This window comes from Eleutherodactylus coqui, chromosome 3 (genome assembly GCF_035609145.1).
Source record: "Eleutherodactylus coqui strain aEleCoq1 chromosome 3, aEleCoq1.hap1, whole genome shotgun sequence".
NCBI lineage: Eukaryota > Metazoa > Chordata > Amphibia > Anura > Eleutherodactylidae > Eleutherodactylus > Eleutherodactylus coqui.
Window position 1 is genome coordinate 314,313,025 of NC_089839.1, and position 137,460 is coordinate 314,450,484.

The following is a 137,460-nucleotide window of genomic DNA, read 5'->3' on the forward strand; positions in this document are numbered from 1 at the left end:
GGAGGGGGCATACCTTGTCCAGTATGGTAGATGGCACATCATGTCTATATATTTATGCAAGGTGGGACTTCGGCCAATCAGACTTCTTCTTGGCCCCTAGATTCTCCTGTGTTTGAGTGCTTGGAGGTCCTGTCTCCTCGAGATAGAACACGCTGCAATTTTTCTGGCGCGAGATTCGTGGAAGCGGCAACATGACGGCCTATGGGGGATCAGTACCGCGTATTCTGCGATATACCAATATGCTTGTGTGAGACCGCCCTGATGACACCGCGTGTACTGGGGGCACCTGCAGGAAATGTCACACCGCGGCAAACACTACAAGGCGTCACCACGGCTCCCGGAACAGGTGATGGTCTAGTAGCCAATCTCATCCACCCAAGCACCAAGTAGCAGACACCCCACCCAACAGATACACCCATACAACGTCCTCCATCGTAGACCCGTCCCGCACACGAGACACTGCACTGGCGCCGGTGGGGCACGGCTGGGGCACTTATCCCGTTTGTTCCCCCGCGGTCAGCCTCATACACTGCACGCCATGCTTTACATCTAAACTAATATCGGTGCTTCTGCCGGCAGCGGCTTTTGATTTACTATTAAAGGAGCTGTCAGCTCAGATTGGGTCACGTGACTCCAGACCTCGTGGTGCAGGCATAATATGGATTTCTGCAGCACTTCTGCCCTAACAACCAGTCAGGTTGAATCAGCCAACCCAAACAACCAATCACGTTGAATCAGCCAACCCAAACAACCAATCACGTTGCAGGAATTGTGAATCAGAACCAATCTGGTTGATGGAATTGCTGAATAGGGCAGAGGTATTGCAGCACACATCAAAGCTGGCGACCAGCCACAAGATGGCGCTGTGGCGGCGTCCCTGCTGCCATTCCCAACATGGTGATGACGTGACGTCAGTGAGCAGTGTCGCCCGCAGTACTGGCGGTGTCCAGCAGTTGCCGCTGTGAGCAGCAGCAGTAAGAGAGAGGCGTGTCCCCTGTCGCTCTAGCCGCGGCGGCCGCCTCTATGCTCAGGGTCCGGGGGACGCCATTTTGGTGCGCGCTTTGTTATGGTTTGTGAGGAGCAGGAAGCGGCCGCTGTTAGAGGATCGCGGCGGAGTCCGGTGTGACGGAGGCCCCGGGGTGAGCGCTGCAGCGGGTGAGTGTGGAGGACGGGCGCCTCGGGGAGCCGTGCCTGCCGGCGGTCACATGGTGTAGGTTGTGGCGCGGGGCCCCTGCACTGTGGCCCGGCAGGGGCGGCCTGCAATCCGCTGGGGACACCCGGCGGCCGTTGTATGAGGTTAGCTGTAGAAAACTAGTCCTGTATACACCATGCTGTGACGTCACAACCACCATGTGTACAGCACGGGCGTCAGTCACGTGAGGCCTCCGTGCACCCTGTCACGTGACCACTCTAGCCCGCAGAGCTCACAATCTGCTCTCACCCAGCCAGGGACCCAGGGAGAAGTTCAGTGACTTGTGTGACTGCTTCCTGTCAGTGAATAGAAAGCTGGATGCCAACCGCCCTGATACAGTGTAACAGACCCTCCGCTGTGAGCCGGGATTCCATTCAGTGACAGCAAGCAGCGGTGCGAAAACGGTGACTAGCTGATCTGTCCAGTGTTAGTCCACGACTGCGCGGTCCGGAGCGGCTGAGATCACGCGCCTCGTCATCGTTAGCGCTGCGGACCCCCCGATCCGTGGCCTGACCTGCTGACATCGCGGTCACATGACTGAAGGTCCCGCCTTCACGCTTCACTGCCGGTAACATGCCGAGTAGACGGCGCCTGTAAATGGCGAGGAGTCGTCACGCCGGCCGCCATATTTACCTCCTAAATGACAACCGCAGCCATCTGCTCCTCCGGCGGTGGGTTGGTGTAAATGGCGCGGCCCGTCGCTGTCGGTCCCTGCGGCCGGCTTCACACGGAGAGAGAATCCTGCGTGACGCCCAAATATGAACCCGCCCCTCCCCCTCCCGCTGCGGCCCATGTCCCCAACTGATGCGCGGCGGTTTTGACACATCAGGGAATTTGCGCGGTCCGGGGTTCACGGACGCAGATCGCACTCGGCAGTATGAAGTCAGTCTGACCGTCCCCGACCGGCGGGGGAGGGGTTATTTTGGCCGCTCCTCGCTGTCCCTTCGCTCCCTTATTTGCAGGTCTTTTCTCGCTGACTACCTATTACCCACAATGCATTGCTAGTTTTAGACTAATGTGCAGTAGGGTTCGCAGTAGCAGGGGGACACCTGGATAATTCTTTATTTCGTCACAGTGAGGGTTCTCAGGTAACTCTAAAACGTAACTTTTAATTACAGTCTTACATAAAAAGGATTCCGTGTAGGCCAAGTCCGAGCTTACAGACAAAAAGTGTTACAATGTCTGACCCCCAGCAACGTCTGGGGAAAGAACAGCCAATGAGCACCCTGGAAAAGAGTGTATAGTTACACAGGAAACCCGACACTTCTCAGGTGTAATATCGTATACAGCGAGACAGAGTATTCACGTTCGGCTCAGTGGGACGAGCGAACAGATAGTGCAGCTGCTCAATGAGGATGAATGCTGCCGATTCCATCAGCAGGCCGCGGTTGTGTCTCTTGGCTGGGATGAGATGCACTTTTTACGGCTGGTCGAAGAAGAGAAAATAATTTTTTTTTTTTTAAGAGCTGACAATCGTCAATCATTATGGCTCAACATGGCGTTCATATAAGCCAATGTACGGCCACAAAGTGCATCAACTGCTGAAAAATGCTGAACTGGGGTCGACGCGTTTCTGCTACGATAAATGTAGCCTCATCAGGAACCATCAATTATGGATCAGTAAGTCAGCTATAAAGAGAGCGGTAAGCCCCCAAAACGAGACTCACCCCTCTCTAAATAGAAGGAAAGCGGACTGACCACTGAGGCTGGTTGCTGCCATTTTTTTATTTTGTTCCTGAAAACCCTTTTCTAACCTGGTGATAGGATGGTCTATCTCCTCGGAGTGCATGCAGGGTGTCTCCCCACCTTGGGACTTACCTCTCAATCTGCAATCCTGCAGTTTTATTTACTGTCAGGAAGCGGACTCATTTGTTCTCATTAATTGGTAGAACAGCCCGCTTTCCTTCTATTTAGAGAGGGGTGAGTCTCGTTTTCGGGGCTTACCGCTCTCTTTATAGCTGACTTATTGATCCATAGTTGATGGTTCCTGATGAGGCTGCGTTTATCGTAGCGGAAACGCGTCGACCCCAGTTAAGCATTTTTCCAGCAGTTGCTGCACTTTGTGGCCACACATTGGCTTATATGAACGCCATGTTGAGCCATAATGATTGACGATTGTCAGCTCTTAAAAAAAAAAATAAAAAAATGTTTTTCTCTTCTTCGACTAACCGTAAAAAGTGCATCTCATCCCAGCCAAGAGACACAACCGCGGCCTGCTGATGGAATCGGCAGCATTCATCCCCATTGAGTAGCTGCACTATCTGTTCGCTCGTCCCACTGAGCCGAACGTGAATACTCTGTCTCGCTGTATACGATATTACACCTGAGAAGTGTCGGGGGTTCCTGTGTAACTATACACTCTTTTCAAGGGTGCTCATTGGCTGTTCCTTCCCCAGACGTTGCTGGGGGTCAGACATTGTAACACTTTTTGTCTGTGTCTGTAAGCTCGGATTTGGCCTACACAGAATCCTTTTTATGTAAGACTGTAATTAAAAGTTACGTTTTAGAGTTACCTGAGAACCCTCACTGTGACGAAACTAATGTGCAGTAGACGCTCTCTGGCCAGAGCTGCTCATGTGATCAGCACTGGCCAATCGGAGATCAGCGCACACTGTGTATTAGGTCGTCAGAAAACTGCTGCAGCCATATTGGACGGACGGAAACGGGTGCCAAACCGGCAGAGAAGAACCCCTACAGGCAGAGCGCTGCAGGCCTCTAGACCAGAGGGTCACAAACTTTTTTTGCCCCGTAGACCGCTTGCCATCCTAATATTGAATTTTCTGTCATTAGAAATAATAAAGCCGTCTTACCCGGCAGCCGTCTTACCCGGCAGCCGTCTTCCCCGGCAGCCGTCTTCCCCGGCAGCCGTCTTCCCCGGCAGCCGTCTTCCCCGGCAGCCGTCTTCCCCGGCAGCCGTCTTCCCCGGCAGCCGTCTTCCCCGGCAGCCGTCTTCCCCGGCAGCCGTCTTCCCCGGCAGCCGTCTTCCCCGGCAGCCGTCTTCCCCGGCAGCCGTCTTCCCGCATCTCCTGGCTCATCCTCCTGTTGTTGGAGCGTCCATTCTCGGCGTTCTCCTTCCAGCAGGTCGGTGTACCCGGTCACTGGTGACATAGTGTTCACAGCCCAGCAGGGATCGCCGATCTGTTGCAGAGCCTGGGCATGCTCGCTGTCTCGCCGTGAGAGTTCATATACTATAGCAGTGAGACACTGAGCATGCACAGTCTCTGCAACAGATCGGCGCTCCCTGCTGGGCAGTGAATGCTACGTCACCAGTGACCGAGTGCACCGACCTGCTGGAAGGAGACTGCAAGGAACGGACGCTTCATCACTGGGAGGAGAGGATCCGGCCGGCTAAAGGCGAGGTGACCCGGGGACTGCAGGAGCCAGGAGATCGGGGAGGAGATGATCTGGTAAGAAGGCTGATGGGGAGGAATAGGGAAGCAGTGGTTTGTTGTTTTTTTTCCCCCCTAGTGACAGAACCCCTATAACTTATTAAAGTCCAGTGTGTTTTCCCAGCTGACGCGGCGCGGCTCACTGGAGGCTGATTTACACAGCGATTAGCGCTCAAGATTCCTCCAAACGATGGCTTTTGAGCAATAGCCGTTGCGTGTAAATGTGCGCTCTTCATCCATCTCTGAGCTCAGGTCAGCATGAAGTCCATCGTCCCTGATAAGAGGGACTGCATGTGGAGTTCTCCACGGACAGCGCTCATAACATTGTAAGCAGCCAGCAGCAGAACAAAAGCAGTGTATTTAGAGAACAGACCGTCTGCTGTTCTCTAAATACATGCAAATGAAGCTAGCCAGCTACTGATTGGGCCATTAGCACCTGTGCAAAATGATTGCTCAAAACTGAGGTTTGAATTTTAAGTGATCATCTTTGCGTGTAAACGGGCCTTTAAATGGGGTGTTTGTAGAGTGGATAATTGTAAAAAAAAAAAAGTAAATTTTTTTTTTTATTCACATGTTTATTGAAAAGTCACAAAATGCAAGTAAATCGAACCAAATCAGAACCTGGTAAACTCAACCCACAAATATCGCTGGAGGGCCGCGCCGGCCGCTCGGATGTCTCACATCTCCAACAGTTATTTACGTAAGAAGATTGGCGCCGCGCTAAACCGCTCTCCAGGAGGTACGAAGATGGAAAGCTGTCAAACCGTTTCTTGCGACGGTCCGTAACGCAGGATAAGCAGCGGGTGCGCGATACGTTGTAAAGACCTGCCCATGCACACAGCGCAGCACAGCAGATGGCTTGTGCACCCCCAAATTTTTTTCTTGCTGACTTGGATCCCCAGCAAGTCAAAATTGACCCCTAGGGGTCCATATGCATCAGTTTGGGAACCTCTGCTCCAGACGTTGGAAACGCCCCCTTGTTATAGTCTGAGGTATAATAGATGATGGGAGAGATCTCTGTACTGACCCCTGATATATCTATACATAGTTATTAGAGCGCCCCCTTGTTACAGTCCTGGGTATAATAGATGATGGGAGAGATCTCTGTACTGACCCCTGATATATTATACATAGTTATTAGAGCACCCCCTTGTTACAGTCCTGGGTATAACAGATGATGTGAGATCTCTGTACTGTCTGCTGACATATTATACATAGTTATTAGAGCGCCCCCTTGTTACAGTCCTGGGTATAATAGATGATGGGAGAGATCTCTGTACTGATCCCTGATATATCTATACATAGTTATTAGAGCGCCCCTTGTTACAGTCCTGGGTATAATAGATGATGGGAGAGATCTCTGTACTGATCCCTGATATATCTATACATAGTTATTAGAGCGCCCCCTTGTTACAGTCCTTGGTATAACAGATGATGGGAGAGATCTCTGCACTGACCCCTGATATATTATACATAGTTATTAGAGCGCCCCGTTGTTACAGTCCTGGGTATAATAGATGATGGGAGAGATCTCTGTACTGACCCCTATACATAGTTATTAGAGCGCCCCGTTGTTACAGTCCTGGGTATAATAGATGATGGAGAGATCTCTGTACTGACCCCTGATAAATCTATACATAGTTATTAGATCGCCCCCTTGTTACAGTCCTGGGTATAACAGATGATGGGAGACATCTCTGTACTGACCCCTGATATATCTATACATAGTTATTAGAGCGCCCCCTTGTTACAGTCCTGGGTATAATAGATGATGGGAGAGATCTCTGTACTGACCCCTGATATATCTATACATAGTTATTAGAGCGCCCCCTTGTTACAGTCCTGGGTATAATAGATGATGGGGGAGATCTCTGTACAGACCCCTGATATATAATACATAGTTATTAGAGCGCCCCCTTGTTACAGTCCTGGGTATAATAGATGATGGGAGAGATCTCTGTACTGACCCCTGATATGTTATACATAGTTATTAGAGCGCCCCCTTGTTACAGTCCTGGGTATAAATAGATGATGGGAGAGATCTCTGTACTGACCCCTGATATATCCATACATAGTTATTAGAGCGCCCACTTGTTACTGTCCTGGGTATAATAGATGATGGGAGAGATCTCTGTACTGACCCCTGATATATCTATACATAGTTATTAGAGCGCCCCCTTGTTACAGTTCTGGGTATAATAGATGATGGAAGAGATCTCTGTACTGACCCCTGATATATCTATACATAGTTATTAGAGCGCCCCCTTGTTACAGTCCTGGGTATAATAGATGATGGGAGAGATCTCTGTACTGACCCCTGATATATCTATACATAGTTATTAGAGCACCCCCTTGTTACAGTCCTGGGTATAATAGATGATGGGAGAGATCTCTGTACTGACCACTGATATATTATACATAGTTATTAGAGCGCCCCCTTGTTACAGTCCTGGGTATAATAGATGATGTGAGAGATCTCTGTACTGACCCCTGATATATTTATACATAGTTATTAGAGCGCCCCCTTGTTACAGTCCTGGGTATAATAGATGATGGGAGAGATCCCTGTACTGACCCCTGATATATCATACATAGTTATTAGAGCGCCCCCTTGTTACAGTCCTGGGTATAATAGATGATGGTAGAGATCTCTGTACTGACCCCTGATATATTTATACATAGTTATTAGAGCGCCTCCTTGTTACAGTCCAGGGTATAATAGATGATGGGAGAGATCTCTGTACTGACCCCTGATATATTATACATAGTTATTAGAGCGCCCCCTTGTTACAGTCCTGGGTGTAATAGATGATGGGAGAGATCTCTGTATAGACCCCTGATATATTATACATAGTTATTATAGCGCCCCCTTGTTACGGTCCTCGGTATAATAGATGATGGGAGAGATCTCTGTAGAGATTATCTGCCAGGTGCGGCCTTGTCTGTGGTGGTCGGTCGGTCCGTTATCTGCCGGTTGCCGCCTTGTCCACGGCCTTATCTGCCTCCACCCTCGGGGTCAGTCGGTGCATTTTCTGCTGGGTGCGGCCTCATCCGCGGCGGGCGCTCAGTCCGTTATATGCTGGGTGCGGCCTCATCCGCGGCGGTCGGTCAGTCCGCTATCTGCTGGGTGCGGCCTCGTCTGCGGCAGTTGGTCGCTCGGTGCGTTATCTGCTCGTCCGCGGCGGTCGGTCAGTCCGCTATCTGCTGGGTGCGGCCTCGTCTGCGGCAGTTGGTCGCTCGGTGGGTTATCTGCTCGTCCGCGGCGGTCGCTCGCTCGGTGGGTTATCTGCCGGGTGCGGGCTCGTCCATGGCGTTATCTGCCTCCGTCCGCGGCGGTCGCTCGCTCGGTGGGTTATCTGCGGGGTGCGGCCTCGTCCGCAGCGGTCGCTCGCTCGGTGCGTTATCTGCTCGTCCGCAGCGGTCGCTCGCTCGGTGGGTTATCTGCCGGGTGCGGGCTCGTCCATGGCGTTATCTGCCTCCGTCCGCGGCGGTCGCTCGCTCGGTGGGTTATCTGCGGGGTGCGGCCTCGTCCGCAGCGGTCGCTCGCTCGGTGCGTTATCTGCTCGTCCGCAGCGGTCGCTCGCTCGGTGGGTTATCTGCCGGGTGCGGGCTCGTCCATGGCGTTATCTGCCTCCGTCCGCGGCGGTCGCTCGCTCGGTGGGTTATCTGCGGGGTGCGGCCTCGTCCGCAGCGGTCGCTCGCTCGGTGCGTTATCTGCTCGTCCGCGGCGGTCGCTCGGTGGGTTATCTGCCGGCTGCGGCCTTGTCCGTGGCGTTATCTGCCTCCGTCCGCGGCGGTCGCTCGCTCGGTGGGTTATCTGCTCGTCCGCGGCGGTCGCTCGCTCGGTGGGTTATCTGCCTCCGTCCGCGGGGCGTCTGCTTTGAGGCGACTTTCTCCTCTCCTGATAAAACCTCCTGCAATAAATAGTTTCACTTTTGCAAACCGGATGAGATTCCAGTTTTCTTTAAGTCTCCCTGTAAATCCATCAGACAGCCTGCTGGCGTCCTGGAGGAGCCGTCGCTGGCCGTAGACTGCAGGAGGCGCCGCTGCTCTTTGGGGAACCTGGATCAAAACTGCTGCAAAAGAAAAGTGCAGTAGTTACCACCGGCAGCCAATCGGGTTCCACCTCCATCAGGACTTGTGCTGCTCTGTTTACTCCTGAGGTTTACTTAGACTGATGCCTTGTAGCAAAACCTCAGCTGTGAGCAGTGTTTGTTCTGGAGCTCCTGATGGAAACAAGAATATTCACTGAAAGCAAGTAGAGCGTAAAGTGCGCGAAAATACACACTTAATTTATATACATACTTAGTCCCAATCCCCCCCCCCCCCCCCCAGAACTCCCATTTAAAGGGGTCTTCCGTGGGCATAGTGTTGATGACCTAGGTCATCAATAGTTGATCAGCTGGGGTCCTCAGACAGCCACGGGGAATGTGGGGAGGAGAACCACCTGTCTACAGGGAGCGTACGGGTGACTCCCTCACGGGGAATGTAGGGGAGGAGAACCACCTGTCTACAGGGAGCGTACGGGTGACTCCCCCACGGGGAATGTAGGGGAGGAGAACCACCTGTCTACAGGGAGCGTACGGGTGACCCCCCCGCGGGGAATGTGGGGGAGGAGAACCACCTGTCTACAGGGAGCGTACGGAAGACCCTCGGCCTTAGTGTTTCTTTCCATAAGATACACTGATACATTGTAACGATCTCCAGCTGTGGGGGTCCTGATGGTGATGGAGAACCTCTGATTGGAACGTCGTGAGGTAGAGAGGGGCTCGTCATCAGATGGAAAACAGCAAGAATGAGCGTCTCTCTCTGCGGACGCCCCTGCACTGCTGCGTGCCGCAGGCGCCATGTAATACTGCCCTTCTCCTGTGGGGGTGCTATAGGGGTGGTGAACACTTTGCCACATTTCCACACACAACTGATCTCCGGGGGTCTTGGTGCTTGTTGTCCTTGAGGTTTTTAGTGTACAGCAGTTTGGCAATGAGTAAAATTAACGCAATAGACGATGTACGGCAGGAACTACAGGCTCCATGTGTGTCTGGTGACAAAGGGGCGGTGCTGAGCCCTGCGGGGGGCGGTGCTTCTGATGGGCAAGGAAACTTTTTAAATCTCTGTTTCCGTCAGTATTACATTTCTGTATCTGAGGGTCTTTGGGCGGAGTTCTGGGGGGCCACGTGGAAGAACCCTGTAATATTTACACATAGAACACTGTCCCTTTAACCCCTTCACCGCCAGCAGTACCTTTAACATCGGGCAGTGGTGAAAGGTCCATGGAGCTCAGGAGCAGAGTCTGCTCTGTAGCTGGCAGCGGTTTGACAGCAGCGGCTGCCAGGAAGTGCTGTGATTGCCGCAGTTAACCGTTTAGATGCCAAGGTCAAAGTTGACCATATGTTTATGAACAGTGGGAGTGTTTCCCATCCCCCCACAATACAATCAGGCGCTGCTGGGGCAGCCTGGCAGCCCGAAGCTATAGACTGCAGTGCTGAAGTATTGCAGTACTCAGTAGAAGTGATCCAAGTTCCCTGTGGCAGCGGAATAAGTGCGACTGACTTAATAGTTCAGTTTTATGAAGTTTAACCCCCCCCCCTCTCCGGTTTCCCCATAAAAAATTCTAAACTCTAACAGTCTTCATATTTCATTAAGAATCCCGAAATCCCCGATTGTGTATTTTTTTTCTTGTGTTTGTTGGTCAAAAAATGTGTGTAAAATATATAATTTTATTTTTATTTTTTTAACGTGATCAAAAAGACGTAATAATTCCGGCGCTCCCCGCAGGCCGACTGACGAGGAATGAGTTACCGGAATCCGAATCCGGGGACCGGAAGCAGAAAAAAATATTATGTTACTTGGAAACCAGTCTATAAAGCGGCGGCGCTGCGGACCGACCTCTCCGGGCGTTTAGTACAATGCTGCAGCGTTTTCCCAGTGTCAGCCGACACCGTGTGCGCAGCGCCCGTGCTGCCCGCCGCCGCGTCGTCTCATTTATATATTGCCTGCTGTCTCGGCGGGGTTGTGTATGTGATGCGCGGTGTCCGGACAGCGGTGCTGCTCACTGCGGGGGAGGAAGTTGTCAGACTTTGTGTCCAGTAAACGGCTTCAACAATCAGACAGCGGCCATTACTGAGCGCTGAGGGCCGATCGCTGCGTCCCCTCACCGTGCAGCCAGCTGACTGCCAGAATTATCATGGCCTCGTTAATAGGCTGCTGGTCTGCAGGGTGCACTACATGTATCAGAATGGTCTGGCACTTTGTATCCACTTTGTGTGGGAGTATACGCCAAGCATCCACCCCCCTCTATATTAGGAGGCAGTGTGAGTGGCTGTCTCATCGGTGTCCCTCACAGGTGCAGTTAGCGCCCTCATCTGGTAGTCTGCTGCCGGCACTCGTCTCCCAGAACACAAACCCTCCTTAAGTTTAGTCTCTAACCATTGGTCTCCAGCTGGTGGGAAACTACAACTCCCAGGATAGCAATGTGGCCAATCTGCGCAGAATCCCCACTAAAATTAAGCGTGCTGCTTTTTTTTTTTTTCCGCACGTGAAAAACGCAAATGAATTAAAATGCCGTCCGCGGGTGCGAAATTCAGTTTAATTGACTGCAGACGGCGAATGATCTTCCCACGGGCAAAGTTTCACCCACAGGATCCGCAATTAAATTTTCCCCGTGGACATGAGGCCTTAATCTCGCGGATCTGCGCCATACGGCAGCGTGTCGCTCGCTCTCTGATCGCCGGCCGCGGTCTCGCACAACCTGTTGTCTGTCAGTCCCAGCAAACTCCCCGCACGTCTCATTGGCCTCTGGTGGAAACGAGAATGGTTCCACTAGTTGGAAGCAAGCAGGGATCCTGACAAATGCCCCAGAAGTGACACCGTCTGTCATATATCCGCCACATTGTCTGATTCCGCCTGACTATTAACCAGTTGTTTCCCGCCGGGGAGCATCCGATGCTTTGGGGTTAACCCCGTCGCTGCTGGTGTGCCGTGCAGCAATCGTCCTATTAAATGGGTTATTCTAAACCACCTCCCATCATGCCTCAGTATAGAGCACCCTCCATGTCTGCTTTACCCCCTGGGAGGTGGTTTGTCTGGCACTATCGCCCCCTGTAATGTAGGTGGTCAGGAGGAGCGGGGGAGGGGATGTGACCACAGATTTATTGTTTCCCCCCCTAAAATTAATGCGGCAAGAGAGATGGAAATGCTTCTTTCAGCTCATATCCGTGTTGGCTGGTTGCGTTGTGAGGGGTACTCATGGCGGACCCCTCATTCTACAACTTCACTCTAAATGTGACTCACAGCACACTTCAGGATTTTTAAGCCAGTGCAAAGAAGACTATTAAGTCCATGGGATGCACGCCACAATTTCGGGGTCAGAGCCTCCAGCGGTCAGATATTTCCTCCTGCGCCGGCCGGGTCCTGATTGGCGTGCATACTGATGCTTCGCTGTAATCCCGCGGCCCTCGGCCGGCCCTCGCTAGCTGTAACTCCAGCGGCTTACTGCACTTGAGGACCGTCGCTCCCGCTGCGTCCGAAGATCTGAGTGTGAACAAACCCGTATAAATGTAATTAGTGACTTAACGAACACAAAAAGTCCCAAACTGTTCGTTTTTGTTTGCATTTTTGCACATGGCTGTCATTATAGGTGGCAGCGCCTGTGACGGTGGCAGCGCCTGTGACGGTGGCAGCGCCTGTGACGGTGGCAGCGCCTGTGACGGTGGCAGCGCCTGTGACGGTGGCAGCGCCTGTGACAGCGGCCTGCTGCCGCCCGCCTGCCATCTAGCTGTTCATTAGCTGCTAAATTGTAGCTTCAGTTTGCCCAAACTCTCTTGTGGTCCCCAGAGTCGTCGTGTGGCTGCAGACTTGAGGGATGGGCCCTGCGGGATGCGGGCGGGCGGGATGCGGGCGGGCGGGATGCGGGCCGCCGCAAGACGCCGAAAGCAGGGAAGCTGCAGAGTTACTGGTTGTATGAAGATGGCCGTCCTCTCAGCCTTCTACCCGTCCGTCGTGTTCTTACCTGCCGGGTGATGTAACAGCCGCTCGCTGCTCACTCCCTGCCCCGCTGTAACAGCCGCTGGTCACGTGGCGGAGGCCCTGGAGGCGCAGGGCCGCTCACATGTCCCGCTATCCAAAAGGACAACTGTTGCAACTTTATTAACCCTTCGGTGACTTGTTGCGGTCCTGAGGATGCAATGATTTTGGGGGGGATTTTCATCTCCACTTTTCAACAGGTAGAACCTTTTGTATTTTTTATATACTCCTCCATTGTCGCGGCCGTCTCAGGCTTGCTGTTTGCGCGGCTGTAGTGGGGGGGTTGTTTGGTTTTTATTAGCGCTATTTTTGGGGGTCCTTGTATAGTTTTGTATGACTTCTATTTATTTTGGGGAGGGCGGGGAGAACGCACAAGGCTGCCCGTACGGGGGCCTGGCAGCAGCGGGGTCCGTGATTACCTGTTAGCTTCCCCTGTACCGCGATGGTCCGCACGGCTCTCCGTCAGACATGCGCAGTACGGAGTTTATTTTTTTAACCTCAGTGTCATTGGGGAAACCGTTTGTGCTGAATTTGCACAAAAATGGAGCTCGCTATGCTTTTTTTTTCTCCTCTGCGAGTTCCGCAATTGGTTTTCACTCGTCTGCAGGAAGAATCGCTTTTCCACGGCGTGCCATGGAAGGTATTTGCCACAAAATCTGGAGAAGGGCGCCAGCTGCGGATACCGCAATGCAAATCCGCCCGTGTGCCGGCGGCCGGCGCGCTGCCAGTGTGTGGTGTTAGGTTTTTTTGTTTGTTTTGTTTGTTTTTGTTCCTTTTTAATAATTCTACAGCGCTGATCCTGTAGCGTCAATGATGTGGTGTTTCTGGCAGATCGGTACGATTACCGCAATACAAACAAAAGTCTTCTACGTTTGCACACTAACCCCCCCCCCCCTTTGTTTTTATACCATTTGCTGTGCAGGATAGTGTGCTCAGTTTATTGGCCGGGTCGTTATGGATGCTGCTGCCAGTTGTGGGTTTACTTGTTTTCCCTTAGGCCTCATGTCCACGGGGAAAATCAGGCCCGCCGCGGACTCTCCATGTAGACTCCGTAGCGGGTCCCTCCTGCCCCGCAGACATGATGCCTAAAAATCAGAATAAACTCACCTGCTCCGGGCGATGCGGTTCTTCCCTTCTTCGCGGACGGATCTTCTTTCTTCGGCCCGGCGGATGTGCTCGGCACGCCAGCAGCGTGCCGCGCACATGCGCCGGACACATACGCCGGTCTGAAGAAAGAAGATCCTGCCGCGAAGAAGGGAAGAACTGCATCACCCGGAGCAGGTGAGTTTAATTCTGGTATGGGTCTCCTGCGGATCCGGAGGGCTTCCATAGGCTTTAATAGAAGCCTGCGGGAGGCCCGCACGAAAATGGAGCATTTCCCTTTTCTTTTTTTCTTTCTTTTAACCGCACGCGGATCCGTGCCTGACGAGAAAATTGACATCTGCAGGTATTTAACTGCCTGCTGGTGCCTAATGTATCCCTATGGGGCGTGGATCCGCGTGCGGGAGAAACACTGCAGATTTAAAGCCCGTGGGCATGAGGCCTTAAAGGCAGAAAATTTGCAAAAGCTGTTTTTATTTTTGTTTGTTTTAAATGTCCCTGCGGAGACTTGAACCCGATGATCTGATCACACTGATAATACACTGCATTACTTTTGTGCTGCAATACATTATCACAAACCCGATTACATGACGTCATGGAGGGGGCGCCCTCCTCCTGTGGACACTTTACATGCAACAATCAACATTGTGGCAGATAAGGGGTTAGCTGCAGGGATCAGGAGGCCGGACCTCGGCGGGTGGCACAGGCTCAGCTAGACATGTGGCATGACTCCATTCTCAGAAGCTGCTTCCAGCCAAGACGTTGATGCTCTTGGACGGGAAAGGGTTAACAAACATGGTGGAGGCTTTTTGCTGAGCCATCCTGTCACTGTACCCCAAGAGCTGCAGGATCGGCGCAGTAACTATTCGCCTCTCGAAACGAAGACCCTCTGACTCCGCATACGATGAGCTGTCAGATGATGCATTTCTCCTGTATGACTGCCACAACTGTCCCAGCCACTAGGGGGCTCTAGAGCACCTGTGTAAGACATGGAGGTTATACCTGCACCCCATTCTAGCTGTGCTGACACTACAAGTCCCAGCATGCCATAGTACTCTACATAACCTGTTCTCAACCCTTCTCCTTCTCTCTTTCTTGCAGACGTTGCAGCCACCACAAGGTTGATCCTCAGAGCCCCTCCCCCTCCGCGCCGCACGGGTGTCACCGGAGTCCTCGTCTCACCATCATCCATTACTTGACCCTCTTCTCTATTTGCCACTGTCGATCGGGGATATGACTGGATTTTGGGGTCTTCGTTGCGGACCCCCTCTGTGAAGCCTTCGGCCATGGTGGTCGCGCTCTCCTGACCGCAGCTGGAATAACAGATTACAATATTTTGGGTTTCACATATTTTTTTCTTAATTTACGACTTGAATTTTTCATGTTTTTTTTAATTTAATGACGGAATCCCAGGAGCGCGGAGGATCAGCGGCGCCGCGGCCCTCACCAGCAGCGCGCTCCCTGCGTCCCTGACGTAACGGCCGGCAGAGACCGCATGGATGTTTTTGTATGACGCAGAGTCTCCTCCGCAGCAGCGACTCCTTAATGACCCCCACGTCTGTTTCATGAGGTGAACGGGGAAATCTGGGAACTTTTTTTTTTTTTTTTCCCTCTTAGTTTTTTCTTATGCTGGTCGTTCCTGCGGTTTTTGCCCCATGTGACCCCTCGAATTTACCAGATTGAATTTTTTTTTTTTTTTTGTATTTTTTTTTTTATTTTTTTTTATTTTTGGGTTTTGATGAAAGGAATCAAAATGAGCACTTAAAAAGCATGCCAAGGTTAACCTAAAGGGCGCGCTGGCATGTAGAAGCAGGGGTGTTCCCTGCCAGTTGTCTCGAGGGGGCGCCCTTACCCTCCATCACCCAAAAAGCGCAAAATATATCGAGCAACCTCTCAACTGGCCGACAATACTGGAAGGCGCTGCCCTGCAAGCTCAGACTAAGGGGTAAGTCCTCTCCACGTAGGGTAAATGGCATCAGCAGTAATGTATGTACACAGTGACTCCACCAGCAGAATGGTGAGCACAGCTCTGGAGTATAATGCAGGATAAGTAATGTATGTACACAGTGACTCCAGCAGCAGAATAGTGAGTGCAGCTCTGGAGTATAATACAGTATATGACTCAGGGTCAGTACAGGATAAGTAATGTATGTACACAGTGACTCCACCAGCAGAATAGTGAGTGCAGCTCTGGGGTATAATACAGGATGTAACTCAGGAGCAGTACAGGATAAGTAATGTATGTACACAGTGACTCCACCAGCAGAATAGTGAGTACAGCTCTGGAGTATAATACAGGATGTAACTCAGGATCAGTACAGGATAAGTAATGTATGTACACAGTGACTCCACCAGCAGAATAGTGAGTGCAGCTCTGGAGTATAATACAGGATGTAACTCAGGAGCAGTACAGGATAAGTAATGTATGTACACAGGGACTCCACCAGTAGAATAGTGAGTACAGCTCTGGAGTATAATACAGGATGTAGCTCAGGAGCAGTACAGGATAAGTAATGTATGTACACAGTGACCCCACCAGCAGAATAGTGAGTGCAGCTCTGGAGTATAATACAGGATGTAACTCAGGAGCAGTACAGGATAAGTAATGTATGTACACAGTGACTCCACCAGCAGAATAGTGAGTACAGCTCTGGAGTATAATACAGGATGTAACTCAGGATCAGTACAGGATAAGTAATGTATGTACACAGTGACTCCACCAGCAGAATAGTGAGTGCAGCTCTGGAGTATAATACAGGATGTAACTCAGGATCAGTACAGGATAAGTAATGTATGTACACAGTGACTCCACCAGCAGAATAGTGAGTGCAGCTCTGGAGTATAATACAGGATGTAGCTCAGGAGCAGTACAGGATAAGTAATGTATGTACACAGTGACCCCACCAGCAGAATAGTGAGCGCAGCTCTGCAGTATAATACAGGATGTAACTCAGGATCAGTACAGGATAAGTAATGTATGTACACAGTGACTCCACCAGTAGAATAGTGAGTACAGCTCTGGAGTATAATACAGGATGTAACTCAGGATCAGTACGGGATAAGTAATGTATGTATACAGTGACTCCAGCAGCAGAATAGTGAGTGCAGCTCTGGAGGATAATACAGGATGTAACTCAGGGTCACTACAGGATAAGTAATGTATGTACACAGTGACTCCACCAGCAGAATAGTGAGTGCAGCTCTGGAGTATAATACAGGATGTAACTCAGGATCAGTGCAGGATAAGTAATGTATGTACACAGTGACTCCACCAGCAGAATAGTGAGTGCAGCTCTGGAGTATAATACAGGATGTAATTGCATTTTCAACAAATGTCCCTTTCACTATGTTGCCGTGTGCTCCGTACTGATGCCTCCCCAGTATTACTGCCTCCTTATTCTGTATGTAACGGCTGCTCTGAGAATACTCTTGCCTTTGTCTCTCAGCAGACCCTGCCTTGGCCATGAGGATTAATGCCTCGATTCAGTGCTAGAAGATCTACAACCTAAATGGCGCAGCATGACTTTGTTCCTGCTTGGCTTAGCTTCTCCACACCTCAGTCCACCAAGGTAACACGTCGTCCCCGCAGCCTCCTCGGCTTTTCTCTAGAATTGAGCTTACAGAATCCAGTAATGCAGAAGTAAATCTACCCTGCAGATGAGCAATTCGGTCTGACAGTCTGCCTGATGCCTTAGGCCCGATGCCGCAGGCGTATTTGGATTGCAGAGCGGGCGTCCGCCTCCAGACTCCATAGCAAATGCTGCCCATAACATGCTATGCAAAATCGCTTTTCCTTGTCCACTAGCAGAAATCTGTTGCGATTTTCCACTCGCTGAGGGACAATTGCAGCATGTCCTGTTTAGCGCGATTTTTGCGCGGACTGCTTCCATTGAAGTCAATGGAAGCTGCCCGATCCGTGTCATCGCCTAGCGACAGCGCAGCATCATTTGTACCGTGCATGTGCCAGCACATTCGCATTGCAGATGAAGAACACTGCGAACAGGTACGCAGGGGGTCCGCAGGCGTCACCGACCATTCATCGGGACAGATTCCGCTGCGGAATCCCACATGTGAAATCCGCCCGGCCGTGTGCATTTGGCTTTAGTCAGATTGCCTGAGCGTGGGGGTGCATTGGGGCATGTGGTGAGGGGATTGAACCTTCGTGATCGGCAGTGACAACACGGTCACTTCTATGCCGATCACATGGGTTGGGTCTGTAGAGCTTTGTGAATATGTTTTGGGGGGCATTTCTCTGTATCTGCCGGTCTCAGCTCGTTTGCTCTCTCTCAGTCCTCTGCAGGCGTTGTCGAGAAACATGGAGAGCACCTTCCTAGGGGTGAGGGCCGTTTGGGAGTGAGTCGCAGAAGACACAATTCTTCTGATGGATTCTTCAACAATGGTCCCCTACGCACCACAGGAGGTGAGCTGTAAGCCTGAGACTTGTAGTGCTTCACGTCAATTGTAAGCCAGCCTATGCGCATAATGAGCTTTAAAGGGTTATTCTCATCCTGTAAATTGATGGCACATTTCTAGAGTCCCCCGAGGTCGGACCCACACCGACCTTATGGATGTCACATCCTAATGATATGCCGTCACATTTAAATGGTTACTTCATCTTATAAAGCCATCGTCCAGCCTTCTGTAGAATCCTCATTAATGAAAAGTTCTGCAACTTCCCGTTTAGCTGCTTCCTGCCCCAATGTGCACATGATGGGAGGAAAGGGGTTCCTGCAAAATGCTGTAAATGTATAGCATGTAGTTGGCATAGGCATCTGAGCTGAGCCCGTGTGATCCGCAGTGGGAGCCCGCTGCAACAGCAGGGATCACGGGGAGCTCTGATAATTGTGGCATGTACCGTATTAACAGGGGACGAGCTCTTATTCTGATGCCATTGGCCCTTCGCCATCCAGTCACAGCAACCGGACACCAAATAATGGCCCCCAGGTTTTCCATGGCCTTTTCGTAGGCAATAAAACAGACAATACATTGCAGTACAGAAGTACTGCAGTGTATTATCTGAGCAATCATAAGGTCACCGCTTCAAATTCCACAGAGACCTGAAAAAAAACTAAATGGTAAAAGAATCCATCTAAAAATAAGAAATAAAACTTTGTGCACTTCTGCTTTAAAATATAATGATGGTACAATAAATTTACCCCCCCCCCCTTTTTCTGCACTGTAAGTGTTGCAAAAATTGGAGCCAAAGTTGTTTTCTTTTTTGTTAATTGCGTTTCCCGAAAATGTAATAAAGGGATTAAAAAAATTATACCTGCCCCAATATGTCACCAACAACGGTTGGTCACGCAAAAAATAAGCCCCCATAAAGCCCCATCCATGCAAAATAATAGTTCTGGTTCTTGCCAAAATGTAACAATGGAGGAAAAAAATCCAAAAAAGGTTTTCATTGTGCAAAACTGAACAAATCTAAGTATTTGTCATTTCGGTGCAGTCGCAGAAAAGGCGTCATTTACATCACTAAGTGACAGACTTGCTTTATTCTTACAACTTGTCACCCCAAAAGTAATAAGTTCTTTACTAGACGTTCACCCCAAGATGGGAACAATAAAAACTACAACGTGCCTCACAACGATCGCGCCTCTTATGAGGATGGACAGAAAACGGGTTTAAAGATCAACAAAAATCGTAGCGTCCTTAATTACCAGACGAGCCGCGTGCTGAATGTGTTGGTTTATTCGTCATCTTCAGGTCCGGGAGTAATACCACCTTGTTTGCATCCAGAAGGTTAAAGGGACATGAAGATGGCGGCGGCGCTGCCTTCATACCTGATGCACTCTGTATTAGAATGCATTGGTAGGCTGGCGCTGCTCTCACATGGACAGCACCGGCCAATCACAGCAGTGCTGTACACCGTGTATTGGTATACATCATTAGTCTATCAGACAGTGAGAGAAGCCATGCCGCCATCTTTGTTTCTCCAGTACCGGCGGGTCGCTTTGCAGACGAGGCCCCCTGACTGTTAATGCATGGGCTTTGGGGACTGAGCGGTTTAGCTAACAGTTTGCATTTATGCATCTTGTGTACCAAAAAGAGTTGGCATCCAGCTTGAGCAATCTTGTTCTCTCGCCCCTCAGACTCGTGGCACCAGCCATCCCTTCTACGCCATGATTCGGTGGACTCGGGGGTCTCGAAAGGAACTAACCCATCGTCACAGCCAGGGTGGCATGGGGCGTCACGTGGGCAGCAGGATGGCCCGGTGCAAAGAGGAGGCAATGGCAGTAATGGGACAGGGAATGCCGGCCATCGCCACCGGAACGGCAGTGCTCTCCGTAAGAACGCTGCCCTGCAGGACAAGCTGCCGTCCGAGACCAGAGAGGAAAAGAACGCGGACAAGAGGAAGCCACAGTTTGAAGAGGAAGACTTTGTACGTAGCAGCATGTTATCGGCTGTTGTAAATGGGTTTGTTTGGTGCTAAGAACATTTCACTGAATTTGGGGGCATAAAGGGGTGACGAGCCGGGGTCGTCTTTGTGCAGTTTCTGGGCAGGTTTATGCACTTCTTAGCAAATGTCAGAGATTGTACAACACAATAATCAATCTGGTCTTTTGTTTGTTGCAGCCATCTTTAAATCCTGAGCCTGGGAAGCAGGTTGTTCCGAGCAAGCAGACTGGGACCCCAACAGGAGTCTGGGGTACGTGAGGCAACTTGTGTGCCGTCAATGTGCTTCTATCTATCCCTGCATAGTCTACTTATAACCCTACCTAACTTGCTTCCTTTCATCTTCCCATGACACAAAACCCTCCACAGCACCGCACCACCCTATATTGTATCCCTCATCCACAGCACCACGCCGCCCTACATTGTATCCCTCATCCACAGCACCGCGCTGCCCTACATTGTATCCCTCATCCACAGCACCGCGCCGCCCTACATTGTATCCCTCATCCACAGCACTGCACCGCCCTACATTGTATCCCTCATCCACAGCACCGCGCCACCCTACATTGTATCCCTCATCCACAGCACTGCACCGCCCTACATTGTATCCCTCATCCACGGCACCGCACCACCCTATATTGTATCCCTCATCCACAGCACCACGCCGCCCTACATTGTATCCCTCATCCACAGCACCGCGCTGCCCTACATTGTATCCCTCATCCACAGCACCGCGCCGCCCTACATTGTATCCCTCATCCACAGCACTGCACCGCCCTACATTGTATCCCTCATCCACAGCACCGCGCCACCCTACATTGTATCCCTCATCCACAGCGCCGCACCGCCCTACATTGTATCCCTCATCCACAGCACCGCGCCGCCCTACATTGTATCCCTCACCCACAGCACCGCGCCGACCATAAATTGTAACCCTCATCCACAGCGCCGCACCGCCCTACATTGTATCCCTCATCCACAGCGCCGCACCGCCCTACATTGTATCCCTCATCCACAGCGCCGCACCGCCCTACATTGTATCCCTCATCCACAGCGCCGCACCGCCCTACATTGTATCCCTCATCCACAGCGCCGCGCCGCCCTACATTGTATCCCTCATCCACAGCGCCGCGCCGCCCTACATTGTATCCCTCATCCACAGCACCGCGCCGCCCTACATTGTATCCCTCACCCACAGCACCGCGCCGCCCTACATTGTATCCCTCACCCACAGCACCGCGCCGCCCTACATTGTATCCCTCACCCACAGCACCGCGCCACCCTACATTATATCCCTCACCCACAGCACCGCGCTGCCCTACATTGTATCCCCCATCCACAGCACCGTGCCACCCTACATTGTATCCCTCATCCACAGCACCGCGCTGCCCTACATTGTATCCCTCATCCACAGCGCCGCACCGCCCTACATTGTATCCCTCATCCACAGCACCGCGCCGCCCTACATTGTATCCCTCATCCACAGCGCCGCGCCGCCCTACATTGTATCCCTCATCCACAGCGCCGCACCGCCCTACATTGTATCCCTCATCCACAGCACCGCCCCGCCCTACATTGTATCCCTCACCCACAGCACCGCGCCGCCCTACATTGTATCCCTCACCCACAGCACCGCGCCACCCTACATTGTATCCTCATCCACAGCACCGCGCCGCTCTACATTGTATCCCTCATCCACAGCACCGCGCCGCCCTACATTGTATCCCTCATCCACAGCGCCGCGCCGCCCTACATTGTATCCTCACCCACAGCACCGCGCCGCCCTACATTGTATCCCTCACCCACAGCACCGCGCTGCCCTACATTGTATCCCTCATCCACAGCACCACTCTACATTGTATCCCTCATCCACAGCACCGCGCCACCCTATATTGTATCCCCCATCCACAGCACCGCGCCGCGCTACATTGTATCCCTCATCTCAATCCATCACCCAGCCCGGGCTCTCGGCTCCACTAACTAAATCAGACTGAGTGCCCATTTAACCCGAACCTCTCATTTCCGCCTCCAAGACTTCTCCAGAGCAGCACCAGTCCTCTGGAACGCGCTACCCAAAACTATCCGGGCATTCCAGGACTCACAAAACTTCAGATGTGCTCTAAAAACGCCCTTCTTCAGGGGGGCATACTGTATGCTCTAAACCAAACCTCTTTGTACTCCGCCTGATAACATGCTTCCTGACCTACCGACTGCAATCTTTGCCAGCCACCATCAACTGCCCCCTGCAGTCATACTGATGCAGTCACTATACGGTCTGACCTTTGTCTATGTGTGTAGCATCCCACGCTCTCACCCCCCCCCCCCCCCCCCCGCTATGCCGGGCACAATTTCCCCCACGCTCACCCTCCGTCATGCCAGGCACATCTCCCCCCATTGTCTGTAGTATGTAAGCTCGTTGGAGCCCTTCACCCCTACTGTCTCTATTAGCTGATTACTACATGGAACCGGGGTTTTGTTTCTGTCCTGCCAGTCTTGTTAGTGCTGCGGAATATGTTGGTGCTGTATAAATACAGATGATGATTATTATCCTAAACTCCCATTGCCTCCAGAGCTGTATGCAGAATTCTTCTAGTGTCTCCTCTTCCTGCCGCTGCTGCTTTGGTTACTCCCCAGTGGACTGGCACATCAGTGTTATAGGGAGGATGAAGCAATCTGAATTCCACCTTTTCACAGTGCTGCATCCCTAGAACAGCAGTAAACTGGCTCAGCACAGTACAAGAAGTGTTGTCATAGGGAGACGCTGTTCTATCCATTGCTGTCTTTGCACAGTTCTGTGGTTGCAGTCACATAGGAGCTACTGATCCATTTGTTCCCAATTAAGACGTCGTTACGTTCTCCAGCAGCCCTTCAGTGGTTTGTCTTCATTTTTAGAAAATCCTCCCAGTGCCAAGCAGCCACTCAAGATGCTGGTCATCAAAAAGATCTCGAAGGACGATCCATCCGCTTTTTCCGCTGCATTCGCATCTCCTGTACCTCATCTTTCCAACGGAAATAACAAGACCAGCCCCTCCGGGCCCATCGTGTACAAAAACCTGGTTCCCAAACCAGCGACCTCATCCACTAAGGTACGGCTGCCCAGAGTCCTCGCGGCTCCTCCAAGAGCTGCCGCCAGCGCAGCTCAGATGCCCAGACCTTGCAGGGTTGTGCCGCCGTGTCCGTTCCATCTTGATTGTTGGGTATAAGTCGTAGCTCTGGTGGTTGAGCCTGTTTTTTTTCTGTATTACTATTTAGCGTAACCTAATGTATTGGATACCTTTCTTGAAATCTTCTCGGTTAGGTAACCTGGGCTGAAAAGACCACAATTTTGCCTTTTTTCCCGGTGGTGGGGGTGTTTTTACAGCGTTTACAGTTAGATGTAAAATTATTCTGTGTTCGATTACAGCAAAACTACATTTATATAGCACTTCTTAAAAAAAAAAAGTCCCTTAAACTTTTTTCTTTCGCCTTCCATAAGTATTTTTCCCTTTTGATGCAGCTGTTTCTTGCAAGGTGACCTTAGTTTTTAAGTGTTTTTTGGGACATGACTGCTTGATGGTGTTGTATGTGTTTTAAAAAAAACCAAAAACTGGTACTTCTGTCATAAAATTTACTAGCATGTCACATTATAATCCACTGTGTCTCAAAGAAAAAAACTGAATTAAAAAAAAAAAGTCAGTGTTTTTTTTGTTTTTTTAAGGCTGGGAAAAGCGTGGGCGAGGTTAAACTTTAAAAACTATTTTTAGTTAGTGCAAAAAATGCACTTAAATATTTTTTTAGTTTCCATAGGGGACTTCAGCTTGTGGGCCATTTTTTTGCTTGTACAATGTACTGTAATACTACAGTATTGCATTATACTGTGTTCTGCCAGGCATCCCTGTAAGCCCTGCTGCAGGCTGCCATGATGCCAGGATGGCACCCCGTGATCTCCTTGCAGGGAGGCCGTTTGGGGATCACAATCTTTATCTCCAGCTACAGCTCACCGGTGGATGTTCACACATGACAACCAGAAGTCCTTGTAATTCACCAAGTGCACGGATGTAGCAGACGGGGTCCAGTCCGGGAGGGAGAGATGAGAAATGGGAAGATTCAATCCAGCATTCTTTAAAAAAGAAAATCGCCCTCTTATTGAAAATACATTAAAAATTCCCACGTGCCGCGGAATGAAAAAACAAGCTGCAGAATCCTGGTAGCAGCACGTTGTAAAGCGAGGTCTCAAATAATGCAAAGGGATGTGCCCTGGTACAGTTGTCAACCCCTCCCCCACATTAACCAATCATAGGCACTGACGCCAGTCTTCAGACTAAACCAATAAATGAGTATCAGCTGGTAGACGCATCCACAACGCGGGGGACGTCGCCCCCTGGTGTAAAGCGGACGCCTAGAAAGACATCTGCATTTGTCATAATGATTACGGTGATGCAACCAGAATAATGGCTGAATATTTCTCGTATTGCTGGATACATCACTACTATAACTTTTTATGACCAATGCACGATTATGTTTTTGTTCCCTGCTGGACTGAATCTTCATATGTCTCATCCAGGCTTAAATACCTTTGTCAGGACTGTCAGCAGGACTTCACCCCAGTTGTGACCGTTACCCATTTATCTCCACTCATGGCTGTTGTAGTCAGGTATGAGCTGTCAGACAGCCGGCGTGTATGGAGAGGGAGCCGAGCCCGCTCCACAGGAACGCCCAATGTGCTCCGTACAGCCGAAGACTTGGTTGCATTCTGCAATACTAAAATGAAATGGTGGCACAACCCTTTAAGGTGTGTTGGTACTCTTGGAGGCCCCTTTAACTTTCAGTTAGAGAACTGGAGAAAAGTGGAAGACGGCAACAAGGCTGATTGTTCACATATGTGTGATGTGAAGCTTTATGTATAGATGGGTCAGCATCCATGTAACCTTTCACCGTATCTCTTACAGCCCGGCCCCTGGAAGGCAAATGGCCGGGAGTCCAAATCCAGCTCGTTTTTCAACAGAGATTCCTCTTTCACCAGCCCAGTGTTGGCTCCGGCACCCGTATTGTCCTCGCCAAAAGAGGTAACGTACATACCAGTCACACAGAAATGTACATGGTGTGATGGGACAGTCGCATGTATCCTTGTGCTTATGTGCTCCATCCACTCATCACCGACCAGATTCCTCTTCTGGAGCCCAAGCCACACATACTAGTTATGAAAGGGGTTCCACCAAGATTACAAGTTATCCCCTGTCCTCAGGTTACCCATAGGATAGGGGATAACTTGCTGGTCGATGGGGGTCTCACTGCATCCCCTGCAGTGAGGAGGAGACTGGACGGATCACTGGTTGCACTAGCGCTCCATTCATTTTCAATGGGGCTGCAAAGTATTTCTGTTAGCCCCACTGTAGTGAATGGAGCACTGACGCTCCAGTCAATGAACCGTCATTGCGGGGGAAGAAGCGACTCCCATCCTCGCTCCCCACAGTGATAGGCAGAACAGGACACAGCAGTGGAACCCCCACCAATCACCCAGTAGTTTGGTACGACCCCTTTAAAAGGATTACCCACGCTACAATTTCTGCAAAAATCAGAAGATTTTTGTCCGTAGAAAGTTGTTCCTATAATTGTTAGCCTGTTAGCCGCTCCCGTCCCTCGGCGACCCTTTAGGCGAGCTCCCTCCATGTTTTTCAGTTTTGCACGGATTCTTTTAGTTGTGTGATATCCAGGCATAGGCCGCCTGCAGATGGGCGGAAATTCCGCGGTGGGATCTCCCGTGGAATTTCCACCAGTGGAAGCTGCCATAGGATTGCGTTAGCAAGCGCAATCCTAGGCAGACAGCCGCGATTTGTCTGAGCGAAATCTCGCGCAGCAAACAAATCGCGGCATGCTCTATTGAGCCCCGCACAGAAATCTCACACGCCGGCTCCGGTCTGCGCATCGCCGGCAGCCGGCACATCAAACGGCCAGAGCCACGGAAGCAGGTGAGCACGCGCTGCTCTCTGCAGGGGCTCGGGTCGGGTCCCGCTGCACGAATTCTTGCAGCTGGATCCGGCCCAGCCGTCTGCAGGCGGCCATATACAGTTAAACCTCTAGTTTCACTGGTTTCCAGTTTCGCTGATTTTTCAAGCCAGAATTTCGCCTCTAATTTCGCCGTCTGACTGTGATTGGCTGAGAGGGCTGTCACTCAGCCAATCAGAGCAATCTCTTGCTGGGAAGCAGGCAATTCAATCCCCGTCACTAGCAATAGATGCTTTGCCAGCTTGACAAGCGCCCGGCAGCCGCCCAGAAGCTCCAAAAGCAGCTGTGGGGACCCATACGGCACCTGAAAGGTGAGTATTGATGCCACCTGCAGTCCTATGTAACACCACAGATAACAGTGATAACTCTTAGGACAGATGATGATGCCACATGCAGTCCTATGTAAGACCACAGATAACACACAGCTCTACATTAGCTGCTTTTTTTGGAATTAAAAACCATATTTATTGGAATTAAAAACCATCTTTCTTCTCTATTAAATGGGGTTTGGTGTTTTTTGTTTTTTTTTGGAATGTCTAGAACAAATTAATTGCATTTACATTGATTCCTATGGAAATAATCGCCTCGAGTTTCATTGGTTTTACGTTTGGCCAGTTGGCTTTTAAACGGATTACCAACGGAAGTAGAGGTTTGACTGCATATATCACTACAGATATTTATATGCGTTGCCGCTTTGTCGTAATCTCCAGGATTTACCACATCCTTCAGTTTCCTGTGCTCAGTGAGTGCAAGATAGAAGCGCCAAAGAAATGTGGTAAACTGCGCCGTCCCTGAAATCACGCATGTGCGTCGCTGCAGAAGGGGAACCTGTTCACTCTGCTCCTATATGCAAGGGCATGTATAGCCGCCATATAAGTAAACATACGTATAGTGTGAGCAGCTTGCTTTGCCCACCGGTTTAGTCCTTGCTTTTCTCTGCAGAGGATGAGCTTCTGTTTCTTCCCTCTTGTCTTGCGCAGGGCACAGCCAGTGTTACCCCACCACTGGAGCTCAGCATCTCGCGGCTCACCCGCATGACGCGACGAGTCCCGGACAAGAAGAGCGAGTTTCTGAAAGCACTAAAAGACGAGCAGGACGCTGACCAGACGGAGGACAGAGATGGCGATAAACTGGAAGATGTAAGACCATAAACTGCGGTCACATTACTTATAGCAGGGACAGAATATGTGCGCCCTAATGTCCCCTCCGTATGTGACCATACAGAGCTATGGCTGCTAGTATGGACAAGTATTCAGCAACTGGCAACTCTCCAATAGACTTGGGATGAGTGCAGGGATTTATGGCCTGCGGCTCTACAGCTGTTGCAAAACTACAAGTCTCAGAATGCCCCAACAGCTGGAGAATCGTAGCTTTGAAATCCCGGCGGTGGAGTTGTGGAGGGTCCGGATGACCTGCGCTTGTGCAGTCTTTGGCGCGTTGTTTGCAGTGTTGCACCAGAGGACGTTCCCTCTGCATTTCAGCACTGGGTCTTGTGCCGCCATCACTGCTGGTGGACTCCTTGCTGGACTTCACTAGTTAGTACAACTGATGCTTCAGGGCTCTCTGCGGTCAGCGACACTAAATGCTATGTAAACTGGGGTAACCGCACAGTGTATATACATACAGCGGCAACCAATATTGGGAATGTACTTATCTGACCCGCAGGGCCCACTAACTGCTGACCATGATAGATATTCCCTGTACCAGCAATCAGTAAACTGTTGACTCTTTGGGCAGGTGCAGAGTCCGGGTCCCGTGGATCATAATGACAATTCTGCAGAGCACATTAATGTAGGCGGCCATCACAATGGGATCTCCGGGGAGGAGAGAAGGGACCGGCTGTCATACTCGCTGGAAGCAGAACACCGGTAAGATTGTACAAATGTCCAGTAAAGCCTGAAGATCAGCGCACGGATGCTGCCCGATCGCCGGCCGCTGGGTTTTTGGATATTCCCGCTTGGTAGTTGTTGTAGCAAACGCTATTACAGATTGGTGTCTGGATACCTTTACAATGACAGTGGAGAGCGTCTTGTTTTTATGGCGTACTCCATGCATCAAAAAGGACGTTCTGCGGGTCGGCACGATGATGGCGATGGCAAATTGATCTAAAAAAAAATAAAATATATTTGGAAAACCAGATTATTTCCTGCCGCCATCATCTGACCTTTATTGTTCCATTAATATGGCTGTGTGACGGCCTGTTTTTTGGGGGACGTCCCATGGTCTGTATTGGTACCATTTTGATCACTTTTTTTAACATATTATGTATGAGGTGACCACAAAGTGCAGCTTAAGTCGAGGGGGGGGGGGGGGATTTTTGTTTTTTTGTTCGGACAATGTTTACCATGTGGGATAAATAATGTGCTAACTTTTTAAAAAAATTTTCTAATAACTTTGTCCTTATAGGGGACTTGAACTTGCGATGATTGTTTGACCGCTCATAGAGTATAATGTAATATCGTAGCATTGAATTATACAGTGTTCTGATAGGCAGTTTAAAATCAACCATGGTAGCCCTGGGGGCCTTTAGAAAGCCCTAGGCTGCCATGGCAACCAAACAGCACCTTGCGATCTCATCATGGGGTGGGCTCTTTGAGACCCTGAATACTTGGGGGGAAATTTTACAGGTGTAACAGCTGTGATTGGCATTCAGACTGATGTCGCCGGCAAGTTTAGTTGACACCCACCGTGTATGGAGCGGGGTCATTGTCATCCCCCAACCCCCTTCACCCATCATATTGCACTCCATACAAACCCTGCATGCCCAGGATGTAAATGTATGTCCTGGGGAGTGACGGGGTTACAGAAGATCTGCCAGAAGCACGGCCTCCGTTCATATGGCCAATTGGGGCATATAGACGTCAGAGGGGTGTTCCCCATTCAGGACCCCCCACCTGTGACCTGTTCTGGCGGACCTTCTGCCATCCTGGTCTCAAAAGGTATTTATGTGAATGGCCGTTCTCTAATACTAACGTCACCCCAAAAGCGGCTACTGCCAGGAATAGGAGTAGCTTGCTGCAGCTTTTCCCAATGGAATCAGTGGATTGCCAGGAGTGCTGAGAGGGGGACTTGGGGTGATCAGCTGTTTGCCCCGTGCCAACGTTCTGGGTGCGGTTGTGAATGTTGGCATATACTACTATGTAATATATACAAGGTGGGGGGGGCTAGGTGTCCTTATAGGGTCAGAGGGTCTAGTTATACACTACTACTATATAATATATACAAGGTGGGGGGGTAGATGTCCTTATAGGGTCAGGGGGTCTAGTTATATACTACTACTATATAATATATACAAGGTGGGGGGTAGATGTCCTTATAGGGTCAGGGGGTCTAGTTATATACTACTACTACTATATAATATATACAAGGTGGGGGGTAGATGTCCTTATAGGGTCAGGGGGTCTAGTTATATACTACTACTATATAATATATACAAGGTGGGGGGGCTAGATGTCCTTATAGGGTCAGGGGGTCTAGTTATATACTACTACTATATAATATATACAAGGTGGGGGGTAGATGTCCTTATAGGGTCAGGGATCTAGTTATATACTACTACTATATAATATATACAAGGTGGGGGGGCTAGATGTCCTTATAGGGTCAGAGGGTCTAGTTATATACTACTACTATATAATATATACAAGGTGGGGGGTAGATGTCCTTATAGGGTCAGGGGGTCTAGTTATATACTACTACTATATAATATATACAAGGTGGGGGGTAGATGTCCTTATAGGGTCAGGGGTCTAGGTATATACTACTACTATATAATATATACAAGGTGGGGGGGCTAGATGTCCTTATAGGGTCCGGGGGTCTAGTTATATACTACTACTATATAATATATACAAGGTGGGGGGTAGATGTCCTTATAGGGTCAGGGGTCGAGTTATATTCTACTACTATATAATATATACAAGGTGGGGGATAGATGTCCTTATAGGGTCAGGGGGTCTAGTTATATACTACTACTATATAATATATACAAGGTGGGGGGCTAGATGTCCTTATAGGATCAGGGGGTCTAGTTATATACTACTACTATATAATATATACAAGGTGGGGGGTAGATGTCCTTATAGGGTCAGGGGGTCTAGTTATATACTACTACTATATAATATATACAAGGTGGGGGGTAGATGTCCTTATAGGGTCAGGGGTTCTAGTTATATACTACTACTATATAATATATACAAGGTGGGGGGTGGATGTCCTTATAGGGTCAGGGGGTCTAGTTATATACTACTACTATATAATATATACAAGGTGGGGGGGTAGATGTCCTTATAGGGTCAGGGGTCTAGTTATATACTACTACTATATAATATATACATGGTGGTGGGGGGGCTAGATGTCCTTATAGGGTCAGGGGGTCTAGTTATATACTACTACTATATAATATATACAAGGTGGGGGGGCTAGATGTCCTTATAGGGTCAGGGGGTCTAGTTATATACTACTACTATATAATATATACAAGGTGGGGGTGGGGGGGTAGATGTCCTTATAGGGTCAGGGGGTCTAGTTATATACTACTACTATATAATATATACAAGGTGGGGGGGGTAGATGTCCTTATAGGGTCAGGGGGTCTAGTTATATACTACTACTATATAATATATACAAGGTGGGGGGTAGATGTCCTTATAGGGTCAGGGGTCTAGTTATATACTACTACTATATAATATATACAAGGTGGGGGTGTAGATGTCCTTATAGGGTCAGGGGTCTAGTTATATACTACTACTATATAATATACACAAGGTGGGGGGCTAGATGTCCTTATAGGGTCAGGGGGGTCTAGTTATATACTACTACTATATAATATATACAAGGTGGGGGGTAGATGTCCTTATAGGGTCCGGGGGTCTAGTTATATACTACTACTATATAATATACACAAGGTGGGGGTAGATGTCCTTATAGGGTCAGGGGTCTAGTTATATACTACTACTATATAATATACACAAGGTGGGGGGCTAGATGTCCTTATAGGGTCAGGGGGTCTAGTTATATACTACTACTATATAATATATACAAGGTGGGGGGTAGATGTCCTTATAGGGTCAGGGGGTCTAGTTATATACTACTACTATATAATATATACAAGGTGGGGGGGCTAGATGTCCTTATAGGGTCAGGGGGTCTAGTTATATACTACTACTATATAATATATACAAGGTGGGGGTGGGGGGGTAGATGTCCTTATAGGGTCAGGGGGTCTAGTTATATACTACTACTATATAATATACACAAGGTGGGGGGGTAGATGTCCTTATAGGGTCAGGGGGTCTAGTTATATACTACTACTATATAATATATACAAGGTGGGGGGGTAGATGTCCTTATAGGGTCAGGGGTCTAGTTATATACTACTACTATATAATATATACAAGGTGGGGGGTAGATGTCCTTATAGGGTCGGGGGTCTAGTTATATACTACTACTATATAATATATACAGGTGGGGGGGTAGATGTCCTTATAGGGTCAGGGGGTCTAGTTATATACTACTACTATATAATATATACAAGGTGGGGGGTAGATGTCCTTATAGGGTCAGGGGTCTAGTTATATACTACTACTATATAATATATACAAGGTGGGGGTGTAGATGTCCTTATAGGGTCAGGGGTCTAGTTATATACTACTACTATATAATATACACAAGGTGGGGGGCTAGATGTCCTTATAGGGTCAGGGGGGTCTAGTTATATACTACTACTATATAATATATACAAGGTGGGGGGTAGATGTCCTTATAGGGTCAGGGGGTCTAGTTATATACTACTACTATATAATATATACAAGGTGGGGGGTAGATGTCCTTATAGGGTCAGGGGTCTAGTTATATACTACTACTATATAATATATACAAGGGGGCGGGGCTAGATATCCTTATAGGGTCAGGGGTCTAGTTATATACTACTACTATATAATATATACACGGTGGGGGGTAGATGTCCTTATAGGGTCAGGGGGTCTAGTTATATACTACTACTATATAATATATACAAGGTGGGGGGCTAGATGTCCTTATAGGGTCAGGGGGTCTAGTTATATACTACTACTATATAATATATACAAGGGGGCGGGGCTAGAGGTCCTTATAGGGTCAGGGGGTCTAGTTATATACTACTATATATTATATACAAGGGGGCGGGGCTAGATATCCTTATAGGGTCAGGGGTCTAGTTATATACTACTACTATATAATATATACAAGGTGGGGGGGGGTAGATGTCCTTATAGGGTCAGGGGGTCTAGTTATATACTACTACTATATAATATATACAAGGTGGGGGGCTAGATATCCTTATAGGGTCAGGGGTCTAGTTATATACTACTACTATATAATATATACAAGGTGGGGGGGTAGATGTCCTTATAGGGTCAGGGGGTCTAGTTATATACTACTACTGTATAATATATACAAGGTGGGGGTAGATGTCCTTATAGGGTCAGGGGGTCTAGTTATATACTACTACTGTATAATATATACAAGGTGGGGGTAGATGTCCTTATAGGGTCAGGGGTCTAGTTATATACTACTACTGTATAATATATACAAGGTGGGGGGTAGATGTCCTTATAGGGTCAGGGGGTCTAGTTATATACTACTACTATATAATATATACAAGGTGGGGGGGCTAGATGTCCTTATAGGGTCAGGGGTCTAGTTATATACTACTACTATATAATATATACAAGGTGGGGGGTAGATGTCCTTATAGGGTCAGGGGTCTAGTTATATACTACTACTGTATAATATATACAAGGTGGGGGTAGATGTCCTTATTGGGTCAGGGGGTCTACTTATATACTACTACTATATAATATATACAAGGTGGGGGGTAGATGTCCTTATAGGGTCAGGGGGTCTACTTATATACTACTACTATATAATATATACAAGGCCAACCCTTTTTAACTAGTAGATTCCAAAGCTGACATTAACCGTTCGGTCCCAAGTCAGGTGATCGCCGTATTCGGGAATGGCTCTCCATGCCTCCTGTATTGTGCCGCCGGCAGGGTCATTACTGGTCTGTAGAGGCTTTATTTCGGTTCTTTCTTTGGTTCCTTCAGGCTTCTGAAAGAAATGGGATGGCAGGAATCTCCCGAAAACGATGAAGATTGTCTGCCCCTAACTGAGGAGGAGCTGCGGGAGTTTCACATTAAATCCCAGCAGGTAAATAGGATTTGCATTTCCACAATATCTGCAGTCAGCGGCTCCTCTAGCGCCTCCCGGTGGTGCGATCAGAGTCAGGGACGTTTGTTAGACTTTTTGCATTACTTTTTTAACCAAATATTCCATACGCCCCTGAATTTCTGTTTTCGCCTCTTCTGAGGTATGTGGGTAAGCCAATTACCCTTCTCATTAAGCTCTTGCATGTTAGCAGCCTCTAGTGTCTCGGTGACCACCACCTTCATCGGATCTTGGGAAGATGGGTCTACCACATAACCGAGAAGATATATAGATATATTACATAGAGGGGAGTTGGAATATCCTGTGAAGTAAATAGAAAATGATCATAACTTGGAAGAGTACGACTGCCAGGCAGGTTTTGTGATCTCACTAGATCAGGGGTGCAGAACCCTTCTGGTCAGAGGGTCACATTGTCAACCAGTCCCACGGGCCGCAGATGTGTGTGATGTCTCCACCGCTCCTACAAGGCCTGGCTGCCCACGTTCGATCAGTTTACGGCGTCTCCCTGAACGTGACGGCAGCGCACACCGGATGCTTCCATCTCCCAATGACATGGCCAACAGTGGACCTGGTGACATCTGCTGGTCTTCTACTGGGATCTCCTGTGGGCTCCTCTCCTTTAGGCCACTTTCACACGGGTAACAAAATCGCGTGAATTAGCCGCGATGCAGTAGAGCGAGAAAACGCATTATGTGAAGCCCCTGCCTTCTGATGGGTTTCTTTACATTAGTGATGTCTTCTCTGATGCCATCTTGCTGCGGTTTTATTTTGTGTAGCCCATGTTCCCCTATGGAGCCTCCTTATTTATCGCATCACACAAACTTGCATTTTTTGGGTTTTTTTTTAATGCAATGCATTTTTAACATTAGAAAGTGTTTTTACTGCAAGCGATGCCAGATGATTCCACAGAAGATATCGCTGCAAAATCCGGGAACTAAGACGCAATTCTGCCATGACTTTCTTGCGGCAAAATCGCTGTCGCCCGTGTGAGAGGCCTTAATCACCGGACCGCCCTGGATTGGTCCAATACTTGTGTCCTATAGTATGTATAGTTGCCCCTCCTGTTCCAGGACTGAATTTTGTCTCCCTAATCTGCGTTCTTCATCCGAGTTGCTGCAGCCCTTTGACAACCGATAAGTGCGTCCGGATCGGCTGTCGGGTTCACATTAACGTCTCAGACTTTACAGGTATAAAGTTTTTGATATGTTGTATTTTTTGTCTTAAAGCTTAGAAGAAACGGCACGGGACAAAATGGCTTCCTCAGGCAACCCCGAAGATGCGCTCTGCTCTTTGCTTGGCGTGGCCCTCTGACCCCCGACCCCAGCGAGTGCTCCGACTCGGATACAAGCAGCACAGACACTTCTGATGATGAATCTTGAGACTTAGGATGTGCAAGAAGTTTTGCCTCGCCCCTCCTCACTGCATTGTACTTACCGTGTGTCCAGAGTACGGGGGAAATAAACCCGTCGTTGTGTTCAGTCCGGAGTCCTCGGCTACCAGAGCAGCGGCCTGAGTATATTGTGAAAAACGGGACATAATGTCGCAGCTTTTGGGGGGAGGGGGGTGCGCTCATTGCCTCTTTTTATGCTTCCTAGACACAAACTGCGTTTTGTATGCGCTCCAGAAGCGAGCGGACAGGAAGTTGTTTTTTTTTCTGTGTTTTTTTTCGTTTCCCCTACTTCCTCGTTTTTAATGAAGTTTGACACAAATCATTTGCAGGCAGCGAAGCTTCTAACTGTGCAAATTAAATCAAAGTTAACCCACTAAAATCAATCACTGTTTGGATGAATGCTCACTTTTTCTTTTTTCTGTGATCATCCCGAACGTGATGCCGCGGCGACTTCCTGCAGCGCTAGTTACAGCGGGTACTTTGTCTTGGAGCTCTTGCTTGCATTTTGTTTTAAGGGGGAATGACTTTGCATCTGTAAAATATTCAGGGTTTGTTTTTTTTCCTTCTCTCAGAGCCTTGACATTCAGGGTGGATTGTAAAATAACAAGATTTGGGTAAAAAAAAAAAAAAATAAGCGTAAAAAAAAAAATGCCATCGGGGAAAATTTCAGAAGATTATTTTGATAACCTTATTTACAGATTTCCGAGAACTGGTTACCTGTACGTGAGGGCCGCGTCACTGCAGCTAATACCTTGGAATAAATATTTTGCATCAGTTTGGCAAACTCAAGTCGTGTCGTCTTATGTTGTCGGGCGGGAAGCGGGCGGTCAGGGCCTCGGCTCACTGCAGCAAGAATGGGCAGTGTGACGCGGGCTCTCTGGGGGGCTGCTGGTGGTCTGCATCCATCCAGAGTGGGATAGCTGGGCACAAGGTGTGTGTGTGTGTGTGTGTGTGTGTGTGTGTGTGTGTGTGTGTGTGTGTGTGTGTGTGTGTGTGTGTGTGTGTGTGTGTGTGTGTGTGTGTGTGTGTGTGTGTAGGGAACAACAACTTGCAATGCTTTGATCACTCCTGCAGTAGCATTACATCATACTGCGATCGGGCAGGCGGTCTATCAAGCCACCCCATGGGCATGGCTTGATGGGCATTCTGCCATGACAGCCCTGGGGCCTTTCAGAAAGTCCCCGACTGTCACGACACCCGCACAGCTCCCTGCGATCTCATCGTGGTGGGGGTCCGTACAGGGCCCCTGAAAATTGGCCAGGGGATTTAAATGCTGCTGTCAGAATTGACAGTGGCAATTAAAGGGTTAACAGTTCTGATGAGCCATCGGTCGTCGGCTGTAAGAAACAGCCGGTGCCTGTGTTGTATGGAGAGAGATCTGTACGTCCTATAGCGTTAAGGGGTTAAAGTATAACTAAACGTTTCAGAAGTTCTGACGTGTTATGGCGACATGTTAAAGGTTTTAATCCGTGAAGGTTAAGAGTGCTGAGACAGCTAGAAGGAACAGGCAGAAGCGCTCCGCTGCGCCCCCGGCCCAATTGGCTGTCATGAGCGGTGATCGTATTCTATAGACTCTGCGGAGCCTGTACACCACCCTGAGCAGTGACCGAAACCGCCAAAGGGACACGGCGCTCAGAGGAGCTCTTCTGGCAGTTAGGGTTTCAGCACCTCGAACCCCACTGGCAGATCACTGGAACATGGCAGACGTTTAGTTACCCTTTAATTATTGTTACAATTCTTCAGCAGTGAAGGGTGGCAGTGCCAGACAGTACAGACAAAACTTCAAATCTACTGTACATCACAAGAAGTCACTTTGTAATGGGTTCACTGTATGGGCTAACTACTACCTGCAATCTATCCCATTACCCACTACCTGAAAAATATCTCCTCCTTCTGACATCTTTTCTACATTTGCTACTGCCTTCCCCGGCCACAGCTCCACCTCCTGTGAGCAGTGCATGATGGGAGGACAGGAGGGGCAGCGCTGTGCTGTATCTCTTATGGGAAGTTCAGTGCCGGCAGCTCCTGTCTGTCGGCTTCAGCTTTCTCTGGCTCTCAGTGAGAGGGAGGTTGGTGCAGGTAAGGTGTAGAACCTGTGAGCTGGGGGTGGAGCTACAAGGCTGGTAAGTTGTAGGACCTGCATGTTGGGGGCGGAGCTACAGTGCTGGGCTTTAAACAAGCTCTATGCTTGCTGGGGGTTGTAGGTAACAGTCTGCTTACTGTGGAAGTGATGCATATAAACACAGCGGCTGCACTGATGAAGAGGGCGGTCCAGAGTGGCGGATGAAAGGCACAGGTTGTTGCTACGTACGGCTCACTCAAACATATGTTTGGGGCCTGTGTATTTTTTTCATGCGCGTATTTTACGTGTTTAGTGCATATGTTGAATCCCCATAGCCTTTGGTGAGTACTGTGTGCCAAAATAGGACATGCTGTGTTTTCACACAGGTGTGAGTCGCCCAATAAAAATCAATGGGCTTTTACCACATCCACCCATGTGAGTGAGCCCTGAGCTGCATCTCCTACATCTCAGCATTTACAGAATTCCTGTTTTGTGCCCAGAAAACTTTTATAATCCATTAAGGACCAAGCGCCATAAATCTACAGCGCTTGGTCCTGGGCTTTATTCCCAACAGATCATAAATATACGGTTCGGTATTAAAGCTCCTGCCATCTGGCAGGTTGTGTCATTGCTGTCACACACAGCCGAGGACCGGGAGGAGGACTTCTCTGTTACAATCTACATAGCACTCAAGTGCTACCGGCAGAGCTGTTTCCTGCATGGGAACTGATGATCACTTGCGAGTCCCAACTTGGCAGAGCTGCAGGGTCCTAGCAGACCCCAACCTGCTCTAACTGTGACCATTATCACACTATGGGCTGTTTACTCCTGTAACTGGGGCTCCTGTGGCTGCTCCAGTTAGTGAAAAAATTTAAATGTCCCCCGGCAGTCTGATACCCTGTTTCCTCAAAATAAGACCTACCTTGAAAGTGAGCCCTAGCTGGATTTTTTGGGAGGCTTGAATTAGCCCTACCCTGAAAATAAACCCTACCTACACTACATAAAAAAAAATTACCTAGCAGGCTCAGTCCAGGTCCCTCCTTCTTCTGTTCATAGCTCCAGTGCCCGCATGCTTCCCTCAGTCCTGGTCATGGGATTTATAAATCCCGCCTCCAGAAAGTGATGGCTTTGATTGGTTCATCGACCACTGCTCAGCTAATCAATGCAGCACTTGATGAACTAATGCGATGGTGGTGATTGGTTCAGCCACCGCTCTATTGATTGACTGAGCAGCAGTCGAAGAACCACTCAGCGGCCATAGCGTTGTGGTGAGATTTAGGAATCCCATAAGCAGGAAGTGATGTTGCACGAGTTCCGAGGACTACAGGAAGCGCGCGCCGAAGCTATGAAAAGGAGCAGGAGCGACCTGGACCGAGCCTTCTAGGTAAGTAATAAGACATCCCCTGGGGCAAAAAAATTAATATAAGACAGGGTCCTATTTTTGGGGAAACACTGTATGATGTTATGAGGGCCATAGATGGGAAAAAATATATTTATACATTTTTTTAAAACTTATTTTTGTAACAAAAAAAATGACCGGTGCCGACAAACAAAACCTATTAAAATTCAGATTATTCAAATTTATATATTAAAATGTGTGAAACAAAACGCTTCCATCCTGGACTTAGTTCTTAATTATTAGAATTAATTTACATTAAAATCCATTTAATGTAAAAGTTGGTTTTTTTGTACACTGTACCAGTAATAACTTTTTTTTTACAAAATCTGTGAAAAGCTGTTTTTAAAATATAGTCCTGAATGTAACAAAAAAAACCTAGGCCCATAAACCCCCACATGGCCAAAATCGCTGCAGGGCCTGGTCCACAACACCCTGGTCTTTAAGGAGTCAATATCAGCCACGTAGGAAAAGCTAGAAAACCCATTCTGGTGATCCCACTAAAAAAGTTAAAAAAAATACAGCAGGCCATCGCTCCGATGGAAGTGCGTAAAACCGAGTGGTGGTAAGCTGAGCGAAGTTGGTGGTGGCTCGTCCGGCTGGGCCCAGAAGGCTATGGAATGAACTGTGCAACCGGAGAAGCCCCCCTCGACTTGGAGGGTGATGGTTACAAGCCCGCCCCCTCCTGCCCCATGACACGGGTAAACAGTAGCATCTTAGAGGTCATACATCTTGACTTTTCGAAGTTTGGAAGTGACATAAACTGACAACATGGAAGGAGAGCAGCCATCTGGGGAGCTGCAGCGTATGCTACATGTTTACAGACCGACCGGAGGAAAAGCCAAACTGCACCAGCTGCGAATGCAAGCTTGTGTCTACTGGAGAAAAGGGTGCGAAGTCTTCAGGAGAGAATAGCTACATTGTAACTCATTAACCCCTTAGTGACCACCCATCTGGTTTCACTTCCTGAGTGGCTGGGTTTTATCCTACAGGGCTGTGAAGTCACGTTGGCCCTGTAGGATAAAGCTGTAGGTCCGCTCACGGCTATCTCCCACCTCCGGTAGCTTTGACCTGTCACTGGGGCCCCCAATGTGTGGTTCCTGCTCACACGATCGTCATTTAACGGATAATGGCAGTCAAGTTAAAAATAAGTTAGTTTCATCTCCCCTCACCAATTGGATCATCAAGGAGAGATGAAACTTCTTACCAGAGGCCTTCGGATATGTCCCCTGACACAAACATCCTCCACTCTCTCTGGCTTCTGTGCATGCACCCATCAGTAAAATGGCGGACGCATGCGCAGAAGGCGGGAAGGGCCTGGGAAATTTAAAATCTACTTGCTCCAGGCTCCCAAAGGTAGCTGAGAGTTTAGAGCAGTGATTGGAGACTTCTGCAAGCGGTCCCTGGTCACATGATCAGTTATCCCTGTGCTATTGGGGGAATTAAAAAAAATGCAGGCTACCTATAAGCAGAGAGATGGTGAGGGAACACTTAGCTAACTTACATGAACCCAAGTCTCAAAGTCCAGATGAATTACATCCTAGGATACTAAAGGAAGCAGCGGAGGTAATTGCTGAACCACTCACCATAATCTGTGCAAGTACTTGGATGAGAATGGAGTAATTAACCAGAGCCAGCATGGGTTTGTAACAAACAAGTCATGCCAGACTAATCTAATTTAATTCTATGACAGGCCAGGGACAGAGACAGATTCAACCTGTCTGTGTGAGATTGGCCTTAGGTGGATTCACAACTGGCTGAGTGATCGTACTCAAAGAGGGGTCATAAATGGCTGCACATCCAAGTGGAAGAATGTATCAAGTGGGACCACAAGGCTCTGTCCTGGGCCCAGTGTTGGTCAACATTGTTATAAATGCTGTGGAGGAGGGAATTGTGGGAAACTGATCAAATGTGCCAACGACACAAAGCTAGGAGGGATAGCTAACACTAGGGAAGAGAGAGAGTATTCAAAAAGATCTAGAAAAGCTTGCACAGTGGGCAGCGACTAACAGAATGGTATTTAACAAGGAGAAATGCAAAGTCCTACATCTGGGCAAGAAAAATGATGAAAGCACATACAGAATGGGAGGAATTGGGCTAAGCAGCAGCACATGTGAAAAAGACTTGGGTATACTAATAGATCATAGTCTGAACATGAGTCAACAATGTGATGCAGCAGCCAAAAAGGCAAACACAATTCTGGGATGTATTAAGAGAAGCATAGAGTCTAGATCACATGAGGTCATTATCCCCCCTCTACTCTTCCTTAGTCAGACCTCATCTGGAATACTGGGTCCAGTTCTGGGCACCCCACTTTAAAAAAAAGACAGACAAACTGGAGCAAGTTCAGAGAAGAGTTACCAAGATGGTGAGCGGTCTGCAAATCATGTCCTATGAGGAACGGTTAAAGGATCTGGGAATGGTTAGCTTGCAGAAGAGAAGGCTGAGAGGAGACTTAATAGCTGTCTACAAATATCTGAAGGGCTGTCACAGTGCAGAGGGATCAGCCCTATTCTCATCTGCACAAGGAAAGACTAGAAGCAATGGGATGAAACTGAAAGGGAGGAGACACAGATTAGATATTAGACAGTGAGGGGGATCAATGAGTGGAGCAGGTTGCCACGGGAGGTGGGGAGTTCTCCTTCAATGGAAGTCTTCAAACAAAGGCTGGACAAATATCTGTCTGGGATGATTTAGTAAATCCTGCATTGAGCAGGGGGTTGGACCTGATGACCCTGAAGGACCCTTAAAACTCTACCATTCTAGGAGCAATTCATTGATACGACCATCCAGCTTCTCACATCCCAATAATGCGCCCCCCTCTGGTAATGGGGTGAAATCTCTTCTCTGCGTCGTAGAGGTTTCTAGTGGCCAACAAGCTCTACAATCGAAAGAAGAGGTCACTACACACAAGGGGCCTCCGAGAGCCTCTTATAGGCCAAGGGGGAACCACTTTTAGGGCCTCCGGTGACAAAACCGTTCATCTAATCACCACAACTCCCATCATTATCTGCCTGAGATGGAACTGCATGCCGGGTTCTGCAGCAAAATGACAACTACTTCTGGGGGCACAGGAGGGTTTTGGACAGAGTGCATTATCTGCAGTTTGGGGCAATTGCCCCCCAGGCAAACAAGAAAACTCTTCCCAGAGGGCCCTTGGACTTGAGCCTGGACTGAAGTATTCATCATCCAAGTGTGAATCTGCCGCCATCCGCTCCTCTGTCCGTCTCCTCACCTGTCCAACCGTCCACTGACTGCGGTGACCGCTGGGGTTCAAGTGTTGCTACAATCAGGCGACTGACCTGAAGTAAGATGTGCGGAGCGTTCAGCGCTGCAGAGCGAGGACAGCCGCATTACATGGCCGACGCTGGTTTCCTTCCCTCTTGTGAGTTCTTTGCGTATTTGCACACTGTAGCGATGTTCTTTCATTTAGCAGCCGCCCTCTTCCTTGCAGTCTTGCCTCTAAATGTGTATTGTGGGGTTTGGGTAGTTTTAAAGCCCTTCACAGTTGGGACTAAAACTTCCAATTTTATTAGAAAAAGCTTAAAAACACTAAGGCCGCCTGCACACGGGCGGAAATCCCACGGCGGGATTTCCGCCACTGAAAGTTTGCATAGGAGTGCATTACAATACGCACTCCCATGCAGACGGCCACGGTTTGGCCGCGCGAAATCTTGCGCGGCAAACAAACTGCGACATGTCCTATTTTTGTGCGAGGCACGCACTCACCCGGCCGCCGGCTCCGGTCTGCGCATGCGCCGGCTGCGCCACAGCCGGCACATGAAAGAGCTGGGGCCGCCAGGTGCGGGAGAGTACGCGCTCGTCACTGCAGGCTCTCGGGTCGGGTCCCGCGGCGAGAATTCTCGCTGCCGGATCCGACCCGCCGTGTGCAGGCGGCCATAACGTGGGGGCACATACAAAAAACAAAGTAGTCCCTAATAATTAGGGCACAGACAGTGATATCTGGAGGTATCAAGTAGACGCCTAATTCCAGGTAAGTATAAGGCTATGACTGCTCAGCCCTCGATAGTAGGATCACTATTATAGTGCATAGATGTCCTGCTGAGCTGTTTGTAGGCAGAGACAAACATGGAAGTAACTATTATACTCTTTCTGGGCGGTGAGGAAATGACGTGCTCGGATTGGTTATGAAAGCCCAGGAAGTATCAGTATTTGCTGTGAATAGTGTCCAAGCAGCGGGATTACTTCGCAGATCCTAATATAACGAATGCACAATAATAGAGGTTTTCTCTGAAGATATAATCAGATTATACGATGGCCTGGGAGATCTTATATACTTAGTTGTACAGGATATTTCTATTCATACTCCACTAATCATTTGTTTGTTACTCGACGCGTTTCTCCGCTGATGCATAGCGGTTCATCAGGGGTTTACAACGTATATGATGATAATTCATAGGGTTAGGCCAGATGGGTGACCATTATGTGTATGTCCAGGCCTGACGGAAAAGGTTTAGCTGATAATAGACAAACTCATCTCTTCTTACCATTGACCTGTAAAGGTCATCAGTTTTTTAACCATTTAGGAGACGTACAAATGTAACATTGAGTATCAACATTTTGAGGAACATTTTGTTTTCCTGCACCAAGCCAAGATTACAAAGGCTCCTAGGTGTCAGAATGATGGAGACCCCCACAAATGACACCATTTTATAAACTACACCCCTTAATGTACCCACTGAGGGGTCAGGAGGATTTTTACCGCATTGTTTTTTTTCAGGAGTTAATGCAATTTAGAGGAGAAAAAATAAAATTTTATATTTTTGTCATTTTAGAGGCAGTTTTTTCCTACAGTGCACAAGAAAATGAGGATTTACACCCCAAAATGGATCCCCGTTTGTCCCGTGTTCAGAGACATACCCGTTGTGGCCCTAATCTTATGTCTGGATGCACAACGGGGCCCAAACCGAAAGGAGCAGCTGGTGGCTTTCAGAGCAGACATTTTGCCTGAAGGTGATTTAGGCCTCATTGCCCACTTGTAGAGCCCTTGAACGGCCAAAACGATGGAAAACCCCCACAAATGAGCGCATTCTGAAAACTAGACCCCTTAACAAATTCCTCTAGGGTTGTACTGCGTATTTTGACCTCACAGTACTTGAATTAATCTAAGCAAAGCAGAAGGGAAAAAAATTATGATTTTCATTTTTTTGGCAATTGTGTCATTTTAAAAACAGTTGTTTTGTACAGCACACATAGGAATGAGGACTTTCACCCCCAAATAGATCCCCCTGTTTGTCCCGTGTTCAGAGACATAGCCGTTGTGGCCCTAATCTGCTTACAGGACACATGGCTCGGCCTGTAATGGAGGAACAGCCGTTGGATTTCAGTGCACAGCTGAATAAATCCCCGGCCCCATTGCTCACTGGTGCAGAAAAGAAACTGCCTCCCTAAAATCACCCCCCCCCCCCCCCCCTTCGCGCCCTTTTCGGCATTCGCAAATCTTAGATAAAAGTAATAATGTGAACTCTGTGGTATGTCCGAAGACAGGGGTAATTAGGGGGCTGCTTGGGATGGGCACATGGGGCTATAAACCCGGGTATCCCCCCTCCTCTCATGCTTTTTGGGGGTATTTCGTGACCTCAGCAGCGGGGATGGGGTGTAGAGCGTGGCGCTCTGAGAGTCGCTGTAATCTTCCTGCGGTGCGGCGGTCTCACACAGAAGGCGCCCAACAAGCTGCTCCTGGAACTGCAGGAAGGCGAGCGTTCCCCGGGCTTCTTGTAAATGACGTATTACAGGTAGCGGTCTGCCGCAATCACACGGCCGGATGGGGAATCTGCTTGCGGAGCCGGGCAGTGGCCCTATGTACGGCCGTGTAATGTACTGCGTATAACTGGGTACTCACACAGGCGGTCATGCGCAGTACACCTCTTTTTGTTTGTATTTCCCGCGCCGTCACTTAGTGATGACACGGTACCCGCAGCCCGTATACGATGTAGTCACATATGGGCTGCGGGTATATCTGTCACCATGGAGCACAATGGGCTCTATGTCACAGATATCCGCGGTAAAATAGAACCTGCTGCGTTCTCTTTTCTGCGAGCAGATTACGTAATTCCGACCCGCTAATGTGAGCGGAATGTGTAATCTGTGCATCCGATTGATCCGCGTATCACTGGGGTTCACACGCATGCGGAATCTGCAGTAACTATCTGGTCGCATGAGACCGGCCTAAGCTAGATCGCTACCTTTTTATCACATGACCGGGGACCGCTGGACGAGCCTGCCGGTCGCTCCAGGCTGTCACTGACTGTAGGTAGCCAAGAGCAAGGAGATTTTAAACTTCCCAGGCTCGCCGCCTCCTGCGCATGTGTCCGTTATTTTGCCAGCGGGCGCTAGCGCAGAAGCCGGGGAAGGTTCACGGAGGAGGATCGCATCGGGGTTCATATGCGGAGGCCTCCGGTAAGAAGTTTCATCTCCCCTCATCGATCGCATCAGTGAGCGGAGATGAAACTGACTTTTTTTTTACCTTTACGTGATCGCCATTATCCCGCGGCCGCCATGACCTCTACAGGTTGTCGGCGACCCTTCGGTAACCATCAGCATGGAGCGGTCCGTCCACAGCCCATGGGGAAGCAATGGGCGGTCACTAAGGGGTTAATGGGAAAAAATCTAAATCGCGCAGGAAAAAAAACATGTAAAATTTAAGAAAAAACAAGTGCAGGCGCGCCTCGTCACAGATGGTTTTGTTTGGCTCCCTGACGAGCCGCAGTCCCGGCGTCCGGCCTGTTTGCGCGGTTTCGGCCTTCGGCTGGACGCCATTCTCGGTGATGCAGACAGAATCCTGGTTGGAACGATCGGGTTTCATTACTGAAGTGGAGGCCATGAAGTTCCCGTCGCGGTTCGGAGTTTGTTCCGGCCAGAATAGCGCAGTTCATTATCCTTTTCTCTTGGCACAAATACGGTAAGCGAACCGGACACCATTAGCGCGATCTCACGGAGGACGCCCCAGAATTCCGCACCAAAATCTGCGCATTTTACTGTGGGTTATCCGCCATTTCCATTCATTGCATTTCGGGGCTGACTGTTCCACAAGTTCTGCACTGTTTTTGTGTAATACTTCCGCCGGTGTGAAAGCGCCATTGTTGGTCTCAGGAATGGCGACGGTTCCACTTAGGTTTCTGTTTGGATGCCATTTTCAGGACGCCAGAAGAGAAACGTGACCAAAGCAGGGCCACTGAGGCCACAAGGCAGACGTGAGCGGCGCCCTGTAACGCGCTCCTTCGCTTTGTATGCGGGCTCCATTTTTTATATTACTGGGTGGAACATGACGGTGGTTACCATAACAACCCACAAAAACCTGACAGAAAAGAACCCACGAACCTGACCAGAGCCTTATATACAAGTACTGTGCCTGAAAGGGGAGGAGTTCTCACCAGCAACCAATCAGATCGCGGCTTTAACTTCTCTAGTTGTCCTGGCGACAGCAGAGCTGGGATGTGATTGGTCGCTTTGGGAGAGGGAGCAGCGGGCGGGACCATTCTCTGTATCATTCACCCTCTCAATCTACCAGTAATAGTATAACCCAGATACTTACGCTCCAATCAGAGCTGAGGATATCAAACAGACTCCGCCCACGTCCTGTCCCGCCGTCTCCATGGATACCAGCGCCGCAAACTTCGCCTGAAGTGCAGAGCCTGAGTGACCCGAGAGCTACGGTGAGTGACCCGTGCGGGTGTATGGGAGCCCCGGGGAGTGACCCGTGCGGGTGTGTGGGAACCCCCGGAGAGTGACCCGTGCGGGTGTGTGGGACCCTCGGAGTGACCCCTGCGGGTGTGTGGGAACCCCCGGAGAGTGACCCGTGCGGGTTTGTCGGACCCCCGGGGAGTGACCCGTGCGGGTGTGTGGGACCCCCCCGGAGAGTGACCCGTGCGGGTTTGTCGGACCCCCGGAGAGTGACCCGTGCGGGTTTGTCGGACCCCCGGAGAGTGACCCGTGCGGGTTTGTCGGACCCCCTGGGAGTGACCCGTGCGGGTGTGTGGGACCCCCCTGGGAGTGGGCCATGCGGGTGTGTGGGACCCCCCGGAGAGTGACCCGTGCGGGTTTGTCGGACCCCCGGAGAGTGACCCGTGCGGGTGTGTGGGACCCTCGGAGTGACCCGTGCGGGTGTGTGGGACCCCCTGGGAGTGAGCCGTGCGGGTGTGTGGGACCCCCCTGGGAGTGAGACGTGCGGGTGTGTGGGACCCCCCTGGGAGTGAGACGTGCGGGTGTGTGGGACCCCTGGGGAGTGACCCGTGCGGGTGTGTGGGACCCCTGGGGAGTGAGCCGTGCGGGTGTGTGGGACCCCCCTGGGAGTGAGCCGTGCGGGTGTGTGGGACCCCCCTGGGAGTGAGCCGTGCGGGTGTGTGGGACCCCCCTGGGAGTGAGCCGTGCGGGTGTGTGGGACCCCCCTGGGAGTGAGCCGTGCGGGTGTGTGGGACCCCCCTGGGAGTGAGCCGTGCGGGTGTGTGGGACCCCCTGGGGAGTGAGCCGTGCGGGTGTGTGGGACCCCTCCGGGAGTGAGCCGTGCGGGTGTGTGGGACCCCTCCGGGAGTGACCCGTGCGGGTGTGTGGGACCCCTCCGGGAGTGACCCGTGCGGGTGTGTGGGACCCCCCGGAGAGTGACCCGTAAGACAGGCGAGTGTTCCCGCCGCACTGCGGTGTCCTGACGCTGGGGGTCAGGGGTCACGGTGCCCGCCGTCCCATCCGCCAGCAGTACTGCGCTTGGTGACGTCCCCGCGGCTCACAGCACGCTTGCTCCACGCGGCCTCCGCATCCGTCCGTCTGGCCATTTTTTTGTGTGTTCACGTCCGCAAAAAAAAAACTGACTGAAGCGCAATTGTTTTTTTTTACATCCTTGAAACAATTAATAAATAACTCCCCGTCTGGCGGGCGCTGCCTGGATGGGATCCGCGGGCCGTCCGATTTTTAGGGTTAATTCAGTAGAATTGGTTTAAACTTTGCCCAGGCGCACGCTGCATCTATAACGGCCCGGTCAGTGCGGTGCGACTGCGCCAAAATACACCGTGAACATAACCGTAAGGTAACATCCTGGCAGTTCAGCATTTTCCCGTATTTGCCGCATAGTTGGCGGTCCTCAGCGCCGCTCTCACCGCTCCTCTCTCGCCCTGCAGGCAGTATGGCGGATCTTGGCGCTCACCGATGCCGCAGCTGTAATATGGTTTTCCGTTCCGCCTCCCTCCTGGAGAAGCACAGAGAGAAATTCTGCATTGGAAGCCAAATAGGAGACCCCACCATCCTGGGCCCCCAGTACATCGCCACGGGGGTCCGCACATGGCCGTCGGACGGCAGAGAATTCCCACGCAGGACGGAAACGCCGGATTTTAAGGTGAGGAGGAGCCGTGTGTCCTGGGTTACATGAAGACCCTCCGATCGGAGACCCCAAACGGCAAATCTGTCTGACCTCTCAGCGACTCATCACCAGGCAGATCGGCTTCTCAGGGCTCTGGGAAAGTTGGGTGCTGTGATGGTAGCCATGTTGGCTGTCACTGTGCTCTCCCGGGGATGGGCCCCTTGGAGCCACAGTAGGGGGTCGCTCATGATCTTCATGTTTCTCCCTGTCACACTGTAACAAGTCTGTTTATTGCGCTGTAGACACGAGACAGCATCGCACGACTGAGAGCGAGAGAGAACCTGCTGAATGAGCGAGAGCAACGCCTGATCGGCGAGTATGGGGGGCAGCCGGGGAGCCTCACAGACAGCAAAGCGTTAAGGAACCTGACGGAGGAGGTGAGCCATTAACCCCGCTGATGCTGGGGAGGGCTGCATATAATGTACTGCATGTAGGGGTGGATACATTGTATCTCCAGGCCTCCTGACGTTACAGCAGCGCTCTCCTCTGTCGTAGTTCCACAAGTTGAGGAAGTCGCTGGAGGGTTCCGTTCCGACGCTGCGATCCTTTCAGGTAAGGATGGAGAAGCAGATCAGGCAGCAGTGGTCTCGCTCCCAAGAGTTGATCTCCCTCTTATCATTGGATGGCCTCTGGCAACTAACTGCTCATAGGGGGCTTCTGAGACCCCCCCCCATGATCAGGGAGAACCACTTAGCAAGTGCACATTATACACCACTTAACCCCTTGAGTGGCACGCCCGGAAATTTTCCGGGATGAGCTCCACTGCCCATAATGATATAGCCCGAGCTATGTTTCACTATGGGAGCTGCAGAGCACAATGCCATAAGCTGTGACAGTGTGCTCTGCCTGCACAGACCCACAGACAACAGTGCAGGACTGTGAACAAAGAAGCAGGAAGATATTACCGATCTGCCTGCAACTTCCTGCTTCTATTTTTAAACTCCTGCACTGCTTTGTTTACAGGTTGCCACGGAGACCACCAGCTTGTCAGAAGTCGGCCAATGGTCTCTATGGCAGGGACAGCTGGTGCTTGGCTGTCAGAGGATAGCCAGGCACCAGCTCTTACAGCAGAGAATGGAGAACCTCCGCTCTATGCTGTGTTAACCCTTGACATGCCGTGGTCTATGCGACTGCAGCATGTAAAGAGATCAGGGGGTCCTGATGGGCCTATGTGGAAGTCCTCTAAAGGGACAAGGGGGGGGAGTTAAAAAATTATAAAAAAAAAAAAAACAAAACCCTTTTCTCCCTTTACTTTGTAAAAAAAATTAAAAATAAAATTACACACGTGTTATCCGTGCGCCGTAATGACCCAGAGGAGGAAGGTAGCACGTTATTTAACCCCTGAATGATGCGGTCCCTTTTTTTGCGATTACTATGATACCAAACTTGTACAGTTTTATTTTTTTGCTGTACTACTTGTATTTTTTTTCAAAGACATTTAATTATTTAAAATTATTTTCTGCCGCCATCTTCTGCGCACGATAACTATTTTATTTTTCTGTCGATATAGTTCAGCGCCGGCTCATTTTTTTGCGTCCTGTTGTTTCCGTTAGTACTAATTAAAAATTCATACGACTTTTTGATCGCTTTTTATTGCATTTTTTCTGGGAGACGGGGTGACTGAAAGTGGCGTTCTTTACTCTTTTTTTGGACGACGTTCACCTGGCGGGGTAAATAATGCGCTACTTTGATAGATCGGACTTTTACGGACGTGGCGATACCAGATATGTATTTTTCTTTTATGATTTACATTTTTTATTATAGATATGGCAAAAGGAGGCGATTTAAACTTTTATTCCTTTTTTTTTTTTTTTTTCAAACTGTGAAAACGCCCCAAAAAACCTCTTACACTTTGGTTTAGGCGTAACCGCACCGGCCTGCAGAATGACTTCAATACATTATTTATACGGCTCAGAGAATGCTGGGAAAAATAAAAATATAAAACATGCAGAATTACAGATTTTGTTAATTTTGCCCCTAGAAAAAAATGGAATAAAAAGTGATCAAAATTTTACATGTTCCTAAAAATGAGATAAATGAAGCCTGGAGTTCGTCCCGCAATAAACACGGCCGTCTGGAGCGCCGGCGATGGGAAATAACATTAATACGGCTCTTGGAATGCGGCGACACAAAAGCAAACCTTTCAGAAAAAAAATGTTTTAAAAATATCAAAACCTAAAACCCTGTATGAACCCGTTATCGCCGGATCATGTGACTCGGAATAACGACATCACACCATTTATTCTGCACGCCGAACGCCGTCAACATGGAATCCAAAAGACGAATGGCAGGATTTCTTTTTTCCCCCCCCAATCTCCCTACAAATTTTTTTACAAAAGTTATATAATACATTATATTTACCCAAAAATGATGTTAAATGATGTCGTTAAAAAGTACAACTTGTCCCGCAAAATGCAAGCCCTCATACGGCCGTCAGAGGGGAATGAAGAAGGTATGGCTCTGGGAACACGACTGGAAAATTAGCTGAAATTAAATGATCGGCCCATCTAAAGAACCTGCCCTGGTGGGTCTGACGGGGGGGAAACCTGCCACTCAAGGGGTTAAAGAACCTGCCCTGGTGGGTCTGACGGGGGGGGAAACCTGCCACTCAAGGGGTTAAAGAACCTGCCCTGGTGGGTCTGACGGGGGGGAAAAACCTGCCACTCAAGGGGTTAAAGGGGTCTTCTCCTTAAAGGTATGGTCAGACATAGCAGAAATGCTGCAGATTTCCCCAATAGTGCAGATTTTGCCTTGGAGTTTCCCGCAGCATTTCCCAAGGACATGTAATCCCCAGTGTCACAGAGCGCAAAGGCAAACCAGAAGAGACTGTAACACCGGGCGTCGTGTCCCTGACCAGGCGCCGCACACGGGACCGCCCTACACGAGGCTCCAGAAATAACCTAGAACACACGGATCATTCATGTCATCCCAGCCGGGGGGCCTCGCTTGTGTCCAGTCACTGCATACAGAGCAAGTTATTATTATTTGGGGGCTCTCATGAGCTTCTACCACGCAACATACCGCTGTGTGCCGAAGAGTCCCAATCCGTCATCTTGGCGTGTATGCGCGAGTAATACACACCCAGATGGGGCATCTCACCCTCTTGTTTTGTGCACTGTGAGTGAGAGGCAGCGTAATATGTGTTGGTTATCGCATAATACACTGTAATAAACGCTCTTGTGTGCGAGTATAAAAGATGCATAATATCGCTGCACGTCACGGCCTGACACCGGGCGGATGTCCCATAAACCAGGTAAAGGGTAATAGAAACATATCGACCTCATCAAAGGGGCGCGTTCAGACCCGTAGGTACACTGGTGCCCTCCATTGGGTAGATCACCCTTATCGTGCATCATTGTCCTGGATGTTACCTATTGTGAATGGAGGGACAGTGCGCACGCTCTACCGCTGCTCCATTCACTTCTATGGGACGGAGGGAGATTGCTGCACTTGGCTGTCCTCCCTTAGAAGTGAATGAAATGGGGGTCACTCTTGTGGACCGCCGCCTTTCACATCGGGCATTCCTGTGGATAGTAGATACATGTGGGCAAACCTCTGTAATGGAAATGACTGGGCATCCATATAATGTATGGGCCCCGGAGCGAAGGCCCTCTGTGTGTGATGTGCCTGGTAGACGCTGTAGAGAATGTAGTCTTGTTGCAGCTGATTGCTGGCAGTGCTGGCACTTGATGGCCAATCCTAAGTACGGGCGAGGGTATATTCTAGTCTCAGGAATCCCATTTAACCCTTTCCCAGAAAAGGATGTACCGTTATATCCCAATTGAGTTGTTACCACAGTCAGACATAGCGGTACGTCCAGTGGATGGCACAGGAGCTGCGCCAACAGTAGTGGGTGCCGGCCATAATATACTGTATATGCCTGAAGTAGAGCGATACTGATGTCATTTACTCATCGCAGGGCGAGTCCGGTCTTTGCTCTTACTGGGATAAGGAATACCGAGAACGCATCCTGGAAATGACAGAGGCTCATGAACGGCACCTCGCCGACATCCAGACCCGAAACCAGGCGCTGGAGATGCAGAGAGAAGGTCGGTCCTGGCATTACATGTATGGCGGATGCATTCGTGCCGCTCTCGGAGCGCTGGGCCTGGGGGAGGGGTCACTAATATCTGGGGCTTCACCATCAAAAACTAAAGAACCATTTAAACTTCCCAGAATCCATCCAGGCAGGAACAGCCGCCAAAGACCAGGCTTTTTTTTCCATTGCAGAAATCCGCCAGCGGCTGTCGGACGTGGCCAGCAGCGGCAGCGCCAGCAGCCACATCGAGCAGATGCTCCTGGAATTAAAGGCTCAAGAGGAGAAGAACCAACTGGCCCTGGATGCTCTGAGGGACCAAGTGGTGCTGATCCAGTCAGAGAGCAGGTACCGACGGCTGATTGGATGGTTGGCCGCGTCCTCGCTGTTTGTTCTCAGCGCTTATTAGTATCAGTATTTGGTTTTTGTCTGATGTTCTGTTTTAGATACATTTGCCTCCTTTTACATACACTGTCTGTATACATAGTTTTTTATGTTTCTGTCCGCTGTTCTGTACCCCCTGCTTGTGCTGATGCTTCTCATACTGATTCCTTTCTATCATGTGTGATTTGCCTTTTATTTCCATTCTTTGTCATTTCCTCTTCCCCTGTGGTTTGTACATCACTTAGTGTTTATTAGAATCCAGACCAGCTGGCGAAGGGGCTTGACCCGAAACGCGGTTTCACCTGCTGGCCTTATATGTTGTCCAGTATGACAGAAGTGCTTTGACTACCGCCCCCATTTTGGAGAGCTGCGCCCCTACCTCCAGTATTCTATCTCCTCCTCCTCCTCACATTCACGGCCCCCCAGGCAGAGCGTCTTCTGGCGGGCAGCACCTTCACCATCCCAGAACCTTCATCGGTTCCCTACCTCCACCGGGTCTTGCTCCACCCTTCGTTCTTTTTCTCGCTTTGCCATCCCGGCTGTGACAGCTCTTATATTGGCTCCCAGCAGTCTAGAAGCTTCCACTACACCTCTTGGAACGTAGCTGTGCGCACGCTGTACGAGGATTCACACACGTCGGGTGGCATAGGTTGTAGATCAGTCTGTGCAGAGGTGGATACTTTATACATGCACACCTTTTCCAATCCATCTGCACGTTCCCCATCAATGACATATTTTCGGTGGGAGAGAAATGGGGATTCCTTGGAATGACTTAACTGAAACCCGTCAGGAGGATTTTATTAGCAATTTTTTGAAAATAGAATCTGAGTTCTGCGTGTTCCTGAGGGGGTGTCGTCTCTCCTTAAGGAGAGTGCCCAGAAGGCGTGTGGAGACCTACAAGGCCATGCATGCTCTTCTGGGTAATATATGCAAATGACATCCCTTCCAACCCACGTCAAAGGCCTCTCACCAGCTGAGCCAGAAACCTACTGCCCACTGATGAGGGGCGAACACCCCGAAACAGCTGTCTGTGTATGGATCCTGGCTTAATGTCCTATTCCCAATCATTGTTTTAAAGACTTGTTTAAAGATTTGTACATTGATTTAAAGGAATGCGGCCATCCAATAGGTGCCGGGAGCCGCTACGGTAAGCGCTGTAGTTCAGTACTAGGGGTGGACTGCGCATGCGCGAGATTGCTAGATCTCTCGCGATGTTACCCGGGCAGCTGTGGTACGCAATGTAACTCATTGCGGAGGATCCCATACCTGCTGCGCATGCGCGGGAATACTAAAAGTCTCGCGATAATTCGTAAGCCAAGCAGGCTTCAACGTCAGATAGACTTACCTATACTATAATTTAAATAGGTGGCGCTGCGGAGGGATTGTTCCGTCTCCCTCATTTGCATTTCTGAGTGTTTTACATCGGGAAGATCATCTGTAATAATCCTGTAAATATCCGTATCTGAGATCGCACACATTTATAGAATAAGACTTGATTCCTTTTCTAATTTCTCTAACGATAGATAGTTGGAGTTGTCCTACATAGAAACGTGTCAGACCGCCGACACTGGATTGGAAAGGGTTAAGGAGGGTATGCTTTTAACAGCAATGTACAAGAAGGGAAGCGTGCAAACACTATGATTATACACACATAAGATGGCGGGGTTGGTGGGCGTGCGCTCCGCAGGGATACGTGAGCGCATTTGTAGAACTACCCACTGCTGGATATGTGGCATTCATGGTTGGCACATTGGGGCGGTAGGTGGAGTTTTGCGCTCTCTCATCTCTGATGGTTCTCTTGATGTGTTGGCATCCATCATCATCATGATGATCACATCAGTGGGGATCGTGGATATTCCTGCGCTCCATGCCCTTCCTTACTAGGAATATCCCCATACGGCAGAAAAGTGCGGGATTGGATGTGGCATTGGTCATTGGGTTGTGAACGGTTGTAGTAGGGTTAGCGTCCATTGAGCGGGGCCGCTCATGTCAGAGTGATCGCCCCACAGTTAGGCAAGGTGACCGTAGGTCCTGTATAGCGTCAGCGTGCTATAAGCATATAAGCCGGCCGTCCCTGTTACCTGTGAGCGCCGCAGCAATACCGGCTGTATAACCCGCCCCCCCCCGAGACGGTCGGCAGGTTATTATCGTATGTGTATTGGGGGTAATAATGGATTTAAAGTATCTTTGAATAAAGGTTTATATTTTAAAGGGGTCCTTCAGCAGTGATTGTTGCAGATGGATACATTGTGGCAAACTATCAATGCAGAAGAGAGCTGCACGCTGGGTAATGGCCCATTTAGACGGGCCGACAGGCATCTAAATGACGTCATCGCGAAGGTCGTTAGCGATTGTGCGGAGCGTTTACACAGGCAGATCACCGCTGGATCGCGGGCGTCTTGCTCAGCCCTTCCCCTTCCGTGTGATGCGCTGAGCGGGGAGCGTTTTCACTCGGAGAATCTCGCGATCCAGCGATGTTTTTTAGGGGGACTGAAAGTCACCGATAACAAAAAGTGAACAAACAGTCAACAATTTTTTGCATTCACACCGGATGATTACAGCTTAGTTCGTTTAAACACATTTTGAGCGATAATCGTCCCATGTAAAAGGGCCCTAAGAACAAACCATGACAGGATGTGTTACCATGGGGGCGTAAGAGTAGATGATCTGTCTGCTTTATAACTTCAGCACTTTGTTTGTTTTTTTTTTGGACTTAAAGAGACAGTTCACATTTGCGCACTTGGGACCCCCTTATAGAGCGCGGCTCCTGCACGGAAGGAGTTCATGAGACCCAATAACTTCAGTGCGTGTAATACTTGGATGTTGCAGGGGATTCCATGTTAACGGCAGATTATGGGGTTCCCCCAGCAGTCGTCTCCCTACAAGATACTTGGAGAACCCCTTGAAGTGTCTTTTATGCACTGGTGTTGGTGGAGTATACAGCGCTGCCGCAGATGAGTATATGAGTGTGTATTATTATCCCTAGGGCTAAAACTGAGAAGGAAAACAAAGAGCGTCCGTCCAGCAGCTCCGCCAAGAAGAAGGGTCCGCTCGCCTTCATCCCCCTCCCCGTCTGCGGCAGCAGCCTCTCCTCCGAGATCAGGTGATTCCCACAATACACCTCACCGACGTCAGCAAACGGTGGCGTCAAGATGAACGAATAGCCTTCAGAGAACAGTAAAGGGCCTGTAATCTGGTAATCCAGAAACGCTGCTAGTCTGGCATTTAGCGCAGGACGGCAGCGGCAGATTTAAAAAAAAATCACTTTTGCATTTATTACTGGTGAATGACAGATTATCATCATCATCATCATCATCATCATCATCACTTAGGCGTTTGTTGCTCACCATGTACGGGGTTAACCTTCCCCCAACTCGGGACTTTTTGCTGCTCTAAATGAGACAACATTCAAGCAACTTCAGACGAGGCGCTCGCCATTTACAGGAAAAAAATGTAGTAAAAAAGTTGCTGATAGGTGGCGCTATAGCTACACAAATCACACTGCAAACGTTCAGTGTGTCCCCCTTGGTTTGAAATAACGCTTTCCGTTAGCAGAACAAGTGAGTTTTAATTGCTACCTTCACACCCGACACTGATGCAGCCCGGTCACAGTAGACCTTGCCGCCGCCGCAGCGCCACCTATCGGTCAATTTTTTGTTTTTGTTTACACTAACATTTTTCTTTTTATAAATGGCGAGCGCATCATCTGAAGTGGCCGTTGCCCAAATTTCATCTTGTTTGGAGCAGCAGAGCGCCCTCCAGAGACCTCCAGGTTGTGGTAGTTTAACTTCGCTAACCCTGAATATAGCGGCAGCCGATCCCTCGTACGGTAATAACCCCTGATGTGTCCGCAGCGCTCTGCAGCTCGCCTACGTCCAGAGCGGAGGGACTGACCCTGCTGTCCTGGCACAGATGAGGGACCTGCAGGCAGAGGCGTTGGCATTTGAAGAGATGTCCCACAAACAGGAGCGGAAAGAGAGGAAGAAGAAACGTGAGTGTCGGCGATGGACGGTAACGTGGGGCTGGCAGGTGGAGAATGCATGTGATCTTCGGGGTGAGAGCTCGGGTGTAAGGATGCTGTGATACATGTAGTCGAGGCGTTGGCCCCCCGTCAGGTCGTCTTCTCTCTCTTCTTCTATCTGTCTTAAGTCCCGCTCAGCTCCGATATGTTGTTTGACGCTCCACGTATGAAATATGTCACAATTGCAGGGCATGATGGCGCCCCCCGGATGCTGGATGTGGAACTCATGGCAGTCGAGCTTGAAAATCAGCGTCTTGAGGAAGAAATCTTCAATCTCAGGCTGCAGCGGAGCCGGAAGAAAGTAGAGAATGGTGAGCGGATGCGTCCGTCGGGGGGGATTATATGTTAGTCCGTTCAGTAACAACCCTTCACGTTGGCCTGATGCCCTTGTTGGGTCCTCCGTAATCGATGGCAAGTCTTTGGGGGTCCTCCGGCGGCTCCTGTGATGGGCTGACGCTAGACCCCTGAAACCACCATAAATACATATATACTCGGCATCAGGTTCTGCATCACTGTATGATGCTGAAGCCTGGAAAGGGGAAGAACAAGTGTACAAACATCTAGGAGTCCAGATCTATAGGTCACTGACAGAAAAGGGAAACCCCTGAGCACAGACCCGCACGGTGGGGGTCCAGACCCCAGAGCCATCTGTTATACTGCAGCCTATACTATTACTGTGGGGGGGGGGGGGGGGGCGGGGCAGCACATTGGGGGTCCAGATCCCGGTACTGCCTGTTATACTGCAGCCTATAGTATTACTGGGGGGCAGCACATTGGGGGTCCAGATCCCGGTACTGCCTGCTATACTGCAGCCTATAGTATTACTGGGGGGGGGGGGGGGGCAGCACATTGGGGGTCCAGACCCCAGAGCCATCTGTTATACTGCAGCCTATAGTATTACTGTGGGCGGCAGCACATTGGGGGTCCACATCACGGTGCTGCTTGTTATACTGCAGCCTATAGTATTACTGGGGGGCAGCACATTGGGGGTCCAGATCCCGGTACTGCCTGTTATACTGCAGCCTATAGTATTACTGGGGGGGGGGGGGGGGCAGCACATTGGGGGTCCAGACCCCAGAGCCATCTGTTATACTGCAGCCTATAGTATTACTGTGGGGGGCAGCACATTGGGGGTCCACATCACGGTGCTGCTTGTTATACTGCAGCCTATAGTATTACTGGGGGGCAGCACATTGGGGGTCCAGATCCCGGTACTGCCTGTTATACTGCAGCCTATAGTATTACTGGGGGCAGCACATTGGGGTCCGGATCCCGATGCTGCCTGTTATACTGCAGCCTATAGTATTACTGGGGGGCAGCACATTGGGGGTCCGGATCCCGATGCTGCCTGTTATACTGCAGCCTATAGTATTACTGGGGGGGCAGCACATTGGGGGTCCAGACCCCGGTGCTGCCTGTTATATTGCAGCCTATAGTATTACTGGGGGGCAGCACAGTGGGGGTCCCAGACCCCGGTGCTGCTTGTTATACTGCAGCCTATAGTATTACTGGGGGGCAGCACAGTGGGGGTCCAGATCCCGGTACTGCCTGTTATACTGCAGCCTATAGTATTACTGGGGGGCAGCACATTGGGGGTCCAGATCCTGGTACTGCCTGTTATACTGCAGCCTATAGTATTACAGTGGGGGCAGCACATTGGGGGTTCAGATCCCGGTACTGCCTGTTATACTGCAGCCTATAGTATTACTGGGGGGCAGCACATTGGGGGTCCAGACCCCGGTACTGCCTGTTATACTGCAGCCTATAGTATTACTGTGCGGGCAGCACAGTGGGGGTCCAGATCCCGGTGCTGCCTGTTATACTGCAGCCTATAGTATTACTGGGGGGGCAGCACAGTGGGGGTCCAGACCCCGGTACTGCCTGTTATACTGCAGCCTATAGTATTACTGTGCGGGCAGCACAGTGGGGGTCCAGACCCCGGTGCTGCCTGTTATACTGCAGCCTATAGTATTACTGGGGGGCAGCACAGTAGGGGTCCAGACCCCATAACTGCCTGTTATACTGCAGCCTATAGTATTACTGGGGGGCAGCACAGTGGGGGTCCACATCCCGGTGCTGCCTGTTATATTGCAGCCTATAGTATTACTGGGGGGCAGCACAGTGGGGGTCCAGATCCCGGTGCTGCCTGTTATACTGCAGCCTATAGTATTACTGGGGGGCAGCACAGTGGGGGTCCAGACCACGGTGCTGCCTGTTATACTGCAGCCTATAGTATGACTGTGGGGGCAGCACAGTGGGGGTCCAGATCCCGGTGCTGCCTGTTATACTGCAGCCTATAGTATTACTGGGGGGCAGCACAGTGGGGGTCCAGACCACGGTGCTGCCTGTTATACTGCAGCCTATAGTATTCCTGGGGGGCAGCACAGTGGGGGTCCAGATCCCGGTGCTGCCTGTTATACTGCAGCCTATAGTATTACTGGGGGGCAGCACATTGGGGGTCCAGATCCTGGTACTGCTTGTTATACTGCAGCCTATAGTATTACTGGGGGGCAGCACATTGGGGGTCCAGATCCTGGTACTGCTTGTTATACTGCAGCCTATAGTATTACTGGGGGGCAGCACAGTGGGGGTCCGGATCCCGGTGCTGCCTGTTATACTGCAGCCTATAGTATTACTGGGGGGCAGCACAGTGGGGGTCCAGATCCCGGTACTGCTTGTTATACTGCAGCCTATAGTATTACTGGGGGGCAGCACAGTGGGGGTCCAGATCCCAATACTGCCTGTTATACTGCAGCCTATAGTATTCCTGGGGGGCAGCACAGTGGGGGTCCAGATCCCGCTGCTGCTTGTTATACTGCAGCCTATAGTATTACTGGGGGGCAGCACAGTGGGGGTCCAGATCCCGCTGCTGCTTGTTATACTGCAGCCTATAGTATTACTGGGGGGCAGCACAGTGGGGGTCCACATCCCGCTGCTGCTTGTTATACTGCAGCCTATAGTATTACTGGGGGGCAGCACAGTGGGGGTCCAGACCCCGGTGCTGCCTGTTATACTGCAGCCTATAGTATTACTGGGGGGCAGCACATTGGGGGTCCAGATCCCGCTGCTGCTTGTTATACTGCAGCCTATAGTATTACTGGGGGGCAGCACAGTGGGGGTCCAGACCCCGGTGCTGCCTGTTATACTGCAGCCTATAGTATTACTGGGGGGCAGCACATTGGGGGTCCAGACCCCGGTGCTGCCTGTTATACTGCAGCCTATAGTATTACTGGGGGGCAGCACATTGGGGGTCCAGATCCCGGTACTGCCTGTTATACTGCAGCCTATAGTATTACTGGGGGGCAGCACATTGGGGGTCCAGATCCCGGTACTGCCTGTTATACTGCAGCCTATAGTATTACTGGGGGGCAGCACAGTGGGGGTCCAGACCCCGGTGCTGCCTGTTATACTGCAGCCTATAGTATTACTAGGGGGCAGCACATTGGGGGTCCAGATCCCGGTACTGCCTGTTATACTGCAGCCTATAGTATTACTGGGGGGCAGCACATTGGGGGTCCAGACCCCGGTGCTGCCTGTTATACTGCAGCCTATAGTATTACTGGGGGGCAGCACATTGGGGGTCCAGACCCCGGTGCTGCCTGTTATACTGCAGCCTATAGTATTACTGGGGGGCAGCACATTGGGGGTCCAGATCCCGGTACTGCCTGTTATACTGCAGCCTATAGTATAACTAGGGGGCAGCACATTGGGGGTCCAGATCCCGGTACTGCCTGTTATACTGCAGCCTATAGTATTACTGGGGGGCAGCACATTGGGGGTCCAGACCCCGGTGCTGCCTGTTATACTGCAGCCTATAGTATTACTGGGGGGCAGCACAGTGGGGGTCCACATCCTGCTGCTGCTTGTTATACTGCAGCCTATAGTATTACTGGGGGGCAGCACAGTGGGGGTCCAGATCCCGCTGCTGCTTGTTATACTGCAGCCTATAGTATTACTGGGGGGCAGCACAGTGGGGGTCCAGATCCCTCTGCTGCTTGTTATACTGCAGCCTATAGTATTACTGGGGGGCAGCACAGTGGGGGTCCAGATCCCGCTGCTGCTTGTTATACTGCAGCCTATAGTATTACTGGGGGGCAGCACAGTGGGGGTCCAGATCCCGCTGCTGCTTGTTATACTGCAGCCTATAGTATTACTGGGGGGCAGCACAGTGGGGGTCCACATCCCGCTGCTGCTTGTTATACTGCAGCCTGTGGCATTGGTGGCGCAGAGCATTTGGCCGCAGTCTGTGGCGAGGATGTGTAGTAAATCTGTCCCTCTCTTATTGCAGGGCTGCATCCTCCGCCTTCTTATTAACAGACTGCAGAAAGGCCCCCCTGGACAGACCCCCCAATAATACGAGGAGCGGCGTCACCGATTACATGCGCAGCACGCTGGCGCACGGACGGATTATCGCCCTCATCACTCTGCTTTATCTGTACTGGTTTCATGACAATAAAGTTTAACCCTTCAGTAGTGAAGTTGTCCGACTTTGTTGTCCGCTCCCCATCTGAAGACCCCCGCTCGCTGGCATCCACAGGCCGGACCGCCGTCAGATGGGGGTTCAGCCTCTGAAGGTCAACAGAGAGGTTGAAAATGGCGACAAATCGCAGAGGGGTTCAGATTTGATTTCTTGCTCTCTACCTTTCATGTATGACTTCCAATAAAGCTTTTTGGTTTTGACTCTGCAGCGGTTGTGATCGTCTCCTGGGGGCTCCGTAACCCCCGCTGTGTCACCAATCCTCTCACATGTGGCCCTTTACTCCAGAGGGCCACGTGGACATGGAAATCCTCACATGTGCTGTATGTGCAAATACCATGCATGACTCAAACCTGGCTGTGGGGCAGCATAGGAACATCTAACCTGCCGTGTTTCAGAGCTGAAGTTTCCCAGCATCCTCCACCTTCTGGTGAGGAGCGTCGGGCGCTCAGAGCGCTGTCAAGTGACGAGTCCATCACCATCAAGCCCGCCGATAAAGGTGGAGCCGTGGTGGTGATGGACTCGATCCAGTATGAGGCTGAAATGTATCGACAGCTAGCAGATCTCAACGTATATGAACCGTTATCTAACAACCCCACCAGTCAGTATCAGACTCTTTTACGGAACATTTTGTTTGACGCCGTCATGGAGGGCAACATAGATCAAGCCCTTTATGATTACTTGTACGTAATCACACCAGTGGTGCCAACTATTTATACATTACCTAAGATCCACAAATCTCTTGTAAACCCCCCCGGACGCCCGATCGTCTCGGGGAGGGGATCGTTATTTAATCACACATCTATTTTTTTGGATAAGGTACTGCGTAGGTTTGCTACCTCGGGTGCCTCTTATGTTAAAGACACCAGTGATTTTTTAACGATCCTGAGTAAAACGACTATTTCAGGCGATGTGATTCTGGCCTCATTTGACGTGACATCGTTGTACACGTCAATTACCCATGAGAAGGGATTAGAGGCAGTGAGATACAAACTAGCATCGTCTGACATATCTCTCGAATGCGAACATGTTGTTCTATCTTTACTTGAACTTATTCTGTCCAAAAATTATCTTCTTTTTGCAGGCAAATACTACAGGCAGTGCCGGGGGACCGCCATGGGATCGAACGTAGCGCCTACCGACGCAAATATTTACATGAACAGATTCGAGGAAGAATTTGTGTATGCGTCTGCGTTCTGGCCCATGGTGGTCTCCTGGCACCGCTATATTGATGACATATTCTTGGTGTGGCGTGGCAATGAGAGTGACTTGATGTCATTCCACTCGGAGTTAAATGGCATTTGGCCAGAACTCCAATTCACTTTGAAATATTCAAGAAACGAAATTGCTTGTTCAGCATCTGCACATAATGTGCTCCAGTGACTTACATGCTAGAAAGTCGTGTTACCTCACACACAAGGCGGATACAGGGGCTGATATAGCAACGCCTGACTGCCGGTGAGCAGAAGTGTTGGGGGTGTCTGATGGCGGCGGGCGAAATACAGAGGATCAACATTATCTACAGCAAATAGCCCCTTTATAAGAGCCCCGCCCCCTCACCATTGGCGCTTCCTTGTATGGAATTATCTCCATAGATCAGTTTTATTGTGAATCCACATTAGACGGGAAAATCCAGCGATCGGAGCAACTTCCAATGAGGCCGGTCATCAGTGCTGGACTAGCCGGGGTCTCACCGCCCATCGCGCGGGTTCTTGTGTAACGGTGTGAAGATTATACAGAGAATGCCGCGATCGAGGAAAACATCCAGCAGAAGGGGATCCTGCGGACGGAAACAACTCGTCACTGAAAGGGGTCGGAGGAGGATGTCAGGAATCGTTCTGACCAACAGGCTGCACCGTCAACCGAATACAACGCTGGAGCTCCAACTAACGTGTCCGAACGCACAACTCGCTGTTCCTCCGCACGGATGATATAACAGCGGACGACCAGTTCCAGCGCCATTGTGTCTAAGAGGAACAGACTCCAGCGGGCAAAAGAGCGCAAAACTTGTATTACTTAGCAGCGGAGAAACATCTCATGGTCAGAGGGAGCCAGATTTTATGCTGCTGATGGGAGGTCAAAATTTGGTGCAAGCAGCATGAATCACTGACCCCTTCCTGTCAGCCGGTCAGAGCATGTCAGCACCGCCGCTGTCTGCGGCAACTGCAAGAAGCTTTCTGTCCGCAGGGGCCGATATTCCTGCAGAACCGTTTCATTCAGTAAATAAATAATAAAGGGGGTCGCTAAGTGTACGTTCTTCTACTTAGGGGCAGTATGATAGTAGTTATATTCTTGTACATAGGGGGCAGTATTATAGTAGTTATATTCTTGTACATAGGGGGCAGTATTATAGTAGTCATATTCTTGTACATAGGGGGCAGTATTATAGTAGTTATATTCTTGTACATAGGGGGCAGTAATATAGTAGTCATATTCTTGTACATAGGGGGCAGTATTATAGTAGTTATATTCTTGTACATAGGGGGCAGTATTATAGTAGTTATATTCTTGTACATAGGAGGCAGTATTATAGTAGTTATATTCTTGTACATAGGGGACAGTATTATAGTAGTTATATTCTTGTACATAGGAGCAGTATTATAGTATTTATATTCTTGTACATAGCGGGCAGTATTATAGTCGTTATATTCTTGTACATAGGAGGCAGTATTATAGTAGTTATATTCTTGTACATAGGAGGCAGTATTATAGTAGTTATATTCTTGTACATAGGAGCAGTATTATAGTAGTTATATTCTTGTACATAGGGGCAGTATTATAGTATTTATATTCTTGTACATAGGAGCAGTATTATAGTAGTTATATTCTTGTACACAGGAGCAGTATTATAGTAGTTATATTCTTGTACATAGGGGGCAGTATTATAGTAGTTATATTCTTGTACATAGGGGCCAGTATTATAGTAGTTATATTCTTGTACATAGGGGGCAGTAATATAGTAGTCATATTCTTGTACATAGGGGGCAGTATTATAGTAGTTATATTCTTGTACATAGGGGACAGTATTATAGTAGTTATATTCTTGTACATAGGAGCAGTATTATAGTATTTATATTCTTGTACATAGCGGGCAGTATTATAGTCGTTATATTCTTGTACATAGGAGGCAGTATTATAGTAGTTATATTCTTGTACATAGGAGGCAGTATTATAGTAGTTATATTCTTGTACATAGGAGCAGTATTATAGTAGTTATATTCTTGTACATAGGGGCAGTATTATAGTATTTATATTCTTGTACATGGGAGCAGTATTATAGTAGTTATATTCTTGTACACAGGAGCAGTATTATAGTAGTTATATTCTTGTACATAGGGGGCAGTATTATAGTAGTTATATTCTTGTACATAGGGGCCAGTATTATAGTAGTTATATTCTTGTACATAGGGGGCAGTATTATAGTAGTTATATTCTTGTACATAGGGGCCAGTATTATAGTAGTTATATTCTTGTACATAGGAGCAGTATTATAGTAGTTATATTCTTGTACATAGGGGCAGTATTATAGCAGTTATATTCTTGTACATAGGAGGCAGTATTATAGTAGTTATATTCTTGCACATAGGAGGCAGTGTTATAGTAGTTATATTCTTGTACATAGGAGCAGTATTATAGTAGTTATATTCTTGCACATAGGGGGCAGTATTATAGTAGCTATAGTCTTGTACATAGGAGGCAGTATTATAATAGTTATATTCTTGTACATAGGGGGCAGTATTATAGTAGTTATATTCTTGTACATAGGGAGCAGTATTATAGTAGTTATATTCTTGTACATAGGAGCAGTATTATAGTAGTTATATTCTTGTACATAGGGGCAGTATTATAGCAGTTATATTCTTGTACATAGGAGGCAGTATTATAGTAGTTATATTCTTGTACATAGGAGGCAGTATTATAGTAGTTATATTCTTGTACATAGGGGCAGTATTATAGTAGTTATATTCTTGTACATAGGGAGCAGTATTATAGTAGTTATATTCTTGTACATAGGGAGCAGTATTATAGTAGTTATATTCTTGTACATAGGGAGCAGTATTATAGTAGTTATATTCTTGTACATAGGGGGCAGTATTATAGTAGTTATATTCTTGTACATAGGGGCAGTATTATAGTAGTTATATTCTTGTACATAGGGGCAGTGTTATAGTAGTTATATTCTTGTACATAGGAGGCAGTATTATAGTAGTTATATTCTTGTACATGGGGAGCAGTATTATAGTAGTTATATTGTTGTACATAGGGGCAGTATTATAGTAGTTATATTCTTGTACATAGAGGGCAGTATTATAGTAGTTATATTCTTGTACATAGAGGGCAGTATTATAGTAGTTATATTCTTGTACATAGGAGGCAGTATTATAGTAGTTATATTCTTGTACATGGGGAGCAGTATTATAGTAGTTATATTGTTGTACATAGGGGCAGTATTATAGTAGTTATATTCTTGTACATAGGGGGCAGTATTATAGTAGTTATATTCTTGTACATAGGGGGCTGTATTATAGTAGTTATATTCTTGTACATAGGGGGCAGTATTATAGTAGTTATATTCTTGTACATAGGGGCAGTATTATAGTAGTTATATTCTTGTACATAGGAGGCAGTATTATAGTAGTTATATTCTTGTACATAGGGGCAGTATTATAGTAGTTATATTCTTGTACATAGACGGCAGTATTATAGTAGTTATAATCTTGTACATAGGGGGCAGTATTATAGTAGTTATATTCTTGTACATAGGAGCAGTATTATAGCAGTTATACTCTTGTACATAGCGAGTAGTATTATTGTTCTTATATTTACTTTACGTGCATTTGGATTTTTTACTTGCAGAGGATTCGGAGTTGGCTTTGCTGCAACGTGAACACCTTCAGCAAATGTCTCAGCTCCAGGCTGACATTGAGATGCTCAAGAGGGATGTAACCAGAAAGCCTTGTCCGGGTGGCCAAGGACCCCCACCTTTCCAACCTCCGCTTCCACCTCACGTTCACCCATCTGGACAGACTCTAGGAAGACCCGAGCCAACTCTTGCCTTTGGGGGCCTGGTGAGTCACCCATGTAATTTGGGTATGGTATTAGGCATTTAAACGCTTGTTAACCTGTCAGTAAAATTAAGAATTGTTGCACAGTATTTTAAATAATCCTCCAAATTTCCTGAAGATATGACGTCTAATATCGGCCTCAGCTGCTGCAGAGACTCGTTTGGTAGAGGTTTCTCTATTTTATTTAATCAATGACTGACCTGAAGTTCTCATGCCAAGAGGAGATTCTGCAGCAGCTGAGTTATGTGCTTTTACTATAACCTAGCTCTTGTACGTAGTAATAATAATCTGCCCGCTGTCTCTAACACCATGTCCTCTCTCTACCTAAAACTAAACCTCTCTAAAACTGACCTGCTGGTATTTCCACCCTCCACTAACTGCCCTCCTCCTGGCATCTCCATCTCAGTGTGTGGCACCATAACTCCCAGCACGCCCGCTGCCTTGGGGTCATATTCGACTTTGATCTCTCTTTTACCCCCTACATCCAATCTCTGGACCGAACATGTCAGCTGCACCTCAAGAACATCGCAAGAATCCGCTCTTTTCTCACCGCAGACACGCTATAAACGCTTACTGTTGCCCTCATCCACTCTCGCCTCGATTATTACAACTCGTTGCTGATCGGCCTCCCCTGCACCAGACTCTACCCTCTCCAATCCATCCTGAATGCGGCAGCCAGGCTCATCTTCCTGTCCAGCCGCTCCTCGGACGCCTCTGCCCTGTGCCAGTCACTGCACTGGCTGCCCGTTAAATACAGAATTCAATTCAAACTCGCTACCTTCATCCACAAAGCCCTCCACAGTGCAGCGCCCCCTATATTGTATCCCTCATCCACAGCGCAGCGCCCCCTATATTGTATCCCTCATCCACAGCGCAGCGCCCCCCTATATTGTATCCCTCATCTCAATCCATCACCCAGCCCGGGCTCTCCGCTCTGCTAACGAAACTAGACTGCACCCCCTCTAATTCGAACTTCTCATTCCCGCCTCCAAGTCTTCTCCAGAGCAGCATCGGTCCTCTGGAACGCACTACCAAAGGCTACCCGAGCAATCCAGGACTCGCAGAACTTCAGGCGTGCTCTAAAATCGTACCTCTTCAGGGAGGCATACCGCATTCCCTAAACAAACCCCTCTGTACTCCGCCTGATAACATGCTCCCTGACCTACTGACTGCAATCCCTGCTAGCCACCATCAACTGCCCCCTGCAGTCATACTGATTCTGCCGTCACACGGCTAAACGTCTGACCATTGTCTATATGTATAGCATCCCTCAGACTCCACCCCGCCATACCGTGCACATCTCCACCCCACCATACCGTGCACATCTCCACCCCGCCATACCGTGCACATCTCCACCCCGCCATACCGTGCACATCTCCACCCCGCCATACCGTGCACATCTCCACCCCGCCATACCGTGCACATCTCCACCCCGCCATACCGTGCACATCTCCACCCCGCCATACCGTGCACATCTCCACCCCGCCATACCGTGCACATCTCCACCCCGCCATACCGTGCACATCTCCACCCCGCCATACCGTGCACATCTCCACCCCGCCATACCGTGCACATCTCCACCCCGCCATTCCGTGCACATCTCCACCCCGCCATTCCGTGCACATCTCCACCCCGCCATTCCGTGCACATCTCCACCCCGCCATACCGTGCACATCTCCACCCCGCCATACCGTGCACATCTCCAGCCCGCCATACCGTGCACATCTCCACCCCGCCATACCGTGCACATCTCCACCCCGCCATACCGTGCACATCTCCACCCCGCCATACCGTGCCCATCTCCAGCCCTTTTACCTTCTGTATCCCCCCATTACTTGTAGTATGTAAGCTCGCTGGAGCAGGACCCTCACCCCTATTGTTTGGTTGGAGCAGGACCCTCACCCCTACTGTCTCCATCAGCTGATTACTATGTATCCCTGGTTCTGTAATGTTTGTACTTCTGTCTTTCTGTATCCCCCGTCTATGTAAGCGCTGCGGGATATGTTGGCGCTATACAAATACAGATTATTATTATTATTATATTATTATTAATCTTTATTTGTATAGCGCCAGCTTATTCTGCAGCGCTTTAAAAGCGCAGGGGAACAATACGACAATTACATGTTGTATACCATTATTTGGAAAGAGACGGGGTGGGGGCGATGCAGGATGTACTGGGGGAGGAGATGCGGCACGGGGGAGCACGAACGGTATGAAAGATTACATATGGAAGTGTGGGGAGCCTTAGGGAGGGGCAGGGGAATATTGTAGGGGGTAGGGGGTTGTATCAGGAGAGTTGGTGTACTTCTGTGAAGAGGTGCGTCTACAAGGCGCGTCTGAAGTTCAGAGTGTTGGGGATTGTCCGAATGCCTTGGGTGGAGCGTTTCACAGGATGAGTGCTGCTCTGGTGAAGTCCTGGAGGCGAGCATGTGAGGGTCAAATTAGAGGGGCATTTAGTCTGAGTGTGTTAGAGGATCGGAGTGTGTGGGCTGGGTGATGTACGGACAGGAGGAGGTGATGTACGGTGGTGTGTAGTGTGCTGGCTGGGTGATGTACGGTGGTGTGTAGTGTGCGGGCTGGGTGATGTACGGACAGGAGGAGGTGATGTACGGTGGTGTGTAGTGTGCTGGCTGGGTGATGTACGGTGGTGTGTAGTGTGCGGGCTGGGTGATGTGCAGACAGGAGGAGGTGATGTACGGTGGTGTGTAGTGTGCGGGCTGGGTGATGTACGGACAGGAGGAGGTGATGTGCGGTTGTGTGCAGTGTGCGGGCTGGGTGATGTACGGACAGGAGGAGGTGATGTACAGTGGTGTGTAGTGTGCGGGCTGGGTGATGTACGGACAGGAGGAGGTGATGTACGGTGGTGTGTAGTGTGTGGGCTGGGTGATGTACGGTGGTGTGTAGTGTGCGGGCAGGGTGATGTACGGACAGGAGGAGGTGATGTACGGTGGTGTGTAGTGTGCGGGCTGGGTGATGTACAGACAGGAGGAGGTGATGTACCGTGGTGTGTAGTGTGCGGGCTGGGTGATGTACGGTGGTGTGTAGTGTGCGGGCAGGGTGATGTACGGACAGGAGGAGGTGATGTACGGTGGTGTGTAGTGTGCGGGCTGGGTGATGTACGGACAGGAGGAGGTGATGTACGGTGGTGTGTAGTGTGCGGGCTGGGTGATGTACGGACAGGAGGAGGCGATGTACGGTGGTGTGTAGTGTGCAGGCTGGGTGATGTACGGACAGGAGGAGGTGATGTGCGGTGGTGTGCAGTGTGCGGGCTGGGTGATGTACGGACAGGAGGAGGTGATGTGCGGTGGTGTGCAGTGTGCGGGCTGGGTGATGTACGGTGGTGTGTAGTGTGCGGGCTGGGTGATGTACGGACAGGAGGAGGTGATGTACGGCGGTGTGCAGTATGCGGGCTGGGTGATGTACGGACAGGAGGAGGTGATGTGCGGTGGTGTGTAGTGTGCGGGCTGGGTGATGTACGGTGGTGTGTAGTGTGCGGGCTGGGTGATGTACGGTGGTGTGTAGTGTGCTGGTTGGGTGATGTACGGTGGTGTGTAGTGTGCTGGTTGGGTGATGTACGGACAGGAGGAGGCGATGTACGGTGGTGTGGAGTGTGCGGGCTGGGTGATGTACGGTGGTGTGTAGTGTGCTGGTTGGGTGATGTACGGACAGGAGGAGGCGATGTACGGTGGTGTGGAGTGTGCGGGCTGGGTGATGTACGGTGGTGTGTAGTGTGCTGGTTGGGTGATGTACGGACAGGAGGAGGCGATGTACGGTTGTGTGTAGTGTGCGGGCTAGGTGATGTACGGTGGTGTGTAGTGTGTGGGCTGGGTGATGTACGGACAGGAGGAGGTGATGTACGGTGGTGTGTAGTGTGCGGGCTGGGTGATGTACGGTGGTGTGTAGTGTGCGGGCTGGGTGATGTACGGTGGTGTGTAGTGTGCGGGCTGGGTGATGTACGGTGGTGTGTAGTGTGCGGGCCGGGTGATGTACGGACAGGAGGAGGTGATGTACGGTGGTGTGTAGTGTGCGGGCTGGGTGATGTACGGTGGTGTGTAGTGTGTGGGCTGGGTGATGTACGGACAGGAGGAGGTGATGTATGGTGGCGCGGCGTCATGGAGAGCTCTAGGGGTGATGAGTCTGAATTGAGTTCTGTATTGGGTGGCCATACAATGTAGCGACTGGCACAGGGCAGAGGCGTCTGAGAAGCATCTGCATAGGAAGAGGAGTCTACCTGCCGCATTCAGGATGGATTGGATAGGGGTAGAGTCTGGTGCGGGGAGGCCAATGAGCAGCGAGTTGCAGTAGTCGAGCCGGGAGTGGATCAAGGCAACCACAGGTGTCTTTAGTGTGTCTGTGGTGAGGAACGGCCAGATTTTAGCAATACTTCCAAAGGTGCAAGTGGTGTATTTAGGCCAGAGGTTGGATATGGGGGGTAAAGGAGAGGTCAGAGTCCAGTGTGACCCCCCCCCCCCCAAGGCAGCGGGCGTGCTGTATGGGGGTTGTGGTGGTGCCAGGTACTGATATGGAGATGTTGGGGGGGGGGGGGGGGAGTCGGCTGGTTGAGGGCAGAAAGACAAGGAGGTCAGTTCTTGAGAGGTTAAGTTTGAGAAAGCTGGAGGACATCGTGTTAGAGACAGCGGACAGAGAGAGATTTTCTGAAGAAATGGTGCTGTAATGTCAAGGGAAGAGGTGTATAGTTGGGTATCGTCAGCGTAGAGATGGTATTGCAGATGGCTTGTCCGATAGGGGCTGTGTAGATAAAGGAGAGGAGGAGGCATAGGTCCGAGCCCTGGGGGACCCCAACAGTGAGGGGGAGTGGAGGGAAGGTAGAGCCAGCGAAGGAGACGCTAAAAGAGCAGTTAGAGAGGTAGGAGGAGAACCAGGAGAGAGCAGTGTCTATTAGGGCAATGGAGCAAAGCATAGCAAGAAGGAGGTTATGGTTGACAGTGTCAAATGCAGCGGACAGGTCAAGGAGGATTAGTAGGGAGTAGTCGCCTCTGGACTTTGCCATCCCCAGGCCGTTTGACACTTTTGTAAGGGCAGTTTGGGCCGAATGTAGGGAGCGGAAGCCGGATTGTAGGGGGTTGGGGAGAGAGTTTTCTGATAGATTGCTTATAAGGTCGGAGTAGACCAGGTGTTCTAGTAATTTGGAGATGAAGGGAGGTTGCAGACGGGTCGGTAGTTGGCAGCATCGGACGAGTCAAGAGTCATTTTCTTTAACAGAGGGGATATGATGGAGTGTTTGAATGAGGAGGGGAAGATGCCAGAGGTCAGAGACAGGTTAAATATAGTGGTGAGATGAGAGATAAACACCGGGGAGAGGGACTGGAGGAGGTGTGAGGGGAGAGGGACTGGAGGAGGTGTGAGGGACCAGAGGAGGTGTGAGGGAAGAGGGACCAGAGGAGGTGTGAGGGGAGAGGGACCAGAGGAGGGGTGAGGGGAGAGGGTCGCTAGTGCAGGTGGATTGTGCGAGCAGTCTAGAGATTTCTTCCTCTGTCATTGGTTCTAGTATAGATAGTGGGTGATGGATGCCGAAGTGATCGGGGCCTGGGCTAGCCGTGCAGTTTTCAGAAATTTCTTTACGGATGTTTTCCATTTTCTTTCTTTGAAGTGGGCGGCTAGCTCTCCAGCAGTCAGATCAGTCACGAGGACGATTCTTTGGGGCTGAGGAGGGAGTGTAAGGTGTCAAAAAGTCGTTTGGGGTTGTGGGATAATGAGGAGACAAGGGAGGTGCAGTAAGTTTGTTTGGCATGGTGGAGGGCGAGGTTGTAGATTTTGAGCATAAACTCGAAGGGGGTGAAGTCTGTGGGCTGTTTGGATTTGCACCACAACCATTCGGCGCACCCAGAGCACCACCGGGAGAAGCGCATTTCCGACATGAGCCAAGGTTGCCTTGATCTGCGGTAGACGGCTCGGGTCACAGGTGGTGCCGCTTCATCCAGGGCACAGCTGAGCGTGGTGTGGTAGTGTTCGGCTGCCAGGTCAGGTCAGGGAGAGAGATTGGGGACAGGGAGGACTGTAACCTGTGGGAGCTATGCATGGGCGAGGAGAGGAGGGAGGGGCTAATGTGGAAGGAATGCGTAGGAGGAGGGCGTTAAAGGCGGTGAGGATGGCGATGGAGGCTACTGTAGAGATGAGGTTGTAGATGTGCAGGGTGTTGGTGGAGTCTACTTGCCCCCTGCTCCGTCGAGTGCCCATGTCTGGATGTGTGGCTCGCTTGAGCAGTTGGGCAGGTAAGGCAGGGGGAGCGCGGAGCAGAGGATTGTGGGCGATAAACCGAAAGCAAAAGAGGAGGGGAGCCGTCAATGCAGAAAATGGAGCAAAAGCATGGAGCAAAGCAATGGAGCAGAGATGCAGTGTTTGTGGATGATGGTGATGGTGAGGCACGTACAAAATAGAGCAAGCATACGTATAGGCACAAGCAGGAGCTGGTAGAAGCCGTCTTTGCAGATGATGAAGCACGTGCAATGGAGAGAACGCAGTCTTTGCAGGTTAGTTAAAGGGGTTGTCCCGCGCCGCAACGGGTTTTTTAACACACCCCCCCCCCCGTTCGGCGCGAGACAACCCCGATGCAGGGGTTAAAAAAACAAACCGGAGAGTGCTTACCTGAATCCCGGCGGTCCGGCGTCTTCATACTCACCTGCTGAAGATGGCCGCCGGGATCCTCTCTCTCTGTGGACCGCAGGGCTTCTGTGCGGTCCATTGCCGATTCCAGCCTCCTGATTGGCTGGAATCGGCACGTGACGGGGCGGAGCTACACGGAGCCGGCATTCTGCACGAGCGGCCCCATTGAAGACAGCAGAAGACCCGGACTGCGCAAGCGCGGCTAATTTGGCCATTAGAGGCCGAAAATTAGTCGGTACCATGGAGACGAGGACGCCAGCAACGGAGCAGGTAAGTATAAAACTTTTGATAACTTCTGTATGGCTCATAATTAATGCACAATGTACATTACAAAGTGCATTAATATGGCCATACAGAAGTGTATAGACCCACTTGCTGCCGCGGGACAACCCCTTTAAGTGTGGATGATGGATGACAAATGGAGTGAAGCAGCTATTTCGGGTGATGGGGTGAAAGGAGTGGAATGGAGCAGGGTGGCAGCCTTTGACAGCTCTTACCCTGGCGATCAGCCTCAGAAATGTTTGTCGCGGTGGAGTCCGTGGTGAGAAGAATACACAGATCAGCGGTGCCGGTGTCGCCTCCTCGCCTGTTGGTCAGGTGGAGTCTCCCGATGAGCCGATGAATGTGGAGGTGACTTCAGGGCTCCGTTTGGGGGCGCAGGGGTTAAGTCGTCTGTAGCAGGCTACAGGTCGGGGTTTGGGAGCTGATGGGCCCCCGTCTGTGGTTGCTGGTAACGGTGTAAACCCGTTGATGTTTTCCCTAATGCGGGTTCCTGGAGGCTGCAGGGATATTGGGTCCTGTGATCCATAAGTTGGAGACCTCCTCTACTCCTTGCCTTCTTCCAGCCCCCACTCGGCTGCTTTGCGCTGCAGTCTGGGTTGGGTCAGGCCCAACATTCAGCCTGTGTACATTATTCCATCTGGCTCTTACATACGTGTAGTATGAGGCTGTCCTCTAGGAAGCGCTATAATATGACTGGGATCTCTTGTCTTGCAGGACTCTCTGAGGCCCTCCAGCCACGCAGCACACAGACACCTGGAGCCTCTGGATGCATTGGGACCGGCGCCGTACGACCCGGTGTAAGGAGCACATTGTATACGGCTGTCCGCCATATAGGTCACTGCTTGTAAGACCACCCTGATTAGCGCACATGAGGTTTGCATCGCCCTACCTGCAGAGCACCTTGTGCCTCGCTGTACTCGCCGTCTTGCCGTAGCCATCAGCACCAAGTAGATACAGGTTATTGTCGGTCCGCCTGGCGGGGCAGGTCTGATTTGTTGCGTTGTCCTCTTACACCCGCAGCTCCGGCTTTGTTATCTTCTACGACTTCATACTGGGGCTGGAGCCGACGTTCCAGAAGGTGCGGCTGGTGAGCGGGCTGTACAGCAACGGGCACAGGATGGGGCAGCCGTCTTCCCTCCCGGATGCCCTGTGTGAGGTTTGGAACTCTTCTCAACACCAAGGCAATGTCGCAATGTTACGGGCCAAGCAGCCGATCCCCAGGTATGGCCACTAAGACTCGGGTCCTTCCTGGGGTCTCCTGCTGCCAGTTGCCCACCTCGGGCACCTCCATATTGACAGCATGATGCCCACTGTACACAATGAATAGCATGGACTCTCCATCACCCAACAGACTGACGGGCTGGACGAGCTTTCCAATTGTAAATGAAAGTTTCTTTAAAGCGGTGTCCCCAGCCCTCCTGGGCAAGATGGGTAAACCTGGCAGAGCCGGGCACTTCAGCCCAGCGTTGTTTCTGTAGCTTTCATTAAAGTGAATGGGAGTTACAGAAACGGTGTAGCGCACTGTGCAACATGGTTTCCATTCACTTCAGTGAGAGCTACGGAAGCAGAGCTCGGCTCTCCCCGTACGCTCCGGCTGGTAACCCTGGCAGCGGTGTCTTGTCTTTGCTTTGAATAGCCTTTAACTTTGTAATGCACAATATTGCTTCAATTTCTTACCATTCAAGAGATCTGCTTGCTGTCAGTGAATGTAAACCTGCAGTGTTGCTATGTAACATCAGCGGAGGAGAGATGTTTGTGCCGCTCATGTATTTATCTCACAGCGGATTATCTGGGCTGGATGCAGTTGAACTATTGAGTCAAGTTGGGTTTTAAACTTCTGAACATAAACATATATGCTCCTGTTCACTGACAGGAAGCAGAGATCTTAAAAACTGTGTGACCCAAAGAATGGTAGAAAAGTTACAGCAGTTTAATTAATCAAGAATAGAACTTCACGTATGACCGCTGGATGAGTCTTTGCTCTGTCTCAGGGTCCGGCCTTCTTCCTCCATCTCTCTCGTCATGGAGCTTCAAGCTGCGGGAGGATTTAATCCCTACGGTCAGGAGATTCAGCACATGGCGTCTTCTGGGTGGACGAAGGTGGACGTGTTCGATCAGCATAACCAGGTCCTGAGCGGCCGGTGGAAGCTGCCAGTGAGGGCCCTACCTGTCCAGCCGGGCCTGAGCACAGGACAACTCAACACTGTCCCCCAGGTAATAGGAGGCGTGCAATGGATATAGGGGGTGCATGGGCTATAGGGGAGATGCTCTGGATATAAGGGATGCATGGGCTATAGGGGAGATGCTCTGGATATAAGGGGTGCATGGGCTATAGGGGAGATGCTCTGGATATAAGGGGTGCATGGGCTATAGGGGAGATGCTCTGGATATGAGGGGGGAGGTGAACTGGATATAAGGGGTGCATGGGCTATAGGGGAGTTGCTCTGGATATAAGGGGTGCATGGGCTATAGGGGAGATGCTCTGGATATGGGGGGGGGTGCATTAGATATAAGGGGTGCATGGGCTATAGGGGAGATGCTCTGGATATGAGGGGGGGGGTGTGCATTAGATATAAGGGATGCATGGGCTATAGGGGAGTTGCTCTGGATATAAGGGGGGGTGCATGGGCTATTGGGGAGATGCTCCGGATATAAGGGGTGCATGGGCTATAGGGGAGATGCTCTGGATATGAGGGGGGGGGTGTGCACTGGATATAAGGGGTGCATGGGCTATTGGGGAGTTGCTCTGGATATAAGGGGGGGTGCATGGGCTATTGGGGAGATGCTCCGGATATAAGGGGGGGGGTGCAATAGATATAAGGGATGCATAGGCTCTAGGGGAGTTGCTCTGGATATAAGAGGGGGTCCATGGGCTATTGGGGAGATGCTCTGGATATAAGGAGTGCATGGGCTATTGGGGACATGTTCTGGATATAAGGGGGGGGTGCATGGGCTATTGGGGGGTGCACTGGATGTAAGGGGTGCATGGGCTATTGGGGAGATGCTCTGGATATAAGGAGTGCATCGGCTATTGGGGAGATGCTCTGGATATAAGGGGTGCATGGGCTATTGGGGAGATGCTCTGGATATGAGGGGTGCATGGGCTATTGGGGAGTTGCTCTGGATATAAGGGGGGGTGCATGGGCTATTGGGGAGATGCTCCGGATATAAGGGGTGCATGGGCTATAGGGGAGATGCTCTGGATATGAGGGGGGGGGTGTGCACTGGATATAAGGGGTGCATGGGCTCTAGGGGAGTTGCTCTGGATATAAGGGGGGGTCCATGGGCTATTGGGGAGATGCTCTGGATATAAGGAGTGCAAGGGCTATTGGGGACATGTTCTGGATATAAGGGGGGGGGGGTGCATGGGCTATTGGGGGGTGCACTGGATGTAAGGGGTGCATGGGCTATTGGGGAGATGCTCTGGATATAAGGAGTGCATGGGCTATTGGGGACATGTTCTGGATATAAGGGGGGGTGCATGGGCTATTGGGGAGATGCTCTGGATATAAGGGGTGCATGGGCTATTGGGGAGATGCTCTGGATATAAGGGATGCATGGGCTATAGGGGAGATGCTCTGGATATAAGGGAAGCATGGGCTATAGGGGAGATGCTCTGGATATAAGGGATGCATGGGCTATAGGGGAGATGCTCTGTATATAAGGAGGGATGCATGGGCTATTGGGGAGATGCTCTGGATATAAGCGGTGCATGGGCTATTGGGGAGATGCTCTGGATATAAGGGTGCATGGGCTATTGGGGAGATGCTCTGGATATAAGCAGGGGTGCATGGGCTATTGGGTAGATGCTTTGGATATAAGGGGGGGTGCACTGGATATAAGGGATGCATAGGCTATAGGGGAGTTGCTCTGGATATAAGGGGGGGTGCATGGGCTATTTGGGAGATGCTCTGGATATTAAGGGGTGCACTGGATATAGGGGGGGGGTGTATGTGCTATTTGGGAGATGTTCTGGATATTAAGGGGTGCACTGGATATAGGGGGGGGGGGTGTATGTGCTATTTGGGAGATGTTCTGGATATTAAGGGGTGCATGGGCTATAGGGGAGTTGCTTTGGATATAAGGGGGGGTGTATGGGCTATTGGGGAGTTGCTCTGGATATAAGGGGGGTGCATGGGCTATTGGGGAGATGCTCTGAATATAAGGGGGGGTGCACTGGCTATAAGGTGAGTACACGGGGTATCAGGGGAGTTCATTGTCTATAAGGGGAGTTCTTGATATAAAATGGGTGCACTGGGTATTAGAGGGTTGCACCCGATATATAATGGGGGCACTGGACTTCTGTGTTTGATAGACATAGGGGGGAAGTGACATTTTTGACTGTGATCTTTGCAGGTTGGAAAAGCAGAAATTTATCTCCGTGTTGTCAATGCGAGAGACGCCGATCTGCAGTCCATGGCGGAGATAGACCCCAGGAAGTCCTCGCCCTACCTCTACCCTCCGCTGGTGAGTAACCGTCAGTACTGGACGACGCGCCGAGAAGTAGAAGAGCTCTCGCCTAAATGGGACTCCAAGCATCGCGGCCCATCAATCAGCTGATTGGTGGAAGTCAGACCCCGCCCATCTGATAATGACGTCTCTCCTAGGGAGCGGCCATCAGTTTGCTGGTCATCGAGAACCGCTTCATGTTCCTCTCGGGCTTTATAGGATTATAAAGTCCTGTTGAAGTTTTGTTTCCCGGGTCTTGATGGTAAATTGTCTGCTGTATTAGACGTCTCTGAGGGTCCGCAGACGCCCGGCGGCCATCTGTGGGTGCAGAAATACAGAGCTGCATCCTGAGACGATCCTGCCGGCTGCAGACAGTATAGACTAGGATTACTTGGAGACGCCTATTAACATTCACCTTCTTGCCACCCACAGATGCCAGGTCCCACCGCAGTCGCCACCGATCCGCCAGTGGCACTGCCAGCGCAGCCCCCCAGCTCATTTCACCTGGCTCTCTCACCGTACACGGACTACATCGATCCGCCCCCGATCCCAGAGCTGCCAAATCAGCCGAAACCCGGTCAGAGGTGAGACAGCGCCGCTCCAGTCTGCAGATAACGGTCACACAGTGACCCCCGATTCCCCGAACGTGTGAGTAATGGACGAAAATGAGCAAATCCCAAATGTTACATAGGATGCAGAGTTCTTGCCGGCAGATCGTTCTCACTTGATGAAGCAGCAGACTGATATATCGATGTGACCCGCCACTCAGCGATTAACGGAAATCGACCCCCACAGGGCAAAGCGTGGCAACGCACCAGCCTCGCCCCATTCCAAAAAGGTGCTGGAAAATATTGTAACTGTATATAGTGCCGTGTTGCATCCAGCAGCCCTCTGAGATACCGATGCAGAGATCGCACAATGGGCGGATGCAGTAAGACTGGTGTTTCATCCACCAGCTGTTATGAAATGCGCCAAATGTATAAAGTACTTATTAAACGCGGCACATCTTGGCCTGTTCTAAAGCCAGACAATGAGCTCTGCGCCCGCTGCGAACCAATAGCTGCATAGTTTCTGCTATATTTATAATCTGTCAGAAATGTGTTGGCCCCGCCCCTCCTGTGTAACCCCACCCACTTTTCATGCCATTTAAAAAAAAACTTGCATCAAAATTTGTGACTTGTCCCATAAACATATCGATAAAGTTGTACCAATGTATCTGCACGCGGTACGAGACTGGAGGCCTGGAGTGGGAGGGAACTGATGCAGAATGGAGGGGGTCTGCAGGGCTAGAACGGCCCCCTCTACAGGATAGACGCCTACTGTCAGGGTTTCCCCGCCTTTGTAGCATCAAGGAACCCCATTAAAATAATTATTTTCCCAGGGAACCCCGACCAATTTTTTTCTCCTTTTGTATCAAAAGGGAAACAAAGAGTTAAAACAAATAATGCGCCAAACCCCAGAAGTCCTTCCATTTACTGAGCGATCATCGCTCCTGTGTAAAAGCACCGCAGCGATCATCTCTGGGTCGTTCATCGAGATCTTCTGTGCCCAACACTCGTCCTGTGTAAGAAGGCCCTAAGATTCACTCCAAATTCTCACTGTTATTCCTTGGCCCCTGTATGTAGCGCCCGGTCTCCAGTCATCCGGCGGGGCCGAGGGCCTCATGGTGCGCGTGCAACCAGCACTGACGTCAGGAGCGGGGAGGAGGCGGGACTTCAGGGAGCTGCAGGCACCGCCCAGATGACTCCACACCGGACACTTACAGGGCGCAAAGAGTAAAAGGGAGAATTTGGGGTCACTTTTATTCTGTGTTTTCAGACAAATCTGTGTGTGATGCTGGATGGCGCTATGATGGCGGCGGCTTAATAGCAACATTTCTGGTGAGAGGTTCCCTTTAAAGTGGTTGTGCCAAAATGACAAGCCCATTCATATCCTGTACGCCATAGAGCAGGCCTCTGCGTGCGGACCCCATAGAGCAGGCCTCTGCGTACGGGCCCCGTGGAGAGCCATTCTTCTAGGACATTCCAGCCGCGGGCCCCTGGGGGGAGGTCGTATCTGACAAGACAACCACACTAAGCACCCCGACCTGCACAGATCCCAACACCAGCCAATGTCTGGACCTTACATGCTGGAATAAGGGGGGGCTGCAACCGTTGGGGACCCCCAGTTGGGAAGCGCTGCCTTCCGATTTACCCGGACGGTCGTAGGGTGTTTGGTCGCAGTTCTTCACCTCAGGGGGACCTGCATACAACAGTACAAGCAAACACTTGAGTTCTCCCACAGCGACCTGCGAGGGTCCTCCCGCACGGCCCTCCATTCTCCCTCACGCCGGTTCTGATATCTTTCTGGTTGGCACTCGGCGATGACTTTGTGTCTTTGGGCCGATACATTCTATTATGTACAGAAGGCAGCGTGCGGCTCTCACCGCAATATAGTGTATTATATACCGCTCCAACAGACGCGGGGGCGCTAGCGGGTATGATGGCGGAGGCGGAGCTTCATTCGTTTATGGCAGAGGATTAGTAACCCTGTAAGCGCCGCACTGGAATATTCACACCTTTGTATCATCGCTGTAAATGTGCAGAAATGTAATAAAAAGGATTGAAACCTTCCATTACCGGACTGCGCTTCTTGTGTCTCCCGGGAAGGGTGCTCTATCACCACATATTACATGACGGCTCCCATAGTCTTCAGTAGCTACTGATAAAGTAGCTTCGTCCACCATACTTTACACTGTATGTCTGTTGCATTAAAACACAGCTGTGCTCAGTGGATTTTACAGAAATGTATCACAGTTTGAGGTCAAATTCACTCCTTGTCTCATGACAACTTCAGGCTGCTGCTCTCTCCATCCTGCATGCTTTACACTGCAGCTCTGCTTGGCCGCAATGTAGAAGCACAAGCTCAGTGGAGAGAAGATTTGCATCACAGCAAGGAAGGAACTAAACCCAAGTTAGGAACATTATCGCAGACTGAGGGGAAGAGCCCAAATAAGGGAAAGAGGGTCTCAATGCAGGAGAGGAGCCTGAACAATGGGAAGGGTCTCAATAGAGGAGAGGAGCCTGAACAATGGGAAGGGTCTCAATACAGGGAAGGAGCCTGAACAAGGGGAAGGGTCTCGATGCAGGGGAGGAGCCTGAACAAGGGGAAGGGTCTCAATACAGGGCAGGAGCCTGAACAAGGGGAAGGGTCTCAATACAGGGGAGGAGCCTGAACAAGGGGAAGGGTCTCAATACAGGGGAGGAACCTGAACAAGGGGAAGGGTCTCAATACAGGGGAGGAGCCTGAACAAGGGGAGGGGTCTCAATACAGGGCAGGAGCCTGAACAAGGGGAAGGGTCTCAATACAGGGGAGGAGCCTGAACAAGGGGAAGGGTCTCAATACAGGGCAGGAGCCTGAACAAGGGGAAGGGTCTCAATACAGGGGAGGAGCCTGAACAAGGGGAGGGGTCTCAATACAGGGCAGGAGCCTGAACAAGGGGAAGGGTCTCAATACAGGGGAGGAGCCTGAACAAGGGGAAGGGTCTCAATACAGGGCAGGAGCCTGAACAAGGGGAAGGGTCTCAATACAGGGGAGGAGCCTGAACAAGGGGAAGGGTCTCAATACAGGGGAGGAGCCTGAACAAGGGGAGGGGTCTCAATACAGGGCAGGAGCCTGAACAAGGGGAAGGGTCTCAATACAGGGGAGGAGCCCGAACAAGGGGAAGGGTCTCAATACAGGGGAGGAGCCTGAACAAGGGGAAGGGTCTCAATACAGGGGAGGAGCCTGAAGAGCAGTGTTAACTGAGAACATCTCATTCTCTATTAGTTGGTTTCAGACAAGCATATTGTAATACGGATCTGTATCATGGCCGTTTCAGATGGCCTCACATCCGCAGGCCATCACTATTTCAGCACTATTTGCTTAATCAAAAAGTATACAAATGCGGAGACAAATGCGCAAAAGCTGTGAACAGTCCTTGTGATTTACATTCGCTCCATAATACAGATCCCAAAATATGGAGGTGAAATATGCGTGTCCGAAACCGTCCGTACGCCGTATTTACACATGCAAGTGCGACAATGGTCTGAGAAACTCGGACAAATAGCGCTCTCTTGAGGCCGTTTTCATACGGTTTAGAAAATAGCATGAGATTTGTGTACCGCGAGACGCTCAAATCTCACGCAAACTGTAGGAGAAACCAAATCCATGAGTTTACAGCGAGCTTTCAGGCCTCTCAGGGTCCTTCCTCAGGAATAATGCCTGGAAGAATCCCAAGTAGGTTGGAAAGCTCGCTGTAACATCATGGATTACCGAGGACAATCGCACTCTGCTCTGCTGGCCCCACTGGACAATCGCTGTTGTTTACTGAATTTTTTTTTTTTTTTTCCCACATCACGGGAAAAACTTGTGGCCTGTCCAATCCTGGAGCGGACTGCAGGTATCGTTACACGGGGGACGTATTGGCTGGACACAGCGGATTCGGGCAGTACTCGCACCGTGCTCACGCAGCCACCGACAGGCGTAGAGTGATTTCTCATTCACTTCTTGGAGTCTCTTGGTTTTCAGCTGAGCTATGGGTCCGTGTGAACAGGAGTCAATCATCTATGGACGGTGGCCCGTTTTCAGTGAATGGAGGCGGCTGGTCGGAATGATCTCCGGCGCTCTCCGTCTCCATTCTCTGAACAACTATCACTCCTGTGTAAAGCATGGGGGGTGATAGTCGGTGGGACGGCTGTCGGGCGTTGATGCACCCAGCAATCATTACTGATAGAGAGGTAAGCTGGCGCTTGTGTGTGACTGGCGCTCTATACAAGACTTATCTACGGCCAAGTATAACACAAGGCAGCCGCCCCTTTCACTGTACTCCCCTTGCATCAGTAAGTAAGGCCGCCTGCTGTGATATTTCTATGGACTTCACCCCTTTTCATTCACTTGTTTGTAACCTCAGAGCAGGGACTGGCAGGACATCAGCCACCTTACTTCATCTGTGAAATGTGCAATTAGTTCAGCTAAATACCAACAATGTCGCAGCCCGCACCGTACAGAAATGCGTGATGCTGATAATTACAGCTCACACCCCCAGCAATACAAATCAGCAATGACATTGGCACAAAACCGTTCTCAGGAGTACAAGAGAACCGGCTGTAATATCAGATAATCCATCTATTCCAGAGATAATGACAGAGAAGAGAAAACAAGCAAAGAGCAACCCAGAGTGGAGAATAAAGTAGGATTCATCATAGATAGAGTGACGGAGGCACCCCCAGGAGACGGAACGCTTAGGCTGACCGGATACCACATGAACACGGGGCAGGCAAGTGCAGAAACATACATGTACCTGAGCAGGTGATAGAAGAATGTACAAGAATATGACTACTATAATACTGCCCTCTATGTACAAGAATATAACTACTATAATACTGCCCCCTATGTACAAGAATATAACTACTATAATACTGATCCTATGTACAAGAATATAACTACTATAATACTACCCCTATGTACAAGAATATAACTACTATAATACTGCCCCCTATGTACAAGAATATAACAACTATAATACTGCCCCCTATGTACAAGAATATAACTACTATAATACTGATCCTATGTACAAGAATATAACTACTATAATACTGCCCCCTATGTACAAGAATATAACTACTATAATACTGATCCTATGTACAAGAATATAACTACTATAATACTACCCCTATGTACAAGAATATAACTACTATAATACTGCCCCCTATGTACAAGAATATAACAACTATAATACTGCCCCCTATGTACAAGAATATAACTACTATAATACTGATCCTATGTACAAGAATATAACTACTATAATACTTCTCCTATATACAAGAATATAACTACTATAATACTGCCTCCTATGTACAAGAATATAACTACTATAATACTGCCCCCTATGTACAAGAATATAACTACTATAATACTGCTCCCTATGTACAAGAATATAACTACTATAATACTGCTCCTATGTACAAGAATATAACTACTATAATACTGCCCCCTATGTACAAGAATATAACTACTATAATACTGCTCCCTATGTACAAGAATATGACTACTATAATACTGCTCCCTATGTACAAGAATATAACTACTATAATACTGCCTCCTATGGACAAGAATATAACTACTATAATACTGCTCCCTATGTACAAGAATATAACTACTATAATACTGCTCCTATGTACAAGAATATAACTACTATAATACTGCTCCCTATGTACAAGAATATAACTACTATAATACTGCTCCTATGTACAAGAATATAACTACTATAATACTGCCCTCTATGTACAAGAATATAACTACTATAATACTGCCCCCTATGTACAAGAATATAACTACTATAATACTGCCCCCTATGTACAAGAATATAACTACTATAATACTGATCCTATGTACAAGAATATAACTACTATAATACTACCCCTATGTACAAGAATATAACTACTATAATACTGCCCCCTATGTACAAGAATATAACAACTATAATACTGCCCCCTATGTACAAGAATATAACTACTATAATACTGATCCTATGTACAAGAATATAACTACTATAATACTGCCTCCTATGTACAAGAATATAACTACTATAATACTGCCCCCTATGTACAAGAATATAACTACTATAATACTGATCCTATGTACAAGAATATAACTACTATAATACTGATCCTATATACAAGAATATAACTACTATAATACTGCCTCCTATGTACAAGAATATAACTACTATAATACTGCCCCCTGTGTACAAGAATATAACTACTATAATACTGCTCCTATGTACAAGAATATAACTACTATAATACTGCCCCCTATGTACAAGAATATAACTACTATAATACTGCCCCCTATGTACGAGAATATAACTACTATAATACTGCTCCCTATGTACAAGAATATAACTACTATAATACTGCCTCCTATGTACAAGAATATAACTACTATAATACAGCCCCCTATGTACGAGAATATAACTACTATAATACTGCCTCCTATGTACAAGAATATAACTACTATAATACTGCCCCCTATGTACAAGAATATAACTACTATAATACTGCTCCTATGTACAAGAATATAACTACTATAATACTGCCCCCTATGTACAAGAATATAACTACTATAATACTGCCCCCCTATGTACAAGAATATAACTACTATAATACTGCTCCCTATGTACAAGAATATAACTACTATAATACTGCTCCTTATGTAGAAGAGAATCGCAGGGGCAGAATTTGTCTCAATAATCAAATCGAAACCCTTCACAGTATAAGACAACTAAAATATAACTTTTATTTAAGAATATTTATAAAACAATTAGGGCTAAGACAAACCAGACATACATAGAGACAGAGAACAGAGATGGTCAGCGTGGGTAGATAAAAAGGTAGTAGTACCCAAACTAAACTTGTAGATACTTGAGACTAGGTGGTCGCTAGTATGATGCGAGATGATCTTAGATTGTGACAGTAACAATCATTGATACGTAAGCTACACATACATGTGGAGTATGGATTACTTAAGATAGTGTCACAGGATAAATTCATTCAGTAGTCAACAGAGCTCAAGCTCCAAAATTAGAGGTATGTGGTTTATGTGGCTAGGTGCGATACCAAGCAACAATTCATAAGCCACTCACCACATAGGTAAAATTACCCTCAAAGAGCGTGGTGTTGACAATAATTCGAATGACAGCAGAGGCTGACTAAATTCAAAAGTCAGCAGCGCTGGACTTCAGTATTGAAGATGTAAAATGAAAAATCCAAGGATCTCATATATTTAAGAAGCGACCCACACCAATATCTAGATGATAAGAGTAACGCCAAGAGTAGATGAAGATCTCAAATTTTAGGTATTTTTTAGAAACTCAAGGACCCGTCTAACTGGGGAGGTAATGGTGTCTCCTCAGTTTTCTGGGGGTATCATAACCTCATAACCACTTGAGAAGGAGAGTAGTCCTCTCAGATGGATTAATTGACGCTCAACGCGTTTCCCTACCAGGGTAGATAGTAGTTCATCAGGAGCGGTTAAATGAGTTTTTAGTCAATTAGAGTTGACAGTATCATCAAAGATATTTTGCCATACTGATATCTTTTGGCAAAAAGAGAGAATATAGTCTCAAAAAGTGCCACAGTGGTAATCTGAGACACAACAGAGTTAGGTAGCCTCTGTCAGCTATCGTTGGTGTGATAGTATAAAAGAGCTCACAGGTAGAATGTAGAACACAGGTTCAGAAAGGAGAATATAACCTTAGTATATATTGTCCATGGACTAGTGAGAGATAGTAGATGACAGAATGAATGAAAATTGGCATCAGGGATACCAATTGAGATGATAATTGATTCCCAAGCTCTATGTAGAGGTAGAGTAGTTTTCAGATCAAGACCTATCACTGCCTAGATAAATTAAGTGACAGTCATCCTCTAAAGGGAATAAATCCCAGCCATTATTAGAGCAACTAGATCCCATTCATTCAAAGTTAGTCAAACATGAACAGCATAATAGCGGGCGCAGAACGATATCTTTGCTACCCAGCTAGGAGAGCTAACTATCACACACATCCATTCAAAATAAAAAAATGGTAGAGCCTAGAACTCTGATGGTGAGTTCTAGGCTCTACCATTTTTTTATTTTGAATGGATGTGTGTGATAGTTAGCTCTCCTAGCTGGGTAGCAAAGATATCGTTCTGCGCCCGCTATTATGCTGTTCATGTTTGACTAACTTTGAATGAATGGGATCCAGTTGCTCTAATAATGGCTGGGATTTATTCCCTTTAGAGGATGACTGTCACTTAATTTATCTAGGCAGTGATAGGTCTTGATCTGAAAACTACTCTACCTCTACATAGAGCTTGGGAATCAATTATCATCTCAATTGGTATCCCTGATGCCAATTTTCATTCATTCTGTCATCTACTATCTCTCACTAGTCCATGGACAATATATACTAAGGTTATATTATCCTTTCTGAACCTGTGTTCTACATTCTACCTGTGAGCTCTTTTATACTATCACACCAACGATAGCTGACAGAGGCTACCTAACTCTGTTGTGTCTCAGATTACCACTGTGGCACTTTTTGAGACTATATTCTCTCTTTTTGCCAAAAGATATCAGTATGGCAAAATATCTTTGATGATACTGTCAACTCTAATTGACTAAAAACTCATTTAACCGCTCCTGATGAACTACTATCTACCCTGGTAGGGAAACGCGTTGAGCGTCAATTAATCCATCTGAGAGGACTACTCTCCTTCTCAAGTGGTTATGAGGTTATGATACCCCCAGAAAACTGAGGAGACACCATTACCTCCCCAGTTAGACGGGTCCTTGAGTTTCTAAAAAATACCTAAAATTTGAGATCTTCATCTACTCTTGGCGTTACTCTTATCATCTAGATATTGGTGTGGGTCGCTTCTTAAATATATGAGATCGTTGGATTTTTCATTTTACATCTTCAATACTGAAGTCCAGCGCTGCTGACTTTTGAATTTAGTCAGCCTCTGCTGTCATTCGAATTATTGTCAACACCACGCTCTTTGAGGGTAATTTTACCTATGTGGTGAGTGGCTTATGAATTGTTGCTTGGTATCGCACCTAGCCACATAAACCACATACCTCTAATTTTGGAGCTTGAGCTCTGTTGACTACTGAATGAATTTATCCTGTGACACTATCTTAAGTAATCCATACTCCACATGTATGTGTAGCTTACGTATCAATGATTGTTACTGTCACAATCTAAGATCATCTCGCATCATACTAGCGACCACCTAGTCTCAAGTATCTACAAGTTTAGTTTGGGTACTACTACCTTTTTATCTACCCACGCTGACCATCTCTGTTCTCTGTCTCTATGTATGTCTGGTTTGTCTTAGCCCTAATTGTTTTATAAATATTCTTAAATAAAAGTTATATTTTAGTTGTCTTATACTGTGAAGGGTCCTTATGTAGAAGAATATAACTACTATAATACTGCTCCTTATGTACAAGAATATAACTACTATAATACTGCCCCCTATGTACAAGAATATAACTACTATAATACTGCTCCTTATGTACAAGAATATAACTACTATAATACTGCCCCCTATGTACAAGAATATAACTACTATAATACTGCTCCCTATGTACAAGAATATAACTACTATAATACTGCTCCCTATGTACAAGAATATAACTACTATAATACTGCTCCCTATGTACAAGAATATAACTACTATAATACTGCTCCCTATGTACAAGAATATAACTACTATAATACTGCCCCCTATGTACAAGAATATAACTACTATAATACTGCCTCCTATTTACAAGACTATAACTACTATAATACTAACCCCTATGTACAAGAATATAACTACTATAATACTGCCTCCTATGTACAAGAATATAACTACTATAATACTGCCCCCTATGTACAAGAATATAATTACTATAATACTGCCCCCTATGTACAAGAATATAACTACTATAATACTGCCCCCCTATGTACAAGAATACAACTACTATAATACTGCCCCCTATGTACAATAATATACATACTATAATACTGCCCCCTATGTACAAGAATATACCTACTATAATACTGCCTCCTATGTACAAGAATATAACTATTATAATACTGCCCCCTATGTACAAGAATATAACTACTATAATACTGCCCCCTATGTACAAGAATATACCTACTATAATACTGCTCCTATGTACAAGAATATACCTACTATAATACTGCCCCCTATGTACAAGAATATACCTACTATAATACTGCCTCCTATGTACAAGAATATAACTATTATAATACTGCCCCCTATGTACAAGAATATAACTACTATAATACTGCCCCCTATGTACAAGAATATAACTACTATAATACTGCCCCTATGTACAAGAATATAACTACTATAATACTGCCCTCAATGTACAAGAATATAACTACTATAATACTGCCCCTATGTACAAGAATATACCTACTATAATACTGCTCCTATGTACAAGAATATACCTACTATAATACTGCCCCCTATGTACAAGAATATACCTACTATAATACTGCCTCCTATGTACAAGAATATAACTATTATAATACTGCCCCCTATGTACAAGAATATAACTACTATAATACTGCCCCCTATGTACAAGAATATACCTACTATAATACTGCTCCTATGTACAAGAATATACCTACTATAATACTGCCCCCTATGTACAAGAATATACCTACTATAATACTGCCTCCTATGTACAAGAATATAACTATTATAATACTGCCCCCTATGTACAAGAATATAACTACTATAATACTGCCCCCTATGTACAAGAATATACCTACTATAATACTGCTCCTATGTACAAGAATATACCTACTATAATACTGCCCCCTATGTACAAGAATATACCTACTATAATACTGCCTCCTATGTACAAGAATATAACTATTATAATACTGCCCCCTATGTACAAGAATATAACTACTATAATACTGCCCCCTATGTACAAGAATATAACTACTATAATACTGCCCCCTATGTACAAGAATATAACTACCATAATACTGCCCCCTATGTACAAGAATATAACTACTATAATATTGCCCCCTATGTACAAGAATATAACTATTATAATACTGCTCCTATGTACAAGACTATAGCTACTATAATACTCCCTCCTATTTACAAGACTATAACTACTATAATACTGCCCCTATGTACAAGAATATAATTACTATAATACTGCTCCTATGTACAAGAATATACCTACTATAATACTGCCTCCTATGGACAAGAATATAACTACTATAATACTGCCCCCTATGTACAAGAATATAACTACTATAATACTGCCCCCTATGTACAAGAATATAACTACCATAATACTGCCCCCTATGTACAAGAATATAACTACTATAATACTGCCCCCTATGTACAAGAATATAACTATTATAATACTGCCCCTATGTACAAGAATATAATTACTATAATACTGCTCCTATGTACAAGAATATACCTACTATAATACTGCCTCCTATGGACAAGAATATACCTACTATAATACTGCCCCCTATGTACAAGAATATAACTACTATAATACTGCCCCCTATGTACAAGAATATAACTACCATAATACTGCCCCCTATGTACAAGAATATAACTACTATAATACTGCCCCCTATGTACAAGAATATAACTATTATAATACTGCTCCTATGTACAAGACTATAGCTACTATAATACTCCCTCCTATTTACAAGAATATAACTACTATAATACTGCCCCTATGTACAAGAATATAATTACTATAATACTGCTCCTATGTACAAGAATATAACTACTATAATACTGCCTTCTATGTACAAGAATATAACTACTATAATACTGCCCCCTATGTACAGGAATATAACTACTATAATACTGCGCTCTATGTACAAGAATATAACTACTATAATACTGCCCCCTATGTACAAGAATATAACTACTATAATACTGCTCCTATGTACAAGAATATAACTACTATAATACTGCTCCCTATGTACAGGAATATAACTACTATAATACTGCCCCCTATGTACAGGAATATAACTACTATAATACTGCGCTCTATGTACAAGAATATAACTACTATAATACTGCCCCCTATGTACAAGAATATAACTACTATAATACTGCTCCTATGTACAAGAATATAACTACTATAATACTGCTCCTATGTACAAGAATATAACTACTATAATACTGCCCCCCTATGTACAAGAATATAACTACTGTAATACTGCCCCCTATGTACAAGAATATAACTACTATAATACCGCCCCCTCTGTAGGAATAGGGGGTTCCTCATGAGTAACAGGCGGTCTGTTTTTGCAGGTGATCCGCACTCGCGGAGAGGGGATGTCATGTATTGTTTCGGCTGTCAGCTCTACGGTCCAGAGTGGCTGCTTCATCTTCGGAGAGCAGGAGGTGTGGTCTGGGGGTCTTTGTGGTGGTCACTCCTAGTAAATACATAGATTATATAGGTACGATGAAGGCTCTGATTGATGCTATTTGTTATTAGACTCCTCCCCCGGATCCATCATTTGTTTTGTTACATTGATAAGTGGCACAGCGGGTATGGGCTCAATGCCCGGACCCCTAGCAGTGCTGCCCCTATTACTGGGCACTCTTTCTTTGCCATCTAACCATCTGTATATGGTATACTGTGCAGGGGAACAGCGCCCCTAGTGGCCAGTGCGGCACAGCTGCCACTCAGGACTGACTATTTTGCATTTTCAGGCAATATTCCACAAGGTTGCTCCAGAGGACGACTTGCTGCTGTTGCTGCGGTTCTACCACTGGCCTGGCGGCAGCACTGCCTGGGCACCATGGCATTACCAGAAGAGTCTGCAGCCCCTGCTAGCTAGTGAGGAGTGGGCCGTAGCATGGACTGCGGTCAGACTCACCAGACCCCTCCTTGGCACAGGAGCAGGTGAGCATGAGAAAGTATCTAATGTGACTGACTTGGATACATTTGCATCAGCGCAGTATCACACATGACAGGCTTAGATAGATCTTTAGCTTAGATGCATCAGTATAACCCATAATTGGCAGGGATACACAGCTCAGCAGACAGTATCACACAGGATCGGATTAGATACACGGCTCAGCAGACAGTATCACACAGGATAGGATTAGATACACGGCTCAGCAGACCGTATCACACATGACAGGATTAGATACACGGCTCAGCAGACAGTATCACACAGGATAGGATTAGATACACAGCTCAGCAGACAGTATCACACAGGATAGGATTAGATACACAGCTCATCAGACAGTATCACACAGGATAGGATTAGATACACAGCTCAGCAGACAGTATCACACAGGATAGGATTAGATACACAGCTCAGCAGACAGTATCACACAGGATAGGATTAGATACACAGCTCAGCAGACAGTATCACACAGGATAGGATTAGATACACAGCTCAGCAGACAGTATCACACAGGATAGGATTAGATACACGGCTCAACAGACAGTATCACACAGGAGAGGATTAGATACACAGCTCAGCAGACGGTATCACATAGGATAGGATTAGATACACAGCTCAGCAGACAGTATCACACAGGATAGGATTAGATACATGGCTCAACAGACAGTATCACACAGGAGAGGATTAGATACACCCTCAGCAGACGGTATCACACAGGAAAGGATTAGATACATGACTCAGCAGGCAGTATCACACAGGATAGGATTAGATACTCCAGCAGTGCACTTGTTTGGGTTATGCTGATCATGAATATTTAACCCTTTCCAGAGATGATTTGACTCTCATTGTCTGCAGCTTCTTGCCATCCTGGAAGCCGCCATGTTGAGTGGAACACAGGAATTCATGATCTCCCGCTGTACCACAGGCCCGCGCCCGCGCCGCTCCAGCTTGCTGCCGTTGTGAGTTTCCACAAGTTAAATGGACACATAGAAGCTACTACATCTCCCAGAATGCAATGCAGAATCCAGCGTATTATTGGCTGTTATGTGAGCTCAGGCGTAGTGCCAAAGGCGAACCCCCCTGTCACTTTATTGTAGATTTATACTCACTTGCTGGAGAGTAATAAGCCCTCCTTAGGTAAGTCACCGTATGAGTACAGATTGGCCCTATTACCCAGGGACCCGAGTGGAAGACTCCAACTCCCTCCTCAGTATAGGAAGCCGTTTGATCACGATCAGGGCAAAGGATCATATATAAGAAGAAGGGGAAGAATGAATCATGTCAGCCTCTATATTCCCTGAGGACGCCCGGGGCCGGCGGCACATGCTGGGAGGCTGACCGCAGGGTTTCGGCACAGTTTGCTCTCCGCCATGAGTGATTGATGGCTGATTCTCCTTGATACTGAGGAGGGAGTTGGAGTCTTCGGTTCATAGGGAGCTCAGGGCGGTTTTCTCCTGCATTTGGGTGTATCACCTGATGAGTTTTCCCTTTTGCTTATGTGATCCTTTGCCCTGATCGTGATCACGGATATCAAGTGGCTTCCTATACTGAGGAGGGAGTTGGAGTCTTCCACTCGGGTCCCTGGGAAATAGGGCCAATCTGTACTCATACGGGTGATTTACTTAATGAGTGTTTATTTGTATTCGGCAGCCGGGAATCTGGATATTTAACCTTCAGCAAGTGAGTATAAATGTATATCTAATAAGTGATATTTGAGGGCTCGGTGCAGGGTATATAGTAGGGGGTTTCACCCTTTGGCATTTATTTTCACTTTAAGTCATTTTTGACCTTTGCCGAGCTTCTGGGCCACTTTTTTCTGATGAGGAGTTCTGTGAGGTGCCTTGGCCCTAATGCACTCCAGCGCTCCAACTATCTTGTCTAGCTATAGTACCAGTGTGCTAATGGAGCAGTGCTGCACTGTAGAGCATGGGGAAGAACATAGCAGCAGCGGAGTCTCTGATGAATAAAGGGTGGGTTTCAGACTTTCATAGACAATACAGCTGAGGGCTCATGAGTGTATTATGCATTACGCAGCAAATATGTATGTAACATGCGTGCTCACTGCGTATTTCATGCCTTCATAGACTATAATGGGTGTGATATGTGACATATTAGGATATGCTGCTGTTAGTTTTCTACACACATAATATGCGCGTCTTACAACTCTAATGTAAATTAATGGGGTTTTAGCACCGTGTAAAATACATCAGTGTGAGGGGGCCGACCAGAGAAATCAGCGGGACTCCGTCATTTACAGTCCCTTCCCAGTCTCCTCATATATCATTCTGCAGCTGCAATGTAATATGCGAGGTTGCTGTATACGTAGGAGGCACTCTGTGAGGTCTCTGTATACGTAGGAGGCACTCTGTGAGGTCTCTGTATGGGTAGGAGGCACTCTACGAGGTCTCTGTATAGATAGGAGGCACTCTGTGAGGTCTCTGTATAGGTAGGAGGCACTCTGTGAGGTCTCTGTATAGGTAGGAGGCACTCTACGAGGTCTCTGTATAACATAGTAACATAGTATATAAGGCTGAATGAAGACAATGTCCATCTAGTCCAGCCTGTCTATCCTCCTGTGTTGATCCAGAGGAAGGCAAAAAACCCCAAGAGCAGAAGCCAATTAGCCCTTTTGGGGAAAAAATTCCTTCCCGACTCCCTAATGGCAATCAGACTGTTCCCTGGATCAACCCCTAATAGTTCCTACCTGCCTGTATACCCGGATTGACAATTAACCTAAGATTTATAACCTATAATATCCTTCTTCTCCAGAAAGACATCTAGTCCCCTTTTAAACTCCTCTATGGATTTTGCCATCACCACGTCCTCAGGCAGAGGGTTCCACAGTCTCACTGCTCTTACAGTAAAGAACCCCTTTCTATGTTGGTGATGAAACCTACTTTCCTCTAATCGTAGCGGATGTCCTCTTGTTACCGTCGTGGTCCTGGGTGTAAACCGATCTTGGGAGAGATCCATGTGTTGTCCCCTCATGTACTTATACATGGTTATTTGGTCGCCCCTTAGCCGTCTTTTTTCTAGAGTAAATAATCCCAGTTTTGGTGCCTCTCTGGGTATTCCAGTCCCGTCATTCCATGTATTAGTTTAGTTGCCCTTCTTTGAACCCCCTCCAGCACTGTAACATCTTTCCTGAGCTCCGGTGACCAGAACTGTGCGCAGTATTCCATGTGGGGCCTGACAAGTGCCTTATATAGTGGGAGGGTAATGTTCTCGGCCCTCACCCCTATACCTCTTTTAATACACCCCAAGACTTTATTTGCCTTTGCAGCAGCTGACTGGCATTGGTTACTCCAGTTTAGTCTATTATCCACTAATACCCCCAGATCCTTTTCCATATCACTTTTCCCTAGCAGTACCCCATTTAGTGTATATTGGTGACATCCGTTTCTCCTGCCCATGTGCAGAACCTTACATTTATCAACATTGAACTTCATTTGCCATTTTCCTGCCCAAGCCCCCGGCTTATCCAGGTCCGTTTGTAGCCGCACATTGTCCTCCGTTGCATTAATTAGTATAGATAGGAGGCACTCTACAAGGTCACAGTATAGGTGGGAGGTACTCTACGAGGTCACTATATAGGTGGGAGACATTACGAGGATGCTGTATAGGTGGGAGACGCTCCACGAGGTCACTGTATAGGTGGGAGACATTCGACGAGGATGCCTTATGAAGAGGAGACACTGTATGAGGTCGCCGTATGGGTGGGAGACACTCTATCACCTATATCTCGATGTCATTGTTTTCCCTCTGCTCAGCGACCAGGCAGCTATGAGGAGATGTTTGAACCGTACGGTGGCGCCAAGCTGCGGATCTGTATATTCAGCACAACACGACCAGATCTCCCTTTTCCTGAGGTGTCTCCAGTCACAGACAGCGATGGCAACAGCAGCGTCCTCCCAGAGGTGATTCCCATCCTCAACCTCTTGTATGTGCCCCTTACAGATTATCAGCTCCTATGGTCAGGACTCCGCCCCACCTCCCGTAGCTCCACCTAAACCTTATAGATTGTCAGCTCCTGTGGTCAGGCACACTGTAACTTGGTTTCTTGTATACACAGTATCTGATGTTCTATGCTGTCTCATATAGGGTGTGTATGTTCCCCGTTCCCGGAGGGCTCCAGCTGCAGATTCTTACCAGTCTGATGACATCATCAGGCTTTTCATAGATGGCGCGCGGTTCCTGCCTGATGCTGTGACGGTCACCCGCGTCACTGGGAGGATATTTGACAGGAACTATGACCAGTAAGTGGGATTGAGTCTTCATACGGAGTGAGTTCACTTGAGCAAATCTCCGGCACTGGCCCCAGTGGCACTGTCGCTCTAGACACCCCCCAGCTTGTGATGTCACTCTAGACTTCCCTCCCCCAGCTCATGATGTCATTTGAGCCTCAGGGTCACCAAACACAAACCAAACCCTACATGTAGACAAAGAAATGTCATCTGAACCCAAATTATCCTCCAAAGGCCCGTTGGTCATGTGACATTGAGGAGACATTGTATCAGATTTGTTTCCATTTTCTGGTTGTCACTTTGTATCATTTTCTCAGGATCGGGCCGGATATTTGCACCACAATAGATTTGAACAGCGACATTTTCCAACCATCCTACAATTACTCTGTAGAGATCAAGTCTCCGAACGTCCCGCCAACCGCCACGCTGCTCCTGAAGGTATCAGACGGGGAGGGTGAAGAACTGGGGCTCCTATGTTATGGGGTGATACGGTGTCTATGAGAACGTGACGCCACCTGATCACCTCCGCTGCATGTTGTTATGTAGTAACATTCCAGCCTCCTGTCTGCCAGGTTTCTACCATTGATCGATTCGCAAGGGATCTCACGCTGATCGGTTGGGCGGCCATTAATCTCTTTGTAGAATCTGGGACCGCCAGAGTGCCGAAATCTGATTCTGGAGACGTTCAGGTGAGATGTTTGAGATGGGGCGGGATGAAAACCCATCCTGACCTCGTCCGGCTCACAGAGCTGAGGGGTTTGTTACAATGTATCAAGCGAGCAATTATTTTTATTGGCATGTGTGAAAACCGCGTATGAAGATCGCCCGAGTCATGATGTGTTTTTTCTCTCAAACCGCATCGCACTCGCAGGCAAAATCATGGCTTTAGGATTGTGATGTTGGTCTGAATGTGTAAATATGGCGTAAGAGCCTTTCAGGCCGTATTCACATGGCCAATAATTTTGCTGCAGTTTTACGTGTTGTGAGATGCACAAAATTCGCAAGAAAATACAACCCGTTATTTACATCCCCCCCCACCCTATAGAATGCGCTGTGTTTGGGCGATCTCACCCATCATGGCACCACAAAAAAACGCGTTGCAGACGCAATTTTTATGCAATTAGGATGAGATTTTTTTATTTTTCCTATCACAATTACAAGCGATTTCTTGAAAAAGGCGAGTAAAAATCGTATTACTGTGATACATTTTATAAGGTGCATCACACTAGATGATCACGTTTACCCGTGTGATGTTGGTCACGCTTGTCCGTGCGAATACAGCCGACAGCAAGTTGCACCCAAGATTCTCAGGCAACTCGCATTGTACGGCACACGGACCCCGAATGTTGTGCGCCATTACCACCGATCCAAGTGCGAAAACGCTGCTGTGAGTGAAGCTGTTCAAATGAATGGCTTCCGTTTCTGTGTCAGCCGTGTCCGTGCGAGGTTAGTGGCTGCGTCAATACCGCCTTACACTGGTGAGTTTTCTCATGCGCGTTTTGTGCGTCGCGGTAAGTTCAAAACTCGCTTGAAAACAGAACCCGTTATTTCTAATATTCCTTAGAATGGCTCCGTCTCCACGGTGATTGTCCTCTCACAATATGCAGCGTCTTATATTTTCTGTGAGATCGCAGAAAACTCGCTCATTATTTCCTATGGGTGGGTTTAACAAAAGCGCTTCGCACTCACATGTGCGTTGGGATACAATCATGCAAGTGCTGTGAGTTACGAGGCGCACAAAACACGCGCTAAACTAGAAACCATTATTTGCAGCGGTCGTATTTAGAGGTGCGATTTTTTTTCTTTTGCTGCAATGCTGACAGAAAAAGCGCGGTAATTTTCACACCCGTGAATGCCGCGTGCAGCGCGATGGGGTGCGTTTTCCTCACAAATCCCATCGCACTTGCAGGCAAAACCGCAGCTTTAAGAATGCGATATTGGTCTGGATGAATATTGCGCTTGCCGTGTAATTAAGGCCTAAGTGACAACTACTAGTGTACAGAAGTCAATGTACAGAACTTTCTAGATGTTCCTGAATGGTCCATGTTTGTCTTGTGCTGTCAGTGTCTTCCATGTGAATGAACATGATGTGCATTGCATAGCTGCAGCACTCAATGGGTTACTGTCTGGGTTATGTCTGGAAATGTATCTGTTGTATGTCATGTGACCTTGTTTTATATATGTGTTTGCAAGGTGGATGAGTGGCTGGGCCCGCTCCTCAGATGCTATCTTGGCGTTACGAACAGGATAGTCCCTTCGTGCCTGTTCCCACAAGACAGAGAGGAAAGAGCCTCCTGCCATCATTTCCCGGACTGGAGAAGAAAAAATTTGTGTCCGTGTCTGGAGTTCCTAAAAATTCCTGGTTTGCCAGTCGCTGAGCCTTCTGAGGAGTTACCAGGGGGACAAGACTAAGTTCCTGCAGAACAATTATGCAGAGCCAAGACAATTCTACATGTAAACCATATTCATATGTTGCTAGGATGTGTTATGCCCCGAGACGGGGACGTGGGGTTACTGGACCCTGTTGTGTTGCCTTACTTACATGTTCTAACTGTGGAAGAGGAGATTGACTTGGACCCACAAGATGGCGCCCAGCCTTCTTCCTCTACAAGCACTCTAAGTTCCCACCACCAAGTTCCCGCCGTGGCTGAGGAAAAAGTAAGGGGGGGGGGGGTCACCCCCGCCGCAGAGCAACAGATAGACAGAGAGGAGGATACTTCTTCAGCAGTGAGTGAACCACTAAATCTTTCCCTCCAGATCAGCCAAGTCCTCATCCAGGTGAGATGCCTACTAAAGTAGTGTGTGGAGTTCCAGCCTGGTATCCTCCCGCTCAACCCCGCTTCTACTGGAGCGATGAACCGGAGCTCCAGGGATTGGCACTTGTACTGCCAACCCCTATTTCCCCACTGCCAGAGAAGCGCCACAAGGAGCCTTCCTGATGGGATTTCATCTGGCCTCGTGACCTATTGCCAGCCAGGAAAAGATCCTCTCCGATCTCCATTTCCTTAGAGGAGGAACAGTCGCCTGCTGCCTTAGAGGACACTCGGCAGAACAAGAGAGAGCCCTTTTCTGTCCCATGGATTGTTATCCGCCAGGACAATCTGGAAGAGCAGCCGTTCCTCCAGGGCTGCGTCCCTTTGTGCGGGACTTCGAGGATCCGGGGGTACAGTTCTATTTCAGTGCTCAGAAGCAGCAAGCACCACTCATGGAGCTGCAGCGGCCCTTTAGTTAACCACCACTAGTGATCCCACGTCCAGAGCTGGACCGGACTGTTATACAGCAGCAACTGGACATTAGCTGTTCTGAGCAGCAGCAGCATCCCGAACTGGACTCTGACCACCCAGATTGGGAGGTAAGACTAAAAAGAGACCCTGATAGTCCGTCTTCCATGGCTTCCATAGGGATAAGCTTGTGGAGTTGTATGCCCACACCCACAGGATATACCATAGAGTCTGAATCAGAAGAACCAGTGGGGCTACCTGTTTCCAAAAGGATTACATGGTGCTAAAAAGAGACTCCTTCATGTTTCAGGTAGTCCGAGTACACCTAGATGGGTTAAGCTCCGAGTAGCAACCAAAAGGGGGAGCTTGTGTTTACAGGTTTGGCCTTGCATACTCCATGATTGTGTAGATGTCTCAAAAATGTTAATAGAAGGAATTTCCACTGCGGAACAAACACTCTGTGTTAAGAGTCGCCGGGGTTGGCTTTTTCTTAAGTAGGGGGGAGCTGTAGTGTACCAAAGTCAATGTACAGAACTTTCTAGATGTTTCTGAATGGTCCATGTTTGTCTTGTGCCCATGTGCTGTCAGTGTCTTCTATGTGAGTGAACATGATGTGCATTGCATAGCTGCAGCACTGAATGGGTTACTGTCTGGGTTATATCTGGAAATGTATCTTTTGTATGTTATGTGACCTTGTTTTATATATGTGTTTGCAAGGTGGATGAGTGAGTCTTCTGCTTGAGCTTGTTCCATCAAGTCAGGAGCCTGTCTGCACCGACACCTTCAGTCTGTGTGTAAAGAAGATGGAGGATGGCGAGAGGATAGGATGTGTGCCTTGGGTGCCTTATTCCCAAGCCTCGAAACCAAGGAGTGAGAAAGGAGATGCAAGAAGACCCCGCCGTGCAGCGCGGCGTGTAAGACCTGCTCCGTGAGTGTGTACCGGTAGAGAGTTGGCGAGTGCAAGTAGAACAGAGATCCACAGATAACTAGGCCTGTGTAGTCCCTCGGTCCCCCCGTGATTCCTCCCTGTCGCACCACGTGTCCTCCTGCACCACCACCCTGACGGTGGATGGAAAACTGTTTTGGATTGTTTCTGAGTTTCTTCAAGTTGTGCTACAAGTAAACGGCTTTATTGCCCGTTCCCGGTTCAGCCTTTAAAAAGTCGACTCTGCGTGTGCGGACTCTTTATTATGTTGTCTAGAATTCACCACGGAAGACGGAACGGCGGCGTCACACGTGACAAAGGCCTACAGGTGAACCACTGTTGGGTTACCCTATTTATTAGCCTGCCCTCGGGCCCTGGTTACCCTCCGGGTGAGAGACGGTAGAGCCCCGTGCCAAGGCCCAGACTCTACCCCGTTGTCTCCTAGGCTGGGGCCCGCTCCTCGGACGCTGCAGCTGCAGTCCAGGAGAAGAGATCTGTCTGTGCTGCGGCTCTTACTGATACACTGTAACAAAGTCCTCAGCTCTGTGAGCAGCACCTGCCTCTAATCACTGCCCATCATGTTTCTTCCAGATTGCAGTAAATGAGGGGGCGCACCAGATCCGTCTCTATCACCGGCGCCCTCCCACTGACCAGCCATGTTCTGTGGAGTCTCTGACATCTTCCGGATGGTGAGAATGATGGGAGTTGTAGTCCGTGTCTACAGTACAAAGTTCCATACTAATGTATGATACAAGTTACTGATTGTGGGGGGCAGGAGCGGTCACTCACTTTGTAGTCCACCTCTCTCCAGCCTGAGATGGCTGATAACAGAGAGTAATAGACCGTATTGAGCTGTACAGCAGCGGTAGTATGTGATGATCTCCTCACCATATTCTTTGCTTGCTGTCAGTGAATAGGTCCGTTTATAGGTAAGATCTGTCAGTTGGGAGGGAGATCTGCGCCGCTGCTGCGTTTAGTTGACAGGGGGTTGTCTCCACTGATACGTTGTAACGAACGCTCTGTCTTGTGACGGCTCCAGGTTAGAACGAGTTGTTTACCTTGGAATATAAACAAGGATGTTCACTGACAGCAAGCAGAGATAGTAAAAATGTTGAGAAATTAGAACACAAAGTCTTCTAGAAAATTGCTGTGTTGGATCTTCCTGTCTTCTCTCCCTCCTGTGTTTGTGCAGCATTGTGCCCTGCGCTACATTATTACTCTGCATCACAAAGGCTGGAGCCCCAGAGACCAGCAGGGGGCGTCCTGAATACTCACAAGGGGTGTATTTCTCCAGCACAGCCCAGCCCACACCAGGGGAGACTCAGCTGTACAGGGCAATGGTGAACAGGTAAGATCACTATCACAAACTTCAGAGCTGAAATCTTCCAGCATTCTCTGCTTGCTCAGTGTCTGCATATTGTCTGCTGTTGTGATTTACATTCTAGGAAGCTTCTTGTTGTAGCAGCTAAGTTATCTGACCAGAAGCTTGCCGCAACAACCAGCAGAATAGTGAGTGCAGCTCTGGGGTATAATACAAGATGTAACTCAGCATCAGTACAGGATAAGTAATGTATGTACACAGTGACTCCACCAGCAGAATAGTGAGTGCAGCTCTGGAGTATAATACAGGATGTAACTCAGGGTCAGTACAGGATAAGTAATGTATGTACACAGTGACTCCACCAGCAGAATAGTGAGTGCAGCTCTGGGGTATAATACAAGATGTAACTCAGCATCAGTACAGGATAAGTAATGTATGTACACAGTGATTCCACCAGCAGAATAGTGAGTGCAGCTCTGGGGTATAATACAGGATGTAACGCAGGATCAGTACAGGATAAGTAATGTATGTACACAGTGATTCCACCAGCAGAATAGTGAGTGCAGCTCTGGGGTATAATACAGGATGTAACTCAGGATCAGTACAGGATAAGTAATGTATGTACACAGTGACTCCACCAGCAGAATAGTGAGTGCAGCTCTGGAGTATAATACAGGATGTAACTCAGCATCAGTACAGGATAAGTAATGTATGTACACAGTGACTCCAGCAGAAGAATAGTGAGTGCAGCTCTGGGGTATAATACAGGATGTAACTCAGCATCAGTACAGGATAAGTAATGTATGTACACAGTGACTCCACCAGCAGAATAGTGAGTGCAGCTCTGAGGTATAATACAGGATGTAACTCAGGATCAGTACAGGATAAGTAATGTATGTACACAGTGATTCCACCAGCAGAATAGTGAGTGCAGCTCTGGGGTATAATACAGGATGTAACGCAGGATCAGTACAGGATAAGTAATGTATGTACACAGTGATTCCACCAGCAGAATAGTGAGTGCAGCTCTGGGGTATAATACAGGATGTAACTCAGGATCAGTACAGGATAAGTAATGTATGTACACAGTGACTCCACCAGCAGAATAGTGAGTGCAGCTCTGGAGTATAATACAGGATGTAACTCAGCATCAGTACAGGATAAGTAATGTATGTACACAGTGACTCCAGCAGAAGAATAGTGAGTGCAGCTCTGGGGTATAATACAGGATGTAACTCAGCATCAGTACAGGATAAGTAATGTATGTACACAGTGACTGCACCAGCAGAATAGTGAGTGCAGCTCTGGAGTATAATACAGGATGTAACTCAGGGTCAGTACAGGATAAGTAATGTAGGTACACAGTGACTCCACCAGCAGAATAGTGAGTGCAGCTCTGGAGTATAATACAGGATGTAACTCAGGATCAGTACAGGATAAGTAATGTATGTACACAGTGACTCCACCAGCAGAATAGTGAGTGCAGCTCTGGAGTATAATACAGGATGTAACTCAGGATCAGTACAGGATAAGTAATGTATGTACACAGTGACTACACCAGCAGACTAGTGAGTGCAGCTCTGGAGTATAATACGGGATGTAACTCAGGGTCAGTACAGGATAAGTAATGTGTGTACACAGTGACTCCACCAGCAGAATAGCGAGTGCAGCTCTGGAGTATAATACAGGATGTAACTCAGGGTCAGTACAGGATAAGTAATGTATGTACACAGTGACTCCACCAGCAGAATAGTGAGTGCAGCTCTGGAGTATAATACTGCATATAACTCACAATCAGTACAGGATAAGTAATGTATGTACACAGTGACTCTACCAGCAGAATAGTGAGTGCAGCTCTGGAGTATAATACAGGATGTAACTCAGGATCAGTACAGGATAAGTAATGTATGTACACAGTGACTGCATGTTTTGCGGAAACGCTGCAGCTTTTGCTGCGGCTCTTTCCGCTGGGTCAGCTACCTACAGAGTGGCCGTCAGTCTTACTACCGCATGTCCGGCTATCAGTAATAGACAGCTGAGGCACGCTCTGCTCTCATTGGTTGTCAGGTCGATGGTCCGGGTCCGGGAGGTGATCCCTCTGCTCGCTGGCGGCTCTCTGCGGGGTCTCGTGGCGGACGAGCTCCTTTCTGATTGGGTAACTAAGACATTTAATGAGAAGATGAAGGAAGCCCCCCGACCCTTCCGGCTGTGCTGCGTCTCCCCGTATCTCGCCATGTCAGGTCTGAAGGTAAGATGCAGCTCTTGCAGCTTGGGTTGTGACCTGTGTATACTTACAACAGCCTAGGTGTATTAACCCCTTCATGTCTCTCTCCTGTAGGTGTCTGTGGACTCGGCCAACAATCTGCCTTGGTCGGGTTTCACTGTAGCTCATATTTGCTTCAACCCCCCAGCTGCCTTCTATTACGGTGACCCGTGGATGAGGTACGACCGCGCCGCGCCGATCCACGATATAGATATGGACAGCCATCAGCATTGTCCGGTGTGGCGGGACGGATTTAAGGTGAGTCGGTCAGGTTATCCCCCTTATGGCGGCTCGGGCCTCGTTCACACAGACGATGCCGGTTCAGTTCACGGAAATGTAATTTCCTGCGTATTTTGGCCGTACCTGCGGGTTTTTATACTCAAGACAGACGGCCCCCGTATTCCTGCATATCTGCGCCCGTCACTGCAGTGACCCATGTTGGTGCAGAATACGCCATGTGAAAGCACTGGAATCAGCGGGTCCTATTCACTACATATATGACACACGGAAAAAATACGCTACGTGAAGGCGGCCTTAAAGGGGAAAGTCGCCAAAAATAAAGCAAGTTGTCACATTCTGTTGAGGTCAGTTCATCTGTTTCTTACTTATACCTCGCTTTCCCAGCACCCTGCAGAAGTGTCATCATCCCGCTTTCCCAGCACCCTGCAGATCTGTCGTCATCCCGCTTTCCCAGCACCCTGCAGATCTGTCGTCATCCCGCTTTCCCAGCACCCTGCAGATCTGTCATCATCCTGCTTTCCCAGCACCCTGCAGATCTGTCATCATCCCACTTTCCCAGCACCCTGCAGATCTGTTGTCATCCCGCTTTCTCAGCACCCTGCAGTTCTGTCATCATCCCATTTTCTTATTACCTGCAGATCTGTCGTCATTCTGCTTTCCCAGCATCCTACAGATCTATCGTCATCCCGCTTTCCCAGCACCCTGCAGATCTGTTGTCATCCCGCTTTCCCAGCACCCCGCAGAAGTGTCATCACCCCGCTTTCCCAATACCCTGCGGATCTGTCATCACCCCGCTTTCCCAATACCCTGCAGATCTATCGTCATCCCGTTTTCCCAGCACCCTGCAGATCTGTCATCATCCCACTTTCCCAGCACCCTGCAGATCTGTTGTCATCCCGCTTTCTCAGCACCCTGCAGTTCTGTCATCATCCCATTTTCTTATTACCTGCAGATCTGTCGTCATTCTGCTTTCCCAGCATCCTGCAGATCTATCGTCATCCCGCTTTCCCAGCACCCTGCAGATCTGTTGTCATCCCGCTTTCCCAGCACCCCGCAGAAGTGTCATCACCCCGCTTTCCCAGCACCCTGCAGATCTGTCGTCATCCTGCTTTCCCAATACCCTGAGGATCTGTCATCATCCTGCTTTCCCAGTACCCTGCGGATCTGTCATCATCCCGCTTTCCCAGCACCCTGCAGATCTGACCCCACTATGTTCACACCGCAGTGCAACCTCCATGTTTTTCTCTCCTAGACCTTCACCCGCAGAGTATTCCATAAACATCTTACTCTCATCATCCACCTGCATGAGATTGTGACGCAAGAACCAGAGGGGAACGTTCTAGACTCTGAGCAGGCGCCGTCCGGATCATCATCACCGGGAACCGCGCAATTATTCAAACCGGGCTCACAGGCATGGACGGCGCTGGGGGTCTTCTACAAGAGTTACTGTAACCTGGGGGTGTACCAGCTGCCCCTCTACGAAGGAGCCCCCAGCCAGGTACCAGTTAGCGGGACGACCGTTTCAGTGCATCCGCCATTGTAGCGTAGTGTGACTTGTGCAGCCGCCAGACGAAGCTCTGCTGACTGCGCGCCCCTCATGGGGACCCCGTGTGCGCCCCCCACTGGCAGTACATGTACAGCGACCCGCCAGGCCTGGAACAACAAAGATGGCTGCAGCGGCCTCTCTGACTGCCCGACGCACATTGTGCGCTAGGCGGTTCAGGCGGGCGTATTTCAGCTCCGCATTGGTTCATGTTTTGCGGATCGTAAGAGAGACGGAAATCTGTTCGCATCGTTTATTATTTGTGGGAATCTCGTGCGACATTTATGCGTTGCATGAAATTTCGTATGACTATAAACCCATCCTTTTGAGCGGAGTCGTAGGACGTGCCGCCATGCTTTACCTCACCGCAGCGCTCGTATATCTATGTGCGTTCCTCGCAACGCATCGCCCATTGCTTTCAATGGGACAGTAAAAGACATTGCAGGGCGGACGAGGCGCACAATTGGAAACACCTGCCGGTCCTGTAACGCGCCGGAAAACCGCGCCGAAGGATCGCTACTTTACACGAAGTGATGGGAGGCTGTTGTGCTAGAAAATACCGTGCAGCGGCGTAAAAATCAGCTGCGATTTTCCGCTCGTGGGGGAAATGTCCTATTCTAGTGCGAAGCTCGCATGGAGGCTTCCATTGCAGTCAATAGAAGCCGTCCGTCCCGCTGCGAGTGGCGGTGGATCCGCGTCATCGCCGGCGCCACTCTCTGCACTGCGAACGTGCGGCGACATCCGCAGAGCAGTGAGAGAAGACAGGACAGGTACGGGGGACAAGGCCGGGCGCCGGGTCTGATTCTGCTGTGGGATTCTGCAGACTGCGGCAGGAAGTCGGAGCAGCGGTGCCGCCATCTTTGTTTGTTCATGACCGAAGGGTCGCTTTAATAGCATCAGTTCAGCCTTCGAGCAGAGCGGCCGCCCAGCTGAGGACCCCGGGGGTCCTTATCAATATCTAACCGCTGACTCTCCCTCCAGGCTGCGCTGCGCGTTCTGCGGTCAGGAGACTGCCAGGAAAAGTTACAGCAGTTGGAAGAAAAGACAACGGTAGGAAACGTCTGTTGGGGGCGGGCCCATCTGAGAGAGGCGGACACGTCTGTTGGGGTGGGCCCATATGGGGGCGGGCCCATCTGAGAGAGGCGGACCCGTCTGCTGGGGTGGGCCCATATGGGGGCGGGCCCATCTGAGAGAGGCGGACCCGTCTGCTGGGGTGGGCCCATATGGGGGCGGGCACGTCTGAGGGAGGCGGACCCGTCTGTTCGGGTGGGCTCATGGGGGGTGGGCCCGTCTGTTGGGGGGTGGGCCCGTCTGTTGGGGGGCGGGCTGATAGGGGGGCGGTCCCGTCTGAGGGGGGTCGGTCCCGTCTGTTGGGGTGGGCCCATATAGGGGCAGGCCTGTCTGTTGGGGTGGGCCCATAGGGGAGCAGGCCCATCTGTCAGGGGGACGGGTCCGCACTTAGGGTATATACATAGAAATAGTCGCTGCTATGATGGATCGCAGCCCCTGAAAAGTATTTGCCCCCCACCCTGACAGCAGTGCTCTCCATGTCCCTTCCTAGCAGATCGTGCGATTAGCGGCATGCTCTGTTATTGTGCGGATAGCGGATGGACGGCGCCAGGAGGAGGTGACAACTTACAGTCTGCAGGTGAGTCCAGAGGACGGCACAAGCCACGGAGCAGCGGCCGATATCTCACACCGTGCACTCCATAGGATATAAACCTGACGTACTTACCAGAAGACGCCAAAGATGCCGCGCGGCCAAGTGGGAGGCGGCTGGCAGAGCTCGTACCGCGCACGCTGCGACCAGACGCCTTCAAGACGCTCCTCGTCAACTGGTATACAAAGGTAAGACGAATGCGACAAGAAATCGGCAACTTCTATCATGTGCTGCTGTTACAGTCACTCCCGTATCCGATCCTACCATGGGATACGGTCTCCTGTATCTGATCCTACTGGGGATACGCTCTGCCGTATCCGATCCTACCACGGGATACGGTCTCGTGTATCCGATCCTACCATGGGATAGTGGTCTCCCGTATCTAAACCTACCATGGGACAGGGGTCCTACGGATCCAATCCTACCCAGGGATAGTAGTCTTCCGTTTCCCAACTTACCATGGGATACGGTCTCGTGTATCTAATTCTACCATGAGATACGGTCTCGTGTATCCAATCCTACCATGGGATACGGTCTCGTGTATCTAATTCTACCATGAGATACGGTCTCGTGTATCCAATCCTACCATGGGATACGGTCTCGTGTATCTAATTCTACCATGGGATACGGTCTCGTGTATCCAATCCTACCATGGGATACGGTCTTGTGATGCTGATGATTGCAGCAGCAGCATGTATGACCCCTGCGGCTCTCCATGTAACGTGTTGATGCTCACCATAGATGACACCAGATAACGTTTTCTGTGTCTTGCAGTATCTGACCTCGCAGCCCCCAGGAGCCGACGTCCATCCCGCGGTAGCTGGTAGTGAACCGCTGATCCACGAGCGGCGCCCGTCATAAACTCTGGTCTCATCTGTCCTCTCGTATGACCAAGAGCTGCAGGACTGGAGTGTCACCACAGAGCTGATGTGACGAGGACCCCTGAAGCCCCTCCTCCTGCGGGTGCGCGGCTGCGGGGTACGGTGGTCCCGCAGGTCACTACGGCGGTCGCTGTACAGTTTCACCACTTTATTGCAACATTAAACTAAAGTAGGTATTTTACCTACGATGCCACAAAACATCATCGCCACGTGAGGATGCCCCCATATTCCAAGGGCTGCCACTCTTGCCCCTCCATTGGCTTCAGTGGGAATATGTTTAACCCCTTCAGTACCAGAGGTTTGATCTATTTTTTCTCGTTCTTTCATCCCCGCCTTCCATGAGCCATATCATTTTGGTTTCCCCTGACTGCAGCCGGGACGGCTTGTTGTGTTGCAGGACGAGGATCTTTTTGATGGTTCCCTTTAATATACTGTATAATGTACGGGAAAACGGTTAAGAAAAAAAAAGCAATTGCGCCATTTTAGGTTTGTTTAGTTTTTACAGCGTTCACAGTGCAGTAAAAATGACGTGCACTTTGTTCTGGGGGTCGGTGCCATTACGGTGATGCCAAATCTATATCGTTTTAGAATACTTTAGGTAAAGAAGAAAAACACAGTTTTTTCTTAAGCAAAAATTGCTTTCCTTCGGCGCATTCTGAGTTCTGTATGGTTTTCGTTTTATCAGATGGGCCGCGGAGGGGCTCGGTTTGTGCGGAGTCAGCGGTAGTTTTTAACACCATTTTGTGACACATTTCTTTTTGACCACTTTTTATTCAAATTTGTGGGGAGGCGGGATACAAAGTTTGTTTGGCCTTTTTTTTGATGGCCTCCATCATGCAGAACTTGTGCTGTCCTGGTATTTTGTATGACCGTGTTTGTTGGGTTTTGTCTGTTTAGATCTTTTTATGGGGAAAATATATATATATTTTTAATGTTTACATATTTTTTTTTACTGTAAAAGTATTAAAAAGAATTCTACTTTGTTTCCTCGGGGGACTTGAACTTGTGATCGCTTGTACTATATACTGTAATACTTCGGTGTTGCAATTGATATCAGTTTGTGATGTTGCCCATCGAGCTCTGCTTGTTTCTACGTTGCATACATGCAGCAAAAATGACAGTAACTTTATTGTCTGCTTACAGATAGCCTGCGTTCTTGTATCCCCCGATATCACAGGGAGGATCAGCTGATGCTAAACCTACTTTCTGAGAGGAAACAGATACAAATTAGGAATTTAATAGTTCTGCCTTCTCAACATCATTTTAAAAAATTGTTTATGTTGTTATGCAGATTCCGGTTGTTTCTTACAGCTGACACCTGCTAGCAATAGCTGCAATCAGCACTCACACAGAACATGGCTGTTAGCAGCAATTCAATATGACCCCCTGCGATGAACTCATGGAGTGTAGCTGCCATGGTAGCCGAGGGCCATCTGAAAGCCCCGAGGGTTGCCACAGCAGATTGCCTATCAAGCCCTGCCTGTGGTGTGGCCCTATAGTTGGCCTGTCAGATCGTAGTACAGTGTACTACTATGGCATAATATCGTACTGCAGGAGTGATTAAACCATCGCAAGTTCGTGTCCCCGATACGGACGAAAAAAATCAGCTGAAAAAAGTATTAAAAATAAAAAGGTACGAAAAGTTTAAAAACCCTTCCTGCCATATTTATAATAAAAGAATCTAAATAATAAACCAAAACCTATTTGGTATGGCTGCGTCCATAAAGGTCCGCTCTACCGCCTAGACATCCTGCAGGTGAAGAAAAAACCCACATGCCCGAACTGCACAAGAAGAATGATGAAAAGTGATCAAAAAGGCGGCCCACGGCTTCTTAAGGCCTGGCGTGGCCTCCTCACCTGCGGGCTGGATAGTGGCCGCCTGACTACAGCTGCTGCCCGTTCCCTCCTCCTCCATGGCAGACTTACCAGCTGATGGCGCACATCGGAGGGACCTGCTGCAGCCCTGTGGCCTCGGGAACAGCTGAACCCAGTGGTGACTTGTGGCACAGCAGCGGGGCCGATGTGGAGCTTCCATCCCAGGAAACCTGAGACTGCGGTGCCTTTGGGACCACGCTGCTGTCTGATTGCACGGCCCCTCCTGCTGGTGGACTTTACAGGCCAATCCTGGTGGCGGTGATTGAAGTGGATCCAGTAAGAGGACCTACACATTAACCCCTCACAGTACTGTATCGCTTTAGGCCTCCTGTCCACGGGCATTATTGCATTACGTTCCCGGCCGCGGGGATCGCAGTGCACGCTTTACATAGCGCTTCCGCCCTGTCTGCGAGCAGAGAGTCATAGCGATTCTCCGCGGTCAGCTGATTAATCAGATAGGCTCACCGTGGAGATCCGTCTGCCGGCTTCCAGGCGGGATACCGTAACACCCGTGGACAGGCCGCCTTAAGAAGCAATACAGGTTCGGGTATGGCTTTAAAGAGAGTAAGAAATAGGGAAGGTTTAAACAATTCCTTCAGTTTAGTGATGATGGAGCCCGGGGGGTGAATACTGGGCCTTAGTGTAAATTATTATATACACACGATAAAGGCTGCAACTTACATCGTTATATATGAAGATTACAGCAGCATCATGTGACTGCGAGAACCTTCATGAATCCATGCTGGTGTGGGGTTATTCCGTTGTTCTCCTTGAGGTACTCTTCGATGGCATCTCTCAGAAGCCCCTCGAGTATTTTTTTCCAGTTACTGAAGTGAGACTTACCGGCCTGTAGTTACCAGGCTCACTTTTGGACCCCTTTTTGTATATTGGAACTATAATGGATTGGCAATGTGCCAATCCAGTGGTACAAGCTCGGTCTCCATAGTATCCATAAATATTAGAAATAGCAACCTAGCTATCACGTTACTTAGTTCCCTCAGAACCCTTGGGTGTATTCCATCTGGACGCAGTGATTTATGGATTTTAATCCTCTTTAACCGGTTCCGCACTTCCTCCTGCGTTAGGTGTGAGATATTTTGTGAGGGGTTCATTTTATTCCCCTGCCTCTCGTGTGGCATTTCCTTTTTGTTTGTGAATACGCTTGAAAAGAAACTGTTTATTAGATTTGCCTTCCCTCCATCATCTTCAATGATTTCTCCTGCATTATTTGTTAAAGGGCCAGTGCTCTCAGTGCAAATCTGTTTGCTGTTAATATAGTTGAAGAATAGTTTCGGGTTCTTTTTGCTCTCTTTGGCGATCAGTCTTTCCGCCTTCTCCAGTTTTGATCCTATCTTTGCATATTTTGTTTTTTTCCCTGTATGATTTTAGTGCTTCTTCGCTGCCTTCTTGTTTTAGTAGTTTGAACGCTTTCTTTTTTTCGTTTATTGCCTCTCTTACCATTTTGTCGAGCCACATTGGTTTCCTTCTACTTGTAGTTCTTTTGTTTTTAAAGGGTATGAACTGCTCACATGAGGTGATTAGGATCCTTTTGAACTTTTCCCATTTGTCCTCTGTACTGTTATTTTTGAGGATGTTGTCCCAATTAATGTTACCGATATTAGTTCTAAGCTGATAATATTTTGCTTTACTAAAGTTTAGTTTGTTTGTCGCTCCCTGATGAGGCTTCCTATTGAATGACAGCTGGAAGTTGATTATATTGTGGTCACTGTTCCCCAATTGTCCCTCCACCTGCACCCCTGTGATTCTGTCTGGTTTGTTAGTTAGTACTAGGTCCAGAATGGCCCTCCCTCTAGTTGGTTCCCGCACCAGTTGGGTAAGGTAGTTATCTTTAATTGTTCTCAAGAACTTACCACCCCTATGAGATTTGCAGGTCTCATTTTCCCATGTTATATCTAGATAATTAAAGTCCCCCATGATAATTACTTCGTTGCGGTTTGACACCTCTTCTATCTGCCTTAGTAGTAAGGTTTCAGTTTCTTCTGTTGCTTATGGTGGTCTATAGAAGACCCCTATCAGGATTTTATTATTTTTTTCTCCCTGTATTTCTACCCATAGAGATTCCCCGTGTTCATTTCCTGCCCCTATATCCACCTGTATCCTCGGCATTAAGTAGGATTTAACGTACAGATATACCCCTCCCCCTTTCTGGTTCCTTCGGTCTCTTCTGAAGCGGTTGTAACCCTGTAAATTCGCCACCCAATTGCACTTATCATCCAGCCAGGTTTCCGTTATTCCGACTATATCATAGTCTTTATCGGCCATTCTTGCTTCAAGCTCCCCCACTTTACCCATCAGACTTCTTGCATTCGTTGCCATACAATTTATATGGTTGTTTTTGTACTTTAAATTCATTGTGTTACTAATGGTACTATTGGCTGATCTAACAGTTCTAATCCCACCCCCTGCTGAACCCCCATTCCCATTGCTTAGACCCAGGTCGCTATCTACACTGACTACCCCCTTATTTTTCTTGCACTATCTGTCCCCCTTATAATTGAGTCCCCCACCACTAGGACCTGTCTAGCCTGCCCTGCGCTTCCCGTCTCACTGGAGCCGTCATCTCCCGGGGGCTCAGAGGGAATGTCATGCTGCAGTGGTGCTGGCTCTGTAATGGCATCGCCCTCATCTGCCAATGTTGCAAATTTGTTGGGTTGTGCCAGTTGAGGACTAGCCTCCCTGGTTCTTTTCCCTTTACCCCCTTCTGTCACCCAGCTGACTGCCAGCTCCCCCTGCTCTTCCGTATTACCGTCCGCCTCCACCTCTACCCCAGCGAGCGGTAAACTCTTTTCCATGATGCCAATGGATCTCAGTGTTGCCAGTCGCTCATTTACATCTAGGATTTGGGCTTCTAAATGTGTGATGTGCACGCATCTTGTGCAACAGTATGCACCCTCGATCGGCTGATCAAGGACCGCATACATTGCACAAGTAGCTCACTGGACGACATTGCCAGGCATGGAGCTCATCCTAATGGGGATCTACAATTTACTTGTGGAAGTAATGAAGATTGACTAGATCACACTCCAAACACGCCTCCGCCCGTGCGCAACCACTCACCCTTTTTTTTTTTTTAAGTAACGCTCACACCCACTATTGACTCTCGCTCAGTCACCCAGGCCTGCTTCACTTACACCTTACACACAGACACACTGTTTTTCTTCACTTACACACTCACTCTCTAATACCCCCTCACTTAGTCACAGACACACACTTAGACCCACAGAGTATACTTATCTGCTCCTCCGCAGCTTAGGTGATGTCACCTGCAGTCTCACCCTCAGGACCTCTCTCCCGGCGGCCGCGCTCTTTGTCCTCCTGACGCTATGGGACCGGGACCCGCTCCTCTGCTTCTGCCCGCTGATCCTTCAGTGGGCAATCCTCCAGCGGCTCCTGTGCCGCTCCAGTGTCTCCTTCCGCCCGGCTCCCTTCTGGCATCTGACGTCACTTCCGGTCGTTTTAGGTAAGTAGCATCATCTGTCTTGTAAAGCAGCAGCCGGAGTAGCTCACTTTCAATCTGTGCCAAGACAGATATTCTCCAGGTAATTGGACCAACAAGCAGAGCGTCTTCTTACTCGTCTGAGTGGCGTCTGCCTTTGCTTGAGAAAATGGGACCTTTTCTATTACTCTAGTACAGATGACGCCACGTCCGCGTTCCCAAGTCTTCTAAACAGAAATGTGCCAGCATCTGTTTGCGTTCCGCTTCAAACATATTGTATGCTCTCCATGTGTACACACAGCCGCGCATTGATCTACAAGTCATAAATGTTGACTCTTCCTTGGATGCAGACTCAAACTACCTCTACCTGGAAATAAACATAACTTTCTACCCAAGATAAGAGATATTCCAAGTCTATAGACCTGCAGCATGTGGACTTCGCTTTTGGAAGGCAGATTTGATCAGATACAAATGTAGTTTCTTGGTTTTCTCTGTCCAAAACCATAATGGTTCAAAAGTCATGATTGACAGAATCACATTCAGTATATTCATCCCCCCCCCCCCCCCCTTCGTGCATTATAGCAATAGTATTACTGTAGGATTCTATATACTCAGCCATTAACTATATAAGTACACCACCTTCCCTCCGTTCCTTGGGACATAAATATGTTGTCTTCTCTCGTCTGTATAATAAGTAATCAGTCAGAGACCTAAATCTTAAGGATTGAACTTTTATGAAAGTTCTTTCATTCAAGCTAACATTATTCGACCACTGCTGCCACCTACTGGTTCAACTCGACATAACAATCACCTATCTCTCTCACTAATGCTGGACAGCTAAATGGGTCCATTTAAAGTACAAGACCCAGACAGGGCCTGCTAACTTACAAGCCAAGTGGTTCTATCCTGATGATATAATTGATGTGACTCTGTGACCCACCGCCAATTACACAACTCCTGTGAAGTCACGCTCACAACTAGCACTACACGGCGAAATCATGAAGTGTCCCTTCTCTCTATCTTAATTCTTCTACTTTTCCCCCAGCAGCATAAGAATTAAACACGAGTCCCACCCAACCAAAATCTGGCAACCAAACAGCAATCTCCTAAAATCCCACTAACGTCAGTCACTTTTGACAACTCTTCCCGCTCTTCATCTGAGGACACTCCTCCACTGGACTCCACCGCTGCACGCCCTAAAGCATTGGTCGATACACCTAATACACCCCCCCCCCCCCCCCCCCCCCCCCCCAGAAATGCTTTTTCTCCCCAAATACAGATGTTATTGCAAAAAAAGCTTTTGGAGACATCAGCAGACATAACTGACAAACTTACAAAGGAAATGAGAGAATTGGGCCACCAAATATCAGCCTTAGAGGAATGTATGGACTATGGAACGCTCTGCCTGAGGACGTGGTGATGGCGAATTTGATAGGACTGGCCTGGGTGCCTTTCTTGAGCAATACAATATTATGTTATAGCACCTAAGTACTACAGAAGGGTCGGTGATCCAGGGATTATTCCAAGTGCCAGGCTTGAGTCAGGAAGTGGTTTTTTGCCTTCCTCTGGCTCAAAATTGGGAGGTATGGGTTGATAGGCTGGACATGTCTTTTTTCCAGCCTAACATACTATGTTATAACCAGCAATAGCTGTAATAAGCTTACACTAACAATCAGTATTAGTCAGAAGCGTACCTAAAGGATCAGGGGCCTGGGTGCAAAAGTTCAGCTCAGGCCCACCTGGGCCTCCACACCTCCACTCCCGTATCCATACCTAGATCTTGCTGCATAAAGCTGCTAACTGAATTTCCATACATGATCTGCCGCTTGGTGTAATCTTTGCAAACATGACTCATTTCCTGCACTGCATGAAAATCTGTAGCCCCTTAGGCCACTCTGTCACACACAGCGCTTTTTACCAGTCTTAGCGCAGCGTCCCGAGTGCCGTACTAACCGCGGTACAACGCTCCCATTGATTACTCAGACCTGAACTCGAATGCCGTGTTCCTCACGCTGCGATTTTTGGGAGCTGTCTGTTCTATTTTTGCCTATATGAGAGATAAATAGATGACAGATAGATAGGAGATAGATAGATAGGAGATAGATAGATATGAAGATTGATATAATATACCGGTATAGATATGAGAAAGATAGATACTAGATAGATACACAGATATGAGATAGGTTAGATATGAAGATTGATATAATATACCATATAGATATGAGAAAGATAGATAGATGATAGATAAATATAAGGTAGATAAGAGATAGGCATGAGATGGATTGAGAAATCACAGATATGCGATAGATGCTAAATAGATGAGATAGATAAATAAGTAGATAGATATGAGATAAGACAGATAGACATATGAGATAAATAGACATGATGGATAGAGAAATCGCAGATAGATGATAAGTAGATATGATGTAAGTGATAGATATTAAATAGACAGACATATATGAGATAGATGATAAATAAATAGATGAGATAGATAATAGATATGAGATGGATAGATAGATATCAGATAGATATGAGATACAGATAGATGAGAGACAGATAGATACATACCCCGGACCACTTCTCTGTGTGAGGAGACCAGCAGGCACGAGACGCTGTACACTGTGCAGGGGGATGACATCATCAGCTTGCTCTAGTCCGTGCCATGTGTGTGTCTGCCTGCTTGTTCCTCTCCTCCCCCTCTGTCAGCTGCGCTACAGCAATCACGCGGCTAGCAGAGAGACCAGCTGGTAATGTACTCTATGTGCATTTGTATATGGCAGGGGGCGGGCTCTGGGCCCCCTTAAAGCAGGGTCCGGGTCGCCATTGCGACCCCTGACGGTACACCATTGGTATTAGTAAATGGACTGCAGTGTGCGACTTAATGTAACAATGTGGAGAGCTTTAAACTAGAACAATATGGGAAGGGAAGAGAAAGGTAAAAACATTCTAGCTAATTAATACATCTGAGACCCTCGTTATTAGACGTGGAAAAAAGAACAAAGACAAACATTTAGAAGACAAGTAGAGGAGCAAGAGACCCCGATCACAAACTAACATGTTTCTACACAAATGTACAGAGCATGGGAAAAAAACAAGGAGAATTGGAGCTCCGAACACAGGAAGAGAAATATGTCATCGGCATCACGGACACTTGGTGGGATGATACACATGATTGGAATACAAGGCTTGAAGGATACAATGTATTTATAAGAAACAGACCTAATAAAAAGGGGAGGAGGTGTTGTGTTGTATGTTAGGAAAGCATCATCTCCACTGAGATTCAAGCTTCAGAGCTGGGAGTTCTGTAGAAACTGTTTGGGTAAGAACACAAGGAGAGAACAGAAAGGACACCATTGTGGGCATTTACTATAGGCCACCTGGACAAGCAGAAGCTCTTTCTACATCAGATGGCCAAGCTCTCAAAGAAGCCCAACATAGTGATCATGGGAGATTTTACCCATCCAGACATTTGTTGGGAATCTCTCAGGTAAAAGTAATGGATCCAACAGATTCTTATCAGCTCTTGCTGACAACTTTATCTTCCAGAAGGCAGAAGAGAAAACAAGGGGATCTGCTATCTTGGACCTAATTCTTACCAATAGGGAGGGAATGGTTGAGGGAGTAAGGGTGCCTGGGACCTTAGGAGGCAGTGATCATGATATCCTTGGATGTTGGATAAGGGGAGGAAGACCTGATAAGACTCAGACCTCGAGGTTGGATTTCAGAAATACAGATTTTAATGAACTCAGAAAGAGGGTAGGAAGAATCCAATGGCTGGATGTTCTTAAGGACAGAAATGTCCAAGATGGTTGGGAAATATTGTGAAATGAGATTCTCAAAAGCACAATCGTTACAAATCCCTAAAAGAAGGAAGAATGGGAAGCATTTAAAGAGATCAGGATAGATGAACAAGGTGGTGGATCCAGGAAAGTACAGACCTGTGAGCCTGACTTCTATACCAGGAAAGAACTTAGAACAAATTATTAAACAGCATGTATGCAAGTACTTGGATAAAACTGGATTAACCAGAGCCAGCATGGGTTTGTAACAAATAAGTCATGCCGGATTAATCTAATTTCTTTCTATGACAGAATTACTGAGTTGATCAGGGAAATGCGGTGGATATCTTGACTTTAGTAAAGCATTTGACAAAGTATCTCATACCATACTTATTGAAAAAAAAAATGACCAAATCTGGGATTGACAAGGCAACTGTTAGGTGGATTCACAACTGGCTGAGTGATCGTACTCAAAGAGTGGTCATAAATGGCTGCACATCCAAGTGGGAGAATGTATCAAGTGGGGACCACAAGGCTCTGTCCTGGGCCCAGTGTTGGTCAACATTGTTATAAATGATCTAGAGGACGGAATTTGTGGTAAACTGATCAAATCTGCTGAGGGAAGGGAGAGAGAATTCAAAAAGATCTAGAAAAGCTTGAACAGTGGGCAGCGACTAACAGAATGCATTTCTCCTTGTTAAATACCAAAGTCCTACATCTGGGCAAGAAAAATGCAGAAAGCACATACAGAATGGGAGGAATGGGGCTAAGCAGCAGCACATGTGAAAGACTTGGGTATACTAATAGATCATAGACTGAACATGAGTCAACAATGTGATGCAGCCGCCAAAAAGGCAAAACAATTCTGGGATGTATTGAGAGAAGCATAGAGTCTGGATCACGTGAGGTCATTATCCCCCTCTACTCTTCCTTAGTCAGACCTCATCTGGAATACTGGGTCCAGTTCTGGGCAACCCACTTTAAAAAAAAAAAAACGACATGGACAAACTGGAGCAAGTTCAGAGAAGAGTTACCAAGATGGTGAGCGGTCTGCAAATCATGTCCTATGAGGAACAGTTAAAGGATCTGGGAAGGTTTAGCTTGCAGAAGAGAAGGCTGAGAGGAGACTTAATAGCGGTCTACAAATATCTGAAGGTCTGTCACAGTGCAGAGGGATCAGCCCTATTCTCATCTGCACAAGGAAAGACTAGAAGCAATGGGATGAGACTGAAAGGGAGGAGACACAGATTAGATTAGTGAGGGGGATCAACGAGTGGAACAGGTCGCCACAGAAGGTGGGGAGTTCTCCTTCAATGGAAGTGTTTAAAACACAGGCTGGACAAATTGTCTGGGGTGATTTAGTAAATCCTACATTGAGCAGGGGGTTGGACCCGATGACCCTGGAGGTCTCTTCCACCTTTCTATGATTCTCTAGTGTCCGGCTTAGTGCAGTGTGAAGTTATTGGACTGAAAATAGCCATTACAATTCACCAATTCCAAGAATATCAAAGCCAAGTCTTGTCATTTCATGTTTTACAGTGTTTAATAGCCCTAGACTCATGCCACGCACATTCCATGTTGCTAGTGTCAGCTTTGGTACAGCACAGTACTTTTCCTTCATCATGAGGTGCATCAGCAAAAGCCATTAACACTGCCTTCTCCTCCGGGTTCTCTGCTGTTACTAACAGCCAAGGACCCAACCTGCTCCATTACAGGAGCTTTAATCGCATGCTGCATATTTACCATTTGCTGGGATTAAAGCCAAGATCCAAGTACTGTAGATTTACAGCGCTGTCCTCACTGGGTTAAAACAAAGGCATCAGTCTGCAGTGAGGTGGAAAAGCTGCAGAAGACAAAGCAGCAAAATGTTAAGACTTGCATAAAGTGATAAGTCAGCCCGAACCACATGTAAAAAAAAAAAAAAAAAAAAGCAAGATTTTGCACCTCCAAAAAGGTGTCCTTTTAAGATGGTTTTCAGGGGGCCAGTGCCAGAATACACCAGGGTCAGAGGGGAAGCTGCTGCTCCGGCCCCTGTAGTGGCTGCTGTTCATAGATTTCAGTGAGTGCTGCCCCCCGCAGTTACAAGCACGTCAGCACAGCAGCTTCTGCTCCAACCCTAGTGTATTCCTGAATCTAGCACCAACAGCGGGCACTGCCTGGAAAACCCCTTTATTAATGTTGCCATGCCTGATGACCCAGTTTTCAAATAGCTCTGGGGTTATGCAATTTGAGGAAAGCAGTGTTTGGCCTTACACAGGCGAGTGCAATATTGGTGTGAGCCAAGCACTCTAATCTACAGTCTGAACACTGTAGACCGTTGCGGTGGTGCCTGCCATGTTCATGCGGATGGAATTTGTTTTGAATAGGAATACGCTAGTATTGAACTCAATGCAATTTTTAACTCCTAGCAAGTGAGTTTTATGCAATCCCGCCATAAGGGTGTATATTCACCCCTCGTCGGGTCCATTTCCTTTAAGCCTCCAGACTCCCCCTGCTGCGGTTGGGAAGCTCCCTACATCATGTATCTGTTAAATGGTCTCATATCTACAAGATTACTTGGGACAATCACATTTTGCTCTAAGGGCGACACCGAACCAAGCCTTGGTCGTCATTACTACAGTATAGGACATGCTGCAGACTGAGCAAGTGTGGGGTAAGTGGACCACCAGGGGTGTTAAGGGGGGGCATGGAGTGACTTCTCAGCAGCCAGCTATGGTCCAGCTAACATCACAGGCAGTAGAAGGATGTCACCCCGTAAAGCAGATGCTCTTGTATAAGCTGAATGGGGCCCAGATGAAGCCGGTCTTATTAAAGGCCACTACCGCTCTGAGCTCCAGCACAGCCTTTACTTAGGCTGCATACAACACTGGTGAAGTAGTGCAAGCCTCACCCAATTGTCTGGATACCTGTACCTGCCTCACCGCACTGGAGCCAAAGGATTTCATATCTGTACAACTTGCTGACTTTCTAGCATGCGATTAGCGGGATCCTGAGACTTAGGGAAATAACCTTTTAGAAGTTCTCGTTTCCCACTGCAGAATGGAGTTTACAGTTTTGTATGCCGAGGGTCCTTTTACATTGGCCGACAGTTGGCTCCTAACGAGCACTAAAGCCAATCAGTTCGTTACTGCGGTTCACACTTGTGAATTACCAACATGGGGAACCAACAGTGGTTGGTCTGCACCAATTCCTGAAGGCATCCTCTACACAGGGGAAGGTAACAGTGCTGTATTAAGGAGTTTTCTAGAATAGCCTTAGGACCCTTGGCTGTGAAGCCTTGACTTACTGAGCCTACATCCATGCCCGGCGCCCCTACCAGCTTTAGACAAGTTCATTCCCGCAGTTAAGAGTCGCCACAAACAATTTAATCCATTCTTTATTTTGTTTTACAAAAAGATGCTCAAAACCAAAAGTGAAAAATGTATATACAGTCTGTAATGAGGTATAATCATGCCGTGCTCTCCACCACTGCCGTCTCCATGGGAGTCTGATTCTCTGCCTGTGGGGAAGACAAAGGCTTGTTAGGCTATACCACCAATATGGGACCTGGATGGCACAGGGCAGCTGCACCCACCTCCTTTGGCTCTTCCACTGGTTTGTTTGTGGGCACTGCAGCTTCGCCATTAGATCCGTTCTCCACAGGTTCAGCCCTTGCCTTCTTAGCCTCTTTCAGCGGACTGCCATCTTCAGGTTTCCTCTGGAGGATAAGAGGTAGTTAGTCCAGACACGACTAATCGCCAGTCACCATCCACCTCCATACCCACCCGGGCTTCACCCACACTATAGACGTACATTACATGCGTTTACCTTCTTCCGTACTAAGTGAGAGATATCGGATACGCTGTTCGTTACTGGTAGGGTGCAGTCAATGGTCGTCTCTGCTGCAGGCTGTAAGAAGGGGAGACTCGGTCACCGGGGGGCAAGGACTGGTAGAAACACTTGTATAGAGTATATAGTGTAACTTACAGTGGATGTGGAGGTGCTGCTGGTCTCTTTTGAAAAGCCTGATGTTCCACCCTATAAATAAATGCATTTAGGAGTTTTAGGCAGGTGCACCATGATGGATGAGCAGTCACTGAGTGCAGGATGCTCTGCAGGTCCGTTTATGGAGGGTTGTGCTTTTACCCCTTTATACTTTTGATTTCCCTCTTCAGACAAAAAAAAAACAAACAAACAAAACACTTGTCATAAGCCAGAGGAGGGTTTGATTCTTACAGGGCGAGTATTTCAGTAGTACCATTTAATGTACTGAAAGCTTTAAAGACCTCCAGGTGAAGTGAGAACGGGGTTCACATGTGCGTCTTGCACACAGATCGTGATTTTCTCACCAGTGTGAAGGCGCCCTTCTGGATGTGGAAAGATTAGTTGTGTTCAGTTTGTTTTTATTATTTAAGATTACAGGAAGACAAAAAAAATGGGAGGTTGAAATTTTAGCATTTTACAGTAAAACTTGTTTACTTTGTCCCTATAGAGGACTCGAACCTGCAAGCGATTGATTATAACACTGCAGTCCTATATATTGTAGTCCATGGCCCATCCTAATAGGCAGAAATACAAGGCAGCATGAGGCCGTTTGGGACCCCTGAATGGGGCTTTTAAATTGGAGCCAGACCTGCTCCATGTAAACCCCACACCTGGAGGATGGACATCCGGTTGGGTACAGGGTTTAGTGACTGCAGTACAGCATTTTGAAGTGACCAATCACATGATTGCTTTAGAGCTGCTGCATATCATTGTCATTAGGTCCCTGTTATGATAGGCCTAGTAACACCTTCCCCCCCCAGTACCTTCATAAAGTTTTGTGGAAGGAGATAAGTTTAGCCACGAACTCGCATGCAAAAACAAAGACCTGTCATTAAAACCAGTAATAAGAGGTTGGAAGGACAACTTCACCATTAGGGCCCTTTTACACAGAGGGTCAGCCCATCTCTTCCAAGTGCTGACAGCAGCTGCAGTCATGTTACTAACCAGCGTTTCCTTAAGCGCCTTGTCTGTGTCTTCTGCAGTTTTCTGTGCCTCTCTGGAGTCCTCCAACTTCTCCTTGATATCAGGCAACAAGTCCTTCAGTTCTTTTATTTCCTTCTCGATTTCTTCCTTGGACTCCTCGGCAGCCTTCTCTAGCTGCTCTGTGAGGACCGCTATGCAACAAGATAACATGGGACGGCTTAATATCTAGAAGGTTACAGGTCAGTGGCCTCCGACGGCCCCGGAGATGCACTCACCCATTCTTTTCTCTATCACATCGATGGACTGTGTGAAGTGAGACATTGAATCACCATGCTTGTTGCCGAAGTGATAGGCCAGACCTAGTTGGTAGTGGGTCTCGGCCAGCAGTCTGTCGTGTTCTTCTAGATGCTCCTTCTGGATGGTCAGACACGAGAGGAAGTCTTCCACGGCCTGGGTGTAGTTCTCTGAAGGAGAGATCAGAGATCAGCAGCGCCCAGCGTATTAATGAAGAGTCACCGGCAGCCGAGCAGATCACTCACCAGACTCGATGCTGACCTCTCCCAGCTTCAGATGAGCCTGAGCCGCCATCAGCTGCGCCGCCTTGTCCTGCTGCCTGTGGGGGATATTTGACAAGTCATTTAGTCTTCGGGTTATGATCACATGCATCATAGTGCAAGATACACAAGTCTCATCCAGAGCACACATTAACGTGCCGCAGGCTTAGTCGGCACTACAGGTTTGGGAGGTTTTTTCCCCAGAGTATAATTGGAAGCTGAAATCTGCAAGAAGTCCCAGTGTTTGGTGCGGTGTGCAGGTAGGTGCAATGGTACACTGCGTCAGAACAAAGTCCTGGTTCTCTGTAGAAGACACACGTGGCACTGTATATGCAGACACTACAGTGGGTAGCACCAGTTACCCCTAGCTAAAGGATAGAGGAATAGCTTGCTGATTGGAATGGGACTCCTATGTCCCATTCTTACACTACTACTACAAGGGTCGCTTCTTCCCTGCAGTAACATCAGCATGAAGGGAGCTCTGATCAAGCATGCGTAGTCACTGTGCCATTTTCAGTGGGGCTGACAGATACCATAGCCTCATTAAGTGAATGGAGTACTAGTGTAACCAGCACTCCAGTCTCCTCACTGCAGGGGTGCAGTAACCCCCCCAGGGGGCATGGGACTGCTGTTTGAGATTTGCAGGGGGCTCAGCAATGAGACCTTGATTAGGAGATAAAGGGGTGGTACCAAAAATACAAGTTATTACAGGTTTACCTATTAAATATGATCTTTGACAGATCCAGCATCTCCCAGGCCAACTGCAGATTACCAACTTCTTCCTCTTCGTTTTCCTGAAAGACAGTCAGCATTAGAGCTTCTTGCACAGTACAAGTTCCAACAGGTTTACTCCAAGCTCTAAAGCAGCTTCTGCAGATGGTGTATACAGCCCTTATGAGTCCCCACGGTCACAGACAAGCTCATCCTGTAGGCAGTGACATGTATACAGCTCCTATGCTGACAGGATCAGAGGTTTATTGGTAGTTTGTAGCCATGGAGACAAGGGCCATCTATAGAAAGTGGGATATCAAACCAGTGGAGCAGTAGACCCCTAGCAGCCGCAGGACCCTTACCTTATCTTCTGTCTCCTCGTTGTCATCAGAGTCAGCACCTTCCTCTGTAGAAAAACAAAGACAAACGTAAACCTCAAACCGCGGTGCAGGTGAGGAGCAAAGACGCCTCATGCATGCCGTGTGGACAGAACCATTGTGCCACCACCACCATACTGGTAATGACCGCCAACTCAGACTCAGGTGCAGGAACGCTCCAGACCATCGCTGCCGGGTCACGGGATGGGTGCAACGTGTTCAGCAAGATCAGGACTCAACCCAAGTCTACAAGTTCCCTCCATTACCTTCTTCCCCTTCCATTGGCTCCGCTTCCTCATCACCATCAGTTTTCTCTTCAGCAGCATTTTCCTCGGGTTTGGCTGCAGCTTCAGAGTCCTTGGCTCCTTCAGCCTTCTCATCAGGTTTGTCCTCCAGCTTCTCTTCAGGTCCTTGAGTAGAATCTGCCTCTACCGACTCCATGTTCTCTTCTCCTGCAGCCTCTGTCACCTTGTTCTCTTCTCCCGCAGCTTCTTTCACATCATCTTCTCCTGCAGCCTGTTTCACATTATCTTCTCCCACATTCTCATCTTCTCTTGCAGCCTCTGTCACCTTGTTCTCTTCTCCCGCAGCTTCTTTCACATCATCTTCTCCCACAGCCTCTTTCACATTGCCCTCTTCTCCTGCAGCCTCTTTCACATTGCCCTCTTCTCCCGCAGCCTGTTTCACATTGCCCTCTTCTCCCGCAGCCTGTTTCACATTGCCCTCTTCTCCCGCAGCCTGTTTCACCTTGTTCTCTTCTACCGCAGCCTGTTTCACATTGCCCTCTTCTCCAGCAGCCTGTTTCACATTATCTTCTCCCACAGCTTCTTTCACAGTCTCTTCTCCCGCAGCCTCTGTCACCTTGTTCTCTTCTCCCGCAGCCTCTTTCACCTTGTTCTCTTCTCCCGCAGCCTCTTTCACCTTGTTCTCTTCTCCCGCAGCCTCTTTCACCTTGTTCTCTTCTCCCGCAGCCTCTTTCACCTTGTTCTCTTCTCCCGCAGCCTCTTTCACCTTGTTCTCTTCTCCCGCAGCCTCTTTCACCTTGTTCTCTTCTCCTGTAGCTTCTGAGGTCTCTTTTTCAGCTTCACCTTTTGCCTTCTCTTTGGTCTCCTGCCCTTCAGAGGGTTGCTCACACTCCATCTCAACAGCTTTAGACTCTTCAGCCTTTGGCTCTTTGGAGTCTCCATTCTCCTCTTTAGAGTTTCCACCATTCTGCTCGTCGGGTTTCTCCTTCTCCGCCATGGCGTCATATACCTGCTCTCTTAACTCCTCCCTTTCTTTCTCTAGAGGTTTGAGAAAAATCCCTCTATTTTAGTGACAGCCATGAGAGCATTAGACAGAGCTGCAGTCACATTACATCTAACAGGTGATCGTCTCATTGCATGCACTCATACTATACTACATAGCCTAGGATGACCAATGCAAACAGCCGGCTGAGTGCCACTATACCGCACTCCATGCAGCTACACCATACTGTACCGTTGGGACATCCCTTTAGTGCTGAACCCCATCCAAGACATCTTTACAGTAGATAAAGCAATGTGGGCCTGGAGCCATACACCGCTCACTACCTTTGCTTTTGACTGGCCATTAAGGCAAGTTGCCCAGTGACTGATTGCACAGACTGCTCTTTAAGTGCACCTGCAGTTATACGACAGGACTGAGCAGACATTTCTGACCAACTTATATGCAGGTTGCTCATATTTAGGCATCAGACAGCCCCCAGCTATCCGGTAGCATCATGTATCCTGCAGACTGGCCAATGCGGTACAGTACTGATTAGATCTTGCAGCGGGTCGATGGCTTCAGCTTTGGTGTTTGTGGTCACCATTGTGATGCCTAAATATTTGCATTCAGATACTATTGGTAACTTGTGTCTGCTTGTACAGGGATCTATGATCGGGTTTTGTGCGGTAACTACTGCAGATTCCTGCCAGTTGATAGGCCAGAGTATTCATGGCAGACAGAAGTGATTGGTCCGGGTCACGGAGGAAGCATCATACACTAAATGGGGCATCTAAGAAAGCCAGTTGAGCGTTGACTATAAGGTCGGCCAGGTACTCGAGTGTTTCAGGTACGGTTCTACTGTGGGTTCAGGTATATGACGTAGTACTCTTTAAATCTAGCCATGATGGTTGCACCTTGGAGACTTGTGCATTCTGATTTTTAGGACTGAACTAGTTTGGTTTTCTTGCTTTGTGAAGTTAGCCAGGAGGCTCGATTGGTGCCCATTCTGAAGTACCGCGGCTTTTGGTGTCTCGTTAGGCCTGGCCAGTTTATTAACTTCAGTTGGCCTATGTACTTTCAGCTTCTGCCACCTGTGATTCTAATAAGTCTGTTTGGGAGGGGCTTTTTTGGTATATGGTGGATCTAGGGCAGCCCCTAAAGATATGCTTTGAGGGAACCCCATTAGAGAGAGTGGGGTACAGCGTCGTCATGGACTTGCCATCTGATCTGGGATATGTTCATTAGGGCCTATTAGATTCAACCACAAGGGGTGTATCTTCCATCTAGGCAGTCTAGTTGGTAATGAAGATTGTGTAGTTCTATGGGAGTGCGATCTGATGTGCTCAGTGCTGTACAGCTTACATGTCAGCCACTTGTGCTCCACGATCATATATAATAAAGGGGGTCTCACTTTGCATATCATTGCTCATAGTTATGGCTCCTGTGACACCCATTCACTAACTCAGAAGCGGTCACTCGGGGCCCTAGGAGGACCTGCAAATGGCCCACGAGTAAGAGTGATTTATGCTCTATGGCTAGCATTAGTGCAACATGAAGACCCTGATCTACATGACAACTGCAGGAAGCATCCAGAGCAGCACTCCCTACACGAGATCCAGGGAAGTCATGACCGGGCAGCAACAGCTAAAGGAGTTCTGCAGTGTTCGATCGCTGCAGGGAGGCGCCAGAGAGCTGTTCATGGCCAGCATACAGAAGCTCCATGCACTAGACCACCAGTCAGTGGGGGTCCCAGGCTGTGGTCCCCACTCTATTGATAACCTATCCTGAACACCCCTTTAAGTGAACCACTGAGTAGCAGTTGAACCCCAAGTGTCACCTCTGGGCACACATACCATCAAGGTTTGAGGCACTGGGGATATTGGGGTCCTCCTCAGACTCTTCGTCTTCATCTTCTGGCATTCCTTCCAGTGCGTTACCCAGGACATTGTTCTCCATGCTGTAGAAGTACAGGGGGCGTCAGAGAGGTCTACGGGCACGACTACTAGCTACCCCAGGTAACGGCTCCTTACCGTGCAAGCTCCAGGAGGGCCGTGCCGTAGTAGAAGAAGGCATCTGCACACTGATCGGCCATCTCACCGTACTTCTTCCCCCTGTGAAGAACACAAGGGGTCATTAGATGCACCCGAGGGGCAGCTCCTGCACCCCCCCCCCCCCCCCCCCCCAGCCCAGGGCTCTACTTACAGTAAACTGCTGGCTTCCTGGAAGGCATTGACCGCAGACCGGATGTCCTTCATCACGAGGTGCCGGCTGCCCGCTCCCATCAGTCTCTTGGCTTCAGCATCCACATCATCCCTGTAAGGAGGAGACAGTCATTGTACGACACGGGGGTCCCAGACAGACTGGGGGTCCCACACAGACTACAACACAGGGGTCCCACACAGACTGGGGGTCCCACACAAACTACAACACAGGGGTCCCAGACAGACTACAACACAGGGGTCCCAGACAGACTGGGGGTCCCACACAGACTACAACACAGGGGTCCCAGACTGAATCGGGGGTCTTACCCATTGACTTGTTCAGCAGATGTTGAAGGTGCAGCAACTTCCATCCTGAAAAAGAAGCAGAAGCATCACAGCCGCCCCGTCCGCCCCAGGCACCGCCAGCCCGCCCCCCCAAGCCACCCCCTCCAGTCAAGTCCTGTCATGATAGTACCTCATGGGCCAGAGCCGCAGTGACCAGAGCCGGCATGGGGGATGCAGCGACAGGCAACTACTACATCCCCGTCACGGATCAGGAGTGACCGCCACCAACGCTGTATTTAAAGGCCTCATCCAGGCCAACCCCCCCGGCTTATACTTCATATCTCTGCTTGCTGTCAGAGACAGAAAACCGGTTACATTCAGAGGCTGCAGTCCCATCCTGATGAAGCTTCACATCTACACCGATACAAGTGTCCGCAGCCCCGCTGGTTTGTTACAATGTATCAGCGCAGGCCCTGCAGCCCAAAACTGTCTAACATGGGACACTGTGCTGGCCAGCCTTCCTGTTAGCCCCCTCCAAGGATCCCCGGGGGTCTGTAAGGGGGACACGTGCAACAACTAGGAAGTCACCATATAGGTGACCTGCTGTAGTCATGGAGACCGCCGCACCTCAAGTCACATGATACATGCCGCTTCTCCCCAGGTGTGCGCTGTGTGACGCCGCTGATCCGCCAGGGATGTCTGCTGACAGTTTTGGGCCCAAACAAGCAGCCGCGTTATGTGGCCCCCAACTACCGGCCATTTATAACCGTGTGCGACGAATAGCGGCGTCATTACAACAGCTGTCATGGCGGAGCAACGAGAGTGGCGTCTGGTGCCAAGTAGAGCGGTGCTGCAACCGGTAGGGGAGAGGGGCCGGAGCCACGGACAGGGACCGAGGGGCCCGCCGCCAGCTGCCACATGTTTAACCCTGCAGCATTGGGAAGATGGCGGCCGCTGCTGGTCCGCAGCTAGTAGTCGCCGGCCGCTACAGTCAGTCCATGAGGGACGTCTGCTGACATCACCATGTGGCAGCCAGAGGACAGCGGGGCCACCAACACCTCAGCTGTGTGCCTACAGGGCCAGCTATAGTATACAGTGAGGTAGCGGGGGCCACAGGCTCTACATGAGGGGCCACAGATGTACAGGAGCCCAGAGGAAGGAACCATGAACTGAGGTTCAGAAGATACCAGAGAGGCACAACCGTGAGGCGTTATACAGCAGGGGTCCCGGGGGCCATGGGGCTCCCGGGGCCCCCAGTCCGGCGGCTCTGTAGATATTTGGCGCCAACCCCGTCTGTCACCTGGTCACACAAAGCGCCGCGCGCCCGGCTCCAACCAGCCAATCAGCAGCCGAGCTGACGGCGGGCCGGCCTGCTGCAGCCAATGAGGAGCGGCGCGCTGCGCTCTGTTGCCAGGAGGGACCTCCACTCCTACTGCTGCTGCGGCCGTCCCGGGGAGCTGAGAGCGCAGAGCCCGGAGATACCCGCCGGCACCGGGACCCCGCAGAGCCGGCAGGACCACTTGACGCCCGCTCCCCCGTACTTACTTCTCGGTGGCCGTGGTCTCGTCGGTCATGCTGAGTCGATCAGGGAGCAGAAGCCGCCGGCTGAGGGGAGAAAATGGCAGATCGTATCCCCCGCGCCGGGAGCCGCTCTTATACCGCCCTCTCCCTGGCCCCGCCCCCGATACGGAACACGCCCACCGGCTTCCGATGACCTCTGACCTCTCATCTGTTTCCCGCGCTAATGGCTACTCATTGTCTGCGGATCACGTGATGCATTAACCCCTGCGCTGCCGTCTGTAATTCCTCACAGCTCCCTACAGGAACTCTGCTTGCTGTCTGGGAATGGAAAGCTTCTTGTTTTCCTTCAGACTCCCCTGAGCTGCTGCTTCACAAATGTTGGATGACCCCACAGCGTATGATGGCGCCCTCCGGTAGACGCCGCGCTGTTCTGTGCAGCTAAGTCTCCGTACGCCGCTGTGCACACAGAATAGCGCTTGGCGATGGAACCTCAGGGGTTCATGGGTTATCCCACCTCAGACACGCCATAAGAGTCTGCTAGCTGCGAGTCCAGCTGCCGCCATGAGTACGGTTGGGAGCCCGGAGATTGCCGGCGCTGCGCTGTTCGCACGGCTTCCGTAAATGGGAATTATGCAAACAGCGTCACCCAGCGAGTTCGCTCTTCTGTACGGCCGGCCGCACTTTCACGTATACAAAAGACCAGCATGGAGAGAAGCGAGCGTTCGCATTTCATCCGTTTTTCACTGTAAACTCTTTTTTCTTACAGTTTTCTAATTGGACGCGTTTTGCTCAATCACAAGAAACGGCGCCGAAAGCCGTACGATGATTATAGGAAGAGCCGCGGTCTGTGTTGTCTGATGACGTCGCGCTCTTCGCCTGCCGACCTCCATCTTCCACCGGATCCGTTCTGTCCGCAGCGGCACGTTCGTGTAGGTTCACGCCTGTGAGAAACGTACATGAAAAAAACGTGTAAAAACACATTCGTCTTCAGCGCCCGTTTGTTTTGGTCCGTTTTTTATAAGCAGAATGCGCGTTTTGACTGTAAACCTTTCAAATAAAGTTTTGTAGTTCAATGCTTTTTTCCCCTCTAATCACAAAATACGTATGCGCTACGCCTGCGGCATCACACAGGCCGACAGTTCCATATATTTGTCGCGGAGGGGACGCAGCGGGCCGCACCTCTCGCCACCACAAGCGCCGCATGGAAACGTCTACGTTGTGGGATTGTTCAGCCGTTACAGCCGCTGCGTTTTCATCCGTTTTTTTTTTAACATAAACGTGTGTTTTGCGGATGAGTGTGCGCCAGTGTGGGCGGGGCTTATTTGTTGCACTCTGTAGTAATAATACAGTGATGGCAGCGGCGACATTTATAACCTCCCCGCGGCGGCTGCACACAATCACCGACTCCTGGCGCTTACAGGGCGTCTCCCCCGTGTAATCTGGCGCTAAACCAGCGCTGCGGCGAACGTTGCGGTCTCTGCAGTGGTTGTACGCCTTGCGATGTTGGATCTCACATATAATATTGGATATTTTCAGTTAATCCGCCCCCCGTATTATATTGTATGGTCACATGATCCGCCCCAGTATTATATTGTATGGTCACATGATCCGCCCCCCCATATTACATTGTATGGTCACATGATCCGCCCCAGTATTATATTGTATGGTCACATGATCCGCCCCCCAGTATTATATTGTATGGTCACATGATCCGCCCCCCGTATTATATTGTATGGTCACATGATCCGCCCCCCGTATTATATTGTATGGTCACATGATCCGCCCCCCGTATTATATTGTATGGTCACATGATCCGCCCCCCGTATTACATTGTATGGTCACATATTTGGCCTCCAATACCCCCTCTACGCTGATGACACCCAGCTATACACCTCTGCCTGTGACATCTCTGCACCTTTCCTCCAAAATATCACCGACTGTCTCTCTGCTGTCTCTAACACCATGTCCTCTCTCCACCTAAAACTAAACCTCTCTAATACTGACTTACTGGTATTTCCACCCTCCACTAACCGCCCTCATGCTGACATCTCCATCTCAGTGTGTGGCACCATAACTCCCAGCACACCCGCTACCTTGGGGTTATATCTGACTCTGATCTCTCCTTCACCCCCTACATCCAATCTCTGGCCCGAACATGTCAGCTGCACCTCAAGAACATCACAAGAATCCGCTCTTTTCTCACTGTGGACACGTTATAAACGCTCACTGTCGCCCTCATCCACTCCCGGCTCGATTATTGCACCTCGTTGCTGATCGGCCTCCCCTGCACCAGACTCTACCCCTCCAATCCATCCTGAATGCGGCAGCCAGGCTCATCTTCCTGTCCAGCCGCTACTCGGACGCCTCTGCCCTGTGCCGGTCACTGCACTGGCTGCCCGTCAAATACAGAATACAATTCACACTCGCCACCCTCATCCATAAAACCCTCCACAGCGCCGCGCTGCTCTACATTGTATCCCTCATCCACAGCACCGCGCTGCTCTACATTGTATCCCTCATCCACAGCACCGCGCTGCTCTACATTGTATCCCTCATCCACAGCACTGCACCCCTTATATTGCCTCCCTCATCTCAATCCATCACCCAGCCCGGGCACTCCGCTCTGCTAACGAAACCAGACTGAGTGCCCCTTTAATTCGAACTTCTCATTCCTGCCTCCAAGACTTCTCCAGAGCAGCATCGGTCCTCTGGAACGCACTACCAAAGGATACCCGAGCAATCCAGGACTCGCAGAACTTCAGGCGTGCTCTAAAATCGTACCTCTTCAGGGAGGCATACCGAATTCCCTAAACAAACCCCTCTGTACTCCGCCTGATAACATGCTCCCTGACCTACTAACTGCAATATGTATGGTCACATGATCCGCCCCCCAGTATTACATTGTATGGTCACATGGTCCGCCCCCAGTATTATATTGTATGGTCACGTTATCCGCCCCCCAGTATTACTTTGTATGGTCACATGATCTGCCCCCAGTATTATATTGTATGGTCACATGATCTGCCCCCCAGTTTTACTTTGTATGGTCACATGATCTGCCCCCAGGATTACATTGTATGGTCACATGATCCGCCCCCCAGGATTACATTGTATGGTCACATGATCTGCCCCTGGTATTATATTGTATGGTCCCATGATCCGCCCCCCAGTATTACATTGTATGGTCACATTATCCGCCCCCCAGTATTACATTGTATGGTCACATGTTCCGCCCCCCAGTATTATATTGTATGGTCAAGTTATCCGCCCCCAGTATTATATTGTATGGTCATGTGATCCGCCCCCCAGTATTACATTGTATGGTCACGTGATCGTCCCCTGGTATAACATTGTATGGTCACATGATCCGCCCCCAGAATTACATTGGTCACATGATCCGCCCCCAGTATTATATTGTATGGTCACGTGATCCGCCCCCAGTATTATATTGTATGGTCACGTTATCCGCCCCCCAGTATTACATTGTATTGTCACGTGATCCGGCCCCAGGATTACATTGTATGGTCACATGATCTGCCCCCAGTATTATATTGTATGGTCACGTGATCCGCCCCCAGTATTATATTGTATGGTCACGTGATCCGCCCCCAGTATTATATTGTATGGTCACGTTATCCGCCCCCCAGTATTACATTGTATGGTCACGTGATCCGGCCCCAGGATTACATTGTATGGTCACATGATCCGCCCCCAGTATTATATTGTATGGTCACATGATCTGCCCCCAGAATTACATTGGTCACATGATCCGCCCCCAGTATTATATTGTATGGTCACGTGATCCGCCCCCAGTATTATATCGTATGGTCATGTAATCCGCCCCCCAGTATTACATTCTATGGTCACGTGATCCGGTCCCAGGATTACATTGTATGGTCACATGATCTGCCCCTGGTATTATATTGTATGGTCATGTGATCCGCCCCCCAGTATTACATTGTATGGTCACGTGATCCGCCTCCCAGTATTATATTGTATGGTCACATGATCTGCCCCCAGGATTACGCTGTATGGTCACATGATCTGCCCCCAGTATTATATTGTATGGTCACATGATCCGCCCCCCAGTATTATATTGTATGGTCACATGATCCGCCCCCAGTATTTTATTGTATGGTCACATGGTCCACCCCCAGTATTATATTGTATGGTCACATGATCTGCCCCCAGTATTATATTGTATGGTCACATGGTCCGCCCCCAGTATTATATTGTATGGTCACGTTATCCGCCCCCCAGTATTACTTTGTATAGTCACATGATCTGCCCCTAGTATTATATTGTATGGTCATGTGATCCGCCCCCCAGTATGACATTGTATAGTCACAAGATCTGCCCCCAGTATTATATTGTATGGTCACGTGATCTGCCCCTCAGTTTTACTTTGTATGGTCACATGATCTGCCCCCAGGATTACTTTGTATGGTCACATGATCCGCCCCCCAGGATTACATTGTATGGTCACATGATCCGCCCCCCAGCATTACATTGTATGGTCACATTATCCGCCCCCCAGTATTACATTGTATGGTCACATGTTCCGCCCCCCAGTATTATATTGTATGGTCACATGATCCGCCCCCAGTATTATATTGTATGGTCACGTTATCCGCCCCCCAGTATCATATTGTATGGTCACATGATCCGCCCACAGTATTATATTGTATGGTCACATGATGCGCCCCCAGTATTACATTGTATGGTCACATGCCCCCCCCCCCCCCCCCCCGTATGCATATTTGGTATTTCAGCCGCACTTCAGTAACGGTGAGCGATTCCAGCGACCTGATTGGTTGTTGGGTTCACACCCCACTTTGGAGATGTGCACGAGTGGCCAGCCCGTTAAACAAGCAGCAGGGCCTGCATCTCACGTTGCGCCTCCTGTATCTCACACGCGCTGTTTGTATCTCATGTTGCGCCGTCTATATCCCTGGTGTGCCGTCTGTATCTCACATTGCGCTGTCTCTATCTCACAAGCACCATCTGTATCTCACGTGCGCTGTCTATATCTCTGGTGTGCCGCCTGTATCTCACCCCTGCTGTCTGTATCTCACTCGCGCCGTCTATATCTCATGTTGCACCCCCTGTATATCACATTGCGCAGTCTCTATCTCACAAGCGCCGTCTGTATCTCTGGTGTGCCGCCTGTATCTAACGTTGCGCCGACTGTATCTCACGTGCGCCGACTGTATCTCGTTGCGCCGTCTGTATCTCGTTACGCCGCCTGTATCTTACATTGCGCTGTCTCTATCTCACCTGCGCAGTTTGTATCTCCTGTTGCGCCGTCTATATCTCTGGTTTGCTGTCTGTATCTTACGTTGCGCCGTCTGTATCTCACGCGCGCCGTCTATATCTCATGTTGCACCGTCTATATCTCACGTTGCGCTGTCTCGATCTCACAAGCGCCATCTGTATCTCACAAGCGCCTTCTGTATCCCACATTGCGCCGTCTGTATATCACGTTGCGCCTCCTGTATCTCACGCGTGCCGTCTGTATCTCACAAGCGCCTTCTGTATCTCACATTGCACCGTCTGTATCTCATGTTGCGCCGTCTATATCTTTGGTGTGCCGTCTGTATCTCACATTGTGCCGTCTCTATCTCACAAGCACCATCTGTATCTCACGCACGCCATCTGTATCTCACATTGCGCCGTCTGTATCTTATGTTGCACCTTCTGTAGCTCACGTTGCGACGTCTCTATCTCACATTGCGCCGTCTGTATCTCACATTGCGCCGTCTGTATCTCACATTGCGCCGTCTGTATCTCATGTTGCACCTTCTGTAGCTCACGTTGCGACGTCTGTATCTCACAAGCGCCATCTGTATCTCCCGCCGTCTGTATCTCAGGTTAGGAATGGGTTATGAGGTGGTAGGATCTCTGATAATCTTCTGCTGACTGGATCCTCAGCTCACTCAACCTACATGTAGGAGTCTGTCCTTCATTAATTTTAACAATAATAAATAAAGTTAGTGATTTTAGTTGATTTTCTACATCCATCCTGACCCCACACACAGCACATTGCACACACTGCTCTACTACATCTATCCTGACCCACACAGCACATTGCACACACAGCTCTGCTACATCCATCCTGACCCCCCCCCCCCACACAGCACATAGCACACACAGCTCTGCTACATCCATCCTGACCCCCCCCCCCACACACAGCACATTACACACACAGCTCTGCTACATCCATCCTAACCTCACACACACAGCATATTACACACACAGCTCTGCTATATCCTGATTCACACACACACACACAGCTCTGCTACATGGTACATCTATCCTGCCCCCCACACATCACAAACACTGCTTGGCTTCTCCCATAGCAGTGACATCACCACAGGTCCTTTAGCCCACCAGATCTCTGTGGTGGAGGTAGGTCAGTGTATTCTGTCAGGACTGCTGAGTTGTGTCTGGGATTGTAACATCTCAGTTGTATTCTCATTTTGTCATTTCTGTCCTCCCCTTCCAAGAGCCCTCACTGTGTTGTTCTTCTGTCGGTCAGACTCTGTGTTTTATATATGTTGTAGGACCTTCAATGGCGTCACCGGGGGAGGAGCATGAGCACTCACATACATACTCGCTGACAAGTGGTCGTTCTACATCCATCCTGACCCCACACACAGCACATTACACACACACAGCTCTACTACATCCATCCTGACCTCACACACACAGCATATTACACACACAGCTCTGCTATATCCTGATTCACACACACACAGCTCTGCTACATGGTACATCTATCCTGACCCCCACACATCACACACAGAGCTCTGCTACATTCATCCTGCCCCCCATACATCACAATCACTGCTTGGCTCCTCCCACAGCAGTGACATCACCACAGGTCCTTCAGCCCACCGGATCTCTGAGGTGGCGGTAGTTCAGTGTCTTCTGTCAGGACCGCTGAGTTGTGTCTGGGATTGTAACATCTCAGTTGTATTCTCATTTTGTCATTGCTGTCCTCCCCTTCCAAGAGCCCTCACTGTGTTGTTCTTCTGTCGGTCAGACTCTGTGTTTTATATATGTTGTAGGACCTTCAATGGCGTCACCGGGGGAGGAGCATGAGAAGCACTCACATACATACTCACTGACAAGTGGTCGTTAGTAGTTTGAAATATTCACATGCCAAAGGAGAAATAATCGTGTGAGGATGAACCTTGTGAGATGTAACACAGATTCAGAGGCGACCCCATTGTCCTTGAGGTGCCCCTGCCAGGCGGTCCGTCCATCTTCATCGGGGATGTTGGAGTATAAGGGCCCCACATCCATGGTGGCCAGGATGGCGCCAGCGGGGAGGGGGCCTATGGTTGACAGTTTGTTCAGTAGGTCCACGGCAGTAAGCAGCTGGTTGTGTTCCTCCTCAGTGCTTTGAGGACTCCTTCCACCCACCCTGAGGTTCCTTCAGCGAGGGTTCCCACACTGGAGATCATTGGCCTCCCTGGGCTGCCAGCTTTGTGTAGTTTGGGAAGCACGTAGAATACTCCAATCCTGGGGTTCTCCAGTAACAAGTCCAGAAGTCTTGTGGAGCCCCCAGACGTCTGAGGACTCTCCTTAACTCCCTCCTACTACTTGCAGGAAACCACGGACCAACTGAACCCTCCCCGCCGTCGCCATCCTGGCCACCATGGATGAGGGGTCCTTATACTCCAACATCCCCCATGAAGATGGACGGACCATCCGGGCAGGAGCACCTTGAGGACAAAGGGGTCGCCTCTGAATCCGTGTTACATCTCACAAGGTTCATCCTCACACAGTTCTCCCGCGCCGTCTGTAGTTCATGCGCATTATTTGTGTTCGTGGTTTTATTTTGCTTTTTACGTCTCCCGCTGTCGCTTAGCGTATAACCGCCGCACACATGCGATGTAATGGAGTATGTTGAGCGCTCTATACGCACCCATAGAGAACAATGGCCTCTAGTGTAGGAATACGCGGTAAAGTAAAACATGGCGCTTTATTACGTACGTATTATACGCAATGAAAAGCCACTAGTATCACCGTGTATTATACGCAATTCTAATAGGTTTGTGTGAATAAGCCCCTCCTGAGTCCAGCGTGTAACCCCCCCCTCCGAGGAAGCGGGCTGCTGTGAACGGCGCCAAATGAATGAAGAGGTGGTACTTTGTCGCTATGTCTTCTCGCTGTCCTTGCACCACATCTGACAATCGCACCGGCTACGCGCTCCTAGACTTAAGCTTTAGTTTACGCCAGTTTCTGTACAGTGATGTGCCACGCCCCTTAATGATAAACCCCGCCCAGTCACAGGTGTTGGGGCCGCCGAAAAATGGCAAAAACTAACCCTGAGCGTAATAGGTGGATGAAGCTTTATTCCCAGATGGACAGCAGCCCGCTCCACTTCTGGCAGCACTGGTGCGGCCACAGCGGTTGGCGGGTCACTTCTGGTAACACTGGCGGTCGTCGGGTCACTTCTGGTAGCGCTGCCTGCCGCAGCGGTTGTCGGGTCACTTCTGGTAGCGCTGGAGCGGCCACAGCGGTTGGCGGGTCACTTCTGGTAGCACTGGAGCGGCCGCAGCGGTTGTCGGGTCACTTCTGGTAGCACTGGAGCGGCCACAGCGGTTGGCGGGTCACTTCTGGTAGCGCTGGTGCGGCCGCAGCGGTCGTCGGGTCACTTCTGGTAGCGCTGGAGCGGCCGCAGCGGTCGTCGGGTCACTTCTGGTAGCGCTGGAGCGGCCACAGCGGTTGGCGGGTCACTTCTGGCAGCACGGGTGCGGCCACAGCGGTTGGCGGGTCACTTCTGGTAGCGCTGGCGGCCGCAGCAGTCGTCGGGTCACTTCTGGTAGCACTGGAGGCCACAGCGGTTGGCGGGTCACTTCTGGTAGCTCTGGAGCGGCCACAGCGGTTGTCGGGTCACTTCTGGTAGCGCTGGCGGCCGCAGCGGTTGTCGGGTCACTTCTGGTAGCGCTGGCGGCCGCAGCGGTTGGTGGCTATTGTGGGACATTTTGTATGCCAGATCTGCGCCAACGTCTTTGAACGAAGCCCCCGCTACAGATGTGAATACGGCCCACTAACTGTTGGTCCTTTATTGATCCTGATCGGGTCATTCTGTACAGAGTTGGCACAAAATTTAAATCCATCACATAAAAAAACAAAACAAAAGGGCAGCCTGACCTTTGACCTGTCAATGCTTGCGATATCTGAACGTGGATTTACGTAACTTATATGAGATTGCTGCGACGGGTGGGGGTTGGGGGGAGGGGCACGGCTGCGATAGGACGTGGATGTGGCGCCTGTGAACGAGCCGTCGGCTGATGGCACATGAGGTTTTTCACAAAGATTCTGCCTCTAGCTCCGCAGCAGAAATTTATCATAAAGCCGCTTTTTTCGCCACCGATCCTTCGTGAACGAGCAAAAGTCGTGCGGAATTTCCAATCCAGACTGAGGGAAGGCAAAAATAATCCAAAACGAACGGACCCCAGGCCAAAGCCCCCCTGTGACCCTCAGTCGTTGATATTGTTTGACTTCTGTCACCATTTTCAAGATCTCTGCTTGTTGTCAGGGAATGTTCACACCGCGCCGTTCTCGTGAATTCTGTCTCTAAAAACCACATAAAATCTGCATCGTTCCGCCTTGATGTTTGGCGCAGAGCCGCGAGGTGTTGGCCCTGTCAGTAGACAAAATCCATGTGCGCATTTCTGCATTGAGTAGTGACCCCCCCCCCCCCTCCCCCCGGTCTGCAGGCGGAGCCACGGTCGTATTTACTAATACTGGCTAAAACGTAGTTATAAAATGTGAGGTGAACGGCAGCGGCTCCGCTGAGTGACGATCGGACGCGTTCGCTTGGACCACCGAGGAGTTGCCTTCGTTTAAGTCGTTCCCCATTTTCCG

At 48.9% G+C, this 137,460-nt stretch overlaps 3 protein-coding genes across 9 annotated transcripts; 2 read left to right on the top strand and 1 right to left on the bottom strand.

Annotated features, from left to right (window-relative positions):
- The first annotated feature begins 1,034 nt into the window (after nucleotides 1-1,034).
- Nucleotides 1,035-35,473, top strand: GPBP1L1 (GC-rich promoter binding protein 1 like 1). Of its 3 annotated transcripts, none has more exons than XM_066597955.1 (12): nucleotides 1,035-1,155; nucleotides 14,806-15,649; nucleotides 17,151-17,273; nucleotides 17,995-18,124; nucleotides 19,797-20,086; nucleotides 20,281-20,353; nucleotides 22,993-23,186; nucleotides 25,029-25,145; nucleotides 27,066-27,224; nucleotides 27,823-27,953; nucleotides 33,174-33,276; nucleotides 34,521-35,473. In XM_066597955.1, exons 3-12 carry the CDS (start codon nucleotides 17,214-17,216, stop codon nucleotides 34,671-34,673), a joined length of 1,410 nt encoding a protein of 469 aa, XP_066454052.1. In that variant the 5' UTR covers nucleotides 1,035-1,155; nucleotides 14,806-15,649; nucleotides 17,151-17,213; the 3' UTR covers nucleotides 34,674-35,473. The 3 variants fall into 3 exon arrangements, with proteins under 3 accessions (XP_066454052.1, XP_066454053.1, XP_066454054.1); XM_066597956.1 differs by having other exon boundaries at nucleotides 17,154-17,273; XM_066597957.1 differs by having other exon boundaries at nucleotides 1,058-1,139.
- A 10,256-nt stretch (nucleotides 35,474-45,729) lies between these two features.
- CCDC17 (coiled-coil domain containing 17) lies at nucleotides 45,730-107,551 on the top strand. 3 transcript variants are annotated; one of them, XM_066597958.1, is made up of 32 exons: nucleotides 45,730-45,818; nucleotides 47,274-47,488; nucleotides 47,755-47,889; nucleotides 48,008-48,064; nucleotides 51,432-51,561; nucleotides 51,689-51,896; nucleotides 54,919-55,035; nucleotides 55,787-55,923; nucleotides 56,142-56,264; nucleotides 65,288-65,499; nucleotides 73,117-73,199; nucleotides 73,423-73,623; nucleotides 74,394-74,616; nucleotides 76,759-76,869; nucleotides 77,284-77,435; nucleotides 82,006-82,147; nucleotides 89,739-89,831; nucleotides 90,144-90,336; nucleotides 91,202-91,305; nucleotides 94,117-94,263; nucleotides 94,448-94,602; nucleotides 94,908-95,028; nucleotides 95,163-95,279; nucleotides 99,328-99,425; nucleotides 99,929-100,084; nucleotides 102,125-102,305; nucleotides 102,396-102,578; nucleotides 103,813-104,058; nucleotides 105,085-105,153; nucleotides 105,665-105,751; nucleotides 105,817-105,951; nucleotides 106,538-107,551. In XM_066597958.1, exons 2-32 carry the CDS (start codon nucleotides 47,279-47,281, stop codon nucleotides 106,622-106,624), a joined length of 4,413 nt encoding a protein of 1,470 aa, XP_066454055.1. In that variant the 5' UTR covers nucleotides 45,730-45,818; nucleotides 47,274-47,278; the 3' UTR covers nucleotides 106,625-107,551. The 3 variants fall into 3 exon arrangements, with proteins under 3 accessions (XP_066454055.1, XP_066454056.1, XP_066454057.1); XM_066597959.1 differs by having other exon boundaries at nucleotides 105,668-105,751; XM_066597960.1 differs by having other exon boundaries at nucleotides 51,743-51,896.
- An 11,562-nt stretch (nucleotides 107,552-119,113) lies between these two features.
- Nucleotides 119,114-127,735, bottom strand: NASP (nuclear autoantigenic sperm protein). Of its 3 annotated transcripts, none has more exons than XM_066597963.1 (15): nucleotides 127,603-127,735; nucleotides 126,100-126,144; nucleotides 125,774-125,884; nucleotides 125,602-125,682; nucleotides 125,425-125,528; nucleotides 122,611-123,627; nucleotides 122,330-122,373; nucleotides 121,974-122,050; nucleotides 121,242-121,315; nucleotides 120,978-121,166; nucleotides 120,724-120,893; nucleotides 119,722-119,772; nucleotides 119,563-119,643; nucleotides 119,330-119,452; nucleotides 119,114-119,254 (listed from the first exon to the last, which is right to left on the bottom strand). In XM_066597963.1, exons 1-15 carry the CDS (start codon nucleotides 127,629-127,631, stop codon nucleotides 119,204-119,206), a joined length of 2,247 nt encoding a protein of 748 aa, XP_066454060.1. In that variant the 5' UTR covers nucleotides 127,632-127,735; the 3' UTR covers nucleotides 119,114-119,203. The 3 variants fall into 3 exon arrangements, with proteins under 3 accessions (XP_066454060.1, XP_066454059.1, XP_066454061.1); XM_066597962.1 differs by having other exon boundaries at nucleotides 119,548-119,643; XM_066597964.1 differs by lacking the exon at nucleotides 127,603-127,735 and adding an exon at nucleotides 127,245-127,340 and having other exon boundaries at nucleotides 119,548-119,643.
- Nucleotides 127,736-137,460: the final 9,725 nt, after the last annotated feature.

What these genes read in the sequence shown, in the direction of transcription:
- GPBP1L1 (XM_066597955.1), top strand. Translation starts at nt 17,214, where the DNA reads ATGGCGCAGCATGACTTTGTTCCTGCTTGGCTTAGCTTCTCCACACCT. An exon ending in TATTGTCCTCGCCAAAAGAG is followed by an intron (nt 25,146 to 27,065) that starts GTAACGTACATA and finishes TGTCTTGCGCAG; the next exon opens with GGCACAGCCAGTGTTACCCC. An exon ending in ATGGCGATAAACTGGAAGAT is followed by an intron (nt 27,225 to 27,822) that starts GTAAGACCATAA and finishes CTCTTTGGGCAG; the next exon opens with GTGCAGAGTCCGGGTCCCGT.
- CCDC17 (XM_066597958.1), top strand. Translation starts at nt 47,279, where the DNA reads ATGGCGGATCTTGGCGCTCACCGATGCCGCAGCTGTAATATGGTTTTC. An exon ending in AGCCTCTCCTCCGAGATCAG is followed by an intron (nt 55,036 to 55,786) that starts GTGATTCCCACA and finishes ATGTGTCCGCAG; the next exon opens with CGCTCTGCAGCTCGCCTACG. An exon ending in ACAGCAGCGTCCTCCCAGAG is followed by an intron (nt 94,264 to 94,447) that starts GTGATTCCCATC and finishes TGTCTCATATAG; the next exon opens with GGTGTGTATGTTCCCCGTTC.
- NASP (XM_066597962.1), bottom strand. Translation starts at nt 127,631, where the DNA reads ATGACCGACGAGACCACGGCCACCGAGAA. An exon ending in CAGGAAGCCAGCAGTTTACT is followed by an intron (nt 125,683 to 125,773) that starts GTAAGTAGAGCC and finishes TGTTCTTCACAG; the next exon opens with GGGGAAGAAGTACGGTGAGA. An exon ending in ACGAGGAGACAGAAGATAAG is followed by an intron (nt 122,051 to 122,329) that starts GTAAGGGTCCTG and finishes ACTGTCTTTCAG; the next exon opens with GAAAACGAAGAGGAAGAAGT.